The sequence below is a fragment of the Thamnophis sirtalis genome, unplaced genomic scaffold (genome assembly GCF_051295495.1).
Source record: "Thamnophis sirtalis isolate CommonGarterSnake01/CBP01778 unplaced genomic scaffold, rThaSir2_p1.2 scaffold_6, whole genome shotgun sequence".
Classification (NCBI taxonomy): domain Eukaryota; kingdom Metazoa; phylum Chordata; class Lepidosauria; order Squamata; family Natricidae; genus Thamnophis; species Thamnophis sirtalis.
The window spans coordinates 19,097,813-19,241,991 of record NW_028261386.1 but is presented as its reverse complement, the minus strand read 5'-3'; the positions used below and the strand labels follow the sequence as shown (position 1 = coordinate 19,241,991).

Here is a 144,179-nt window from a genome sequence, read left to right as displayed (position 1 = left end):
CCTCTCCTCCTAAGTACTTGATAAACTGGTGGTAAATCAACACTCCTGTTGATTAACCATTTCCCAGGCTTCAATCACTTCCGTGGCTGTTTTTATGCTTGCTTGTCCAACAATCTTAGCCACTGCAAAATTGAATGTATGTCCTTGCTTATTTCAATGTGAGGCTACCACTGAGTTTGAGTCTCCTCATCTAACCTCGTGCTTGTGTTCTTGCAATCTGGTGGTTTGCTTCCTCCCTGTCTGTCCTACATAGTCACAAAGGCAATCTGGGGATCTGACAGATAACATTGGAAGTATCTCCCACTTCCATGCAATCTTTACAGTGTATAATTTGGCCTCTTATGGTAACCTTTTGCCACAAAACAGCCCATAGTAAACAGAGAAGTGCCCTGAGGATGGCCTCCAGCACAGGTTTGAAAGCTCAGAAGACAAAGCCTCTGGTCCCGCTGATTGACCCAGATTAGATCTTGCAAGAGTATCCTGGAACACGTATATTCACCTTCATTCGGCAGTAATGAAGAAATGCTTAAAGACATATGCATATTGTTGAGGAGATGAAAAAAAAAAGGAAAGACTTGGGGAAATGTTTTAGAATCCCAGGTGAGGAGTTAGATGGGGGGACCTCATGCAGCAGGTAGAGAAATTTCTGGGTCCCAGGCTTATCTCAAGGAGCAGCAACCCTCCATAAATCTGAAGGCAAAGGTGAAGGATCTACAATGCATCATCGTTTGCATCCTGCACAGATCCGCCATATGATAAAAGAGGCTGCTCGGCTATGTGCCCCAGATTTGTAGTCTTAATATGTCAGCTTGATTCATTTTCTTTGGGATGTCACCACTTTCCAGAATCAAATGACCTATCCTCTCAGAGAAGCCAATTACTTCTCATTCTGTGAGATTCAACCTTGAATGCATAGCAGTTTTTTAAAGCCCTTAGTCGGTTTGAAAGGAACATTCGTTGCTCATAGAAAAAGAATTGAAACAGACGGGTGGCTAAGGGAGGATTGAAAACACAACTGGCTGCCTTAAGTGCACCACGCTTTGCTGGAACGGCATGAATTTAATTATATCTGAGTTCTTCAAAGATTTTGCAAGGGGTAATTCCTGCTAGGCTACAAAGCGATAGTATTTGGTATGCTGCTGAATCAGAGAGATTGCCTAGGGCAGAGAAGCACAACCCAGAGCCTGAAGGCTGCTTATGACCTCCAAGAAACTTATGTATATCTTTTACCCCCACATGTATCCCTAGCCTAGATGCTCCTTTTCTTCTCTCAACCTATGCCTCCTACTGAAAGAATAAAAACCATACATGTCAATCATACATGGTGTTTGCACACCATGAATATTACAGTTCTGTTTACACAACAAGCATAAACTGGCTATTGAGTTAATTAATGCACTTTCATAATATATGGAATCATAACTTTATATGTTGTCTGGGCTTAGCATAAGATGCTAAGCTATAAATTAAACTAGCTGATTACTGACAAGCAAGATTAGAATGCTTTGAGAATACACTTGCTAAGTCTTGATCTGACCTGGTTATTATTTATTTAGTGTATGGCATATCATACGCGGACTAGCAGTATAAATTAACATTTCAACTAGATTAGTAGAACCCAATAAAATATAAATGTCAAAAAGATCTATGTTCAAATACCAATGTCTAGGCCATCTAACCATTGGAGCGCAGCATTGTTTATATTAAAAAGTCAGATATATGCCCCCAGTTTACAGCTGGTCATGATGTGATCTACCGTTTGACATGGCACCCAGCAATCACACTGAGGGGAAGTTGCTATGCCCCATTTATACAGAGTCCCAGCAGACACCATGTGAGATATGAATCCCATTTATATTGTCCATTGCTGACATGGTAGTTCAAAGCCTGGCACCTTTTTTGTGGGGTCCCAAAGATCCTTTTTCAAGAAGCAACTTTCTTTGAAGATGTTTCATTTCAGCTCTGCTGAAGAAGCTTCTTGGATGAGAAGCGAAACTTCTTCAAAAAAAAAAAAAAGCCAGATAGTTCAGTTGTCTCTTGAAAAAAGCACCTTTGGGACAACCATGACTTGGATGACTGAGATTCTCCATAAAAGTTTTTGTGGAGGTCATTTATATGTCTTCCTATAACTGAACAGTCAGCGACCCATTTAGCTTTCCATTGGGAATTGATGTTAAAGTTCTTGGACAGATGTTGTGCAAGTGCCAGTGGGGGGCTTCTGGATTTGAGTCTTCAGGCTGATAGGTGAGAAGGTTGGCATGAACTCTTACCTGTGAATACATCCCATGGGTAAGAGTGGCGGTGCAACATTCCATTTAAGAGCTACCTCCTCTAAATTGGGCAGCTGTCAATCTCCTTAACCTGCTTGCTGGAGCATTATAAGAGGTAAAGTCCCACATCCCTGCAGGGAACAAACTGAGACAATGTTGCTTTATTTATACTTCTAAAAATGAAGGGGAAATGCTGTTAGTCTGAGATTTCGAACATTTCACGCATACAGTGCCTTGCGCTCAGGGGTGGTATTCACTTACCTTCCCTACTGGTTCACAAATGTGAGCTTGCGCATCTTACATTTCCGTGCATGCGCTCAATCTTCTGTGCATGTGCTTTGGCTTCAAAACATGCTTAAATGGGGTGGCATAGAGCCAGGGTGGGTGGGCAGGCCCACCTGCGATTTCCACTGCCAGTTCGGGTGAACCGTTCTGAACTGTCAGAATACCACCTCTGCTTGTGCTCAGTCATGGGGATGGGATCTAGTGAAGTTGGGGGGGGGGGAATAGCTGCTGCTTTCTTCTAAAAGGCTGGCATGAGGTTGCTATTTCTCAGGGAAAGACACTCAGCACGTGCCTCAAAGGCTTGCTTTATTTAACAGCAAAAGAAAGTTTAAAAACACGATTCTTCCACCTTGGGGAGATCTATCACCCTTTGCAGTATTAAGAAGAATGCATCTAAGATTATTTTTTTTGCTATTATTTTGCCTTTGATTTTTATATGTTTTATTTACTGAGCCCTGCAGCTGTAAGACTGGGAAGGAAGGACAAAAAGCTCTGTGGGAGTATATTTTGTAGATGCCTGGAAGTTATTGCATACCTTCAGTGTGTCTGCCATCATCAGTGAAAATTCAGAGGTGTGAAGACGCAGCTAGATTAACTACTGTCGTTTTGGGGGAGAGCCAAAAGTTCCCAAATCTCCCTTTCCCTAAGGGGAGGGGGGGAAAGCCAGAAGATGTTTGAATAATGTTTCTGAAAAAGGATTTGTCTATTACTCCAAAAACATGATAACCAGTTGTAATATAATGATGTGGAAAATCAAGAGCAAAGGAGACAGTATTTGTCGGAACAGGATTTTTCACTGCACATGGCTGCTACTGAGACATGATGAAGATGATACATATATATGAAAGCCTAGCTTGCATTCACACAGCTTCCTTGACCATGTTATTGGATCCACCCAATATAATGGACCTACTGAATATGTTCTGTCAACCATGGAATTGTAAGGCCTACCTCTGCTGTGTATAGCTCTCCAAATTAAAGCACCCTAGACAGACGGGCTGTTCAGCCTGTGCTTGGACACATTGTCTGAAAGGAGATCCACTCTCTCTTTGGGTCATTGGCTCCGTTGACAAACTACTGTTGCTATTAGGAGCTTTGTCTGATATTAAGCTAGATCTCTATCTCTGCCACAATTACTTGTTCACGCAACTGGTCTAACCATGTCAGTTAGAGACCCAGCAGATGTAAGACTGCCTAAATGCCTGTTCAGAGTTAATTTTCTTTAGACTATTTTTGGCTTAGCCTTTTGTATTAATTCTTCCTGCTTCTTTGGTTTGTTGTTCAATAGATTAGGGATAACCAGGTTAAAAATGTTGAAAGAAAGTGGCTTAGGATTACATATCATAGAATTCCATCATCATGATCATCATCATCATCACTGAGCTGAGGTGGCACAGTGGTTAGAGTGCACTACTGGAAGCTACTTCAGCTGACTGCTAGCTGCAGTTCAAATCTCACCGGCTCAAGGTTCACTCAGCCTTCCATCCTTCCGAGGTGAGTAAAATGAGGACCCAGATTGTTGGGGGCAAGGGCTGACTCTGTAAACCGCTTAGAGAGGCCTGTAAAAGCACTATAAAGTGGTATATAGGTCTAAGTGCTATTGCTATGCTATCATCATCATCATCATCATCATCATCATCATCATCATCATCATCATCTGTATTTTCTTATTTGTTGTATTTCACACTTCTTAAGCACCCATCCCCATCAGAGAGGGGCTCCTCTTTATCCTGTATAATGTTTCTGGGAGGAAGCCTTGGATAAAATATTTTTTTTATTCTGAATAAGATCCTTCCCTTATCCTTACTACCTCCTATAAAGTTTGTACCGCTTAGGAAAGGAAGAACATCACACATTTCCTCATGGCAGGCAGTGGGAGCCATTCTCTGAAAGAGGAGAAAATCTACCAGCATGAGATTGACTTAGTGTTGTATGTTGTTATTTTCCCATGATAACTATTAAGAAGTTGGTTCCATTCTACACACCTAGTAAGCATAGCCCTTTCCATCCTAATCCAATTAAGATGAATTAGTGTTCAAGCTTATAAATGCTGGGAGCTATTGTTAACACATCTAAATGAAAATGGAATAGAAAAATCTTCCTGGAATGTTTGGAATGAATGGTGTTATTAGTAAAGAATGAGCTACCACTAGTAATATCCTCCCACTTTCTTCCTTTTTCTGTGTTTTCTTTAACTCCTCCTTCTGCTTTACAGTATGGTGTGAGTTATCCTTGTCTTCTGCGTCAAAACCAAGTGCTTCTGACAGCCCTAGAAGAGTTGCAGATGCGCTGTGCCAGCCTGAAGAAGGAAAACAGTCTGCTGGTAAGGGGCATGCAAGAGCTGAATATACTGTTGTTTAGCTTGGCAGGATTGACCAGTCTATGGCTCTCTGGATGTTGTTGGCCTTCATGGCCTATCAACCTTGGTCATTAGCCAAGGCTGATGGTTGTGGAAATTGAAGTGCAACACTATCTGGAGATCTGTAATTGACAATCCTGAGTTACTGTACTGGGCAGCAAGGATGGTTTATTTAATTTCGAAGATGTTCCTTTGCAATGACATTTGAGGAATAAAAAGTGCTTGAAACTCTTAGTTCCAAAGGATGCAGACCAATGCTTTCAGCACAGGGCTGAACAAACTGTTTTGGCACTTGAAATAGAATATCTAAGCCATGCTACACTTCTGCTAATTAAAACAGGGTACTACTTAGCAAGCTTTTGTCCTGCCAAAGTTCCATTGAGTGAAAGGGCAAGATTTCCATAGCTTTATAATTGCAGTTAGAATGCCTTGCTGGCTGCTTGGTTCAGATCTTTCTCCCGTTTCTCCATCAATCTTAATTTTTTTTTAAAGTACCGCATTGCCTTAAGAGGCTGATGAACCTTGTATTGTAAGCAGCTGTCTTATCTTAAGCGAGGCTGTTGAGGCTGGAGGGCTGGGCCCATCTGCTGATTGAAATGATGGGGAACCAAGCGACAAATCATAGATAGGGTCAGGGTGAAGAAATGGATGAGGCCAATGGAACAAGGAAACTCTTTTTAAATTAATACAATTCATTAAGCAGTATTTTTGGAAGGGTTCTGCAGGCTGCTCCTAAGACTTAAGGTGAGCACATGAGACCCTGAGGCCTCAGATTCTACGTACATGCCTGCTCTATCTAATGCAAAATTCTCCAACCTGCTGCCCCTCCAGAGGTCTCTACTGCAACTAGGGAAAATGGCAGTTGCAATGCAATCCCACTTATCTGGAGATCATCACAATGGACAAGGGCGAAGTTGTCTGCTTTGACTTGAAAACTTCCTCCAAGATCTCAGACAATGAAAAAAGTAAGAACTAAGAAAGAATTAAGAAGAAATTTCCTGACAGAACAATTAATCAATGCAACAACTTGCCTCCAGAAGTTGTGAATGCTCCAACCCTGGAAATTTTTAAGATGTTGGAGAACCATTTATCTGAAGTGGTGTAGGGTTTCCTGCCTAGGGAATTTTTCATTTCAGGAATTTTTGTGACCCTTTGTGTACCAGTATGGGCTTTCTGAATCCACTGCTTTCTGTATGCCATAATGCCATCCTCCATCCAACTCTCAGTCCATTGCAAGTGCATCCCACTTAGGTGTTTCCCAGTTGCAATTCAAAACTGCTGCTTTTTGACCTGAGATGTCTTAAACCCTTCAGAGTAGACGGTCTCCACTGCTTTGTTCAAGTTTAGTAGCAGTTCCAGCTCTGATTGGCTGCAATGCCTGATATACCTCTTTTCCCCTCCAGCGATTAGTTGCTACCCATTTCAAGCTAGGCTGTCAGAGTATAGTGTTCTCTGCTGGTCAGCTGTTGATTTGTTTATTTTTAATAATCTTGCAGTTGATCCAAAATGACCTATTGAATCAATGAACCATCCTCCACTCTAGAAGCTCATGCTCCATTCAACCTTTACATAATCTGTGTATCTCCTGGTGTTAACCCTTTCAGTTTCTGCTCAGGCTGGGTGAAACATGCTATCTTGTTTTCCCATTGCCCATTCCCAGATGTATAGCCTCGAGAGCCATGGTGGCACAGTGGTTAGAATGCAGTATTGCAGACCATTTCTGCTGACTGCCAGTTGCCAACAGTCCAGTAGTTTGAGCTTTACCGGCTCAAGGTTGACTCAACCATCCATACTTCTGAGGTGGGTAAAATGAGGACCCAGATTGTTGAGGGCAATAGGCTGACTCTGTCAACTGCTTAGAGAGGGCTGTAAAGCACTTCAAAGTGGTATATAAGTCTAAGTGCTATTGCTATTGCTCTGAAGATACCATAAAAAAAAGGGAAGGGTCTCTATGAATATCAAAGGCGATAATGTGAGAAAATGGTAGAGGATGGTGGTGAAGAAATCTATGTATATAAATATCTGAGAAAACAAAGGCAGGATACAAGGACAATTGAGGAGAGAGAACAATCCCTAAAAGAAAAAGGCAGGCACTGATAGGTAGAAGCAAGCCAGTAAGGCTTGACTTTCCTTCTTGGATGGGATTGACAAGAAGCATAGAAACAGCCAATCTGTTCTTGTGGTGACCATAAACCAGATTCAGCATATGCCCAGCTCCTTGATCAACCGATGGCAATCTCAAGATACATTAAGAACTGCCCCATCCAAATTACATTGACCCATCCCACCTGGTCAAGCAGGGAGTTCTGCATATCCCATCAATCAAGAAATTTCAGCTGGCAGGATCTAGCAGGAGGGTCTTCTGTGCTGTTGCCCCCACCCTTTCGAACTTCTTACCCTCACTCAGAGGTGAAGTGAAATCCCACCCTTCTGGCTTTATATATAAAGACCTGTCTTTGCCAATTAGCATGGGATCTAAGATGTAACCCTGGGAATGGCTTAAGAATATTCCTCCTGCCTTGGCAATCTTTTAGCCTTTTGAATTTCATTTTTATCCTGTAGGCTCTTAAGAACTTTGTCCTTAATTCTATTTTCAATTTGTGCTTTTACTCGTATGTTTATAAGCGGAGTCACTTAGATAGAATGGGCAGTGTAAACATTTAATAAATAAATCTGGAGTGGAATTTCTGAAGTTGCTTTAAGCTTAATAAACAGCTGGAAGATTTTAAATTCTAACCTAAAATGCATCATCCAAGCTGCTTTCTGTCCAATTAGATTGCCTTCATCACAGGTTATGACTCATGTTCTAACTTAAGCAATCATCGACGGACCATATCATACCATACCTGGGGGAGAAAAAGGTGACTATACTGCCCTCCTTGCTGAATGAACTTGTTTTCGCAAATTGGGTCGCTCTCCAAAAGTAAAATTGGGTCAAAAAGGCAGCTCAGGTCTTTCTCTCTTGTTTCTTGTTTTCCAGTGTAAGACCTGCTTCCCAGAGACTCAGGAGAAGGTGAGGCATTTGAAGAGGAAGAATGCAGAGCTGGCGGTCATTGCAAAACGTCTGGAGGAGAGGGCCAGGAAGCTGCAAGAGGCCAACCTCAGAATGGTAAGTGAGCCAACCCTGGGTGGCAGACGAGCCCAGTCGAGCTGCCCATATTGTTAGGCTTGACACTCCACAAAGGTGATCAAAGTGACAGTTTACTACAATCTTTTTGATATTAAAAAGCAAACTTTTTTTTCAAAATCAATGAATACTTTTTCTTGACTATCAGAATTATGAAGCCATACATTAAGTCTGTTATAACTAGCCTCCAGAGACTGACTCACACCCTGGTCAGCACTTCTTTACTCTCCTACCATCGGGTAGGAGATATAGAAGCATAGCAAGTCAAACGAACAGGCTGAAGAACAGCTTTTATTCGTGGGCTGTCAGACTCCTGAGTGCAACGTAACATCCTAAGTATGTAGTACGATAGACTTGTAGGGCCGGTGCAACATGCTCATATTGGTGCAACATATTATAATGTAATGTTACTCACATTATGTATAGAGGATTGTGTGTTGTTAGTATGATTTATTGGGTTAGGGATTTCTTTCTTTTACTGTGATATGTATTTATTTTTTGGGGGGTAGTGGACTAAGGGAGGCTCAGCCAATCTCATTGTACACTAACAATAAAGGTTGAATTGAATTGGATTGAATTCTGATCTCTTGCTCAACTGATAATTACTGATTGATTTAGGGTTCTCATCTTTCACCCCCTTTCGCCTTTCACATGCGTATGCCCACATATTCTTTGTAGCTTATTAATGGTCGTTCCTCAAATGTGTTGTCATTTTTGTATGGAAGAATCTGTAGGAATCATGCTTGGTTTGCACGAAAATTGCAATTCAATCCTCGGAGTGGCCAAATGTGGTTAGGAAAATCCCAACCAGAAACTTTAGAGAAGAAATAAACTGTAACTCCCATCAACCTTAATCAGCATGATCAATAGTAAGGCATGATGGGAATCACAGTCCATTGACACCTGGTAGAGCTTACATTGCCTGCCCTTGCCTTAGAAATAGGCTTTTAGTCAAGTTAGATAGAATGGAGCCAGATAGGCCAATAGTTTGTCTCTTAAGTCAGCTTACCTTCTTAGTCATTTATTTATTTGTCCCAAAGATTGGCCTGTTAGACAACTGTCAGTCTTTTCTTGCTGTAGGTGAATGCACCAATAAATGTGAAGAGCTCCTGTGCAGGACTGTGCAAAAGAGCGCTGGCACGCCAACGGGCCACAGATCTCCAAGAACAAGCCAATGCACTCCTGATGAAAGACAAACAGATCAATGCTCTGCAGAGGGAATGTCAAGAACTTCAAGCTAAAATCATGGGTGGAAAGGTGAATGTTTACCACTGAATACACTCAGGCTGATGTTGTCCAGATGTGGTAAACCTCCATCCATTGTGAGTGAGCACTAGGATTTGGATCCAGGCCCATCTGGACCAGGATTATCACATTTTTCTGTCTCTGCTCCTACACTTCCAAGTGTGTCAGTACAGAAAAGTTGTCTCTTTATCATCATGCTCAGAAAAGCCTCATGGATTTTAGTTACTGTGACCAGAAGGCCATCTTCAGTCAGAGCACTGGCTGAGTATCTCTGATATCAAAGAATTTCCATTTAATATTCCAACTTTTAAGGGGATTTTTTTTCCAGATAACGAATATTGCTACATCATTCTCTGATAATGTTTTCCCAACATTCTCTACTTTGGGAAAAACCTATTCAGAATTTTGGGATAAAGAAAAAATATTCACTGCCAATAGGCAGTGCAGTTGTGGAGGGAGCGGTAGGTAGGAGGAGCAATTAAGTGCCGGAACAGATAATTATGAATTGGTGTCCATAAACCAAACAAAAGATTGGGAAACAAGATTTGTAAGAACAACCGTAAGAAGATGCTGTTGACATGTAAAAGGTGGGAAAAATCTTATCAAGAACTAAAGGAAGCTGGACTTCATGCTCTGGACCAGTGTTTCCCAGTCTTGGCAACTTTAAGACAGTTGGACTTCAACAGGCTGGCTGGAGGAATTCTAGGAGTTGAAGTCCACCTGTCTTAAAGTTGTCAAGGAGAGATGTTTGAAAGTGAAAGAGAGGATGTAGGAACCTAAGAAGTAGGAAGATCAAAGAGACAAAGTGAGGCCCAGGTCACTGGCTGGTTTGAACGAGCCAGCTTAACTTTATGCTGCAGGTTTTCATGTCTGTTAATGTTTCTTTTCAGACTACTAGAATGTTATGAAATGTGCTTGAAATCTGAAATATGCCCCTTTTCACTATTAATATTATTAGGGATGCTGTGTTAATCAAGTTAAATAACTCAGACTTCCCACTGCTGCCCTTCAGAGTTATTGGGCTTCAGTTCTCATAATCCCCAGCCAGCACAGTTAAAGAGAGTCGAAGTCTCACAATTCTGGAGAGCAACAGCTTGGTGAAATCTGGATTAGATTTGTCGTTGAAAAGGCATTTTTGGTTAATAACAGAATTTTATCAACATAGGTATTTTCTTTTTAAAAGCTTTTGTTCAAGTGCAGGCGACAGGTGTGATCTGAGAAGAGGGATTCTATCTTCTAGGTGGGAGAAGATAAATCACTCTTCTAAGATGTTGCTTGAAGACACAATGGCATAGACATTTACCATTTAAGATGAAACAAACAGTAGTTGGTCATTTACTGTGTAATATATTTCTCATATGCAAATATAAGCAGTTATCTCTGGTTTTTAAGCCACCTAAAATTTATTTAATCTGGTAAGTGATAATTTCTGTTTTTCTAGGAAGGTCCTCCATGCCTGCCTGTTCTAGATTTCCAGCATTTACTCCGAGAATCTCAGAAGGAAGTGCTGCGGTTACAGAGACAGATTGCTCTGAAGAATTTTAAGGCAGCCCTGGAGCCCTCTGGCCAGGGATCAGGAGACATTGCTGTAGATTTTGCAGTGGACTTGGGGCTCACCACATCAGCCAATACTACCTGCTCAAATGGTTTTTCTCCTACAAGGGTATCACAGCCATGGGAGGAACTGTGCATAGCAGTGGAGGAGACCAGCCAGGTAAATCCTTTGAACTCCTTCCAGTTTATAATCATGCATCTTGTCTACCTTTTAATTATCCACACGCTGGACAATCTGGAACAAAATCCACCATTCTTAAACTACCAGATTGCTAAATCCACCTGTGCTATCTCACATGGGATACGGAGTTTGCTGTTTTACTATTCCATTGGTCTGCTACAGTTCTGAAATAGTAAAAACATTCAACTGGAAGTGGGGCATATTTGAGAAAAGAACTGCAGGAGGAATGACAATTAATTATGTCATTCTCTTATGTAATGGTCTGCATTTCCTGTTTTTTTTTTATCTACTGTTTGTTTCATCCAGGTTGAAAGCAAAGAAAAAGAATCAAGTGAAGCTTAAAAGCATTGCCATAAACATTATATTTATTTATAACACTTCATCTCACTGTTCAGCTAAAAAGACCTCCAGTGTGGCTTACATATATTACTGAGGAGATCCTAAAAATATGACATATACATTCTGAATTCAGAGAACATGCCTAACCAGCTACAGAATTATGCTATTCTTCTGGTGCTCACATCTAGTGAATTGGGTTCACACAATGCTTTGGACAGTTTTAAAAAAATTACTCAGTAGTTTAGTTTGTTGTACAGATGTAGCTGCTAGGCTTTCATCTGATTAGATTCAACATGCTGACCAACAAAGGGAAAGGGGAGAAGTCAAGCACAGGTACAAGTTCATAAAATGAACAACTGTTAATCATGCCTGCTTGGATTGAAAAGAGATTAGGCAACATGATGGAATGCCTGCCGTGTAGATAACCTTTTGGAGAGTCAAAGGTTCTTTGCAGTTGCTAACGGGGGGTGAAGAGCCACCAGCATCTTCAGCATCAAGAGGGCGGTTGGAGTGCAACACAAGGCTCACCTCTTTTGTACATCTGTCAATATCACCTGCATGCCCCATCCATCATTGCTGATTCTGATCTCTCCCCCCTGCCCCCCCACCACAGGAGATGCTGCTGGGAATAGCCCCACATCTCTCTTGTTCCTCTATTCGTTGTCCAGATGGAACAGCTTAAAAATGGGTCCTCAGAATGCTGCTGAAGGAGGAAGAAGAGGAGCAGTTTCAGGTTTGGGTGGAACTGAACAATTTGCACAAAGAAAAGAACTGAGCTAATCCCCCGGTATATTAGACACTATCTGTTTACTAATATGTCTTTTGTAGACTTCCTGAGCAAATGATGTTACTTCATGTCTACATAAGCACTCTGTTCAGATGATGTGGGGTGGAGAACAAGGGGAAATAGGCTAAAAAGGCTGAAATGAACAAAAACCACAGAGAATTTTTTCTGATTTTGACTTTGTAGCATCACCTATAAGTGGGTTTTTTAAAAAAATAGATTTTATAGCACTGCTAAAAGTGCTTGAGTTTCTGTGGAAAGTACAGAACAACCCCCAACATCGTGTGGGACTGAAGAAGAGATTCAAGGAAAGGGAAGTGGCACGAGATGACAGATGAGATTTATATCTTGATCAGTCCTGGTAATGCTTGGAAGATCAAAGGCTAAGGCTGTGGGGTGTACTGGGAAGTGGGGGAAACATCCCAGAAAAAGTGTGACAAATCATGCACTGTTGTCAAGGGAACTACAGGGACGTGAATATATCACCAAAGTTGAGCTGAACTCAAGAGAGTTTTTATTTTAGCATGTGGCCAGGATTGTTGGGAGATAAGCTTTTTGATTCCAGTAACAGGCTCAGCGATTTGAGCCTGTCTCTCACGGGCTGCTGCATTTCTCTCATCACTAGACCATATTGTTGCCTCTTTCCCCTGCCCCATTGACCCATTAAATTATAGTGCCAATAGGTATAATATTCTGATTGACAGCTGTACCAGATCAGGAATTCCCGACTTAAATCTCACCCGAGCTATAAATACTTAGGTATAGCAATGGTGAGTCAGTGCTCTCTTCTTTCTTCCTGCTCTCTATTCCTTACATGCAAACAAACAAACAAACAAAAATACTTTATCACACTTGAACCTTCCTCGAAAATGTTGACTGAATGGAGAACGGGAGAGATTTGGATCTGCGCCTTGTTTGTACCTCTTCCGGATCCTAGTTCAGATCGTGGAAGTTTGGGTGGTCAAGTCTGGGAGTTCCCACTATGCACTGAAGGGTTCCTTCCTCGGGCCGCAGCTTGGAGCTTTTCCCTGCCCCGTGCGGGGAGCTGCGTATATCCCTCCCTCTTCCGGACGGCAAAGTGGTTCAGCCCACCGGACAATCCACCGGGCTGGAGCTTTGCCAGCGCGGAGCTGTCCCTGGTGCTGAAGCGGAAGGCGCAGCCGGGCGGATAGGAAAGCGCCGGCCAGACGGATTTTGTACAGGCCGCGTCGCCTTTGGGTGGAAAAGAGTCTAGGTAGGTGGAGGAAAGTTTGGCTGAAAAGAGGATCGGGAGGTTGAACCAGCTTTCCTGGCGTTGCATTGGTGAGATACCTAATGTTGTGTGGCCTGCTTTGGGCCCCATATCAGAATTCCATAAATTTAGCCAAGAGGGTAGGTTTTAGTCCCCTATTGAGTGCATTACAAAGTATTCCTGAATATGTATGCAATTCTTGTTCCTTAAGATTGTAAATCATCTTAGGAAGCTGGAGGTTGGAAAGAGGATATTTCAGGAACATGATCTCCAAATAATGTAAAGATGGTAGAATAAAAATCTACATCTGAGAAGCTGTTAATAAGGGCTTTAACTTCTTCTATCAGTTCCCTAACAGAACCTTTTTTTTTTAGTATTTCCCTCCTAGAACAAAGAAGTGGCCAATCTATTTCACCTTACAGGCCCATTACCTTTTCCAGGGCAGTTCCTGAAACCACCAGCTGAAACCATCCTGCATTTCTGGACAGTGAAAGGTGGATTTTGAAGAACCATTTCAATCCAAAATAGAAATACTGGCTCAGATCTTGTTTCACACAAGGCAGTTTCCATTTCCTCATTCAGTGTTACAGTGGAAAGAGCCACCCCATGATCAGAACATAAACCTTCTATCTATTCAGGAGTATCTATAATTTACTTGTTTAATTTTTTTAAAAAATATCAAATTTAGAGACCACCCAACTCACAGAGCTACTCTCAATTATAGGAAAATAGAACTGTTGCAACTCGGGAGGAGGCAGTTTCCTTAATGACAGAAGAGGATTTTAATCAACTGAAACATATAATATTAGACAAATTTTCCTCCCACAGTTTTTCAGGTACTGCCAGATTAGTAAGGATTACAATCATAAACATTAATGTATACTTAGAACAGAACAGCTCCACACCCAGCTATCTTAGACATATTTTCTATAATCCCAGGTTAGCCGTAGTTTTGATTTTCCTGGCTGGGGATGATAGGGGATGAATCCTGCTACTTAAAAGGTGCATGCGCATGTGCATTGGGGCTGATAGGGCAACGCCTCGCATGCTCTCAGAAATGAGTCCGGTTGCCACCTGTGGCACGTGTGCTATAGGTTCGCCATCATGGACCTAGACGCATTACATTCTCACAAGTGGTCTAAATTCAACCACTTTTGAATTCTGTTAACTCTTATCTAGCACCCTATTAGTATTGACAGTTGACCCCATTCTTGTGTATAAACAAGAAGAATACACCAGCTTAACAGGAACCTAACATGTGGTCTTGATTCTTCACACGTGATAGACATGAAATTTGAACCTGGACCTACTGAATAATAATTCTTGTATGTAAAAATATAAGGAGTTCTTTATTAGATGCCATTTACAAGTTGAATCCACTCACCCCAGCATACCATAAGCAGTTGTGATGGAAGGTGGAGGGATGGGATACATTGCAAAGAAGTCGTTCTGGATGTTATGTGTGAGAGTAAAAAGGTGAAGACAACCCTTCCTTGGTAGTTTATGGAGCCGAGGTGGCACAGTGGTTAAATGCAGCACTGCAGGCTACTTCAGCTGACTGCAGTTCTGCAGTTTGGCTGTTCAAATCTCACCAGCTCAGGGTTGACTCAGCCTTCCATCCTTCCGAGGTGGGTAAAATGAGGACCTGGATTGTTGTTGGAGGCAATACGCTGACTCTGTAAACCACTTAGAGAGGGCTGAAAGCCCTATGAAGCAGTATATAAGTCTAACTGCTATTGCTATTGCTATTGTTTACAGTGTATATTGTAGATGCAGATAGTAGAATCCACAGTCTGGCAAGATTTTTGTCTATAGATGTGAAAACAGTAAAGAACTCAGCTGGGAAGAATCTCTACTTTGTAATTCTTGGTTTTGGCCTGACAGCAGTGCTGTGTTCTGATTATACGTTATGCCTAAATAAATCATATGATAGTTTAATGTGATAGCCTGGCCCCTATAATTTTCCTGGTCCTCCTGGTGTGCTGAATAACAAAGCCACAAAACTTTATTTTAGCCTGGTCTAGCTTATTGTTTGAATTCAGCCATACCGAAGTCTGCATTTCTGCCTAACCTCAGAGATGGCATCCTACACCCAGAGCAGTTCACAGCAGCAAACATATTTTCAGGACAGGAACTTGGTCTTAAGACTGGGTGTTGTAAACTGCCCAGTGTTGTAAACCATCGCTTAGGTAAGATGGGCAAGTAGAAATGTAATAAATTAATAAATTTAGTCAATTAGAACAATTAATCAATGGCACAACTTGCCTGCAGAAGTTGTGAATGCTCCAACGCTGGAAGTTTTTAAGAATGTGTTGGATAATCATTTGTCTGAAGTGGTGTAGGGTTCCCTGCCTAAGCAGGGGGTTGGACTAGAAGACCTCCAAGGTCCCTTCCAACTCTGTTATTCTATTCTATCCTATTTTAGTCAACTTGCTAACTCCTATCAGTAAAGAAAGATTGTGGGTCACAAAATGAACAGGAGCCACTTGCTCTTCAATTTGGCTGAAATTTGGTCTCTTTTGCAGTCAGAGACGGGAGTGTTTCCTTTCGGGAGAGTGCAAAGAAGAGAAGAACCATTGTTTTCTGCCCCTGAAGTCAAAAAGCACGTGAAGCATTTGGTGAGGTTTTTTTTTGCATATGACAACATCTAGCACCGCTAAGGAGGGTGCCCTAGTTAGTCCTCGGATGGAACATTAACAGGAAATTTTAGAACTATTCACTAGACGGGGGTGCTGAATTAAATTTCCAAAAGTCGATGGCAAAAATTACTCTATGATCTGTACACATCTTTAGGGAGTCTCGATCTTTACCTTGTGGAAACATTATCCTCAAAAGTAACTATATAACTTGTTTAATGAGCATTTGAAATTACAATGGCACTGAAAATGTGACTTATGACCATTGCAGCATCCTCACAATCACATGATCAAAATTCGGATGCTTGGCGTCTGACTCATATTTATGACAGTGGCAATGTCCCAGGAGCATGTGATCACCTTTTGTGGCCTTCTGACAAGCAAAGTTAATGGGGAATCCAGATTCACTTAACAACCACATTAGTAACTTAACAACTGCAGGCATTCACGTAACAGAAGTGGCAGGAAAGGTCATAAAATGGGACAAAATTCACTTAACAAGTTTCTCACTTAACAACAGAAATTTTGGGCTTAATTGTGATCATAAGTCGAGAACTACTGATATGCTTTTGCAACGTAGTTCTGGAAAAGAAAACCTGAGAGAGCCAAGCTGCTAAATCTAGGCCAGCTCAGGCTTCTCAGCATCCCTAAAATTATGCCATCTCGTTTGAAATAGGTAAGCATCATTTGGTCATTTGCCTTTCAGTTTGATTGTCTCCTTTCTCCTCCTGGTAGGACTCTGAGCTCACAAAAAAGAGGAAGCAATGTGAACATCTGGAGTATGAAGTGAAGAAGAAGCACAAGCGATGTGCAGAGCTTGTAAGTGAGTCCCCACCCCCATTGTTGGCACTGTGCTGCTTGCCTGCCTGCAGACTCCTAGGGCTACTTTCAACAGACAGAAGAGGGATGCCTACAAACTTCCTAGGAACGGCAGGTTCAATAGCAATAACTGGCTAATAAGAGCAAATCACTGATGCAAGAACTAGGGATTACAAAGACGGCAATAGCTGATACAAAAGCTAGCAGTTTTTTCCCCTAAGTTACACATTAAGAACAGCATTTGCTGGGTGTGGAGGAGAAATCAAAAAATTCAAGATGGTAACTGTGGTTGTGTGATTGATGTCCTGCCTCTTTTTTTTCGTGTGTTGTGATATTTTTGTATATTAAAAATGGTTTTATTAAAATTACATAGCCAGAGCCATCATTTTACTTTTTTAAAAACAAAACATACTTATACACCATGGATGCGCCATTAGGAAATCTAGCATTGGTAATGTTTGAGTTTTCTGTTCAGAAAAAAAAATGAGTTTCTTTGTCTACATACATGTTAAATATGTCACCTGATCCTTCAGAGAGAAAGCTTTCTGTTACTTACAGTCTCTTCTGCAGGTTTTTAAAGATCTTAAACAAGCATTAAGGTGAAATGTTTAGAGTGGAATGAAATATCTTCATTGCAATGGTGGGGTTCAAAAATTTTTTACTACCGATTCTGTGCATGTGGCTTGGTGGGCGTGGCAGGTGAAGGATACTGTAAAATCTCCATTCCCTCCCCACTCCAGGGGAAGGTTACTGCAAAATCCCCATTCCCTCCCGATCATCTGGGACTCGGGAGGCAGAGAATAGATGGAGGGTGGGACCAGTCAGAGGTGGTGTTTACCGGTTCTCTGAATTACTCAAAATTTCTGCTACCAGTTCTCCAGAACTGGTCTGAACCTGCTGAATACCATCTCTGCTTCATTGCTGTTGGAATTGACATGGAAGGGAGCTTTCTCAGAACTGCTGGGTTTTATGCCTAAATCCAAGAGTGCAGAAAGGACAGCCCAGGGAATCACATAGTGCCTATCAGGACCCTTATGTCATGACCAGAGTACAGAGTCAGTGGAGCCAAGAATTTTTTTCCCTTTCAGTATGTCTGGAATTTGAGGAAGATTCTACAGAGTACACTTAGTATTTTAAGCTTTGCAGGTGCTTAAAGTACTCATTTCACTGTTTTAAAACTCCCAAACTTAATTTTAAAGGCCCTTAAGTTCTGTGTTGCATAGATACATTCAGAAGCTAATATTTCATCTGGTTCCCCCCCCTCCCCCACAAATGTCCCTATTAAAAATGTTTTATTGGAAGTAAATGGCGTCCCTGCATGTATCACAATTTTAAATTGATTCAGACAGCAGGCAATGCTATACTTCGGTAAGAGTTACCTAAGTGACATCCATGGGTGTATGACATCCATATGGTAAAGCATGCAAGATGACTGTGGCTACACATTCTTTTGTGATCTATTTCATTTTTCCTTTGTACATATATGTGCAAAGTAGGTAGAGCTTCAATCATGGCATTGCAGCTGACGTATTGCAGATTTAGACATGGCCTCATAATGCCCATAGTTTAGCTCGTTATTTAAATCCAGAATATTGGTAAAGTTGTGGATTAGGAGTCCCTTAATTGCAGTTTAAAAGCATGCATTCCAAATATGCATTAATGGCTGACAAAAGTCATTTCTTCTTCAGAGAAATGAGATGGGATGCAGAACTAGCCACACAGTAGAATCTTACACACTTTTCCCCATCTTCCTCTATGTAAATCTGTTTCTGCATGATTGTGTGCATGTGTTTTCAAGACAAAGGGCTGGGGAGAAGCACTGCCAGTGAATGGAGTCCAATTTAATTTGTAAGCCTCCCATAGCCACCTTGTAGGGGAAATGGGCAGCATAGAAATTGATTGAATGAATGAATGAATGAATGAATGAGATATGTGTCTATTTTTGATTTAGTAGAGAGGCAATGACAAATATTGTGAAATAAACTGCAGTCAAAGTCAAACCTAAACCATTGTGCAACAGGATTTATCAGGGAAGGCATCCTGAGTTCTCAAATGGCATCCTTCTTTCCAACTGCTTTTTTTAGGTAGCAACATGAAGAGCTTCTAGCAGGAGGAACAGCTGTTGATAATTTCAACAATCGGTTCCATTTTTTCCCCTCACAATGCTTTTTTTAATATCATGTTTTTGTATTTTCATAGATAGTCTACACAAATATTTTTCAGAAACTACACTTTTTTTGCCTTAGAGTTGCATATTTATACCCGGTTGCACTTTTCTAAAAAAAAAGTCCTTTCTGAACCCCTGAACCCATTTGTCATAGTGGGGAGAGATTCCTTTATTCCCAGAAAACCCATGCTTACTTTTCCCCCACACAGGAGATCGAACTGCAGGAAGTGCGGAGCGATAATGCCCGACTCTCTGAGGAGAACGCCGTGTTACAGGGGCAAGTCGAGTGGACAGAGAAGGTAACCATGAGACCTTCTTTTATATCCCTCCCCCATCTAAAGTAGTGTTAGTTGGTGACTGTAGATCATGGTGTCCACAAGGGGCTTTTCCTGGGGGATAAATATTATTTCATTGTAAAACAAGTCCATCTTTCTGATGTGTTGGCTGCGGAATATCAATACACAAAGACATACATTTCTGTAGAAAGACCCAATGCCAGTTATGAATTCCATCAAATTTATTTTGTATGGAACAGATTGTTATTGGCTGCACAGTCATGTTCAACTCATCGTGACTCCATGGAAAACGTTCCTCCAGGCCTTCCTGTCGTCTACCATCCTCTCGAGTCTATTTAAGCTCACGCCTACTGTTTCGGTGACTCCATCTAGCCACCTTAATCTCTGTCCTCCCGCTCTTCTTTTGCCCTCAATCTTTCCCTACATCAGGCTCTTCTCCAGTGAGTCCTTTCTTCTCATTAGGTGGCCAAAGTATTTGAGTTTCATCTTCAGGATCTGGCCTTCTAAAGAGCAGTCAGGGTTGATCTGGTGTAGGGTTTCCTGCCTAGGCATGGGGTTGGACTAGAAGACCTCCAAGGTCCTTCCAACTCTGCTATTGTATTGTATTGCATTGATCTCCTCTAGGACTGACTGGTTTGATCATCTTGCAGTCCAAGGGACTCGCAAGAATCTTCTCCAGCACCATAATTCAAAGGCCTCAATTCTTTGGCACTCAGCCTTTCTTATGGTCCAACTTTCACAGTCATACATATTAATCAGACCATAAAGTAGAAGGGATTGTAATGCTTCTTGTATCAGAGAGAGCTTTTCCTTCCCCTTCCCCTCCTCCTCCTCCTCTTCCTCCTCCTGTTAACTAACTGTATCTCCTATTGCAGGTTGAATCTGAAAATGCTGACTTAAGGCTGCAAGTTTCTGTAGTGACCGAGGAACGGGATTCAGCTCTTCAGAAAACCCAGGAACTCCAGGACAGGCTGGAGAGTCTCGGGCAGGCACTCAAGGTTTGTAGTAAAAGGTTGTTCCAGAATAGCTACTTTCTGTTGACATCCTTCATTTTGGAAAACTGTCCAGCAGAAATGGCAAATTTAGAATTAGGTTGTAATAGACTCCAGGTTTTCTGATCAAAAGTTGATTTTCAGGATGTGGATAAACACAAATGTCACTTCTTTATTTGTGTTATTCATACTATGATAAATCAAGACAATGGTGAGATTCAATTTTTTTTACTACTGGTTCTGTGGGTGTGGCTTGATAGGCGTGGTATAGCTTGGTGGATTTGGCTTGATGGGCGTGGCAGAGATACTGTAAAATCTCCATTCCCACCCCACTCCAGGGGAAGGTTACTGCAAAATCCCCATTTCCTCTCAATCAACTGGGACTTGGGAGGCAGAGAATAGATGGGGGCGGGGTCAGTCAGAGGTGGTGTTTACCGGTTCTCTGAACTGCTCAAAATTTCTGCTACCAGTTCTCCAGAACTGGTCAGAACCTGCTGAATACCTCCTCTGAATCAAGAGCTTGGAAATGTGCTAAATGCACATTTAATCAAATCAAATGAATATTTTGATCCTGCCATTTTCTCTTTTAGACAAAAGTCTATCTTTAGAAGCATAGAAGAAAGCATCATTATGGACATTGTTGATATTATTGATCAGATGTTAACACCAGCCAGGTTCTATGAATGTCCTGATTTGCATAGCTCAGGGTGAAAAAATGGCTCTGGGAGAGAATCACTTGGCTTTCTTATGTTTAGAATCTATTCCCTTGTTAAAATGAATTACCAGCCTCCATGGACTCTTCCTGATCTTCTAATTTTCCAGCACATGAGAGATGTTGCAGAACGAAGGCAGCAGCTGGAACATCAGCACGAGAAGGCCTTGCAGGCCTTGCAGAAGAAAAAAGATGAAGTCCGACAGCTGCAGCAGGTGACTTCTGTCAAAAGGAGGCTTCTTTCTTCCAGCTTTATTCATACAAGCCTGATTCTTCCATTAGCTGAAGGCTCACATATGACCCCATTGGCAAGAACTGGCTTGCTTTGGAGGTTAAGGAAAAATTCTAGTGGTAGTGTTTTTACTCTGATGGGTCATTCAGCCTGTAGTAATGCCTGGTGCTGCATTGATGTGAACAGATGCAGTCTGCCGAAGGATGGGGAAACACCACCCTACCCATTGGGCAAGGTGAAATGGCTCCTGCTTTCCTCAACCAACAAATCGATTCTACTCTATTGATACTTAACACATTTTATTTATCAATCATTCATTTATTCAGTCTGTCCCCATCTCGGGTAGCAGGATGGTCAACATCCTGCGAATTGAGTTGGGGTTTAATAGTGGTTTAATGAAAAGAAGGACTGGGGTGACATGATTGCAGTGTTCCAATATTTGAGGGGCTGCCACAAAGAGGGAATCAACCTATTAGCCAAAACACCTGGAAATAGGACAAGAAGCAACGAATGGAACCTAATCAAGGAGAAAACCAACCTAGAACTAAGGAGATATTTCCTGACAGTGAGAACAATTCATCAGTGGAACAGCTTACCTCTAGAAGTTGTAGGTGCTCCAATAGTGGAGATTTTTAAGAAGAGAATGGACAACCATTTGTCTGAAGTAGTAGAGGGTTTCCTGCCTGAGCAGGGGGTTGGATTGGAAGACCTCCAAAGTCCCTTCCAATTCTTTGGTTTTAACAAACAGTCAGCAAATGACATACAATTGTATAATAAAATAACTGTAGTAAGAAAAAATAAAATTTAAACGTGCATCAATGAATACAAAATGGTCTTCCATTCACTGGCATCACTCCACTGTGGTAAGCCTCCTGAAATATCTAATAGAATCCAGAGGGGCCATAATGTGGAGGCCAATTCAGTATCAACTGGAGGGCTGTTCTATGATTGGGGTGCAACAGTGTCAAGTACCACCACATTGTAGCATTTGTCAACCCAAGTATGTCTCCCTGGACTAAATTCCACATTTCCAGAATACCAAGATATTGTTGGTCATGCAAAGCATTTTTTAAAAGAATAGACCAAATTTACCCTTTACAATATAGCTTGATTATGGTTTAATTATGTGCATTCACCTGTTATAAACCACGGTTTAACATAAATCTAATCAGTACACCAAATGCAAGTACATACTGGCTAGGCAGAATTTGTCAGTTCAATCAGGTCTACAAGCAAATCACCCACTTCTGTGTCAGTGAAGAGAAATGTTCCTGAGATAACCAGCCCCCTTAACCTTTCTTTTCTCTTGGATTTAGGCTCAGGCTGAAGCTAGGAAAGAACACGAAGGAGCAGTGCAGCTTTTAGAGGTAAGGAGAGGAGAAAATAAAAGAAGGGGAGGTAAAAACCAAGGGAAAAAACCCATTTAAGATACATGTCAGAGTGTGCACAGTGTGACTACTATTTTGAGACAACCCAGGAGCAAATTACAGTACACAGAGGTTCTGTCTTCTAAACAGTGGTTTATCTATAAGGCATATACATACATACATGCATGCATGCATGCATACATACACACACACACACACACACACATACATACATACAAACACACATACATACATACATACATACATACATACATACAAACACACACACACAAAAGACAAAACCAGGCAATCAATCAATCTTTATAACACAGAAGCACACACTCAGAGAGAAACCGCCCTCACAGGGCCTCTCTTATATAGACAGCCTCTTAAAGTGATAACCTTGCCAGCTCATTCTCATTGCATCATCTTGGTTTACAGCTTTACTGCAGCTGGTCAGTTATTAAATCCTCATTATCTTAACAAAACAGTAAGGTATAATTTAGTTTATTTAAAATAAACAAGAACTTTTCACATTGAACACTGCCAGCTCTATGTGGAGCATGTGCTTGTCTTTAGAGAAGAAGGCCCAATTAAATTTGTCACCGTGGACGATACTTAAGAGATTTCCCATTGCAGTTCATTGTTTCGAAGGCAATGTCTCATTCCGTAATGGGCTGTGAGAATAACCTTGGAAGACAGGAGAAAGAGGGTCTGAGATATCTCTGATCTGAGTGTTGTCCTAGTTACAGCTCTTTCTCCTGTCTCCCAAGGTTAATCTCACAATCCATTACACTTCCAGATGTGGGTTTTCAATTGATTTATCCAGTCCTGCAATCAATCACCAGATTTGTACTTAAGGAAGATGGTGATGTGCAGTTAAAAACTTTTTCTTGTTCTGTTGTTTCTTGTCTTGTCAGAATTCCTTGGATTCTATGCAGGTACTAATGGTTTCAGATGTGCTGAAAATGTCCTGTATTTCTCCCCTTTCCCCAACAAATCTTGATTGTTTCAGAGGCATTTGGAACAGAGAAATACTATGTTTTATATGCATTATGGAGATCAGCCAATGAAAGAGTTGGAGAAAAATTGAACTGTATTGGAGAAGCAATAATGTATATTTCTCATTTCCAAACTTGCATATAATTGCTGCATCTGTGGGAGCCCAGCAGAACAAGAGCAAGGTTTCCATTACACAAGGCTGTTCTTTCTGATGACTGTCAGAAGAAGGGAAGAAATGTCCAAGCAGCAATGGGTTTATTGGAATATATATAAATTTGACGCTCTTAATGTGTCCTTCACTACAAATAGGTAAAGGTAAAGGTTCCCCTCGCACATACATGCTAGTTGTTCCCGACTCTAGGGGGCAGTGCTCATCTCCATTTCGAAGCCGAAGAGCCAGTGCTGTCCGAAGATCTCTACATGGTCATGTGGCTGCACGGAACGCTGCTGCCTTCCCACCAAAGTTGGTTCCTATTTTTCTACTTGCATTTTTTATGTGCTTTCAAACTGCTAGGTTGGCAGAAGCTGGGACAAGTAACAAGAGCTCACTCCGTTATGCGGCACTAGGGATTCAAACTGCCAACCTGTCTGATCGACAAGCTCAGCGTCTTAGCTACTGAGCCACCGCGTCCCCTTCACTACAAATAGTCCTTAACTTATAACGGCAATTGAAACCAGAATTTCCATTGTTAAGCAAGGCAGTTGTTTAGTGCGTTGCGCCTGATTTTATGAACTTTTTTGCCACAGTTATTGAAAGTAAATTGCTGCAGTTCTTAAGTGAATCGTGTGGTTAAGCAAATCCCACTTCCCCCACTCACTTTGCTTGTTGGTGATTACATGACCCTGGGACAATACAATCATCATAAATACATGGCAAAGTGCCCAGATTTGGAGAGTTGAACTCAAGTCACCCCTTCCCACTCAATACACTAATCAAACCTGACTATAAATTGCTGATTCTTCAGACCTTACTCTTCTTTGTTACTGGGCTATCATCTTCCCATCCTAAGTGGTTAAGATCCACTGGTGGAATTTCTTTAGTCTGAAGGGACTCTTGCTGAAAAGTTAGCTAACGAGAAGAACTTGGTGTTCCTTTGAAATCAGAAAATGGGTTTGTCTCCTGTTTCACTTGCCTTGATGGTCCCCGCACACAATAATCCTTAAATTGAGTTCGTGTACATTACTTACCTGGGACGCGGTGGCTCAGTGGCTAAGATGCTGAGCTTGTCGATCATAAGGTCAGCAGTTTGGTGGTTCAAATCCGCATAATGGAGTGAGCTCCCATTCTGCCAACCTAGCTGTTCGAAAGCATGTAAAAAATGCAAGTAGAAAAATAGGAACCACCTTTGGTGGGAAGGTAACAGTATTACGTACACCTTTGGCATTTAATCATGCTGGCCACATGACCATAGAGACATCTTCGGACAGCACTGGCTCTTCAGCTTTGAAATGGAGATGAGCACCACCCTCTAGAGTCGGGAACGACTAGCACATATGTGCAAGGGAAACCTTTATTTAACATTTCTTACATTGTAATTAGCCATAAATATTTGGCTGGAAGAGGATTCCTTGCCCTTGTTCTTTGTGGCATACAGAGGAGGAGATGATGTGCATGTATTGTTCTGTAGGATAACTAGTAAAGTAGATGTGGTTAACATAGAAGCATTGGGGGGGCATATGCATGATAGTGTGTGTCTTCTATCCTTTGTCATTAATAACATGTTCAGTCTGCAATTGGTTTCCTATGTTAAAAGTAATAATCCACCCAACCTCTTTTTACTGATGTTCTTTCATTCTTTCAGAGGCTTTTTCCAGAAAGGAAAGAAAAACTAGGGACATTCCCCTCCCATTCTAGTCTCTTTGCAGGCACAATTATTCCCCCTCCGTCAGGGTTCTAACATTTCACACTGTTTCCTCTTGTCATGAGCTGCGATGGCTGATCTTTGCACATAAAGGTTTATCCCACAGTTCAGCACAGGGCTGCCTTTTAAAACCGATTCCTTTATCCTCCCCAAAAATTACTGCAAGATTTCCTCTACCAAAGGTAGTGCTGAAAACCTTTACAAAAACAATTACCACATATTACCCTGTTTTCCAGAAAATAAGACCTCCCTGGATAATAAGCCCAATTGGGCTTTTGAGCACATGCACTAAAATAAGCCCCCCCTTGAAAATAAGCCCTCCCCTAAAATATTTAACCACATGTGCAACCGGCCCCTGGTTGTGGCCCCTGGGAGGGGGGACATGCTCTATATGCCCCACGTGTACCTGCCATCCACGCAAAACGGCCTCGCAGAGGCCACTCCTGCAAGCCCTAGCTACCGCGCCCCTTCTCTTAGTTGTGGGCCACAAAAGGATTAGCAGGCCCAGCAATGTGCCAGAAACAGAGGCAGAACTTCTGTCTCTCTCTGGATCAACTGATCCGCGAACCGTGGGCTAAGGTTAAGGGGCCTCCTGCACCTCAAATATAATAAGACCTCCCCAAAAATAAGGCCAAGACCCTGTCTTATTTTCGGGGAAACACGGTAATAAAAATACAGTATGTAGGATACATAGTGAGAAAGCAGCGCCTTCTAAAGTTTATGTTGCTTGTGAAGGAATGCCTTGTCCCAAAAGGAAGGTACTCACTATCAGAGAAGGTGTCAACCAGAATTCCTGAAGGTGCAAATTCCAGAATTTAGATCCGACCCCAGAGAAAGCCCTTTGACATGTTCCACCCTTCCCATCTGTGCCACTGCTGGGCAATGGAGACGGTCTCTCCATTGATTTTGACAAGCAGGCAAGCTCATATAAGAAGGGAATAGTTGCTGAGATACCATCCACACTTTAAACTGCACCCCAAAACAAACAAACAAACTAATGGCCACTTTTGCAGGAGCTCTAATATAATTTTGCTATGTTGTTCCAAGAGGATGCATCATGAAATTAAACCTTTCAAAGATCTAGGATCTACCTGCTGGAAAATGATAATGTAATCCACCCAAAATACAGTACCCAGAAACAACAAATCAATCAATCAATCAATCAATCAGTCAATCAATGTCCTTGTGTGAACTCTAAGCCAACTTCTTCCATCTTGGAAGTTTCCAGTCATGCGATGGCAACTTCCATAGTTACCCAGGCAGAATAATGAATAATGCTGAGAGTTCTGGTTGAAGCCCACTTAAGGCATTTTTTTGCCAGGGGACCATAGTGGACTTAGGGTAGTCAGCGTGTGTCTGGGTACACAGATGGACCATCTTCCTCTGCTCCCTCAAAATCTCTTTCTGTTCCTAAGATCTGCCTTCAGCTGCAGCTAATGTTTTTTTTTTTCCTTTGTGATGCAGGCCCGTGTGAGGGAGTTGGAAAACCAATGTCACAGTCACACAGAACAGTTTAACTTCCTCTCTCAGGAACTTAATCGATTTTGCCTCCAAACTGGGAAATTAGGTCTTCCATCAACTCCCTCCTTCTGTTCTTCCCTGCTGACTTCAGAGATTGTCTTTGCTACTTGCAAGAGTTCTCCGCAGCTCCCCAATGGCTTCAAGCAGAAAGGTGACCGTATACAAGGGAACTCTTGCATGTTTCTTTGAGGTTCTTGTTGACAACAGAACAATTCAGAAAGGGAAGCACCAAGTCATCTAAAAATGTTCAACATAGACCTCAAACCATATACAGGTAGTCCTCGACTTACAACAGTTCACTTAGTGACCGTTTGAAATTACAACAGCAGCGAAAAGGTGGCTTATGACCATTTTTCACACTTATGACTGTTGCAGCATCCCCACCGTCACATTAATCAAAATGTGGATGCTTGTCAACTGGCTCATATTTATGACGGTTGCAGTGTCCCGTGGTCACGGGATCACCCTTTGCGACTTTCTGACAGGCAAAGTCAACGGGGAAGCCAAATTCATTTAACAACCGTGTTAGTGACTTAACAACGGCAGCGATTCATTTAACAACTGTGGCAAGAAAGGTTGTAAAATGGGGGTAAAATATACTCTAGTTTCTCTTCAGATCGTATAAATCTTTTGCCCACTTAATAAATATCTTGAGTTGAATTGAGTTGAGTTTATTGGTCTTGTATGCCGCCCACTCCCAGAGGACTCCGGGCGGCTTACCATAAAAAGGGGAAGGGGATAAATAAGACAAAACAACAATTTAAAATACAACAACATACATAGTTACCGTGGGACTGGATACTTCAACAGCCCCCGGCCTGCCGGAGCAGCCAGGACTTAGTGGCCTTACGGAAGGCCGGGAGGGTAGTAAGGGTCCGGATCTCCACAGGGAGCTCGTATCTCACTTAGCAACAGAAATTTTGGGCTCAACTGTGGTCGTACGTCAAGGACTATCTGGTATTTTATAGGGTGCCTGATGTAATGCTTGCTTTTCTCTCCCTGGTGTCTTCTAAATGTGTTGGATTGTGATTCTCAGAATTTCTTATCAAGAAGGCACTGATGGCTTATAATCCTGGGAGTTATAGTCAGGGTGCCGTACTAGGAAGGACATTTTCATTATTTTAGGATGATCACAATCATAACCCGAAGTAGAAGCTGCAGCTCATACTGAACCACGGTGTTGTAGACAAAAGATCCTCCATTCAATCTACGACGTCTCTAAATAGACTCAAGAAAAGATCTTGCCTTAAAACTGAGGAGTTACTGCTGGTCAGCTTAGATGGTAGAGAACTAGAATGGCCAGTGATCCAATTACGGCCACCAGCTTTGCCCTTGCCAAACCATCAGCATATTTTCAGTGCTCTGCAGTGCTCCATGACTCTCTTAAATCAGACAGTGTTCCCGCCCAAGCAGCCAGAGGGAGAATAATAAAAACTGGCAGACTTGATACTCCAACCCCCTCTCTGTTCTTTCTTCAGCATGTTTGCTTCTTTGTGGCAAGGAACAAAATAGGGGGGGGGGGACTCTCTTGAGAATGCAGCAAAAGTATCCCTGAGAGCAGCCAGAAAGCAATTAACAAATTAAAAAAATACCAACCCAAAACCAGGGATGAGTCATGATGCAACTTGAAAAAATCCAGAAGCCTAGGAGTTCCTCCCAGTACACCAACACTGCCAGGAGCTGTGAAATTATTGATTGGTTAAATTTATTTGTATAGAATATAGAATTCTTTATTGGCCAAGTGTGATTGGATATACAAGGAATTTGTCTTTGGTGCATATGCTCTCAGTGTACATAAAGACAAGATACATTCGTCAAGAATTATAAGATACAACACTTAATGATAGTCAAAGGGTACAAAGAAGCAACCAGGAAACAATCAATATCATTATAAATTGTAAGGATACAAGCAACAACCTTACAGTCATGAGTGGCAGGATATGGGTGATAGGAATGATGAGAAGACTAATAGTAATAGTAATGCAGCCTTTACTGCATTACTATTTACTGCCCATCTCATACCCAGCAACTCTGGGCCGCTTGAATGAAACTCAGCACAGTTCTCTTTACTTCCTTTGCACCAGACAAGCAGCCGAAGCAATTAATTTCAGTATGAAAAGCCCTGAAAGGCCTATAGCATAATGGGGTTATGCAAGCCTGGCACTGGTGTTGATTTTTTTTTGGGGGGGGGAATTGGGTAAAGAAAAAAAATCCACAGTAACAAATAGTTTTCTTCTGTGTGAGGACTGCAGAAAGACAAGAGGCTGCCTCCTCTAAAGGAGACTGTTTCCCTATGAACCCAGCTTGCTTCAGATTGTTTTTCCCAACCTGATGGAGACTGATGGGAAAAGGGGGACAACCCAGGTCATTGGCAGAACGCCTAAATGCTGCTTCGTCTTGGCAGTGAGTGTGGCCTGTTCCCTCTCCAGCATTGGAACACCTCCACCCAGTGGAAGCTGCTTGGAAGGAAAAACACCCAGAACTGTGACTCATTCGGACACGGAACAGGAGATCTTTGCTAAAGGCATTTCATATGGACTCAAGTGGAGCTTTAAATAGCTTCATTTGTTTCTTGTTCCACCGTGAACGTTTTCTCTGTGTTTACCCCACGCTGGTAATTTCTCACTCAAGGACTGCGGTATTTTAAAGGTCATGGGATTGACTTTTCTTAACCAAAATTTTTAGTAGCCATGAAGTCCTTGGATTGTTTATTAAGGATGGTCTGGATAAATTGGAGAGTCTACATTTTTCAAAACATCCAGCCGCCTCTGTGTCTATACAGTAGACTTAAATCCATGCGGTCAATTTAAGGTTCTTTTCAGATAGAAACTTCTGAAGAGGAATTAAAGGGTGTGTATACTGTGTGTGTGTGTTGAGAGGGGTGAGGGGAGAAAGAAAGGTTTATTCAAATTTTATTCAGGTAGTCCTTGACTTATGACCACAATGGAGCCCAACATTTCCACTGCTAAGCAAGAAAGGCCATTTTATGACCTTTCCTGCCATAGGTGTTAAGCGAATCACCGCAATTGTTAAGTTGGTCACACAATTGTTAAGTGAATTTCCCTTGCTTGTCACAAAGTCAAAACAAGTGATCACATAACCTGAGGTCTAGGACATTGCAACTATCGTAAATATATGCCAGTTGCCAAGTGTCCAAATTTTGATCCCTTGACTATGGGGATGGTGCAAGGGTCATGTGAGAAATAGTCAGAAATCACTTTTTTCAGTGCCGTTGTAACTTTGAAAGGCCACTAAAGAAATACTTGTAAGTCAAGGACTACTTGTATTTCAAAAAGGGAAAGTTGCTATTGTATCTTAGCGTTATGGTTCTTTTCTGTAATGAAACCTGAATGTTCTGTCAACTCTACGGCTTCGCTTCTCCTCCCTGCCTAGCGTGATGTACTATGTTTGGTTTTAGATCCAGAAATTGTTCCTGTTTCTCCACGGAGCAGTAGAAAAGTTCAAGATGAAGAGGTGGAAAGGTTCTCCCCAGTGGCACTTCGGCCTGTGGTGTCTCCTGTGGCCCGAAGTCCAGATACAAGCAGTCCCCCAGTTTCCTCAAAAAAAGCAATCAAGAAATTGGAAGCCCAGTCCAGCTCTTCCAGATCTGAGTCCATGCACAACAACAGCCCCAAATCCTGCCCCACTCCTGAGGTCAGTAATGGATGTGTGAGGAATGGCCAGCTTTTGATTTTTGAACACAAGAGGTGGTTGAGCCATCTCTCAACCCTTTTACAAAATACACATGAGGTTGATCTGTGGTGTTTTGACCATTTGCAAACCTATATCCTATCTAGGTTTTTAAGAAAATGTTACATAACCATTTGTCTGAAGTGGGGTTTCCTGCCTAAGCAGTGGGTTGGACTAGAAGACCTCCAAGGTCCCTTCCAACTCTACTCTACTCTACTCTACTCTACTCTACTCTACTCTACTCTACTCTACTCTACTCTACTCTACTCTACTCCACTCCTCTATTCTATTCTATTCTATTCTATTCTATTCTATACCCCAGCATATAAGCCCAGATAAATGAATAAGAGTAAACCTAGACAAAAATAATTAACAACAAGCTCTAACCTTCTGTTTCCTTCTGAGCAGATTAGAGAGAAAAATCTCCATTCTCTTCTGAAGGGGATGAATTGACATAGCAAACTGTCAAACCCTTGGATGTATTTTCCCCATTGTTGGTGGTTTGTCCTTTTGCACTTTTACTCAAAGAGATAGTGACTAGATCAGTGACTCTCATCTTGGCCACTTTAAGATGAGTGGACTTGAACTTCTAGAATTCTGGGAATTGAAGTCCACATATCTTCAAGTGCCCAGGATTGAAAAACAATGGTCTCAACAAATATATGTAGGCCTCAACTTATGAAAGTAATGGAGTCCGGTATTTCTGTGGTAAATTGTGACAGTTGTAAGTTGACGCACTCATGTGACTGACCTGATTTTATGCCCTTTTTTGCAGTGGTTGACAATGCCATGGTCATTAAGCAAGTCAATTGGGCATTTTTTTGCTGGAAATATTATAAATCTGGCTGTGTGACCCCAGGATGCTGCAATGTGTTGTAAAGATGAACCAGTAGCCAAGTGTCTGAAATGTGGCTATGTGACCACAGGGGGGCGCACGGCCATTAGAACTCCAGAACCGGGTCATCAGTACATTTAAGGGGTGTGTGTGTTATCATAATGTCAAATGGTCACTAAGTGAGTAAGGACTACCTGTAAAGCCCTCCTCTTTTGCAGGACATACAAAACCTCAGTGCTTAATTGTTCATCTCCCTGCTGCTCCCCCATGGCTCCTCTATTTTGGAGAGAACATCTGCTAGGAAATGGAAATTCCCCATCCATGGAAACAGCAGAGTTGCAAGCCCAGATCACAATGATCACCAGGGGCTCAACTTTCACCAAAATCAGGAGTGTTCTTTCAGCTACTAACATTATTAACCAAGTGCTTGTTTCTCTGGAAAGGGAAAATAATTAAGGGAGCAGTGAGTCAGCAAATAAACAATAAGGGTCCAACTGGAATATTCTGAGAGTTATATTAAACTGGAGAAAATATGGAAGGGGTTGGATCAATTTATTCTAATGTATCTATTTATTGTGTATTTATTCCATCTATATGGTTTACCGTACCAACATAATAAATAGTATCTTCAGCAATAATGACAAAAATTGTTGTGAGCCACCTAGAGTTGTTTTGGAATTGGGCAGCACCTGAATCAAATAAATTAAAATAAATAAAAAACAAAAGGTCTAATTAAAAAGCAAATTTAAAAATTTACAGCCTATTTAAAACACAATTATTATTGGGGTTTTGTTTTAAAACTATCACCCAACTCAGCAGCATATCTCTAGAGAAGAGAGGTTTGGATAAGAAAGATTTTGCTTACTGGCAGAAAAATATCAGAAATGAAATTACTTGACTGTATTCTAGGTTTGCATAATACACTGAGCTGTAAAATAACTGAGTGGGTTGAGTTTTTACAACATGTTGAATCGTTAAAACGAACAGTTCAAGTTTAAAATGAAGTTTGCCGTTAAGCCTTTATTTGCCTTCTGCAAATACAGCCATTTCATCATTTTCTATGTCTCCTTAGGTGGATACAGCCAGTGAAATGGAGGAATTGGACATTGACAGCATCTCATTGGTACCTGAGCAGGAAAACCATGATCCAGTAAAACTTCAGGTCTTCTTGGCTCGATATAGGTAGGGTTGTACAAAGAAACCAACTGATATATTAGCTATTAAGAAGGAAAATGACATGTAGCAAATGATATAACGGGAAAATTATTGCATCTAGAGACTGTTGGAGTTCCATTTGGCAAGGAAAGGAAATGAACATTGCAAGTTATATATGGGAAGAGAGACTCTGGCTATGCTAAGAATAAGACTAAGTGGATGAATTTGTGTATCTTGATAGAACGTCTTCAAAAATGGATGGAGAAAATGTTAATTAAGAATTGTGTATGATAAAACAAGCACAGAGTTCAAATAGCTGTTGAATCAGTATGGACTGAATATAAAAATGAGCATCTAATATGAAATGATGTTATATATTGAGGTGGCTTAGTCATATCAAGAGAATGAAGAGTGAATTACAAAATAGATGAAGAAAGTGAAGAATGGGAAGTGGATGATGTCACTGTTGATGGAATTGATGAAATCCTCAAAAACAGAAAGATGACAGAATTATAAGAAAAAAGAAATATATGGAAATGATGGAGACAAGAATGGTTTGCAAAATAGAAAAAAAGCATAGGAATGTGACGTAAATGTTATATTATAGGTTTAATTAGGCTTCCTTTCCTCTTACCTCCTCTCTTTAGCTTCTTATTTATTTATTATCTATCTATCTATCTATCTATCTATCTATCTATCTATCTATCTATCTATCTATCATCTCTATTATGTGTAATGTTTTACCCTTAAAGAAGTTAACATGGAGGAAGGGATATGCATGCTTGTTTTTTCTCAAGTTTTTCCTATTCATCAGGTTTATTTCAAAGCAGGAATGAATGTCATCCAGATCATATTGGTCAATGATTATGAGAATGTCATCCATTCAGTTTACGTTCTAATGACATCAGAGGTATTTGATCTGCAGATTCATATTGGCAGACTTCATCTTGGATTGTAGAAACTGAAATATGTAGGAGATTAGCGGATAAAATTTACGTATTCTCATGCAGCAGAGAATAGCTGCTCTTTTTCATTCTTCACTTAGATCTTTGTTGTTTTGTTTTGAGCTGGAGCACTGTGGCCACTGTGAATAATAAAGAGGGACGACAGACCAGAAAATGCTTCAGAAAAAATTTTCATATCTGCTGCTCTCTAACTCACAACACATTTATAGGAATTTGGTTTAGGTATTAATCTGGCAATCATAAGGTTGTCAAATTTTTGGAAATCTGACCTTCTTTCTGAAGGTGTGTTTGGAATTCTCCTTTTGTCTCCATTTTCATTTTCACATTTTGTGCAAAACTTCCATGCAGAGTTTCTCTTAAATTTCAGTTTTGTCACTTAGTGTTTTCTCCTCTTTTCAGAATCACAATTCTCATCAGTAACATAGCACGATAAACCAGGCTAGATTCCTAACCTGTAATATTTTTATCACTGCACAAACATATACACTTCAATTATTAAATCCTGCACAAAAATAATCTCAGGAACCCATATATATATATATATAAGTCCACCAAGTCTGCGCTTTTAATTTAGGTTTAGGATTTTTTTAATATATAGCTGTACAGAAGTAATTGTGAAAGGAGAAAAAAATACAAATGAGTTCCAATGGAACTGTAAAGCAATCTGCACAAACTCTCATTTTTGAAATTAATGTTAGATATTCCCTTAATTTAAAATGAACATTACAAGAGAGACCCAAAGGTGCTTTTTCAAAAGGCAACTGGACTTTCTTTGTTTTTGCTTGAAGATGTTTCACTTCTCATCTGAGAAACTTCTTCAGTTCTTCTTCAGTTCTTCAAGCAAAAACAGAGACAGTCCAGTTGCCTTTTGAAAAAACCCCTTTGGGACAACCATGACCCAGATGCCTGAGAATCTCCATAGACAATTACAAGAGAGATTGCATAGAATGGAAACCCCAAAGCAATACTGCAGGATCATATGGATAAAAACTCTTCATCTTTGGTATTGAATTTTGCATGTCCTATTTGCCTCTGTATACCTTTGCAGACAATTTCCCTGCCATCCTCACTTAAAAAGCAGATTCAGATGGTGGACAAATCCCTTCTTGGCCTATCAGACTTCAAAAAGTTGTTCTTACATTCATTTCAGTTACAATCCTTTTGATGGCCCCAATGAGAATCCTGAGGCCGAACTACCACTTACAGCTGGCGAGTATATTTACGTTTATGGAGAAATGGATGAAGATGGCTTTTTTGAAGGTATGCTATAAGATGCATGAAAAAAATGGAGTTGTAAAGTATAGAACAACATATCAAAATAGTCTTGTAGATGGGAGTGGAAGTCTTTAATAGATTTAAATTTTGTTAATATTATTATTGCTAATTAAAAAAACTGGGAGGTCAGGTGTTTTTAACAGGAATTCAGCCATCAGCAGGAGATGGGCTAATCCGAAGAATAGGAGATGATCATATAACCAATGGTTTTCTTATACCCTGTAGAAACCTTGAATGTAAAAAAGTAAGAAAACTGACTTTTCAAAGATTTTACAGTTAAAATTATTCAATTTTCCTTTTCAGATTAGTTTTTCAGTTCAATTCAATGTTACTATTAATTTTTTTAAATTAATCTTACTGTAAGGAAAATTTTTAAATATCAATTTTACTTACTGTAAGCCTCAGCTGCATCTGAGCTGCTTACAGTAATAAAATCAGCACAATGAAAGAGACCTGATGTGGTATAGTGATTAAGATGTCACTTGGAGTAGGGAGATCCACACTGTAGTCCAACTACAGTCATGGAAGTCACGGGATAACTTTGAGCCTGTCAACCCCAGCCCTACAGTATTTACCAATCATATACTTTTAATATCTCTATATGCTGGGCTGTCATTTATGGATATTCTTCAACAACCAGAAATATAAGAACTTAAAGTCTGATTAGATCACCTTTAAGATCCAGTCTTCCTGTTTTTCCCAATCATAAACAATATCTTGCAGAGGGAAGACATATCTAAATCAGGAGAAATGTTTTGGAAATATATTTTAAATGGTCTGTGTTGAATAGAATAGAATACAGTAGGGTAGGGTACAGTAGGGTAGGATAGGGTAGTGTACAGTAGAGTAGGATAGGGAGGATAGGGTAGGGTAGTATAGGATAGGACAGGACAGAACAGAATAGAACTTTATTGTCATTTGAATGTACACTAATTGTCATACATTAAAATGAAATGTCATTGCATTCCACTTTTAAAAGTTCACCACCTCTAAATATACCACATAGTTATGTATACACTACATAAAAGGATGCTGGGGGGTTAGAGTGATTTCATCTGAGGCCACAGGTCTTCTGATCTCTCGTGTTGTTAAATTCATCTTCAGGGGAGCTGATGGATGGCCGGAGAGGCCTTGTCCCTTCCAACTTTGTGGAGCGACTTGCAGATGATGACCTGGTTACTTTCTTGCCTCAGGAACTCCATGATCTCTCCCAAAGCTCCCCTCTTGAGCGGAGTTTTCTCAGCATAAGCATCAGCAGTGGAGAGAGAAGTGATTATTCATTGGAGGAGCTCAATGCCAGCACAGCTCCCTCTAGGCTAGAAGGGGACCAAGGAGAAGGAGGTATTTCCATTGCAGTGCCTTATCCCAGAAAGGTGACTCTAATCAAACAGTTTGCCTCTAGCCTCTTGGTGACATGGGATCCACCACTGGTGCCTAGTGGAAGCTGCTTGGATGTCCAGAGCTACAATGTCTTTGTGGACGCTGAACTCCGGGAAAACGTGAAGGCCAGTTCCCAGATGAAGGCCATGATCGACAGACTGGACTTGAAAACAAAAGCCTATCGTGTCTCCATACAGAGTGTTTCTGAGAAGGGGAGCTCAGACAGACTGCAGTGCACGTTCCTGGTGGGATGTGGTTTTGTCTTAGCTCCAAGCCAGCTCCAAGTGCGGAGTGTCAAGGCCACTTCCGTGGAGCTGTCCTGGATGTCAAGCAACAGCAACTTCCCACATACCATATACCTCAACGGGGGAGCATGTGATATAGTGAAGGCTGGAATATATTGGTACACTTTTCGCAATCTGAATCCAAACACTTCCTACATTGCCACAGTCGAAATCCAGCCTCAACAGACTTTCTGGAAAACGTTTCCAGAGGTGGAAGAGCAGGTCTTGTCCACAGAGATCCAGTTCACCACATCTTCAGCAGGTAAGTGAAGCTTTTAGAGATTCTGGAGAACTGGACACAGTATTCCAACTGTGGCCTCACTAATGCAGTATAAACAGGGGTGGGCTGCTATGGGTTCGCCCGTGTTCGGGAGAACCCATAGCTAATGTTACAGCCGGTTCGGAGAACCTCCAAATCCCACCCCTGGCTGTCCCTGCCCACCCTCCAACCTGCCCCTCCCCTTTCAGGAGCCTCAACACGGCCGGTTTTAGATGTGAGGTAAGTGCAAGGCACATGTGGAGGCTTGGGGAGGGGGAAAAACGGGCCTGCCAGAAGTTCTGGAAGGCCAGAAACAGACTCATGAGGGAGGCAGTTTTCGCACTCCTGGAGGTTTGAGGAAACCCTCCAAAGCCTGGGGAAGTTGAAAAGACACCCCCCCACACACACTGTAGTGCAGAGACCGACTAGGCCACGCCCACCCAGCAACCGGGCAGAGAAACCATTGCTGAAATTTTTGAAGCCCACCCTGAGTATAAAGTGGCATTATCACTGTTCAATGGTTCTGAGATCACATCTGCCAGCTCTCCTTCAGACTCCTATGATGTAAACCATCTAATCCTGGCAATTTGAACTCATCTTGATTGGATAGAGGCTCTCTCATCAGTTTCTTGCCTATTTTGATCTGCATTCCGGCTTCGTCTCCCATGGAGTTGCTTTTGGTAGGTTGGACTAACAACAACAACAACACAATTCTAAAGGAGGGGACCCATAAAAGCACCCCGTTGATGACCTCAGTTTTGTGCTATTCATAGATTGAGCAGTTTTCTTGTGTTCTATTGATTTGCAGATTTGTAAATCTGCTTGCTGCTAAATTTCTGGCTGTAACTATAATCCTGTTTATGGCTTCTGCTATAAGGATACTGAGGATCAAAACCTTGAACATGTTTATCATGTTCATTGCTTTGAAGTACTGATTCCTGAGATCCAGGCACTAATTGCAATTGGCAAGTGATTAGATGGAAATATTTTGTTTAAAGCTCTAAAAACTGCTTCGGGGGCTGAAGTCCATTACTTGAAAGACTACTAAAAACACTCTTGTTTCCATCCCTTCGATATCCTCTCTATAAGCTCCTTTTCTTTAGCCTCTTTTTCCCCTCCTTTCACAGGGACCTCTGCCTGAGCAGGGGGTTGGACTAGAAGACCTCCAAGTCCCTTCCAATTTTGTATTCTGTTACCCCAAGAGGTATTCTTTTCTGTAGTCTTAGGGACTTTGGGTCAAGCTTCCTATAATCTTTTTGAACCAAATCAATTTTGCCATTCTGCTGTTTTTGCAGAAGAAATAGCCAATGACTCTTTCTTCAGGGTCTCCAGATGCTCCGCTGGATGTCCGGGTGGATCCTGGCCCCACATCTGGTATTCTGGTCATCAGCTGGTTGCCAGTCACCATTGATGCTGAAGGATCATCCAATGGAGTGCGCGTCACCGGCTACGCAGTTTATGCTGATGGACAAAAGGTACCAAGTTGTTTTTGGGCGTGGCTGGAAGAAAATTAGGACAGTATCATTTTTACCCATGATAAGACATGGAGAAATAAACTGAGCATGGAGGTAATAGAATCTAATAGTAGCAGGATTTTCTCCAGAACTCAGTTTGATATTCTTGTTATGCTGTAAGGTTTAAAACATGTATCTTCCCACCTTACACTTCAATCCATCATTCTTTATCTATTCGATTTGATTCTGAATATAGGTAGTCCTTAACTTACAACCACAATTGGAACCAAAACTCCCATCGCTAACCAAGACAGTCATTAAGTGAATCATCACGTGACTGCTTTTATGACCTTTTCTCCCACAGTCGTTAAGAGAATCACACGGTTGTTAAGTGGCTGCCCCAGTTGACTTTGCTTGTCATAAGTGGTCTGGGAAGATCACAAATGACAATCAGTCAATCAGAATCAATCAATCAGAATAGAGCTGGAAGGGATCACGTGACCCTGGGATGCTGCAACAATCCTAATACATGCTTCTATCCATGCCTGTATTGCAGTTGTGACTGTGGAGATGCTGTATTGGTTGTGTGAGGACTGGTTGTAAGTCACTTTTTTCAGCTGAGTCATAACTTCAAACGGTCACTAAATGAATGGTTGTAAGTCAAGGACTGTTCATAGAGTTCTTTGTTGTACATTCTTTTAGCACACAGAATAGACAGCTCTGATGGTTTGTCTTATACACTAATGCTTTATTAAAAGGCTCACCGTTTCGCTTAAAGATCTTTGTACTGTTGCTTTTGGGGGGTTAGAAAAATTATGTAAAGAACAAAACACCCAGAGAAGTAGTGAACAGAAATAATTAAAGACAGGAGATAAAAAAAAGTTTAAATTTAGTTTACACCAATACTACTGGCTATATCTCTCCAGTCTTCTATCCTTATAAACCATCCTCATTTTCATTGCATGCGTCCATTTACACACTGCCATTTTACCATCCCCCATCTTTCTACGGTACTTAAAGAGACCCTCCTTGCTTGTTCATCACTAAGAATGAACAATCCTATTGTTCTGACCCAGGCTTCCTTAAAAAGCATGAAGCAGAGTCTTGGTCCCGGCAAAAGCCCTTTTATTTACATGACCGTGAATTACTTTCATTCACAGACAGCAGGGCTTGGCAAACAGCCTTTTTCAGAGGAATATTTATCAACAGGAACCTTATCTCACTTGGAGAGCTGCCAGATAACTAGTTTCCCAATGCAGGGCAAGGCAACACTTAGCACAGAGTTTCTTATGGTCACAAACAGCTTTCCACTCTTGAAACGACCGAAGGAATGGATTGTTTCCTGCAAAGGCCCACTCCCCATTCGCTCCTCTTTTGTTTCCTATAGGAGGGGCAAATCACCTCCAAGGTGTGGCTTTACTCCCAAGTCGACCCTGCTTTCTTAGTTGTTTTTGTCTTCTGGCAGCTCTGTGCATGAGCATACTGGGAACAGCCTCCAGCTGTTCCTCTGTCTCACTGCTGTCTTAGCTCCCTCTCTGCCTCTGATGCAGAGCCCTCGTCTGAGCTTTCCTCAGCCCCCACGTCTGGCCTCCAGGACTGGCCCCAACCTCCTCACTGTCCGACTCTGCTGCCAACTATACTGGCCACAGGCAGGCCACAATACCTACCCTCCTTTTTTTGCAGAAGATGCTATCTATCTTCCTACTTATTCAAGTTAATTACTCTTATTTCAGGTGATGGAAGTTACCTCTCCAACAGCTGGTAGTGTCCTAATTGAGATTTCCCAGCTGCAGATCCTCCAGCTCTGTCAGGAAGTGACTGTAAGAACTGTGTCTCTTTATGGAGAATCGGTGGATTCCGTGCCAGCTCAGATCCCCTCGGCGTTGTTGGAACAAGTAGACTGCTCTTCTGAATCTCAATTTCACTGTCACCCCTCCCGGCTTCTGGGTGGGGAAGCACAGGCTCTTGTTGTCACACGAACGTCTCAGGTTCCAGGGGAAGAACTGCCTTCTGCCACTAAGAACTCAGTTGCCAAACTCACCGTGCAGTCCACTATTACCAGTGAAAAATCTGGGGATCATGTGCATTCAGAGATATCCTCCAGTGTCAAGGATCCCTTGACACCAACGGTACAGGCTGCGTCGCCAGAACTTAGAACTCTTCCAAGAGATGAAGAGAATTATCTTCTGGCCTCTGCAGGCAGTGTGGTGAAGGGAGACCTGACTGTGCTCAAGGAGGAGGAATCTGGAGAAGACATCCAGGTAAATGTTTGATTCCTTCCTTCCTAGTAGATACAGTAGGTCGAGATTGGAGAATGGGGAGGAATTCATGAACACTGAAATAAACCTTGCTATAATACAGGGGTGTCAAACAGGTGGCCCGCAGGCCGGATGCCTCATGCGTAAGCCACACCCACTCCAGCTCCGCAAAGGGGAAAAATGTTGCAAAATATTGTGCAACAGCAACGTGATGCTGCAAGTTTGACACCTGTGCTATAATATCTTGTACTACCAGTAATGGACAAAGCATTGGGTTTTGAAAGGGAATGTCTGAAATTAAGTTTTCTTCAGCCATGAAGTTGGTGAGGAATTAGTTTAGCTCAGTTTAAAGATTGCATTAAGCCTCAATTTCATCGTGATTTCTCTTAACCCACATAAACCATAATTTACAAAGCAGAAAAACATGATTTAGAAGTCAAGATCTGGTTCCCCAAGGGATTTATTTTTTGAGCTGTTTCAGTGGTTCCCCCCCCCCCCCCCCCCCGGCCCTAGTTTTGCATGCTACTCCAAGTCTGTTGCAGTTGGGTGATCAATACATTTAAATAAATAATAATAAACCCAAACATAGTTTACAGTCATATATGAACCCAGCTTTTTTCAACTAACCAACTGTCAGTTCCACTTAGATAAACCAGATCAGGAAACCCGATCCACTAGAAGGCTTAAACTATTTGTTTTAAGATCAGCTATAATAGTGAAATCATACAAATGTGATTGGGCTGTATTCTCTTTCTTATATTCCAGTGACTCAGGCAGGTGTCCGCCTAAGCTGCCTTTATATATTACCTCATTTGTTAGGATTTTTTTTAAAAAAATGCAGCCCCTTTTCTTGAATATGTCTTGTATTGAACAGAGCAATAAAGCTAGGTATCTTGTTTCACCAACACCTATTGAAGTCACAATCGATAATGTATATCATGAAGCAACAGCAATCAGTTTAACTTCTTCCGCAAAACCACAGTTAAGCAGAAGACACCCAAAGGTCTATTAGTATGAATGTTAGAGGATTTTATGCACAATTGTGATTGTCTATGGAGATTCTCAGTCTTTGGTTGTCTCAAAGATGCTTTTTTTCAAGAGCCAACTGGACTTTCTGTTTTTTTCTTTGAAGATGTTTCACTTCTCATCCAAGAAGCTTCTTCAGCTCTCACTGGATAGTGGGGAATGGAAGGATGTATAGTCCTTGCAGAAAGCCAGTTTGCCTCTTGAAAAAAAACACGCCTTTATGATACTATTTTCATTCACACTATGTTTTAATAAGCATAGTTTATTAAACTCTAAAAGCCAAGGGATAGTGCAGCATCAACTTTTACCAATCCCTAGATGAGATATGTTCTCCTATAACTCATATATTCCTCCTTCCTAATTAGAAAAAGAACACAACTGTTAATTTTACATTTAATATCTGTATGATCATAATATTAAGAGATATTAATAATTAAGAGCTATTATTATATTAAGATATTAATAATTAAGAGATATTTGTCAACTCATAGAGTTGCCACAGTGAGGAAAGGGGGGAAGCGCATTCCATGCATCCTTTCAGCTAGAGTTGGATCTCAGATTACCGCAGCAGGCTTGGGAGGGGGGCACCTCATTGGGGAATGTGATTTATGACACAGACTGAAGGAAAGGAAGGAACAGGGGTAAAGTTCAGCTATAATTCAACTAAGGCTAAGACCTGACTGCAAAAGGATCTTGCCCCTAATAAATCACTAGTTTTTCTTTTGAAATTTTGCTTGAGACTCATGAATCAATTAGGGCATCTTTTGGAAACCTGACAATATTATTATAATATTAAGAGATATTAATAATTAAGAGATATTAATATAACATCTCTCTGCAACAATGTACTCCCAGGAACTGCTGCTCACTGTGACAAAACAGGAGCCACGCATTTCAGACAGTGGTGCTAATAGCCTGGAGACCTTTGAAAGCTGCTCGGCAGAACAGGGGAAAAATGCCCCACCAGAAAGAGAGCCAGATAACAGCCAGAGTTCCCTGGAACCCCCCATGGACAGACCTTCCAAGGAAGAAGACAGCGCCACCGGGGAGGTGGGCCAAAGTGAAGGACAAACTCCAGAATCTTTAGTTGATTCAGGGAGGATGAAGCCGTTGAAAGAAGGCTCCAGAGATGACTCTTCACAGCTGGTGCCCAGGATCAGAAGAGAGGTCGGTATTCATTGATCAAAGGCCTCTTTGGTTTAGAAAACCTAATGATCCGTAACTTCTTACAAACCACAAAGCCCTTTGGTCTTCGTGCAAGGGAGTGCATGTGCAGACATAATGATTGTTTATATTAACAGTTTGTAATATTTCCTGTCTGAGGCCTGCTAAAAACTAAATCAGCCAGGATTGAAGCCCTTTTCTGACTTCTGGGGAAACTTTTGGCTAAAAGACAAAATAAAATTGCTTTAAATAATACATTCCAAAACTTCAAAGGCTATACCCGGAGGCTATACTGGGCTACATTGAAAAAAAAGTCAAAATGTGGCCAAAACTCTCTTGTGCTATTACAGCTACCATCTTGGCTTTTTTTTTTAACCATACCTTGCAGATACCTCTGAAAACACCCAGATCAGTTTTAAAATTAACATCACCCAAAGTATAACGCAGTGGCTCAGTGACCAAGATGCTGAGCTTGTCAATCAGAAAGGTCAGCAGTTCTGTGGTTCGAATCCCTAGTGCCGTGTTAACGGAGTGAGCTCCCATTATTTGTCCCAGCTTCTGCCAACCTAGCAGTTCAAAAGCATGTAAAAATGCAAATAGGAAAATAGGAATCACCTTTCGGCCAGCCACATGTCCACGGAGAGACATCTTGGGACAGCGCTGGTTCTTCAGCTTTGAAACGGAGATGAGCACCGCCCCCTAGAGTCAGGAACAACTAGCACATATTTGTGAGGGGAACCTTTACCTTTACCTAAAGTATAAGTGCAATTTCATATTTGAAGATATACATTCAGTATGAAAGTTGTGATTTGGGAATGAGTTCAGTTATTCATTCCAATTATACAACATTTGTTTTTCCCCCCCCCCACTAATAAGCCTTTCCTCTTGAATTTCTCTAGCAAGCAGAGAAAAGATCAGATCCAGGAAATCGGACATTAAATCTTCTAACTGACCACAATCGTGGTTCTGACCTTTCTGATATTACGGAGGAAGAGGAGGAAGAGGACGAGAAGGAGGAGGAAGAAGAGAAGCCAGTTTCTGGTAGACCAGGAGAAATGAAATGGAATCCAAGTGAATATGGCGGCAGAGAGAATGGAGACAAGGTAATCTTATTTTTGCTGTCTTTATGATGCTCTTAAGGAGGAGTTGCAGATTTGCTCAACTCCTTCAAACATCTTCATGCGATCATTTGCTTATTCTTGATACTCCCCAAACCCAGGGCATCTCCAAAGATTGCTGCAAATATTAATAAAATATTTAATATTGAATAAAAATAATATTAAAGAGCCACGGTGGCGCAGTGGTTAGAGTGCAGTACTGCAGGCTACTTCTGCTGACTTCTGGCTGCCTGAAATTTGGCAGTTCGAATCTCACCAGGCTCAAGGTTGACTGCCTTCCATCCGAGGTGGGTAAAATTACCCAGGTTGTTGGGGAAAATACGCTGACTCTGTAAACTGCTTAGAGAGGGCTGTAAAGCACCGTTAAGCGGTATATAAGTCAAAGTTCTATTGCTAATATAGAGAGGAGATAAAATGAGGGAACACAGGGAACAGTTAACTGCATTTCATTAATTGAATTAAAATAACATACTTTTAAATTAAATTAGACTACAATGATATTTTGTTTTTGTCCGGGCCTCATAGACCTCTATCTGAAAAGAGTGCATATATGTATGGACTTTTTCTTTCATTGCATCAGCCAAGTTACATAGGGTTCTCAAAAAGCATTCATGGATTTCCCTAAAATCTCCTTCCTTCAGATTATATTTCAACATTTGTCAAACTGATGCCTTCTGGATACATCCAGATTGCAGCTTCCAATTATCCCAGCCATCACGGCCTCAACATATCTGGAGAACACCCAAATGTGGAAGGCTGAATCAAGGATGCTCTGCACACCAACTACAACCAGATGTCTTTAAAAAACCCATAAGTAGGGCAAAAACTGCTATATTACCAATATTGTACTCAGAGATGAGCAGTTCCATTTACCTTTCACAGCTATTTTCTATTGGTGATACAACCCTTTTAAATCTGTCAGATATAATTCCGGTACCATAGCTGATGGAGGTGAATTCCAAAAAGTAATAGCTTATGGTTCAGATTTTAAAGGGGTTTAAATGGTTAATGGAGTTTAGTGTGGGATAGGAACATTAGGAAGACTAGACTTAGAATTAGAATTAGAACTAGAATTAGAATAGACCTTGGAGTCTTGAAGGGTTACTTGATTCAGTAAGCCAGCTCTAAGGAGAGTAAATTTAGGCTAAACTAGGCTTTTATTCCAGGTTTAAATTAACTCTCTGTACATAGTTATTCCTCAATCTAGCAAAGAATAGGATTCCCAGATCTGGAATGCAATAATATAGATGGCCAGCAGATGTCAGCAAAGAGAATCGCTTAATTTTTCCAGCAATCTAAAAGTCACCCGGATTTCTACAGTTCAGTTCATCCTCATTTTGCATAGTTCTCTAAGAAACAAGGAGCTAAAAAAGTGCTAGGGAGGCTGGCAGCACAGAACACAAACCTCTGAACCTCAGCACTGGATATATGTTGGCAATACTCTCCTTGTGCAAGAGTTATCTAGGATATCGTGCTTTTCCAAAGGAAGGTATTGGGGCCATGTATTCCCACAGTGGTGATTTTTGGCCTAGGTGTTGTGACTATTGTAAATAAATAGAATGCTCTGTGAAGAGCAAAGAGTTTGATGTGGTGGCATCAAATGTTCAAGGCTCAGGTGTAACATATGCTGTTGTGCCTCACTTCCCGACTTGGCACCATGTAAATTTCCTGGAATTGCTAGCATTCTTAGAAAGGCCAGGTGGGCTTTGACATTATGGTACCATCGGGGTGGAGAGTGCTGGATTAACAGAGCTATATGATGGAGCGCATTCTCCCACTAGAGAACTATGAGTGGGCAGGAACACAAGGAAAACTGGAAAAGAGTTATAGCAAAACGGAGAATAGCGATGGTGGGGATATAGTCTGGCAGAGCATGAAAGAAAAAGATGGTTGATTTAAGTCAGGGGTGTCAAACTTGATTTCATTGAGGGCTGCATCAGGGTTGTGTTTGACCTTGGGGGAATGGGATGAGTGTAGCCAGGAGGGGCGTGGCCAGCTTGACGTCACTCATGTTGGCGGCGCCCAAGCGCTCTGCCAGCAAAAACAGGCTCCTAAGCTCCATTTCTGGCTGCAATGGCCTCCTGCAACCCTCTGCCTGCGAAAACAGCTCAGAGCTCAGTTTTTGCTGACAGAGACACCGCAGTCCGGTCCCTCACTGTTTCCCAGGGTGGGCCCGCATGCCTGGTTTAGGTTTCAGGTTTCGTTTTATTTATATGCCGCCCTATTCCCAGCGGGACTCAGGGCGGCTCACAAACCCAAAAGGGGAAGGGATCCGGCCCATGGGCGTTACGTTTGACACCCCTGATCTAAGTGAAAATCACATGCTTTTATAAGACATTGTAGTTAAGATGAAGAGCTGATTAGGCACTTTCTACTAAAAATCTTCCTAGGTTAATGGAAATAAAATGGGAAGGATCTCCGACATAGACAATACACGCTGTGGAGTTACAGGGTCTCAAATAATCTTGAGTTTCCTGGTGAGAGTAGACAATTTCTTTTCCAGCCATATTCCTATCCCAACCCCATCCCAGATCTTTATGGACTTTATTCTTGAGCAGCCTCAAGTTTTCAATCATAATATGATTGTTTTAGCCTTCTCTTTCTGACTGCAAGGAGAATCACCAGGGACCTTTCAATACTCTTGGTGATTTCATTTTTCAGAATCACTTCAGAGGTGGGTTGTCCCGGTTCGGCCCTGTTTGGCTGAACCGGTAGTGATGGCAGCAGGAGGCTTCGCCCACCTGGCTGGATGCTTCTGCGCATGCGTAGAAGTGTTGCGTGCGAGCGCACGCACAAGCAAACTGGTAGCAAAACAGGAACCCACCACTGAATCACTTGCAAGCAACATTTGGTCTCGTTAGTTTTTCACAAGGGGAATTGTTTTTAAAAAGAAGAATTTCTTGAATGTATAAATGAAAATGGCACATGTAAATGAAAATGACCTAGTTTTGTACTTTTGATGATGGTGGAAAACCCTGACTGGATGGACTTTCCCTACATCAAGAAGAGACAGAGCAGTAGAATACTGACTGTCATTGGGGTGTCATCTGAAGAATTCCTGGTTGGGTGTTATGATCCTTGGAAGGAGGCTGACCAGGCAAATGCCATTGAAAAAGCTACAAAAAGCCAAACAACAGGAAATAACAGGCACAATTTTCTCATGTGCTAAGTTCAACAGGACATTAAAAGATTTTCTCTTACAATCTCTAAATGCTTTGGACTGTATTTCCTATCATTCCCAACCAGCTATATTGTCAGCATGGCTATTACCTAATACATGTGTAGTTATGTAGGTGGGACAAACTAAAGTACATCCTTCTATGGGAGGAAGAATGGTATATAAATGATCATAGTAATCATAATATATTTCAGGTAGATTGGAGTAGCCATGTGATATGTAATAATGTCAAGAGATACTTCAGTTCCAGATGTACAGCTGGAGGCTCAAACATTTATTTGCCCATTTCCATTTTCCCACATTTTTTTCTATGTAAAGGAATGGCTTCTTTAGCTTAGCAACATAGGTCTTTGCAATGGATTCTAACAGGGTTCAACACATTGAAAGAACCCTGTTGGAGCCAGATGAAAATAGATTTATCAAAACTAGAATCTTGCTTTCAATAGGGAAGCCCACAATTATGGAATCAAAACCTGTGGTTCAGCAATAAATTTGAAGAATTGATCTTCCTCTGAGTATCGCTCTTCTATTTAATTACCTTCATTCATCGCCATTGATTGACTTTTAACTTTGTGAATTTGTCTAGTCCTTATTTAATGCCATCTACAGGAGTGATGGTAAGTGTTGTTTACCCACCTTTTAATGCCTAATTCCTCTTTCTCTCTTTGCTTCTTCCTTGATGGTCTGGTTTCTGGGTCTGGAGCACAGTTGGATCTTGGTGATACTGACAGCGATGAAGAAATCTTGGAACGGATTCTGGAAATGCCATTGCAAAAAAATCGCAGCAAGGCTCTGTTTAGTATTCCTGAAGTGACTGAAGAGGAGGAGGAGCAAGAACAGGAAGATGATGAGGAGGAGGAGGTTGATGATGATGATGATGATGATGAAGAAGGCTGGGACCCAGTCCTAAACCAACCTATTTCCATCCCTCTGGAAAAGAAGACTGTGGAAAGTTTCCAGAGTAAGCTTCCTAATCATACCAGAAGAGCACAAGATCCTCCCTGTTCTTGGTCTAGAAGAAACCACAATCTTTCAGAGCTGATCTTACCTGAAAAGACCCTTCTACAGACGTTGAGAGGGGAGTGTATGAATGAAACGTCCAGTTGCTCTGGAAGATGGGATGGTGAAGATATAACCTATCAGTGGGATGATCGAAAGAAACCATCAAGATCTCCTCTTTTGGAATGGAGAAAATCCAGTCATTGCAAGGAGAAGACACGTGCCCAACCCCAGGGACATAGGAAGCGAAAAGGAGACATCCGCGAGCCCAGTGTTTCTCTGCGGAGCAATTCCTACTACACCGGAGGTGGTCTTTACAGAGTTCAGAGCCTCACAGAGAATTTGAATGTGATCACCAGCCTTGAGATGGAGGATGATTTGAAGCTCTGCAGCTGGGCAGGACAAAGGCTGGATCAAGTTCCTCCAAGGAGAATGATGCCCCAAGAGAAAAGGGAGAAAGCTGTGCAAAGCCTCCCTCGCTGCCTCAGGCCGGAGAATTTGGAGATTGACATTGAATATGATTCAAACGAGGAAGAGGATTTAACCATCACTTCCACACCAGTGAGCCTGTTGAGTTCGGATGGGAGGGCTGATGGATCACCCACAGATTGTGAGGAGGAATGGAGTGACTGCTCCAGCCGGTCAGGATCAGTCCAATCCAGTGGGCGACGAGAACTGAAGCGATCCAATAGTTGGGAGGGGGAGAGCACGGATTGGAGCACATCTCCCAGCCATTCATCTGGACATTGCGGATGGAGGAAGAAGGCCAATGGGGCCCCAGAAGAATGGAACAGGACTTGGGAGAAAAGTCCTTCTGTCTTGGGAGCCAGGCCAGAGCAGGCTTGGAAGGAGGGCCCACTTGTGCAAACATGGGTCTGTGAGACACTTCCTTCATCAGCTGGTGTCATTAAAGCAGCTTGCCACAATTCTGACTGTGCTTTTGACCCTTTGCTCCTATGCTTGCTTGCATTCTGCTTATTGTGTTGAGTGCTTTACAAAATAGAGGCTTCTGTTTTTATTTGAAACTTACAGCCCATTTGTGTGATACTCCTTATTGGCTTTTGTCATATTTTGCTTTGGGATTGGCTATCAATCAGACATCACTGGCTGAAAATATCCAATGCAGTATTCCTTTTCCCTGTTAATTTTTAGAGAAAGTCTGCAAACTTAAATACCCTTTATTCTAAATCTCAAATTCACATTCTTTTTATTTGCAAAGCCTTCCAGAAAGAGGCTGCCATCTGATCAGTATGGTCTAGGAATAATTTATATCCATGTAACCTTCATTGATAAGATCCAGTGGCCCTCAAGGTATAGAAAACTCAAAGGGAAATGAGAATTTCTCAGTTTCACGGCAAACGGCAGATCTCACAATGAATGCGGGAAACATTTATTATGGCGTCAAAATGACAGATTCAATTTAACCGCAAAACTGAGCCTATGGAATTTGCTTTGCTTTTGGTCAGTGTTTTCTGGAAACATACGCAAAAGAGGAATGCTGCATTCTAGCCCTTTGCATTTTGTGCTGTTGCTGCAGGGTGTAGCCGAAATGTCAGCGAATAAACACGGGACTGATTCTGCCAAGGGTTCTCTTTCAGGTGACAGGTAATCCTGGGTTGTTGGACTCAACATCTTACCAGTCCCCTGTCCAGAGAGACAGAAGGTCTCCGAGAAAAAGCCAAGAAGGGACCCCACCTCTCAGTGGAACTCTTGGTGAGTTAGGTGCAGTTTCCATTAGGTTGTTTTAAAGTGGGGGAGGGGGACAATTTTAGCAAGAGTTGAACAAGGATGGCTCCAAACCTCCTTACAAGATCAGGTGCGTGAAGGAGTTAAAATTGCAGCATCAAGCCCATCCTTCCAAATTTGCAGGCACAACACCAGGGCTAGGAATTCTGTCCTGATGCACAGGCTCGGTCCAATTGTGGTTTGCTTTTGTGTCCTGGTTAGGAACTTGGAGGAGTCCTTCCATTGAATCAGCAGACGACAAGGGCTCAGCACGTCTGTTTGTGGCTCTTTTTGACTATGACCCTGTTTCGATGTCCCCTAATCGGGATGCTGCCGAAGAGGAGCTCCCATTTCAAGAGGGCCAGATTCTGAAGGTATGAGCGACACCAAGAAGAGACTTATTGGCAGGGCTCAATTCTCACAGCGTGCGTGAATCTAGAACTCTCTGATGTATTTTTTTTTTTTTTTTAAAAAAGTTTACAGCTTGGCAGAATGCATGACTGTGGCCAATGGTTCAGCTGCAAAGTGTTCTGCTCAGAAATAATTTTATTGGAATAACTACAAATAACTGGAGAAGTTCTCCAAGATGGTTAATCAAACTTGGGAGCACAGAAAGCTAGAGAATACATGCAAAAGTCAGCTTCAGTTTATTTATTTATTTATCATCTACCTTTATCTTTACTACAGAGAGGGCAGTGGAGGGTGGGAGAGATACCTACTGAGTCTATCTCCCCACACAACAATCTTGAGGTCTTTTCTTTCTTACTGTTTCCCATATCACAGGCCACTTAACCCAATTGTGGCTTTGTTCTCAAAACAGATGAGTTTGAAAGAATTGTCCTCTTCAGATTTTCAGTAGATGTCGTTAAAGAAGGAAACAATAATAATTGCTGGATCTTCCTGGGCTGAACCAGAAGGTTTGAAAAGAGGCTGTCATGCCATATTTCCAGTGCAGTGACAGGGAGTCCTCGACTTATGACCACAATTGATCCCAGAGTTTTGGTTGTAGATTGTTGTAGTCTTTAAGTGGGTCACCATGTGATCTGATTCAATTTGATGATCATTTTCATGACAATCTGAGTCAGTATGGTCTTTAAGTAAATTAGGTGGTTGTTAAATAAATGGACCATCTGGTCGTTAAGCAAATGCAACATATTTAGTGCTGAGGAATGTCAAAAAATGTTGTGAATCACAATCATGTGACCTTGGGACATTGCAACTGGTGTGATTCACCTGCCGTATGCCCAAAGTGTGATCCTGTGACCATGGGGGTGGGTTGGCAGTGGTGGTCATAACTTTGAGCTCAGATGGTAAGTAGTTTTTTTAAAGTCTGTCACAATGTTGTTAAAGTTGTTAAACAACCAAAGGCTACTTGTAGTGTGCAGATCTCTGATTAAATAGAGCGTTGTGGATGCTTTTAACCAAACACAGATGCAGCCTGTCTTAAAATTTTCCCTGCCCATGTTGTGGCAAGGTAATGGTTGTTTCATCTCTATGATGATATTTTCCAAATATTTAAGAAACATTAATATGACTTTCCCAAAGCCACCACAGGAAGCATCATGGCTGAGTAGAAATTTGAATCCTAAGGTCCCTTTTCTAAGCCTTAGACCACTGTTAACCACTACCTCCTACTGGCTATGCAAAATTCCCAACGTGCTACTGATTTATAAAGAATTCCCACATATTATCTTCAGCTCATAACAACCTCTAGCTTTGGTTTCATATTTTCTCCTGGTTGTCATACTGAGCTCCATATCATGACCATGAGATCTCTTTTCTTGGGGTTGATAGATAATTGGAACTGGAATGGAATATTCTACGCATTTGTATATCCCAATGTTTCTCAACCTTGGTGTCTTGAAGATGTGTGGACTTCAACTTCCAGAATTCCCCAGCCATCTTCAAGTTTTGGGACTGCAATAATGGGTTAGCTTGGCTGGCTGGGGAATTCTGGGAGGAAGTCCACATCTTCAAGACACCAAGATTGAGAAACATTGGAAGATCCCTTTATTGTAAGCCTCTTGGGGATGAATTTAGCTATGGGTTGAAAGAAGTAAATGGACATTAGCAAATATTATTTTGGTACTATTGCGATTGATTCTCTGCCTCTCCCTTTCACAGGTCTATGGTCACAAAGACGCAGATGGTTTCTACAGAGGGGAATGTGCAGGAAGAACAGGGTTCATACCCTGCAACATGGTGTCTGAAGTCCGGGTGGACAGTGACAGTGCAAGAAAACAGCTGTTAGAAGAAGGCCACATTTCTACTGATATGCTGATGGAAAGTCTAGGTACTCTGCCCAAATTTATTTAACGTCTTGAACTTTGCCAAGCTAGATTTGGGAACCTTTTTGAATAGGAAATCATGCTGGTTGCTATGTTCCTGTAGAAAAAGTAATGGATGAGGTTATGATAACACAACTCTCTCAGATACATATGCAAAACTATTCACAAATTATCTCATGTTCACCCATATCACTGGGATTTGTCAGGGAAGGCAAATTAAAACTTGAGTTAGCAAGCATCTTGCTCAAGAAAACATCAGTCTGATGATTGAACCAGACACTCTCTCAGATCTCTATGAGTAAAAGTGTAGACTATTCTATAGTAGCAGTCAAGGGTTGCATATAATTCAGGGCTTATAAGTGTCCACTTACCTGTTAAAGAATGTATAGTTAATTTGCTTGAGCCTTGTTTTTTCTCTGTCTCAAAGGTGCCCACATAATGAATTAAATACTGAACAGTAAAATGCCAGGACAAAATCTAGATCCTTAGAAGAAGAAAATTCTACGTACAAAATGGTGGAATCAGACAGCAAAACAACAGATTCTGCTTACATTTGGGAATAACATTGTACGACTTTTCAGCTCAGAATCTTCCATTGTAGCGGCTTTGTACCATGTGCTTCTGCCAGTTAGCAGAATGATATAATATTCCAAAATTTGGAGAGAGGTTTTGGACACCTAGTGATACCTGGAACGTTTATATTCTATGGTTCATCAAGTTCCCCAACAATGAACCATATATATTATATTGATATGATGTGTGTGTGTGTGTATGTATGTTGTATGTGTATGTGTGTGTGTATTTATGTTGTATGTGTATGTGTGTGTGTATGTATGTATGTATGTATGTGTGTGTGTATGTATATATATATATATATATATATATATATATATATATATATATATATATATATATATATATATATATATATATATATATATATATATATATATATATATATATATATATATATATATATATATATTTAAAGTCACAACCCCTGGTATGCCCACAGGTTCGATTCCCAGCATGGGTATGGCTAGCTGATGAGAGCTAAATAGCTTGAAATAGATCTATACTAGTCTCCCTTTATTTATTTATCAGCATAAATATAACATATATATATATATATATATATATATATATATATATATATATATATATATATATATATATATATATATATATATATATATATATATATATATATATATATATATATATATATATATATACACACACACACACACACACACACATATAGATACACATACACACACACACACACACATACATACCAGTGATGGGATTCAGCTGGTTCGCACCTATTCGGGAGAACCGGTTCATAACTTTCTAAGCAGTTCGGAGAACCAATTGTTGGAAGAAATCTTATTTTATTTTTTCCCACTTTACAGGGCTAATCCTGTAAGGAAGGCAGGAAGGAAACATTCTGGGGTTGTTTCTAGCCTAATCTTTATTACCCTGCTTACAGAAACTGCCTCTCCGGTTAACCCTTATTACATTGTAACAGCTAAGGCTAAGCACCCATTGACGTGAGTTGGCCACAGCCACATTGTCACATGACCACCGAGCTATGTCTACCCAGCTGGTCATTATGGCAGAGAACCGGTTGTTAAATTATTTGAATCCCACCACTGATACATACATACATACATACATACATACATACATACATACATACATACCGTACATACATACACTGTATATATATAGATTTGAGTCATAGTCATGAATAGCGATGGATCTCCCAATCCATTGTCTACATCATATTAAATAAGCCTAGTGGCTTATTAAGAAATACAGGAGAATGGGCTTTAGAGAATAATTTACTAAGTTATTGATTTGTACTGCCTGTTAATTTAATTGTGTTTTTTTTTTTTATTGAAAGGGAATGGTGCATTTTCTCCCCCTCCATCGCACCCATTAAATCGCCCTTCAAAGCCTCGCCGATCTAAGAAAGGTCAGTAGAGTATTTCATAATGTTGATATCTTGTATTGATCAGGATAAAAGGATTGTCTTTCTTTTTATAATTTGTATGTATGTATGTGTGTATGTATATATAATATTTATTAAAGATTTGTAAAGAGATCAAAGACGAAAAGGTAGTAATCTAAAATAAGATTAAAGAAAAGAAAAAGAAGAAATAATGTGAAGTGTGAAGAGAAAAAAGAAGAAAAGAAAAATCATTTCCAATCTTTTATCAGGCAGACACAAACCTATCCTCTCATCTCCCTCCTTAACATTATATCATCATTCCACTCGTATTCAACCTTTTTAAATCAGTAAATCCATAAAACATCTATTTATTTATTTTTCATTTTCAGCAAAAAGTCCATAAAAGGTTTCCAATCTTCAACAATAGTGCTAATTGGGTGAGCAGCACTGTGGCTTAGTGGTGAAGATGCTCACCTCCCAGTCGGAAGGTTGAGAGTTCAATCCTAGGTAGCAGCAGATGTTTCTCCCCCTAGGGCATAAAGAAAAAATATCTGCATGGAAGAGAATAGAAAGGCATTTGGCCAATAAATGCTCAGCTGCATTTAGTCATCCTGACTCTACCCTGAATTAAGGGACTACAGGGTCATCTTTTATGTGAATTCTGCATGTCCATAAGTTGGCTGGAACTGTATATTTTCATAGGACTTGTGTAAGCATTTGCATTTAGCCAGATCATTCCACCACTTACCAATATAAACCTTCTTCTTGGCTACTGCCTTGCTTAAGACACACTGGCAAGCAAACAAACATAGCTCACTCATAATACCTTTTGTCTCCCCAGCAGAATCAATCAGGGTGGAAGATCAGGTTCCTGATTTAGGTAAGTTTTTCTTGGTACTCCTAGGTCAGAGGCAGGGGTGAAATCCTCCCAGTTTGGCCAAACTGGTAGGGACGATTGTCCTCAGTTCTTCAAACGGGTAGTAAAAAAAAGTTTCCGAGGATTGCGTGGCTCAGCAGTAGGCTGTGCGATCCTCGGAAGCTCCCCCCACCCACTGCTTTTCTTCATTTTTTCCCTGCCGGTTCAGGTGAATAGGTGGGTGAAAAGATGTTTTAAAAAGTGGGGGGGGGGGGCTTGTGAAAGAAAGAAAGAGAGAGGGGGGGCGGCGGGAAAAAGGAGAGGGAGGAAGGACCACAAACCTGGCACCAGCTTCAGAGGATACCTTGGAAAACAACAGCAATCCAGGGCTGGAAGGGATCTGGAGGTCATCTAGTCCAGGGGTCGGCAAACTTAAACACTCAAAGAGCCATTTGGACCCATTTCCCACAGAAAAGAAAATACCGGGAGCCACAAAGGTCCTAACCAGAAGCTCCCTGTTCAATTCTGGAGCTGACTGGAAATTCAGTTCTCTCACCATAGAGTCTCCTCCTAGCGTGGCGTACTTTTTCCTCTACCTGTCATAACCGAAAGCCCTATCAATTTTGGAGACAACTGGAAAACCCTCCCCTTGCCATAGAGTCTTCTCCTGGCACACTGTGCTTCTCCCCCCTTCCCCCCACTGGAAACTCCTCTCAAAATTGTGGCCCCATTTTCTTGCCATAGCTGTTCAGTGAATTTATTGCAGTTGTTACTAATCTGGTTGTTAAGTGAATCTGTCTTTCCTGTTGACTTTGCTGGCCAAAAGGTTACAAAAGCTGATCACATTACCTGGGGACACTGCAAACTGTCATAAATATGAACCAGTTGCCAAGCATCCAAATTTTGGTCACATGACCATGAGGATGATGCAGTGGCTGTAAGTGTGAAAATGGCCATAAGTCACTTTTTATTGTTTGTTTGTTTGTTTGTTTGTTTGTTTATTTATTTATTTATTTATTTATTTATTATATTTATTATATTTATTATATTTATTATATTTATTATATTTATTATATTTATTATATTTATTATATTTATTATATTTATTATATTTATTATATTTATTATATTTATTATATTTATTATATTTATATGCCGCCCAATCCCAAAGGACTCCGGGCGGCTTACAAAAAATATAAGAAAGACACATAACGATAAAAAACAATTTAAAAACAACAAACACCCCTCATACATTCATTCTAGTCGGGGCTGGACCTCAGCAATGAGGTCAACAGCCCCAGGCCTGCCAGAACAGCCAAGTTTTTAAGGCTTTCCTGAAGGCCATGAGAGTGGGTATGGTCCGGATTTCCGGGGGGAGCTGGTTCCAGAGAGTCGGAGCAGCCACAGAGAAGGCTCTCCTCCGAGGGCCCGCCAGGTGACACTGTTTGGCTGACAGCATCTGAAGGAGGCCTAATCTGTGGGATCTTACTGGCCGCTGGGAGGTATGTATCAGCAGGCGGTCACTTTTTTCTGTGACATGGTAACTAGGGGTGGGATTCAGCCAGTTCGGGCTAATTTTGCATCCAGTTCACTGAACTAGTAATTGGAAGGACTGGCTTGCCCCTCCCACTCTGCCCCTCCCTTCCCAGGAGCCTCCACACAGCCCATTCATCATGCCAGGTAAGTGCAAGGCTTGCGTGGAGGCTCTGGGAGGGGGGAAAACGGGCCTCCCGGAAGTTCCAGAAGTCGGGAAACGGGCCTGTTTGCGGCCTCCGGAGAGTCTCCATTTTTGCCCTCCCAGAGGCTCGAGGAAAGCCTCTGGAGCCTGGGGAGAGCAAAAACGCCTCCCCCCTCGGGGTGCAGGAGGCCACGCCCCCTATGGCCACACCTACCCAGCAACCGGGCAGAGAACCGGTTGCAAAAAATTTTCAATCCCACCCTTGATTGTAACTTTGGTTACAATTGGTTGCCAACAGCAGTGAGGTGACACGAGGCTGGATCCAGGCGGTCGTTACCGCCTCCCTTTGGGAGGGGCACTTCCCCGCCGCACTTAAAGCGGCGGTGGTGAGACCCCTCCTGAAGAAACCATCTTTGGATCCAGCCGTTCTTAACAATTACCGTCCAGTCTCCAACCTCCCCTTTGTTGGGAAGGTTGTTGAGAAGGTGGTGGCCTTCCAGCTTCAACGGTCCTTGGAGGAAGCTAGTTACCTTGACCCTTTCCAGTCCGGCTTCAGACCTGGTTACAGCACAGAAACCGCTTTGGTCGCATTGACCGATGATCTCTGGAGAGCTAGGGATGGAGGCCATGCATCCATCCTGGTTCTCCTTGACCTCTCGGCGGCTTTCGATACCATCGACCATGGTATCCTTCTGCGACGACTGCGGGAGGTGGGGGTGGGAGGCACTGTTTTGCAGTGGTTCTCCTCCTACCTCTCGGACAGGTTGCAGTCGGTGTTGGTTGGGGGGCAGAGATCGACCCCTAGGCCCCTAACATATGGGGTGCCGCAGGGTTCGGTCTTATCCCCCCTACTATTTAACATCTACATGAAACCGCTGGGCGAGATCATTCGGAGGCACGGGATAAGATACCACCAATACGCGGACGATACTCAGCTGTATCTGTCTGCCCCGTGCCAACTCAATGAAGCGGTGGACGTGATGAACCGGGGTCTCGAAGCTGTTAGGGACTGGATGAGAGCTAACAAACTGGTACTCAACCCGGACAAGACCGAGTGGCTGTTGTGTTTCCCTCCCAATAATTTGGCTAGTGTTCCATCACTCAGGCTGGAGGGCCAAATTTTATACCCCTCAGACAGGGTTCGCAACTTGGGAGTCCTCCTGGACCCACAGCTGACCTTTGACCACCACCTGTCGGCTGTGACCAGGGGGGCATTTGCCCAGGTTCGCCTGGTGCGCCAGTTGCGACCCTACCTGAACCGGGAGGCTCTCACAATGGTCACTCGGGCCCTTGTGACCTCTAGGCTGGAATACTGCAACGTGCTCTACATGGGGCTGCCCTTGAAGAGCATCCGGCTACTTCAGCTAGTCCAGAATGCGGCCGCGCGAGTGATTGTGGGCGCACCGCGGTTCGCCCACATAACACCTATCCTCCGCGAGCTGCGCTGGCTACCTGTTGATCTCCGGGTGCGCTTCAAGGTGCTACTTACCATCCATAAAGCCCTCCATGGTAGTTGATCTGAGTACTTGAGAGACCGCCTCCTGCCAATTACCTCCCTACGACCTATTAGATCACACAGATTAGGCCTCCTCCGAGTTCCATCTGCCAGTCAGTGTCGACTGGCAACTACGCGGAGGAGAGCCTTTTCAGTAGTAGCTCCGACCCTTTGGAACGATCTCCCCGTGGAGATTCGCACCCTCACCACCGTCCAGACCTTCCGCACAGCCCTCAAGACCTGGCTATCCCGTCAGGCCTGGGGATAAAGATTCTAATCCGTCCCCACCCGAATGATGAATGAATGTTGTGTTCTATTTTTACTTATGTATTGTCTCATGTCTTGTCTTGTATTCCCCTCCCCACAAACTGTAAGCCGCCCTGAGTCCCCTCAGGGAAAAGGGCGGCCTATAAATAATAAACAAAAAAATACAAAATACTTTGAACAGTCACTGAATGAAGGGTATTCATTCATATTCAGTAAAGAAGAACCCATTTCCCGTCTGGGTAATTGGTTCCGCTAGCAACATGTTGTTAGTGTTAAGAAGTCAAGTTTTTTAAAGTATTTAATCAGAACCTGTGTTCTTGTGCCTTAAGTTCATAATTCTATGTCCTGCCCTCTAGAATGAAAGATACCACATTCTGTTCCTTTATGTGAATTTTTTTGGGTAGATGACTCCCTTGAGTCATTTGTTTCTCAAGGTTAAATGTATTCAATACTTAGAAACCGAACTTACATAATGCAATCATCTTCACTGCTTTCTTTGAACCTGTTCTGAATCTTATTTAAAACATGGCACAATAGTCAAAGTGGGCTGTGACTGATGCATAATTGATTGACTGATTATGTGCCATCAAGAGCCGAGGTGGCGCAGTGGTTAGGGTGCAGTACTGCAGGCCACTTCAGCTGACTGTTATCTGCAGTTCAGCGGTTCTAATCTCACCGGCTCAAGGTTGACTCAGCCTTCCATCCTTCCGAGGTGGGTGAAATGAGAACCCAGACTGTGAGGGCGATATGCTGACTCTGTAAACCACTTAGAGAGGGCTGAAAGCCCTATGAAGCGGTATATAAGTCTAACTGCTATTGCTATTGTCTACTCAGTGACCACAAGATTTCCTCAATGATGATCTATCCTTCACCTGATCTTGCAACAGTGCATCCATAAACACCCTAACTGAGTTTATCAACCTGGTTGTTGATCATTATCTTCTCTTTCCTTCCACCTTTCCCAGTGTTCTCCAGAGCAGGGGTCTCCAACCTTGGCAACTTTAAGCCTGGAAGACTTCAACTGGGGAATTCTGGGAGTTGAAGTCCTCCAGGCTTAAAGTTACCAAGGTTGGAGAGCCCTGCTGCCTAGGGAATTCTGGCTGGGGAATTCTGGGTGTTGAAATCCTCCAGGCTTAAAGTTGCCATGGTTGGAGATCCCTGCTCCAGAGAACTAGGCACACAATGTGCCTGAAAGTACAGAATTACTTCCTATGTTTTGGGAAAGTTGCTTCTGTTGAAGCAGACCTAAACTGAATCCCTCTCTTTGTAGTCCTGTCATAGCCATGCTCTCATTCCCATTTCCTGTCCTGTGCATTTGTTTTTTGTTTCCTGACTGAATAGGAAATGATCCTTGCTAGCATTTGAAGACATAGAATCCATATTGTCTCAGTCTCAGAATTCAGAGTAGGGAAACTGGATTTCCAGCAGCCAAAGTCTATAAACCATCTGGACCTTTCTTATATCTAGCAAATCCAGAATAAATTATGGAGTGCATTTTGAAACTTGCAGCATAAATGATATAAAACAAAACATTTCATATAAATTTTGTCAATGTTTTGAAAATGTCTGAAATTTATGTCTGGCAGAGAAGGGTTTTTTTTCTTGGTAGAAGGTTGTATTGGCTTTTGGGCATGGAAGATCATAAGTTCATAACTAGATCCTAATGAACAGATAAGAGTTTTGTTATATAAACCATTAATAGAGACTCTGCTTTAAAGAACAAATGCAATGGTGAAAAGAGTAAGGTTCTACATTTAGGCAAGAAAAACGAAATGCACAGTTACAGTATAGGTGGTACCTTGCTCAGTAGTAGTAACTGTGAGAGGGATCTTGGAGTCCAAGTGGACAACCATTTAAATATGAGCCAGCAGTGTGCAGCAGCTGCCAAAAAAAGCCAACACAGTTCTAGGCTACATAAACAGGGATAGAATCAAGATCACATGAAGTGTTAATACCACTTTATAATGCCTTGGTAAGGCCACACTTGGAATACTGCATTCAGTTTTGGTCACCACAATATAGAAAAGATGTGGAGACTCTAGAAAGAGTGCAGAGAAGAGCAACAAAGATGATGAGGGGACTGGAGACTAAAACATATGAAGAACGGTTGCAGGAACTGGGTATGTCTAGTTTAATGAAAAGAAGGACTAGGGGAGACATGATAGCAGTGTTCCAATATCTCAGGGGTTGCCACAAAGAAGAGGGAGCCAAACTATTCTCCAAGGCACCTGAGGGTAGAACCAGAAACAATAGGTGGAAATTAATCAAGGAGAGGAGCAACTTAGAACTGAGGAGAAATTTCCTGACAGTTAGAACAATTTATCAGTGGAACAGCTTGCCTCCAGAAGTTGTGAATGCCCCAACGCTGGAAGTCTTTAAGAAGATGTTGGATAGCCATTTGTCTGAAACGGTATAGGGTTTCCTGCCTAGTCAGGGGGTTGGACTAGAAGACCTCCAAGGTCCCTTCCAACTCTGCTATTGTATTGTATTAAATGCAACTTCTCATTCTGATCTGCTAGTTGTACATTCCCTTTCTGATTTAGAAGCACCTGGAAAGCAAAATCCGAGTTCTGAGGACCCTGTAAGAACAATGGTGGCCATTTTTGACTACAATCCCCAAGAGAATTCTCCTAATCCAGACACCGAGGTAAGATGAGGCTGCTCTTAGCTTAATCTTTGCAGCACTATTGGAGAGTAGAGGTATGAACTGTTTAGCTTTGGGTATCAGTTAAGGAATTGCCATGGGCCCAATAAATCCTGGAGATTATCTTGTTTCAGTGCTAGTTTCAGTATATAAACTGAAAATGGAAGTAATCCCTTCCTTCTCCATTGCTTCTATACTGATTTTCTACTATGTGCATGAATTTAAAGAAAAAAGAAAATCAGAAGAAAGGCTAAAGTAATAATATAGTAAAGAAAGAATATAGAGTTGCTCTGAATGATGAGATGGGTGGCGTATAAAGTTTATATATGTGTGTGTGTATGGGGGAGAGAGAGGGGGGAGGGAGGGAGGGAAGGAGAGGGAGGGAGAACCTTCCAATCTTCATCAAAAGTATAAAGAAATTTAGTAATTCTTTATCTTCTCTAAAGTCACAAACATCTCTTCATCCTATATCCCATCTCTTATCTATAAGCAAATCCATAAACCATCTTCTTTTCAGTGATTTTCTACTATTATTCTTAATGTGTATCTCTAGGTTGAGCTCAGATTTTGTGCTGGGGACATTGTGACTGTGCTCAGTTCCATGGATGATGATGGGTTCTACTATGTACGTATCATGCCTTTCTTTTTTAAAAAATTCAAATGGTTCAAATGGTGATCTGGTAAATCAGAGGCCAGCATTGCTCTGTATGGAACTGGGGGTGTGATTGTCCCAAAGGTGCTTTTTCAAGAAAGCATGGTTTATCTTTGAATATGTTTCGCTTCTCATCCAAGAAGCTGCTTCAGCTCTGGAACAACCATGAATGACCGAGAATCTCCATAGATATGGGGGTGTGATTGTTTCTATTTTAAGAGTTTGTGGAATATACGGTATATATCTAAAGTCTCGTGTCTGTTTCATGGTAACTTTCAGTTGGGTGAAATGGTGCATCACAGGGCAACAATTTTTGAATAAAAGAACCTCAAATGGGCTTATTTAAAGAATGCATCCAAAATATGGGATCCATGACTCCCATGAGACTGGAATTTTGGCAAAATTGTGGCCATTTGAATGCTGTCATGCTGGGGAAGCCAGTAGCAAATTGAAAGTCATTCCCACTGCCTTTTTGGCCTCTGTTTGAGTAAGGAAATATTCCTGAAATGACAGTCCAACAGGTCACAGGTTGCTTGGCTGAATTCTACAGTAATTATTGCCTTCCAGGAAGTGTTGCTGATATCAGCAAAAGTGAGGGATGTGAGTGTTCCAGTTTGGAAATGAAAGCTTCTGCTTTTCTTCTGAAAGGTCTTCTGATCATAGAGCAGTGATGGCGAACCTTTTTTGGCTTGCGTGCCAAAAGCAGGGGGAGCGCAGGGGGACCGTGCGCGGGCATGCCGCATCCATAATGCAATCCGTGCCCCCCCCCAGCACGCATTGCGCACATGACAGGTGCAACCCCCCCATTTTTTGCATGCTTTTTTCACCCTCCCCAGGCTCCAGAGGGTTTATAGGAGCCTGGGGAGGGCGAAAAGAGCCTTCCCCGCCACCCCGGAGGCCCTCCCTGAAGCCTCCGGAACGCAAAAAACCGCCCCTACTGGCAAACCGGAAGTTAGGGAACGGACTTCCAGTTTGCTTGTAGGGCCGATTTAAGCCCTCCGGAGCCTTCAGGGGCCTTACGGAGGCTTCCTGGAAGGCTCCGGAGGAAGAAAAATGACCCTATGAGCAAACTGGAAGTCACAAAAGCCTCTGGAGCCTGGGGAGGGCGAAAAATGGTTTAAAAAAAGGCTGAACTGACAGGGCAACATCTCGCGTGCCCTGACAAATGCCTCCGCGTGTCACCTGTGGCAGGTGTGCCATAGGTTCGCCATCCCAGACATAGAGTAATAGGCAGAGATCTAAGATGATGGAGATATATCATTAGTCCATCACTTTGCTTGGAAATAGGACATGCATTATAGTAAAGAAAATGTATATTTGATTATTCATGTTATAACAGCAGCTAGGATTGTATTTGCACAAAATTGGAAGAGTGAAGAGAACTCTACAGAGGAAAATGTGATTAGGAGAATATTAGAATGCTCAGAAATGAATAAATTGACACTGGCTATCAAAGAGAAAGAACAAACTGATTATTATACAATTTGGGAACCCTGGCTGAGGAACTCTGGGAGTTGGAGTCCACAAGTCTTAAAGTTGCCAAGGTTGGAGACCACTGATCTAAAGTATAGAAAATGTAGTAATAATTAATATAATTAACAGAGTTAAATAAATCACAATGGGATTGTTGTTATATTAGATACTTAAGATATTGGAAATTAAGCCAAGATGAGATTAAATAATGAATAGGTTCGTATATTTTAATGTTGGCACAAAATATTTGTACCCAGACAACATGCTGGTTAATGAAAGATGGATTGTTTATATAAAAATAAAAATAAATATTTTAAAAAAAGAAATAGAACATGCACAAGAGATTGATGGTAGGAAAAAAGGAAGGACGTCCCTTTCTCTGATTGGTTTTGAATCATCAAGAGATCTCCAACTAAACATTTCCCTTCTTTATCTGCAGGGGGAGGTAAATGGACAGAAAGGTCTTGTTCCATCTAATTTCCTGGAAGCTTTGCCATCAGACGGAGCACTGGCAAGTGAGCCAAGCCTTGGAAGGCAGGTGAGGGAGACATGTTGCCTGATTGGGATCCAGATGTGAAAATGGGTTTTTATCACAGACACCAGCAAATCAGTGTCTTTTCCTCCAACCATGTATTCCACCAGCTCAGATAATTGAGTTATCTTTGTTTTTCTATTCTTGTATCCTCGTGGCACCCCTCAGCGAGTGCGGAAAAGAAGAATCCAGTGATGCATGTGAGACAGTCAAGAGGAAGAGAGAAAGGCAGAGAACAATCACGTAAGTCCCAGGTCAAATCCTTCCAGAATGCTTTTTGCCAGTTAGTAAATATTTTATATCTCTGGACGTATTGGCATCAGGATGAGGGCAGAAACAAAATTTTCCATTCTGCAAATCAAGGGGACTACTTCAAACAGATGCTTAAGAATGTCAAGGTAGATCCTTTGAGTTGAAAGGTAACTGTAAAGGTTCCCTTCGCACATATGTGCTAGTCATTCCCGACATTAGTGGACAGTGCTCATCTCCGTTTCAAAGCTGAAGAGCCAGTGCTGTCCGAAGACATCTCCGTGGTCATGTGGCCGTCATGACTAAACGCCGAAGATGCACAGAACACTATTACCTTCCCACCAAATGTGGTTCTTATTTTTCTACTTGCATTTTTACATGCTTTCGAACTGCTAGGTTGGCAGAAGCTGGGACAAGTAACGGGAGTGCACTCTGTTTCGTGGCACTAGGGATTCGAACTGTCAAACTGCCAACCTTTCTGATCGACAAGCTCAGCATCTTAGCCACTGAGCCACCTCATCCTTTGAATTTCCCCTCAATTATTGTCATCCACCAAAGCCAGTGCTTGCCTACAGCTGGTGTGAACTTAGTATAAAGTTGGCTCTTTATACCAAGTTATCAACCATAATTATCAATTCCAATGCTCCCTGCCAGTTTCCTACAAAGAAAGTCAATAGGGATGATGGTAGGAAGTTGGAAGTCACTCCCACTGTTTTTTTACCCGCTGTTTAGGCAAGGAAATATCTCTGAAATGAATACTGGATCACAGGTTACCTAGCTGAATTCTACAACAATTATTGCCTTCCAGAAAGTATCAGTTATGTCAGCAAATACAGGAATCTAGGTGTTCCAGCTTGTAAATGAACTATCTGCTTTTCTTCAGAAAGAACTCCTCTCTGTTTGCCAAGTACATACAGTAATGGGCAGGAGCCCACAGCATACAGCATTTGTGCTACTCCCAGATCAGTTTGGTACCTGTGCGATCACCCACCATAACCTTCCTTCTGTAATGCGAGAGTTGTTATTGTAAAATCAGATCTACTGTAATATGTTTTCCTGGAGTTGCTAGGTGAACAATTTTCTGTGTGGGTGCACCCCCCCCCCTAAATTTGAATGATGCAAACCTATGAATTGTTATAGTCCAGAAACAGTTTCTAGTTAAAACTTAACGTGGATATTTATTTGTAAAGTTTGAAATTATTTTGAATATTGAATTATTTGTGGTTGAGGTGTGAAACAGTGAGATGAATACAATATTTCGTTTCTCATATTCACTATCTTTTCTCCCCCCCTCCCACAGTGGTATCCAGTAGATCATCTGATACACCTTCCATTTTTGCTTAGCACCTGGACCGTCCACTGCCTCAGAGTCTCAGGGTTGGGTGTCTCTTGGGCATCGCAATCCTGAGGCCTGCCCTTCAGGACAAGAAGAAGAATATATTCCTGAAAAGAGAGAAAATTCACCCCAGGTCGAGCAAGAAGAATGGTGCTGAGCTCAGCTGCCATAGAGCGTTGCAGTAAAAAAGGAACGAATCACGATGTAATCCGCAATGGCATTTTATTTCTATAGATTGCAAGATGTGTCAAGTGGTTTGGGAAGCAAGTATGAGCTCCAGAAAGGGAGTTCTGTAGAGACACGTTGCTCACAATCTCTTCTCCCGTCTGTAATGTAGTTCAGTGGATGTTCCCTATTTTACTTCCAGAAAGTATGTCCCTTGTTTTGGAAATCAAAGCTGCTTTCTTAGGTCTTTTCTCTCAGCATATCACTTCTCTCGATCCACAACTTTCTTTTATTGCCTTTTCTCAACCGGTCTCAACTTCGACATTGTCCTTCTCAGAAAGAATCGGACAAGGATCTAATTTGGCTGGGTGTGGCTGAAGGGTTGTTGACTATATATTATCTGGGAGTTCCTGCTCAAGAACCTTCATGTTTGCCAGTGGAAGACTCACACAACCATCTTCGTGTGGAGTCTTGTTTTGCTACAGCAACTTCTCTTTTTGTGGTACTCTAATGCTAAACTGCACATTTCTGTCCCCTGAGTAGAAATCAGGGCATTTACCATTTGATGGTAAGTTAAGGACATCGATTGCCTTCAGGTACATAACTCTGTACAGTACCATGATAAATAATTTACTGTAATAATGCCGCTAATCATTCCTTGGACATCAAATGTGACCAACAAGCATTAGTGGAGTGCATAATACCAGACATGTCACTGGAAGGAAAAAAAAATCACAAAATTGTGCCTCATTTGGGGGAATGTGAGGGAATTCACTGGAGAAAGCAATTATGTTTGGAGTTAGTGATAAAAGGAAAGCAGGCCACCGAAGAACATGATGGCTGGATACGATCAGCGCTAACACCAACCAGAGCATAGGAAAACTTAAAGAAGTTGTGCAAGATTGGAAGATGTGGAGAGGCCTGGCCGATAGACTTGCTAAGATTTGGGCACAATTGAATGGATAATATCATCATCATCATCAATATCATCATCATCATCATCATTGCCAATGATGGGATTTTACTTATCTATTCTTACCTTTCTCATTTTTTCCTGGATTACATTCAAACAGTTTGAAACCTCTGAATATAAAATCTCATTAATAGGTTGTGTCATCCTATAACGTACCATGCATGGGGAAAACATCACTTCTGCTTCAGATACTGTGTGTCATGGGAGCTCCCACAATGCCAGCTGAGATGTGGGGGCAGCATCTCATAAGCATCCAAATTATCCAGCTCAAGTTCTTATAGGAAGGAGATTCCCCCCCCCCCCACCCTACATCCCTGCTTCCAATTTTTGCGTTTTATTAGAGAGGGTTTGACATGCTCACTGTCTTTTGGTCCACAGATTGTTACCGGCTAAAGGTGAGAGAATCAGAAAGTCAGGCTCACCCACAGTTAGGGACTACTCTCATCCTCCAAATAGTTGTAACATGTCCATACTCGAGATCATAACATTTACCTGGTACGTGGGCAAAAAAATCCCCCCAAATGCTACCATTTAGTAAAGCATGGAGATGGTTATTAGGTAGATTTCTGGCTACAGATTTGTAGAATGTATGCAGCTCAAGAAAAGTGCTAACAGCCCATTTAGAACATCTGTGCTAGATATGCGACTGAATAAGCTTTCTGTTTTCCATAGACTCTCTACTCAGAGTGTAAAGGTAATAAGCAGGGGTGAAATCCACTTACCTTTGCTATCGGTTTGGTAGCAATGTGAGCGTGCATGCAAAGCGTCAAAAACGGACATGATGACGTCCGGGCAGGTGAGCGGAGCCTGCTACTGAATAGTGAACAGCGAGGTGGAAAGGGGGGGGATCCACTGTACCATGTGATTTAGATTAACTAGAAAGCAGGAAATAAATCATGCATCACAGGTGATCATCAGAAAAACCAGTTCGCCTGAACCGGTTTCATTTTTTTTACTACCGGTTCGGGCGAATCAGTAGCATTTTTACTACCGGTTTGGGTCAACCAGTCCGAACCAGTAGCATTTCACCCTTGATAATAGGTCTCATTGGCTATTGCCTTCAGTTATTGGTATTCACAGGTACATTACACCTGAAAGGGAGAGGTTTCATTTCATCTAATCTCAAAGGATCTCTTATTTCTGTTCCATGAAGTTAACTAGTTTCTCCTTTAATACCATCTAAGCCTATGATCATTAACACATTGTGCAATATAAATTATGTATAAATTATGTATTTTGAGAAGGTCTCTGTCCTGAATCTCTGTCAACAGCACTGTTGGATTTCCATTTTGAGTTTGGAACAAAAGACTAATTCACTAATTCGCCAACTTCCAGATTCATTTGGACTACAGCTTCCATTCCCAACTTGAACATTGTGGGTGAAAATCCTAAGAATTGCAATCCCAACAACTCTGGGAAGTATCTATTTTATGGAAAGCTGCTCTTTCTCTTCTACGCCCCCGGTATAATTTATAATCCTCTGGAGTTCCTGCTTCACAGTTGCCTAGAACAATTCTTGACCACTGCCTATTATTGACATTGAGATTGCCAGTTGACTTCGACTTAGCTTAAATGGGCCATCAATTGGGTTGCATTTACTTCATTTCATAAAAGATGTTCAACTCACCCTTCGCCTATGCCCAAGAATATATCAAAATGCAGACTGCACTGTATTATGGAAACCTAACACTTTCTTTAAAATAGCTCTGAATGGCATTGTGATTCTTTTCTTGGTAGAAGACTTCTTTGCCAGGATCAAAGTTGGACCTAAAGTTGGAACCATGTTTTCATGAAGTGAAATTCTGAGGCGAATGTCCGCTACTGAAGAAACAGAGAGAGAGGGGGAGAGAGAAAGGGTGGGGGGAGAGAATGGCTAAGTTGGATTAAGTTGATAATAGGTACAAGTATGAGAGTTTATCCTTTGCCCCTGGTTACTGGCATTCTAAACTAAGAAGGCAGCCCAGACTCGACCAGTGTCCTTCTCCTGTGGTCTGCCTTTTGTAAGATTTCCAGCTGCTGAACTAAGCAGCTCTAATGGTGAGGATGAGTGGGCACTGTGCCAGCCTGTGTGCCTAGCTGTGGGAAGGGGCGCCCCTTATTCAGAGGTGACCGCTATTTTATGACTGAGAGATTTGTGTGTGTGTGTGTGTTTTAATAAATGTGTCCCCCATTCTTGCAGCCAATGTACCTCTGCATGTTTGTTGGGAGAAGGAATCATTCTTGTTCAGTATGGATTACTGAGAGGGGGTATTGGATGAGCTATGTTTTTATTTAAAAATAATAATTTATTATATTAAAGTCTATTTTCACAAAAAATCAAGTGTTCCTATTGGAAATTTGCTTCTTTTTTTGGAAGGTTGATGGGGGCTGAATGAAACTATTCAGTTACCTTGATGGTGGTGGTAGATTTACATCCTGTCTTTCCTCTAGGACTGGGGTACCCAACCTTGGCGACTTTACGGGACTTCAACTCCCAGAATTCCTCACCCGTTTGGTGGGCAACTTTACAGTCTTTGGGCACGGGTTAGAAGAGGAAACCAAAACAACCCTTTTACATTTCTTTGCAGCTTCCAAATACCTTAAATCCTTAAGTGCTATGAGAAAATACTGGCAGAAAGTGGTAACGGGGTCTGGAAATATCCTATGGCAGTGATGGTGAATCTTTTTGGCACCGAGTGCCCAAACCGAAATGCATGCATGCGTGTGCATGTGACAGAGCACCAAAAATCTGAAGACCATCTGGCCTGGGGTGAGCCCATGGCATGCGTGCCATAAGTGGCATGCAGAGCCCTCTCTGTGGGCATCCGCATCGTCACCAGCTGCTCTTCTGGTTTCCACCGCGCACATGTGCACCAGCTAGCTGGTCTTTGGGTTTTCAGCATTCCAGCATGCGTGAAGACCAGCTGGAAACCAGAAGAGCAGCTGGCGATGGCGGGCATGCCCACAGAAAGGGCTCTGCAGGCCACCTCTGGCCACACGTGCCACAGGTTCACCATCACGGTCCTATGGAGTGTAATATAGGAGAATTGGCAGTGCCTCGTGACATTTACATGGCATATTCCTCTGGGGGACACAAACAAGGACAAGCAGGTTTGAAGCGATTGCCACTTTCTCCATTCACACAGGCTGAAATTCTTCAGCTACTTAGTAGTATGCTAGTCATCTTTCCCATACTGATAGTTGTCTACTTACATGACAAGACCTTCCCAGATCTACTTACAACCTGTTTTCAGAATTATAGCAGCCAAACATTATATGCGTCCCATGCTCATGTGATTGCATCTTGAGCACTTGGCAACAAGCCCACCTTTATGGCATTGCAGCATCCTGCAGTTACTTGACCACAATTTGCAATATGTTTCATCAGCATCCAACATCTACTTCTGGTTTCTGGCAAAAAAAACAAACCCAACCCCGCCCATTGGAGAAAATGGATTCATTTAGCGACCACCACATTTGCTTAAGGACTGCAAGGTTTGTTTAAGGAGCGTTGTAAAAACGGTTGTAACTTTGAATCCGGTCATGTGATGCTGCAACTTACAACTGCTAAATTTGGGTTGTAAGTCAAGAACTACCTGTGCAGGACACACTGCCGTCCCAAAGGTGCTTTTTCTTCAAGAGGCAACTGGATTTTCTTGTTTATATGCTTGAAGATGTTTTGCTACTCATCCAAGAAGCTTCCTCAGCTCTGACTGGATGGTGGGGAATGGAAGGATTTGTGTTCCTTGCAAATAGCTGGTCGTTTGCATCCTTTTAGAGGGTCACTGAGGCTACTTGGAGGTTCATCTCTGTCCTCAGGGTCATCTGAGTCCTTGAGAATTTGTAGCTGTGCTTTCTATAGGATGTTTTCTGTCCTGTGTCCCTTTATTGTTGAACACAAATGCAGGGGGTTGGGGATGAGTCTGTGCTCTCTGCATCTCAAACAGAGAAACAAATATAGCCTGCAATTTCTCTATGCCTTTCTTTCCTAGTGTTTCAGGTAATTCAGAATTGATATTTGCTTCACAGAGCAGAATAGAGAGAGGCTTTATGTGGGGAAAATCTTTCTGAAGGGTGGTAGACAGCCCAGAAGCCCAGGATGATACCATTGGGGAAGGTAGCTACAATGATGAGAGCTGGCTGCCTTCACTAGCCAACTGAAGTGGGACTTTACTGTAACTACAAGGAAATAAAGTGCTACAGAAGACCACATAGGGCTGCTTATGTCAGCAAAAGTCAGAAAGCATCACCTGAATAGAAATCAGAAAAAAGAAAAGCAGAGAATAGATCCGGAGGAGTGTTCCAGAGGGGAGTGGCCTGTTGACCCCTTAATTACCAACCTTAATTGTGCCCATGTTACTTGCAGCATTCCTTGCTAATGGTATTAATACTGGACAATTTGGGCACAATATCCAAAATTCAACAAATGCCTTCTAGTCTGTGCCTTGCCTTCTATTCTATTCAGAGGTGGGTTGCTCCCGGTTTGCTCTGCTTTGGTAGGGGTGATTTGGCCTGGGTCACAGAACTGGCAGCGACTCAGGCTGGCCATGCCCCCGAACCAGTTCTCTGGTCTCTTCTGCCATTGCTGGTATGTTTCTGCGCATGCGCAGAACAATTTTCAGTCAACTGCGCATGCACAAGCAATGTGTAGTGATTGTGTGTGTATGCACAGCAAACCGGTACCAATCAGTACAGGAACCCACCCCTGGTTCTATTGTGTAATTACATTGAATTTAATTCTGAATTTACCAATTTTCTGGGTTTGCAGACTGAGATCCTTAACTTAGAAACTCTTGCCTGCATCTCACTAATTCAGAAATACATGCAGATACTGAAGGACAACTGCGATCCCAATAACTACATTCATACAGCACGTCGTGGTTGGCAGTTGTTTTCTTATTTTTGTGTAGTTAAATACCTTATATGAATCTGGCCCATTTCGTTAATTTGTAATCAAATGTATTTCACAAATCTCAAAAACGGGTGCATTTTACATCCATTTCAATGGATTGTGCAAACCTAGAGATGGGTTGAGGATCAATCGCTCAAAAGTTCAGTGACACATTTATTGTGGTTAAAGCTCTTCTTTTATAGACGGGGGGGGGGGAGTTGTATTGCAGCATTTTTAACTGAAGCTGCAATGAAACCGACATGGCCATATTAACCGTTGCTTTCAAAGGAAATGTGTTGTAATTGCTTTGAATGTTCATCTTTTTAATTGCCCCAAATGGACTCTTAAGTTCATCTAACCCAGCTGCAGACATCCAGAATTTCAAGCAGGGATATTTCCCAATTGCATCTGAGATGTCACGAAGATGAATTTGGACAAATTAATGCACAAACAAGCGATCTGTGAACAAAACATTTGTTTGCTTATAGAATTTACAGGTAGCCCTCGTCTTACAACAGTCCATTTAGTGACTATTTCAAAGTTACAACAACAGTGAAAAAGTGACTTATGACCATTTTTCACACTTACGACTGTTGCAGCATCCCCATGATCATACGATCAAAATTCAGGTAACTTGGTTCATATTTAAGATGGTTGCAGTGTCCTGGGGTCATACGCTCAGCTTTTGTGACTTTCTGACAAGCAAATTCAATGGGGAAATCAGGTTCATTTAACAACCATGTTACTAACTTAACAACTGCAATGAGCCACTTAACAACTGGGACAAGAAATTTGTAAAACGGGGCAAGACTCACTTAACAAATCCCAAAGGTATTTTTTCAAGAGGCAACTGGACTTTCTTGTTTTCCTTTGACAACGTTTCGCTTCTCATCCAAGAAGTTTCTTCAGCTCTGATTCTTCAGCTTTCTTGGATGAAAAGCTAAGTGTTTTCAAAGAAAAACAAGGAAGTCCGGTTGCCTCTTGAATAAAAGCACCTTTGGGACAATCATGACCTGGATGACTGAGACTCTCCATAGTCACTTAACAAAGGTTTCACTTAGCAACATAAATTTGGGGGCTCAATTGTGGTCGTACGTTGAAGACTACCAATATATATAGCCACCAAACTCAATGTAGTGATTCTGAGTGGCTTACAATATGAGAATTGGTTTTAAGAAATCAATTAAAAAAACAACAACAACAGCATTGCAACAAACCTGAGAATCCTAAAATTTAATGAAACTCATATAGGTGAGGCTGGGCCTATGCAAAAAGCCAAGGCTTTCCAGAAAATGAACAAGCTGATCTGCACCTTAAGGGAGATGCTATTCTATAAGGTGGAATGTGACTGAGAAAGCAGATATACTGGCTCCCATTAGATGGTACTCTTCCAGAGAAGGGACCTGGAGTATGACCACTCTGTCACACCTCATGACACAGGTATAAATAACTGGGACAGGCACTTCTGCATATAATCCAGCCTAAGCCATCTAGAACTTTTCAGTGACTGCCATCACCTCAATTAGGTCCAGACATGGCCCTCATCTGAACAGTGAACGTTTGCATTCACTTCAGAGGTGGGTTTCAACATTTTTCTGAACCTCTTCTGTAGGTGTGGCCTGCTTTGTGGGAGTGGCTTGCCAGCCATGTGGTGGTGGGAGTGGCTTGCCAGTCATGTGACTGGGTGGGCGTGACCAACTTGTAAAATGTGGTGAAACTCACTTAACAACGCTCTTGCTCAGCAACCAAAATGTTGGCTCAGAAACTCTGGCATTTGAAGCACGCAAGACTTAAAGCTGTCAAGTTGCAAGACCCTTGCACCCCTAACCCTTTAGAAAAACCCCAGGAGTGTTCAAACTTGGCAGCTTTAAGACTTGTGGACTTCAACTCCCAGAATTCCTCCTCTCGCTCTTCATCTTGATGATGTGTGGACGGGCGGGGGGAGAGAGCTGGAACTGGTTCTAAATGGCACTGTACATTTGTGGAACCTCCTCTATAGAAGAGGTTAGAACTGGCAGGAACCCACGCCTGGTTCACATCCTACTAAGTGAAACATATTTGGCACATAAATAACATCCAGGTCCTGCTTTCCAAGGATAACCTCAGGATATGCTCAGAATGGCCCAGGTGGCAGCTCTAAGTGCTCCACTTTTGAAAAATATGTATCTTGACTTTTTAAAAAAAACTTGGATTATGCACTGACCGCCAACTGCCAGCCAGTCACTCTAGCTGGTCACATGGAGATCCCTGACTTGTTAAAAGCTAATATTAGTAACTGCATGAGGCAACTCTCAGCTTGCGAAAATCCCCCACCAACAAACTTCCATGCAATAGAAATAGCACATGCTGCAAGGCGTTGCATGATCTGGTCTGATAGAGAAATAACATTTTTTGTTCCTGATTTGGATTGTGCCATTTTTTAAATGACCATTGCTTACCTGAAGGGTCCTTTTCTGTGCACCGCAGGAGAGTCCAAGCAACGGGTTAAATCAGTCTGGTTGCCCTGGGACTGAGGAATCTTTTTCCTTGGCCTGCCAGTTACTGGTGTTACTTGGCACCAGAATTTTGATAAGGTCTGGAACCGTGAAGGCTGAAAGCATGATGAAGCAGTAAAAGAAAGTCTAAGTTGACACAATGGTCATGAATCCCTGGACGGAGAAGCCAGGGTGGGTTGGACTCTCCTACAGTGCACAGAAAAGGTAAGCCAATGGTCATTTTCCTGTGCACCGCTTGGAGAGTCCAAGCAACAGGACATACCCAATGTCAGGCCTGCAATTATATTCCTTTTGGGATTTTTGGCCTGCCACATTCTCTATTATTTTCCTATGCTGTTTCATTAGTGTAGTAGTTGGGAGGGGGAATAGAAAGGAGTACAATTGTGGAATATGTTGTTGTCATTCCTTTCTAGAAGCCCAAGGTCATCTTTTGTCTCCACATCTCTGCATCTGACTGGAACCAGCTGGGTGGAGATGCCAGCATGGCCGAAGAAGATTGGACCATGTGATGGATTTATGGGTGCGGGGATAAGATCATGAACTTTCAACTGAGTGGAATCCCAGGAAGTTTTCAGATTTGGGATTTCCACAGTTCGTTGCCAACATGTCTGTCTTATTAAATTGGAACTTTAAGGATAGCTCTGCCTTGGCCTCTGATTTAATTCTGCATGATATTTGGAATGCTGACACTCAAGTTATATGTCACTAGGGCGGGCAGAAGGACAGTCCCGGGATTCAGTCATGGAAACAACCGCCTGTAGAACCCGTCTGCTGAATGATGCTTCGGCCGAAGCATACATGTCAAGTTTATAGTTCCTGACAAAGGGCAATGGTGAAGACCAGAGTCCCGATGGGAGTGGGCGGCATACAAATTTTAATAAACCTTAAACCTTAAACCAAGTAGTCACTCTGCAGATGTCATCAATGGTAGCCTGCGTGGCCCAGGCCACGGTAATGGCGGCACTCCTTGTGAAGTGAGTGGTAATGTGTCGAGGTACTGTCCTGGACTGGTGTTCGTATGCAACTGCAATGCATGCTCTCAACCACATACCAACCGTGGAAGATGTCACCTTCTTACCCAAGGAGCCAGGCTGGAATGATACAAAGAGGGCCTCTGACCTGAGGAAGTCTGCAGAACGTCTGATGCAGAGGTGGGTTCCTACCAGTTTGCACCTATTCGGTGACCTATTTGTCAAATCTACCGAACCGGTTAGAAGAGGTTCCACCAGTGGACCCGGAAAGCAGGCCACACCTACAGAAGAGGTTCCAAACTTTTTTGAAACCCACTATTGGTCCTTGGATATGATTATTCTACACTATTATGCTCATATTTATAAAACTCAGTGCCTCTGTGAAAGGTAAGGATGACTACTGTGTTTGTGGTGCAATCAGAACATTGCATGTATTGAAGTTGTTTAACGCAAACCAAAGATGCCTTTTAAAAAACAAGTTTACATCATATTCTTATGCATGCCAGTGCTTTGTGTGAGGTAATTTAAGGTGGTTCTGACAAGTGTCGTCGCCATCTTCATATCCGGTCACATGGGTGGCAAGCCACTCCCACAAAGGAGGCCACACCCACAGAGTAGGTTCGAACAATTTTTGAAACCCACCACTGGTCTGATGCAGGGCCCTTCTGACATTCAACTTGTGCCAAACACGTTCCCTTGGGTGGTTGGGACACGTGCAGAAGTTAGGCAGGATTACTTCTTGTATCCTGTGGAACCAGGTGTTGACCTTCGGGATGAAGGCAGGGTCCAGATGCAGTACAAGCCTGTCCGGGTGGATGACACAAAGATTCTCCCGGACTGATAAAGCCGCCAGTTCCAAAATGCATCTCGCAGATGTTATTGCGACAAGAAAAGCAGTTTTTAAAGTGAGGTGGCGAAGAGACGTCATACGTAGAGGCTCAAAGGGCGGAGAGGTAAGAGCCTGTAGGACCACCGATAGCTGCCAGGTGGGATAGCGGTGAACCACCGGAGGACGTAAGTTGGAGGTGCCCTTAAGGAAACAGTGGACCCTTGAGATCTTGCTGAGGGGTTGGGTCAGATCGCCGGACCAGACAGTGGATCGTGCCTCCACCTGACAACGAAGGGTTTTTGGGGCGAGACCCTTGTCTAGGCCCCCTTGTAGAAAATCCAGTACACGGGAAACAGGTGCAATGACTGGATCGAGACCAGTGACTTGCGGTGAGGTTTATGGCTGGTGAGGTAGTCCTCTCCCCCGACATCCCACTGTTTAAAGAGCTTTCTTTCGCCTGCCTGAGCTCTGACAGGCGGGCGAAAGAAAGCGCCAGCCCACCAGCTCGCTTTCTTTTGCCTGCCTCTATGTCCGCCGCGGTCACTAAATTAACTGTTGTAAATCAAGGACTAATCCAAAATTATGAGGGCTGGTGGGATTTGCCCAGCATCTCTATGGGAAGTGGCAATCATTTCTTTCACACTGAGATTATTTCTTTATACCTGGGCACAGATAAAATGATTTCATGGCTAGGTCGTACGACAAATTGCAACTAGTGAATGAAATATCTGGTGCTCAAGTAGAGAATAAAAGACATTTTCTTGACAATCTATGAGGAAAGAAATTGGTTGATTTTATTCCAGAGGAATGTTGTATATCTTGAGAGGACACTCACCATGTGAAACAAGACTTTTGAGATCAGGCACAGGTGCAATGCCTATGGCTCAGTGGTGAAATTCAAACATTTTTACTACCGGTTCTGTGGGTGTGACTTGCCGGGCATGGTAGGGGAAGGATACTGCAAAATCTCCATTCCCTCCCCACTCCTGGGGGAAGGATACTGCAAAATCCCCATTCCCTCCCCACTCCAGGGGAAGTATACTGCAAAATCTCCATTCCCACCCCACTCCAGGGGAAGGATACTGCAAAATCTCCATTCTCTCCCCACTCCAGGGGAAGGATACTGCAAAACCTCCATTCCCTCCCCACTCCTGGGGCCAGCCAGAGGTGGTATTTGACTGTTCTCTGAACTACTCAAAATTTCCACTACCTGTTCTCCAGAACCTGTCAGAACCTGCTGGATTTCACCCCTGCTATGGCTCCTTACATTTGAAGGAAAAAATGTGCATTTTTTTTCTGTGCAAGCCTGGGAGAAGACCACGGTGGCATGCATGCCCAGCCCAACCCCAAAACATCTTTTTGGCGTCAAACTACTCACCAGTCAGGAGGTACATGATGTCTCATGTTATACTTGGACATGTGGGTACATACGAAATCAATAATTTGTAGCTTGAAGATAGCTGCATGTTACATTTCAGGGAATGTTGATGCTGAAATAAAGAAGGCTGACTTTTGAGCACAACACAGTTCAGCATTCTGAATAATTGTGATCTAGAGCAGGGGCGTGTTGCTGCCAGTTTTATTACCAGTTCGCAACCCATGCGCAACATGTGCACCAGTGGTGGGATTCAGCCAGTTCGCACCTATTTGGGAGAACCAGTTGTTAACTTTCTAAGCAGTTCGGAGAACTGGTTGTTGGAAGAAATCTCATTTTGTTTTTTTTCCACTTTGCAGAGCTAATCCTATAAGGAAGGAAATATTCTGGTGTTGTTTCTAACCTAATCTTTGTTGCCCTGCTTACAGAAACTGCCTCTTCCATTAACCCTTATTACATTGTAACAGCTAAGGCGAAGCCCATCTACCTGAGTGATGTTGAATTTGCCACACCCACCCAGTCACATGACTACCAAGCTCCACCTACCTAGCTGGTCATTAGGTCAGAGAACCGGTTGTTAAATTATTTGAATCCCATCACTGGTGTGCACACTCCGAGCTCTGTTTTCACTGGCAGAGGACTGCAGAAGGCTATCATGGCCAATAATGGAGCTCGGGAGCCTGTGTTTGTCTGCAGAGTGCTCAGGCCACCACAGGTGCCCCTCCTGACATGAATGTTGTCAAGCTGGCCACGCCCACCTTGGCCCCCTGTGATGAAGCACAACCCTGATGCGGTCCTCAGTGAAATCGAGTTTGACACCCTGATCTAGTGAAAATAAAGCATGTGTGAGTGTAAATGGAATGGAATAAGAGTGGAATAACAGGGAATAAACTAGATATGTAAGATGTTCCTTTGTTATTTTATATATTTATGGAGAAGGGGGAATGTTTGCAATAACTTTGGTTGGGGATGTGTACTTTTATATGCAGGTTAAGCTGCATTGTTGACTGAGAATCTGAATTATTTGCTGCAAATATCAAGCATGCAACAAGGAATATGGATCTGAAAGTTAATGTATCAAAGACCACGGTTGACTGGAAAAATAAAAAAGAAATAGATGGAGAAGTGCTATGACATGCAAATGTCAGCAGAACCATAATGGGTCCATTGCAAAGAATGCATTGTGGAGCTGGGCATAACTGTGTCCTTTTGCCCATTTTGTCACAAGTAAGTGAAAGTTAGACATGTCAAAAGAAACATAATGGTAACTTGAATAAATACTCCAAAAATATGTGTGATAGAGCAAGAAGAGGTAGGGTCAACATTAGAATGTACGGTTGATAAATAAATGTGGGTAGAATACAAAAGAAGGAAATATTTTACATTGAGATGTCTTGGTCAGAAAGAGGTTAATAAGGATCAAAATGTAAAAGCAATATATGAAGAAAGAGGAAATGGGTTGAGAGCAAAAGGAAGAACATGGTTCCGTGTGATGGACCTGATGCTGAAAAAGAGGTGAGATGTTTAAAGAATAGACCAGGGGTGGGTTCCTGCCAGTTCTAACCTCTTCTATAGAGGAGGTTCCACAAATCTACAGTGCCATTTAGAACCGGTTCCAGCTCCCTCCCTCCCCCCAGCCCGTCCACACATCATCAAGATGAAGAAAGAAATGAGGAATTCTGGGAGTTGAAGTTCACAAGTCTTAAAGCTGTCAAGTTTGAACACCCCTGGGTTTTTTTCCCCTAAAGGGTTAGGGGTGCAAGGGTCTTGTAACTTGACAGCTTTAAGACTTGTGTGCTTCAAATGCCAGAGTTTGTGAGCCAACATTTTGGTTGCTGAGCAAGAGCGTTGTTAAGTGAGTTTAACCACATTTTACAGTCACATGGCCGGAAAGCCACTCCCACCATCACATGGCTGGCAAGCCACTCCCACAAAGCAGGCCACACCTACAGAAGAGGTTCGAAATTTTTTTGAAACCCACCACTGGAATAGACATGTGGGGAATGGTGTATAGAAATGGGTGGACACAATGATAGAAAGATATGAAGAAGAATAGTGAATGGTGTTGGCATGAACTAGATTTAGGTTCCATTTCTTTCATCTCCTGCCTTTATTTTATTTGACCGTTATATCTTACTCTTTTTCTAAGATTTGCATAAAATTGCTCTCCCAAAAGGGATTAATGTGACAAGTATGGAAGAATCAATGTATTTTTAAACATAAAATATCGTGTTACACATTTAAAGCTTGTTTTTTTTTCTGAATGTTCTTGTCGGAGTTCCTCCAGCAAAGGAAGTGCACACAGCAGCCCTCTGCTGACCTTGCCGAATCAGGATTCAAATAATTTAACAACTGTTTCTCTGCCCTAATGACCTGCTGGGTGGGCGTGGCCAGGGGTTGTGACAGGAAACATTTGGTCCCCTGCACTCCTCTGGGAGCAAAAATGGGACGTGTGGGGGGGTGTCTGCAACCCCCCCCATGCCCCGTTTTGGGCCTAGTAGGCCTCCCTGCACTTACGTGGGAGCCAAAACAGGGCATGTGGGGATTCCTAGAAGGGGTAGGGCAGGAAGGAGCGGGGCCAGCCAGCAATTTAACAACCGGGTCGCCCGAACTGGCGCGAACCAGCTGAATCCCATCACTGTGCAGAACAATTGATTTTTGCTTTTGATAGCTCAAACCCAACTTCCCAATGTCTCCCACGCTGTGCTGTGACTTGGTCCTGTCTCTCCCATAGATTCTCAAACAGGTTCTGGTTGCTCTTCAAGACAAAGTATCTTGAGTTGAACGGAGTTGTTGCTCTGTTCCCCCAAAGCCTACCAGATAGTTTGCAGAAGCATGTGGGTTGCAGTGCATCAAAAACATGCCAGGTTGGGGGAAAGTAGGACACCAAATCTGGCCTGCAAAATTCTGACCATTGTAATAGCAGAAAGGCAGAGATAGAGAAATTGATTTCTTCCACTAGTCCTCTAGACTTTTAATGAATTGGAAGGGACCTTGGAGGTCTTCTAGTCCAACCCCCTGCTTAGGCAGGAAACCCTACACCACTACAGACAAATGATTATTCAACATCTTAAAAACATCCAGTGTTGGAGCATTCACCACCTCTGGAGGCAAGTTGTTCCATTGACTAATTGTTCTGTCAGGAAATTTCTCCTTAGTTCTAACTTGCTTCTCTCCTTCATTAGTTTTCATCCATTGCTTCTTGTCCCACCCTCAGGTGCTTTGTAGAATAGCTTGACTGCCTCTTCTTTGTGGCAACCCCTGAGATATTGGAACACTGCTATCATGTCTCCCCTAATTCTTCTTTTTATTAAACTAGACATGCCCAGTTCCTGCAACCCCTCTTCATATGTTTTAGCAGTAGGACGTGTCTTAAAAAGGAGGGGAAAAGAAAAGGGGTGGGACTTTTCTGTTGTAAATGGCTCCTCCCATCTTCCAGAAAATAGTTGATTTCCAGGCATCTAAGGTCACAACTGGAGAAGATGGCAAGTAAGTGACTTTGAAATGCTTCTTAAAATTAATTATCTTAGTGCATTGCTCAGAAACTATCTTATAGACTTGAATGTTCTCCATTCCTTCCATTTTATATTAGATCTCCTTAACTAGTAAAATTCCCTATTTTAGCCTTCCTCAACTGGAGGGTCATCAGATATGTTACATTACAGCTCCTATTCTGATAGATAAGAAAGAGTGCATATTGTAATTCAATGTATCTGGAGAGCATCACATTGGATGAAGTCATTCTGTTTTGACTAGGAAAACTACAGTGGGAAACAGAACCATTGCATCTTTAAGTGACAGTATAAAAAGAAGTCTTTTTTCCCACTGCATCAGCTTTGCTCAATCAGGGCTGATTGCAGGCTTTTGAGTTTTACATAAGTTTCACAAATGGGATAGAAGCAAAGTATCTACATGCCACTAAGGCTAAACTACCTTGTATTTCAAGCTTTTGTGAATATTTATCAGATGATCATAGGTACAAAGTGTTAATATTTTAAATATTTCTGGAATGAGTTTTCTAGTGTATAACAACAAAAAGTCTATATTTAACTTTTCCTTTGGCACAATTACCAAATAAAATTATTTATTATAATTTTATAGGCTTGGGAACTTTGCATTCGGTTTTTGAGGAACAATGTAACCTTCCTTGATATTTTTATGGCTAAATAACAATTACTCACTCTTTTGTCTAATAGCAATTTATAGAGCCAGCTGCAGTCATTTGTTCTATTTATTAAATTTTTAAGCTGTCCATTTCCCTCTACAAAGTCATTCCAGGAGGCTCCTCCTACCATCACCCTATCATAATTGGTTCACAATAATTGTAACTGTGGTCAGAGCTTTACTTGACTTCAACCATGGCTGGGTGAGCCTATGAGGATGTTCTACACCAGGAGTGTAGACCCCCCTGGCCCACGGCCCAAATGCATCACATGTTGGCCACAGTCACCCCTGTTTTAGCAATACAATACAATAGCAGAGTTGGAAGTGACCTTGGAGGTCTTCTAGTCCAACCCCCTGCCTAGGCAGGAAACCCTATACCATTTCAGACAGATGGCTATCCAACATCTTCTCAAAGACTTCCAGTGTTGGGGCATTCACAACTTCTGGAGGCAAGCTGTTCAAGCAAAGGGGGGGAATTCGCGATACATCATGTGATGACAATGTGATGCCATGTGTTTGACACCCCTGTTCTACCCCATTAATGCAAAAATGATCTAGAATGAATAAATTGCATATACAGGGTGCTCTTCTGGATGTGACTGTGATTGTGATTGACAGCTGCTGTCCCCAAAATGACTCTCTCACAGAGCTTTCCTCTATTTCAGTGGTTCCCAAACTTGGCAACTTTAAGACTTGTGGACTTCAACTCCCAGAATTCTCCAGCCAGTTGCCAAGTTTGGGAACCACTGCTCTATTTTGCCAAATGCATTTACTCTGAATTCTTTAGGGCCCTAAACATCCACCAGCCCTAGGATTTTCCTCCTCATTTTCAGTTCCTGTGATCTGTTTCATGGTCATTCAAAGTTTAGTTCCCGTGGCAATGATTTTGACAACTTTGGGTATTTTCTCTTTCATATGTCTGGGGACAAAGAGGAAGGAGAAATAGAGTAAATCAAACATGCACTTTAATGTACATAAATTGATTTTCCCCCCCTTGCTATTGAATGAAGAAACAATGGAGAGAGATGGAAAGAAAGACGGAAATGGATCAAGAAAACCCTATATAATACAATTCTGTTGTTTGTGTTTTTATAAGGGGGGATTGGGATTTTTATATCAATTTCTATTTTTCAAGAGGTATATAATTACATTATCTGGGCTGGAGAAAATAGGTGACCACCCCATTTGCTATCACCCATGGATGATCCAGATTTTTCCTAGCAGAAGGGGAAAAAATTAGAATGGTGGAAGGAAAGAAAATTCCAGATCTAGAACAAGCATTTTTATACCCAGACATTGTCCTGTCCAAGTTTGTGGATCTAGAGCAGGGGTGTCAAACTCAAGGCCCTGGGGCTGGATCCAGCCCACAGGGTACTTAGATCTGGGTGGTGGGGCTGCCCTGGAAACAGCAAAGGACCGCCCCGCAGTGCTTCTCCCAGTGAAAATGGGCTCCCGAGCTCCGTTTTCACTGGCAGATCACTTGGGCAACCACAGGCGCCCCAGACATGGGTAATATTTAGTTGGTCACACCCACCATGTCCCGTCCCCCCTGAGGTCAAACACAATCCTGATGCTGCTCTCAATGAAATCAAGTTTGACATCCCTGATCTGGAGTAACTGGCTTCTGACCATCTAAATTCGTATTAAAATTCAGTTGGACAATTGAAGATTACTTTCCCAAATGATCTGCAAGTAACGCACATCAACCCTTTGCTTTCTTCAAGGCCTGAGGCTTGTCTTTGTTCTTCTGGGTATTCTAACAGCAGTAAAGCCTCGAGAAGCAGATAACCTTTCTCTAAAAGGTAAGGTCTTTCACTTCAGAACTACTTTTTTAAAATTGAGGTCTGCATGTTTCCTCACTTGTAGCCTAAATATTTCATCATTTAAGAACAAGCTGCCGGAACAAATGCAATTTCCCAAGTGGTTTGATTGCAACAACTCACTACAGCAGGAAAAAAACAACCCAAAGGCCTAAATTGTGGTTGTGATTTTGTTCAGGGCTGCTCAGCAAGTTGGGAGCCCGGTGTTTGCATCCTTGATATATTTATGTTATATCTCTAAAGTTTATTTAAGCGAGTCAGGATTTGACCCACAATGGGTCAATGGATGCAAAAATTCAGTCTGTATTTCCTTTCTTGGTGGACATTCACAAGCCTGCCAAATATCCTTAAGGCAGTATTTCTGATGGCTGCCTTCTGATAGGTGGCTGTAACACCTGTAGATTTCAACTCTCAATTGTGTGGCTGTTATCTTGATTATTTTGATCTCCCTTACAGACAACTCTCATTGGAAGCAGACATTTCTAATAGTTGCCAAGATGATGTCTGTGCATAAGAGCACTTCTGTGGAAATGACGGCTTTGATACATGCCATATCACGTGAATGATGCATATACCGTAATTTGCATCACTGGCATGAAAGCATACGACACGTGGGCCATCACACATTCCCTCCATCGACACTCATGTTTAGAGACTATTCCAAATCTTTGGTGGTACCACAGTGATGGGCTGGATGCTAAAGCAAGGTCATGGCACACACTTGAAAGTAAATCAGGAAGACTGTAATTGGGATGTGTGTGTCCGTCTGACAAGAACAAAGAATGTTTATCAACAGGAAATATGCATGTAGCAATTATGGGTAGTTAGAAAGTTGATAAAAGTAACAAGAATTAGACAACTTGCAGTCCTCAGCCAAAAGTTAGCATGGAGATGGTCAGCAGCAAATGAAATGTCTATTAGTTAACTCCTGGGGCATTCATTAGCCAAGGCTTAGGAAAGGGACAGCCATAGACCAATAGAACAAATTGTAGAATTATTGCTAAAATGTTTATTAGAGGATATTTCTTATTATTTCACCTTGTCCCGCTTTCTCCTTTAGTGAAAATGTATAAAGCTTTCTTAACCCTTTGCTCTTGGTTCTTGGCCTTTTGACTAGGAACCCTTTTCCTTGGAGTACTCCTATAAAAAGCAATCAGAAAACCTGCACCTCGTGTCTGGAGTCCATCATTGGCTTCGGCACCAGGCTCAGACCCGAATTGGGGACAACAACAGTATAGAGAAGGGCCACCAAGAGATATGCACCCTAAACCAGGCGTTTCCAACCTTGGCAACTTTAAGCCTGGCGGATTCAATTCCCAGAATTCCCCAGCCAGCTTCTGGGAATTGAAGTCCTCCAGGCTTAAAGTTACCAAGGTTGAAGATCCCTGCCCTAAAGAACCTCTTAAACAGGCATGACCTGTTTAAGCTTTTCCTGGTAGATCTCAGGTACCCATCCATAACATTAGTAACTGACAAGGTTTAAAATACTGTGTGAACACAGAGTCAGTTTTAATAGATGATTATGGTACTTAATGAAATATACTACTAGTATTACATCAGGCTTCTCCAAGCTGGTGGCTTCTTGATATGCTGGAATACAACTGTTGGAATTCAGATTAGGGACCAGGTTAGGGAAGCTATATTCTCATTAGTTTGTTTTTGTGGGATTTGATTGAAGTGTCTCCTTCAACAAAATCCAAACCAAGCATCTCTTTTAGACACTGCAAAGAAACTGGATACTCGAATCCTTCTGCAGAATGTGGAAGAAGCCAAGAAATTAGTTGATGCTGCCTATGAATACACCCAAAAATGGTAAGAATTTGCATAAAGGTTCCAGAAGCCAGGTTTATTTTTGCCTTTTTCAGTCTGCTCTGCTTGGTGAAGATTTACTGCGTTGTTTGCTAGATGACTTCTCTGTGTGAACGTACAGACAAAAGTTCAGGCAGTGTGTCCTGTTGTTTCATTTGGAAAACATGGATATTTCTGCCACGTACAAACTAATTCAGTAGTTTGGCTATTCGTGTTTTCATCTCATATCTTTACTGTGCATGTTTCGCTGCAGCTTTTGAATTTTATTTTTCATTTTTCATTGTGATGGAAAATGTCACGGTATGGCATTGATTTGGCAGTATACAATTGGAATAAAAAATACCAAGAGGCATACCTGTGTGTCATTAAAGGCACAGAAGCCTTGCAAAAGCAAGATGACGATATTCATTTTAGCCAATGGGATGAAATCAAAGGGCGAATGATTAACACGAAGAACTGTAAAGTATTAGATTAGGATTATGGAGCCCTAGTTCATCCCTAGATTTCATTAGATAATACAAAACAATCTCTGCCTCTCAAGTTAGCATCCTTGGCTTGGTAATTGTAACACTTCAGAGACCGCCTACTGCCAATTACCTCCACCAGACCGATACGATCGCATCGATTAGGCCTCCTCCGAATTCCATCATCTAGCCAGTGCAGACTGGCAACTACCCGGAGGAGAGCCTTCTTGGTGGCTGCTCCGACCCTCTGGAACGAACTCCCCATGGAGATTCGGACCCTCACCACCCTCCAGTCCTTCCGCACCGCTCTAAAGATCTGGCTGTCCCGGCTGGCCTGGGGTTAAGATTCTAACCCCACTCGAATTGTGTGACTGTTGCGTTTTTAATAATGATGTATTGTCTGTATGTTAGAAATTGTTTGTCCTTCCCCCCCCCTTTTTTTTGAACTGTGAGCCGCCCTGAGTCCCCCCAGGGAAAAGGGCGGCATACAAATAAAGGGAAATACAAATACAAATACACACACCTAGCAGGTTGGAAAAACTTCTATTCTGCGATCTTGATATAGGCATTTTCCGATTCACCAGGTTAGCAGAAAAACTAAAGAAAGAGACAGTGCGCCCTTCAGAAATCCTAGTCTCTTTCAAACAACCTATAGGAAAAACTCGGTTGCATGTGAAAGCTGCTCATTATAGGCTGGTGACCTTGGACCTCTTGAAAGAGAAGCTGCAAGATGCATTTCCTCAGGAATTCAATATCACAGGTATTTTGCATACTTTGAACTAACACACTAACCAAAAGTAAAGGCAATTTTTTCCTTGTTGGTCATGTCGAGTCGAGGTGGCGCAGTGGTTAGAGTGCAGGCCACTTCAGCTGACTGCTATCTGCAGTTCGGCGGTTCAAATCTCACCGGCTCAAGGTTGACTCAGCCTTCCATCCTTCCGAGGTGGGTGAAATGAGGACCCAGACTGTGGGGGCAATATGCTGACTCTGTAAACCGCTTAGAGAGGGCTGAAAGCCCTATGAAGCGGTATATAAGTCTAACTGCTATTGCTATTGCTATGTCCATTCTAGGGCACAATGCTCATCTCCGTTTCTTGGCCAAGGGAGCCAGCATAGTCTGAAGGCATTTTCTGTGGTCATGTGGCCAGCATAGCTATACATCAAAGGCAGACGGAGTGATACCTGTTAATCTACTTGCATTTGCATGCTTTTGAACTGTTTAGGTGGGCAGGAAAAAGTAACCAAAAGTAACCAAAAAGTAACCAAAAGTAGGGGAAATAAAATGCTGGGTTTTCTTCCATGCTTAATTTACATTCTTTGCTATTTGCACCAACATAACCTCTGCAATAACTTAGCTTATCATAGACAGATCAAAACTAATGCTAATGCTGAGTGTTTCAATTTGAAAACTCCAACCCCAATGTTTATAGTATAAGCTTTTAAAATATCAAATGGTGCTCAAAAGCATGCAGCCTCACGCATTACCACCTCACGAAAACTAGGTTATGCTTTAACATTTACCCTTCTCTTCTTGTTGCAATACAGTTTCCCTAGTGGAAAACAAACCTACGTATATGAAGGGATACTCTGCAGGAAAATACACTCACTCTCGGAAAGATAGATACAGATTTATTAAGAGAAGTTTTGCAAAAACAATGTGCATTTGTCAAAATTATAGATAAAAACTATGGTTTGGGGAAATGTGCAGAAAAATACGTTAAAAGATGCCTGCAATCTATTTTTTTAAAAAAATATCAAACTTGTAGAAGCATGATGAACTAAATATGAGGAACTGAGAAGAAACTGAATTGACAGTTTCACTCATTCATTTTGACCGCAGAGTTCATGTCCAATCATTTTCAAAGAGGAAGCAAAAGAGAAATGCTTTTTTAATCTAAGAATTTAATCATTTTATGTTAGATGTCAGTTGATGGTTGGGTGGGGTAACCGAAAAAGATGTGGATAATGATTGTTTGTGTGAAGCTAATATTTTTTATGGAACCATCTGTCTTCGTGAGAATTTCATGGGAAATCTTTTCAGAGAATGCTTTGATTGTTTTTTCCCCCTCAAATCTCCTCCCATGAAACAGGAAGACCCTTTTTTCATCATTTTCAATAGTTTTATGATATGTTAAATAGATTCAGTTGCATAATAATACATAAGACTCAATTAAAAAGCTACCCAGAGCCCTCTTTGAGGGAGATGGGCAGTTTAGAAATATGAAATATGAAACAAACAAATAAACAAATATGTGGAAGGTATGGCAGAAAGAAACCTTAATGTTGATATACCTATAATTATATCAAGATTACCTTTATAATCCTTTATCAAAGCATACAAGAGAATTACATATTAAGAAAAACATTGGGAAACTGGAGATGATCCAGAGAAGAATAGTTAAAATGGTGGGAAGTTAGAAATTAACTTCTATTTATCAACATTACCCAAAGGGGGGGGGGGTATCTTTAAATTTAGAGAGAAGAAGATCTTCAAATTAGTAGTAGAAGCTAGATTAGGGTGTTCTTAATTGTTTCTAAGGTAGAACTCAGATCGATGGATGGAAATTAAAAAGAAAGAGATTGGGGACTCTTCTACCTTAAAGTCATTTAAAGGACCACCCAAGCAGGCATGCTTCAGAGATGCTATACTTGTATTCTGCTTTGCAGATCCTACCTTGAACAACGGATTGACTTGAAGACTTCAAGATGGCTGCTGTTGAACAGTATGCTTAACTTGGCTACTGAATGCATAACCCATTTTCTGAATTTGCATAATACCTTGACTCCTAAAGAAGCCACATAACCTGCTAAGCACAGACCAAAAAAATGAACCAGTTCAAATTAACCAAGCTGTTCATGTTTTAGAAATGCAACCATTAAGTTACTGATTACTGTAGAGCGATTGGTTGGAGCTGCTATGAATGGTATTTAATATCTATCCAACATCTCTGAAAAAAGGAAAATGTTTCACCTTTTGACCCAAAGGTGCTTTTTTTTCAAAAGGCAATTAGACATTGGGGTTTTTTTTCCAAGATATTTTGCTTCTCATCCAAGAATTTTCACTTCTGTTCTTCAGTTCTTCAGAAGTGAAGAAGCACTTTGGATGAGAAGTAAAACATCTTCAAGAAAAAACAAAGTCCAGTTACCTTTTGAAAAAGCACCTTTGGGACAATCATGACATGGATGACTGGGAATTTCCATAGACTTTCACCTTCTGGATTCCCTCATCCTTACAAAACAGAAATCCTGTTTTCGGTTTTTAAGGTATAATTTAGAAGGAAAGTGACTCTAGTCTTGCATTCTTCTGTTGTTTTTGCAGCCCTGAAGTCTAAATCCTTTTGTTTTCCTACAGATGTGCTCTCCCCTTCCCAGATGCAAACTATCTACAAGGCAAGCGGATGTGCTTCCCAAGAGACGCCTCCAAAGCAATGTGATGAGAAGAGCCCTTACCGGACCATTACAAGCGAATGCAATAACCTGTATGATTCTAGAATAGAAACGGACAATGTTTTGATGGCTAAGACCCTAGTCTAATTGTTTTTAAGTGCTAATGGCTGCAAAGTGAAGAGGGTCATATCTTAAGTTTTAGAGACACTATTAGGGGTTAGGTTTAGGGTTAGTGATGTTTCGTTTAAGATTTACATTAGTTTTCATCTGTTATTCATCTCAAAACAGTCAGAAAATGTAGCATCGGTTTCTGACCAATGACCAAGCATTTATTTTATTTATTTTATTTGTCACACATGTACAAGATAACGGGAATGGGAATAAACATGAATAAGAACACAGGAAATGGGTACAAATAAATGAGGACAGTAGGGCAGGGAAGTTAGGCACGCTGGTGTGCTTATACACGCCCCCTTACATTCCTCTTAAGAATGGGGTGAGGTCCATGGTAGACAGCTTAAGGTTAAATTTATGGGGATTTGAGGATGTTACAACAGAGTCAGGTACAGCATTCCAGGCATTAACCACTCTGTTGCTGAAGTCATATTTTCTGTAATGGAGTTAGAAGCAGTTTACCTTGAGTTTGTATCTATTGTGTGCTGGTGTATTGTTGGTCATAAGAGGTTTCAAAAGCTGCCTGCTTCACAGGTTATCTTCCCACTCTTTCAGTAGAGTCTATTGCAGGGGTGTCAAATGGGCAGCCTGTGGGCCAGATACATTGCGTGAAGACCCACCCGAGCTCCGCAAAGGGGAAAAACATTACGTGACAACAACATGATGTGGCGAGTTTGAGACCCGTGGTCTATTGCACGTGCAAGAGTATATGCTCTGCATTTTGAAACTTACTGGTTTGGTCCTAACCTATTGTGCTGAAGAGGATATGATGGGAAGGCATAGGAAAGTCACCAGGCTGCCCCATGGAAGCTTGCACTCCAACAGTGAGGTCATTGGGACTTGACCATGTCTAGAATGGCATGAACCACTTCTTTTTGCTGGGAGATTTAGTCCTGGAAGACATTAGGGCTGCCCTCAACTGATGAGAATGGTATGGTCTGGCAAAGAATAAAACATTGCGAAATTCTCCAGAATGTGCGATCTCTGAAGTTGGCACCTACAAACTAGATGTGTTCTGCCAACTCAACCAGTTGAATTTTATCCCACAAACTAAGGTTAAATAAACTAAAGCTGAGCATGATGAATAAAATCAGCTACTGAATCAGGGACAAACTCTCTTCAGGCGTTGAGTGTCAGTCTCGCTCAAAGGTGTCAAACTCAATTTCATGGAGGGTCACATCAGGGTTGTGTTTGACCTTGGGAGTGGGGCAAGGTGGGTGTGGCCAGCTTGAAGTCACTCATATCAGCGGCGCCTGTGTTGGCCCAAGCGCTCTGTCAGCAAAAACAGGCTCACAAGCTCCGTTTTCAGCTGGGATGGCCTCCTGCAACCCTCTGCTAGCAAAAACAGAGTTCGGGAGATTTGCACGCAACCCTCCTGAGCTCCATTTTCACTGGCAGAAGCATCTTTGGTCTGGTCCTTTGCTGTTCTCAGGTGGGCTCCGTGGGCCAGTTCTAAGAACCCCGTGGGTCTGATTCGGCCTGCGGGCCTTGAGTTTGACGCCCCTGGTCTAGTTGGCTCTCCATGATCAGCCCTCTTCCCTGCAGAACAGCTATTATTGCTCAGTTAGGTTTACAGTAGAATGGAGTTGGCAACAATTTTGGGTGACTTTGGGCCCATTTAGGATAGGATAGAGCAGTGTTTCTCAACCTTGGCGACTTTAAGTCCTGTGGACTTCAACTCCCAGAATCCCCCAGCCAGCTCTCACTGGCTGGGGAATTCTGGGAGTTGAAGTCCACAGGACTTAAAGTCGCCAAGGTTGAGAAACACTGGGATAGAGGGTAGTTGTCTAGACAACAAAGTTCAAGAAGCCTCCTGGAAAGTGAGAGCCAAATCACTTTCATGACATGCCCATTGCCAAGATATAGAATATATAGAACAACAGAGTTGGAAGGGACCAAGTTGGAGTTGGAAGGTCTTCTAGTCCAACCCCCTGCTTAGGCAGGAAACCCTACCCAAGAGGTCTGCTAGTATAACCATCCTCAGGAAGAAGCTGGTTATCCCGGCATCTTTTCTCTCTCGGTTTGTAATTCAACATATGAGAATCCAAATGCAGGTAGTCCTCAACTTACAACAGTTTGTTTAGTGGCCATTCAAAGTTATGGCCCTGAAAAAAAGTGACTTATGTTCACATTTACAGCCATTGCAGCACACACACACACACCATGGTCACGTGACTAAAATTCAGATGTTTGGCAACCAATTCATATTTATGACTGTCGCAGTGTCCCGGGTCATGTAATTTACATTTGGTGACCTCCTGACAAGGAAAGCCAATGGGGAAGCCAGATTCACTTAACAACCGCAGTGATTCACTTAACAAGGGTGGCAAGAAAGGTCCTAAAATGAGGTAAAACTTGCCTAGCAAATTTATTACCTAGCAACAGAAATGTTGGACTCAACTGTGGTCATAAGTCGAGGACTTACCTGTATTGGACTTTCTTCTGGAACTAAACCTCAACATTTAATCAGGATATGGATGCTGTATTTGCCGCAAGGTGTGTGAATGCAATTGAGCTTTATTGCTGGATTTTAAGGGTTAGCACTGTGTGTAAACCAAGTCTTACTTGCTTTTTAAAAACTCTCTTCTAAATGAACTTTTGGGTTTAATGAAATATTGCAGGAGAATTCCTACTTTGGGGGCTAGCAACCGTCCATATGTCAGGTGGCTGCCTCAAGAATATGAAGATGGCATCGATCTCCCCCGTGGCTGGACAGAAACGAAGCTGTATTTTGGATTTCCTCTGCCCTCAGTAAGATATAGTCCTTATTTCTCTCTAATTCCAGGACATGCGTAGTTTGAACAGAGGAAAGGATCCAGGATTTTAAGGGAGAAAAACAACTGGAAGGGGAGGAGAGAAATCAAGAGTTGAGGCAAGGAGATTAGAGAAATGGAATAATTGATGTAACTGAAGTATTGTAGCCAGAAATGAACTAAGGATTCCTAAATTTGTCTGCCAGAGCAGAAGTAATCCAGGTAGAGTTTAAGGCCTATAAATGATCTGGTGCTTTTGTACACTAGCTACAGCAATAGAAAACAGGAATAGAGTGGGATTTTCATGAAACTGGCAAGAATCATATCTTATACTTTTGCGAATGAAAAGACTTTTTCGTGGGTCAAATCCTGACTCGCTTAAATAAACTTTAGAGATATAACATAAATATATCAAGGATGCAAACACCGGGCTCCCAACTTGTTGAGCAGCCCTGAACAAAATCACAACCACAATTTAGGCCTTTGGTCTATTTATTATATTTTAAAGACAAGACCAATTAAGAAGGAGACACAGTGTCATTTATAGCATGGCATTGGTATGTTCTTTGAAAAACCAATCTGGATAACTTTATTATGATCACTTTCTACTAGGTCAGGATGCTAGCTGTGTTGTCTTTGAAATGCAGTTAATCCTCAACTGACCATCATTCATTTAATGACTGCTTACAACACTTATGACCGTTGCAGCATCCCATGGTCATATGATCAAAATTCAGGTGCTTGTCAACTGAATTGATAATCTGGCATAAGAGTAGAGATCTGGGGGTTGAATACATTGTTGGCACTGGCCCATAAACATATTTTGTAAGCCTTAGGAGAGAAACAATACATTTAAGGGAAAAATAAACAAGAGGGCAGAAATAAGCATCCAGACAATCTCATGATGATTTCATCTGTTCAGCATCTGCAGCAGGGGTAAAATGCTCTGAAGTCTGCTACCGGTTCACTTCGCACATGCATGCGCACCAAAAGTGCATTGTGCGGCACAGCTGATTGTAGCACAGCTGATTGTCGGAATGTAAAAAAAATGCTACCGGTTCAGGCGAACCTGTACTTCCAACAATCAGCTGTGGGACAATCAGCTGTGCCACCTGATTCGCGCAGCACAGCTGATCGTCACACAGATGATCATCGGAACGTAAAAAAATGCTAACAGTTCAAACAAACTGGTAGCTCCAGTGATCAGTTGTGTGACAATCATGCCATTTTTTAAATACTGGTTTGGGCAAACCAGTAGCATTTTCTACTACTGGTTCGGGCGCACTGGTAGCATTTCACCCCGATCTGCAGGCTACTGAAGCTTTCTCAAAACAGATTGAAAGAACCCTGGAGTAAGACTTGACTATTTGACTGGATGCTGAGCAGAAGGACTTCAGATTGAAATGTTCTATTGCAGATCCCACATATAAGGCCTCTGAAATTCTAATAGCTAAAGTAATAATTAGCACACAATATATTTTATATACTAATAAAATAAAATACAATAAGGTTAGATAATATATAATTAGGTAAACCTTTTTCTTTAATCCTTTTAGTTAACTGCTTTTAAGGAAGTTCCAGAATGCCAGCCATTTGTATTTAATTCTTCAGCCTGAAGACTTTGTGAAATCATTCCTCTCTTTTTTGTTTCATCAAGAAGGAGACTCCTAGAGCAGTGGTTCTCAGATTTTCTTCACCACGGACCCCCTTTAAATACCTTTTGTGGCCATAGACCCAGAGGTGGTATTCAGCAGGTTCTGGCCAGTTCTGGAGAACCGGTAGCAGAAATTTTGAGTAGTTCAGAGAACTGGTAAATACCACCTCTGACTGGCTCTGCCCCCATGTATGCCTCCCGAATCCCAGCTGATTGGGAAGAAATGGGGATTTTGCAGTATCCCTCCCCTGGACGGGGAGGGAATGGGGATTTTACATTATCCTTCCCCTGGAGCAGGGAGGGATGGGGATTTTGCAGTATCCTTCCCCTGGACGGGGAGGGAATGGGGATTTTACAGTATCCCTCCCCTGGAGCGGGGAGGGAATGGAGATTTTACAGTATCCTTCCCCTAGAGTGGGAAGGGAATGTGGATTTTGCAGTATCCTTCCCCTGGAGCGGGGAGGGAATGGAGATTTTACAGTATCCTTCCCCTGGAGCGGGGAGGGATGGGGATTTTGCAGTATCCCTCCCCTGGAGAGGGGAGGGAATGGAGATTTTACAGTATCCTTCCCCTAGAGTGGGGAGGGAATGGGGATTTTGCAGTATCCTTCCCCTGGAGCGGGGAGGGAATGGAGATTTTACAGTATCCTTCCCCTGGAGCGGGGAGGGATTGGGGAATTTGCAGTATCCTTTCCCTGGAATGGGGAGGGAATGGGGATTTTGCAGTATCCTTCCCCTGGAGTGGGGAAGGAATGAGGATTTTGCAGTATCCTTTCCCTGGAGTGGGGAAGGAATGAGGATTTTGCAGTATCCTTTCCCTGGAGTGGGGAGGGAATGGGGATTTTGCAGTATCCTTCTCCTGCCATGCCCACCAAGCCACGCCCCGTGCATCAAGCGACACCCACAGAACCTGTAGTAAAAAAAATTGAATCCCACCACTGCACAGACCCCCAAGGCTTAACTCAAGAATTAAATCATAACATTTCATCAATTCTTCATGGGGGAGCTCGCAGCCCCACAGGGGTCTGTGGACCACAGGTCCTAGATTGGGAACCATTGGCCTAGATGATTTCATTGGCACTTTGTGCAAGTAGATCTTTAAATTCTTTCTCTCAAATTAGCTTGTAGCAATTTGTAGTTGGTTCCAGGTGAGGTTTCGCAAACCCCTTTCCCTTCCTTCTGCCTCTGCCACTCTTGATCATAATTTCTTGTTTAACAGGCACGGGCTGTATCCAATGACATCGTCTTCTTTCCTAATGTGAACGTCACTGATGATCCTTTCCGCTCAGTCATGTTTATGCAGTGGGGGCAGTTTCTCGATCACGATTTGGATTTTGGACCTTCCACAACGGCGACCCTCACCTTCATGAAAGGAATAGATTGTTTTCAGAGCTGTGTGAAAGGGCCGCCATGTTTTCCAATCCGGGTATGAGAAATTCTGTATCTAATTCTGCATGGATTTGCAATTACCAAGAGGCATTCAGGACGAGTGTCCCAATGGTGCTTTTTCAAGAGGCAACTGGATTTTCTTTGTTTTTCCTTGAAGACCTTTCGCTTCTCCTCCAAGAATTTTCTTCCATTCTGACTCATAAACCTTCAAATGTCCTCAACGACTCTCAGAGGGAGCGCTAACGACCAGATGACTGCAAGGAATATAAATCTTCCCATTCTCTATCTTTCAGTCAGAATGGAAGAAGCATCTTGAACGAGAAGCGAAATGTCTTCAAAAACCAAGAACATCCAGTTCTCTCTTGAAAAAAACCCTTTGGGACAACCGTAACCTGGATGATTGAGAATCTCAATAGACATTTGCGATAAGTGGAAAGCTCATCAGCAGGGGACTCCTGAATCTTGAGTATTGAGTAATTTATTTATATGCCGCCCTTTTCCCTGGGGGGACTCAGGGCGGCTTACAACTCGAAAAGGGGGGGAAACAAACAATTAACACATAAGACAGTACATCATTAAAAGCACAACATTCATACTATTCGGGTGGGTTACAGTCTTTAACCCCAGGCCTGACGGGATAGCCAGATTTTAAGGGCTGTGCGGAAGGTCTGGAGGGTGGTGAGGGTACGAATCTCCACGGGGAGATTGTTCCATAGGGTCGGAGCTGCCACCGAGAAGGCTCTCCTCCACGTAGTTGCCAGTTGACATTGACCGGCAGATGGGACTCGGAGGAGGCCTAATCTATGGGATCTAATTGGTCGGGCGGAGGTAATTGGCAGTAGGCGGTCTCTCAAGTACCCAAGTATCTTCACTTAAATTTGTCCGCCTTTGTTCTTCATCTTTCCAATGTTTCCTAGTACTGCTTTTCCATCTTCATCTCAATCTCCCTGTCCACTTCCTTGGTGTCTATTCTAAGCACGTGTAAGTGAAGAGGTAGAACAGTCCAGCACTTTCTTCTCTGTTTCAAAGACTAGATCCAGGGGAAAGCATGATTAAATTAACAGTGATATTCATAAGGATTTGGGAAGGCAGGGGGGGGGGTTTGCTGCAGATTTTACTACTGGTTTGCAACCCATGTGCAACGCATGTCTGCGCTGTTCAATGTAAATTGTTCTGTGTGCATATGACCCCATAGTCATATGTAGCCCATCAAGTGGCTGGTCTGATTTTCGTCATTACGTGCATGGGGGCTTATTGGTTTTTGTACTGGGATTTTACCTTTATAAGCCCCCCCCCCAAAATCCAATGTGAATGAGTTGGACAGCCATACAAATTTTCTTAATAAATAAATATAAAAAAGACAGCATTGCTGAGCCAGCATGCTTAGTAGATCTAACCTCTGATCGGACTTGAAGGTCTTCAGATGTTCACTTATGTGGCTATGTTTACTCGGGCTGATAGGGGTTGAATTCCAAAACCCATCACCAACCCATCACCCATTCATTCCAGAATCGGATCATATTTATACATTTTCCAAGCATGCCCCTGTTGTGTCATATGTTCTTTTTAAACATTAATGGGAGAAAGGGGAAAAACATGACGATGTTGCCCACTTGTGTAAAACTGCAGGGCGTTGGATATTACGCTGCTTGACGGAATAAAAGAAATATGGTGGGGTTTTTTTGAACCTGGGAATTTAAACTTGTCTTCATCTTTTTGTTCTAGATCCCACCCAATGATCCTACAAAAAAGGAGTTTCAGTGCATCCCCTTTACCCGGGCAGCTCCTGCGTGCAACGGTGGCTATGCTATTCGCAACCAGATCAATGCACTCACATCCTTTGTTGATGCCAGTATGGTATATGCCAGTGAAGACGCGTGGGCAAGGCAGCTACGGAATTTGACAAACAACCTAGGACTGCTGTCTGTGAATAACAGGTTCAAAGATCGAGGCCTTGACCTTCTCCCCTTTGGCACTCCCCAAGGCTTTCCGGAAAATTGCAATATAACAAATAAAACCGCCAGAATACCCTGTTTTTTGGCAGGTAAGTTATTTGAAAGGTGCACCATTTCTTTGGGGCTGCTCTTGCAAACTGAAATCATACCCAGTGAAAGGGATAGCAGGAAGAGATAAAAGGAGTAGATGGCGGCAGCAAAGATGATTAGGGGACTAATATATAAAGAAAGGTTGCTGGAATTGTTCAGTTTAATGAAAAGAAGGACTAGGGATGACATGATAGCAGTGTGCCAGTATCTCAGGGGCTGCCACAAAGAAGAGGGTGTCAATCTAGTCTCCAAAGCACATGAGTAGAAGCAACAGATGGAAATTAATCAAAGAGAAAACCAACCTAAGCTACCATATTTTTCGGAGTGTAAGACGCTCCGAAGTATAAAACACACCTAGCTTTTGGGGAGGAAAACAAGGGGAAAATATCTGCTTCTGCCTCCCAGTAATTTGCCTCCTTGCAACAAACAGCAAACAGTACAGACAATTGACACTGTCTGTAGTGTTACATTTCAGACTATACTTGTACAGATGCTGTTAAAATTGATGTGCTTTGTGGAAGTATAGTTATTCGCTGTTATTTAAAAGAAGATATAATAGCACTGGGCCTCTTCAGATCAAGCATTAATTTTAAAAAGCTTCTTCATTTTGTTAAGTTGTCTAGAACAATAATAAAGCAGTCTTTAAAAAATAAGTCTAATAATTTGAACATTCTATAGGCATTTATAGTTATTGACTTACCTTCTTGCAGCAAACAGCAAATACCCTGATTAGCACAAGAAAAAAAAAATTGCCTCTCAGAAATTTGCCTTGTGGAGCAAACAGCAAGTTTCACTTTTAGTTTAAGTGCGCCTCCCAATCATCAGCTTTTTCAGGCTGCAGGGATTGCTATGGGCCAGCGATGGCGAACCTTTTCTGCTCGCGTGCCATAAGGAGGGAGCGCAGGGGGGTCATGCGTGGGCGTGCTGCACCCTTAATGCATGCATGAGAGGTGTTCCCCCCATTTTTTTCACGCTTTTTTCACCCTCCCCAGGCTCCAGAGGCTATATAGGAGCCCGGGTAGGGCGAAAGCAGCCTCCCCCGCCCCTTCCCCCCCCCCCGGAGGCCCTCCAGAGGCCTCCCTGAAGCCTCCGGAGGGCTTAAACTGGCCCTACAAGCAAAGGTGGCGCAGTGGTTAAATGCAGCACTGCAGGCTACTGCTAGATCAGCAGGTCAGCGGTTCAAATCTCACCGGCTCAGGGTTGACTCAGCCTTCCATCCTTCCGAGGTGGGTAAAATGAGGACCCAGATTGTTGGGGGCAATATGCTGACTCTCTGTAAACCGCTTAGAGAGGCCTGAAAGGCCTATGAAGCGGTATATAAGTCTACTGCTATTGAAACCGGAAGTGACTTCATCTGCTTCACACTCTGTGTCTCTTCTCTCTGGGTGGGGATGTAATAGTAAAATGGAGTCAGGGAGCCTAGAGAAGTCCTAATTTAGTGTGGCCAATAGCATCATCTCTGCCATAGTCTAAGAGAATGATTCTTCCTATTCCTCCCATTTAGACCAGTGTTTTAAGAACATCAGCTCCTTCAGCCAGCCTTACTGGTGGGAGAATTATGGGAGTTGACATTCATACATGTTAAAGTTGCTAGAGTTGAGGAACACTGATCTAGACAATGTGGATGATCTGCTGAGAATTAACTTAACTTCACATAGCCTTGCAGAATCTAAAATTAACTTCCTCTAAATTGCATGCTAGCTGGGATTATTTGTATGACATATTAACCCTTTCCCTTCACTCACTTAACCATATCACTACAGAAGATTTACACAAGGTACCTTTTTTGGTGAATACAAATATCTGCTTCTTGTTCGAACTTCTCACCTGGAACAAGATATCTCTGTTGCAATGATGCTTTCTTATGCTGACTTTTACAGGTGACAATCGAGTTAATGAAATGCCGGGGTTGATGGCCTTGCAAACACTTTTCATGCGGGAGCACAACCGTATAGCCACTGAGCTGAAGAGGATGAACCCACAAATGAGTGGGGAAGTACTCTATCAGGAGACCCGGAAAATTGTGGGAGCGATGATGCAGGTGGGGGATGAATAGTTCCATGACTCTTTTACATAAAATGAAGGCACAGTTCTGTTTAAGTGGCTTATCCGCTTCGTGCAGCCTAGAGTAATCAGTCCTATAGAGCAGTGTTTCTCAACCTTGGCAACTTGAAGATGTCTGGACTTCAACTCCCAGAATTCCCCAGCCAGCGAACGCTGGCTGGGGAATTCTGGGAGTTGAAGTCCAGACATCTTCAAGTTGCCAAGGTTGAGAAACACTGCTATAGAGTAGGGTTGGGGAACTATGGCCCCTTTGTGACTTGTGGACTTCAACTCCCAGAATTCCTGAGCCAGCCATGCTCCCCACTCTTTCTATAGGGTAAGACCATTAGGGTGGAACACTGAATGACTTGAGCATGACACCTACCATCTAAATTTAGTTATTTATCTACAGGACGTTTTTGACTTACAGTTATAATCAGAATTTATGTTGCTAATAAGGTGGTTAAGTGACCTGTTCTGCTACCATTGTTAAGTAAATTACTGCAGTTCACATGATTGTTAAGCAAATCTTGACTTCCCCCATTGACTTGGCTTGTCAGAAGCTGGTGGGGAAGGTCACAAATGGGGATCACATGACCCTGGGATGTTGCAATTATTATAAAGCAAGCCTCTCAATTTGATCACAGATGCTGCAATGGTTATAAGTGTGAGGACCAATAAGAAGTCACTTTCTTCAGTGAACTTTGGACTGTCGGTAAACAATTGGTTATAAGTCAAGAACTATCTGTATTCGTCCCTTAAATTTTTATCTCATCTTTCCCCTGGGAGCTCGAGATAACACACATAATGCTCTCTCCGTGATGTGCCCTCTCCCCAACAACAACTCTGTGAAGTTGAAATACATCTTAAAATTGCCAAGATTGAGAACCTTTGCTTTAAAACTGTCTTTGCCAACACGGTGCCCTATGGGTGGCCTTCAGCCATCCAATGTTAGGCCTAACCTCAACTGTGAAGAAGATGTTCTCAAGCAGTCTTTTATTTAATGCATGTTTCCCACCAGAGGTGGGTTCCTACCTATTTGGTCCGGTTTGGCTGAATAGATAATAACTCTGGCAGACACGGGACCATACCAGTTCTATCCTTGGCGGCGCCATCTTGATTTTCTGTTCTGCACATGCACAGAACAATCTTCATTGAAAAAATGTAAATTTTTATTCCCTTTTTAGTGTTGTGCGCATGCACAGATCATATTAAGTGCAAATGTGCATGCGCGCAGAGCAAAAAAATTTGGGCGCCAAGCCGGTAGTAATGGAGGCTGTAGCCCACCCCTGCTTCCCACTCCTTGTAGGTCTGAATGAGGCTTTCCCAGCTAACATTTGTGGAAAAAGGAGTTACCAAAAAGAAGAAAGCTTCAGTGGCAGCTTGCCTTGCCATGGTTTGATCATTGGGAGTTGTAGTGCATCGGTACAGAAGGTGCACTATCATTGGGGACTTAGTGTCGGCATTCCTATAAAGCAAACAAGGTTTATGCATTGTGCAATTTCAAAAATCTGGTTAATACCAGTTTAGGTCTGATAATAATTCCTCCCCCAATGAGCCCAGTTGCATGATTTAGGAAAAGGGTCTTAAATATTTGCTGACATAATATCCATGCACTCAGTTTAAAGTACAGGTGGTCTTCAACTTACAATCACAATTGAGTCCAACATTTCTGCAGCTATGTGAGACATTTATTAAATGAGCTTGCTCCATTTTATGTCCTTTTTTTAATATATTTTTTTATTTTTTTATTTTTTATTTTTTATTTTTTTTTGTAAATGTGTTTTTTATTTTCCATTTTCATTTTCGTACAGTCACATATATACTGTGCATAACCAGGGTCATATAACATTAAACAATAAACACAGCCATTCCTCTTGTCAACAAAACCCCCCAAAATAAAGACCCAATGTACCTCTTTGACCCTCCATACACCCTTTCTTTCGCCCCCCTCCAACTTTCCATCTTCCCTCCATCCTTCCCGTCTATCCTACTTCCCCTCCCCCTCTACGACTCCCCTCTCCCGGTACACTCCCTCCCTTCCTTCTCACCCTCCCTCCAGTCCTCTCTCCCACCCTCTCTACCCCTCTTTCTTCTATCCCTCTACTCCTCCCTTCGGTGTATTTCTACTATCTATTAATATATTCAGCTTATCCTATTTTTACAGTGGAATTATAGAGCAACAGTATACAAGTGCAGTCACGTTACTTTAAAATCTAATACATACTATATTTGCTGACATAATATCCATGCACTCAGTTTAAAGTACAGGTAGTCCTCAATTTACGATCACAATTGAGTCCAACATTTCTGCAGCTACGTGAGACGTTTATTAAATGAGCTTGCTCCATTTTATGTCCTTTCTTGCCATGTTTGTTAAGTGAATCCCTGCAGTTGTTAAGTCAGTAACACGGTCGTTAAGAGAATCTGACTTCCTCGCTGACTTTGCTTGTTAGACGGTCGCAAAAGGTCATCCCTTTACCCCGGGACACTGCAACCGCCATAAATATGAATCTGAATTTTGATCATGTAACCGTGGGGATGTTGCGACTGTTATAAGTGTGAAAAAAGGTCATAAGTCACTTTTTTCAGTGCCATTGTAACTTCAAACAGTCACTAAACAAACAGTTGTAGGTCAAGGACTATATGTATTTTGTCTTGTTGTAAGCCTGCAAAAGAGACAGAAGCCAAATAGGTATATACAAAACATGTATATTTAAGAACAAACTTCATAGCATCATGTTGAGGAAGATTGGTCGTCTGCCTCTAATATTCAGTAGTCATTAGCCTGAATTAATTGCTTTCTTCCAATAAGCCCATGATTCTTCTTTTTGTCCTTTTGCTCCAGAAAATCACCTATACAGAATATATACCTGCCCTGCTCGGGGAGTCTAGTGCTCTGCCTCGTTACAGGGGCTACAATGACTCTGTGGATCCCCGAATTTCCAGCTCCTTTACCAATGCTTTCCGTTTTGGGCATACTTTGGTGCGGCCCACTGTGCCTCGCTTAGACAACCGTTACCAGGTTCTGAGTCAAACACCCTTAGAAACTGAGTTCTTTGCAACATGGAGAGTTATCTTTCAAGGTAAGTCCCAGCAAGCGGCCAATTTTGGCTGATCTCATAAAATTAAGCTGGAATGGACCTGGTTAGTTCTTGAACAGCAGTTCTCCTGAATACACAGGTGCTGCTCGGAGTAGATGGTAGCTCTGTCCCCAAGGGCCTTTGCATAGTTTTGTGTTTTGTGTTGTGTATTGGTTGTGTACATTCCTGGACTAGGAGGCCCAACTCACAATAACCCATGCCTTAGTCATCTCTTGTTTGGATTACTGCAGCATGCTCCATATGGGGCTGCCCAAGAAAAGTATGTGGAAGCTTAATTTTGCAAATTGCAATGAGAGAGACAATTGTGGATGCTAATTGTTTGGCATGTGAGACATAATTGCTTTGGGAGCTGCATTAGCTACTGATATGCTATCCTGCTCTATGGAGTGGAGGGTTGGTCTCTGACTTGAAGAGTCTAGAAGCATTTGAAATGTGGATTTACAGGTGACTGTTACGTATAAGTTGGGTTGACAAAATCAGAAATGAGGAGGCGATAAGCCGCATGGGAAAGCCAAGGGAAATCATCAAAACCATAAAAAAGCGAAAATTAGAATATATTGGACATGTGATGCAACACCTGGAAAAGTACCCCATGCTTCACTTAATCCTCCAAGGAAAGATTGAAGGCAAAAGAGGTGCAGGGACAAGAAGAACTGCATGGCTTCAAAATCTAAGGGAATGGTTTGGACAAAACTAAGCAGCACTTTTCATGTGACTATTGATAAAAATAGGATTGCCAACATGATCGCCAACGTCCGATGACGGATATGGCACAAGAAGAAGTGAATGCTTCTGGGTGAATGTAAGGTGTTAGTGGCTACCCTTAAAGCCCTTCATAACTTAAAAGCTGGATTACTAACTCCCTCCACTGGTGTCTAGTACCCATCTTGTTACATCCAGCAAGAATAGCATCCTCTAGGTCCCATCTACAGAACAGTTTCATCTGACACAGAAACACAGCCTTTTCTGCCATTGTGCTGATCCTCTGGAATATCATCCCCCCTGAGAGTAGACTTGCCCTGACTCTGCTGGTCTTTCATCAGACATTAAAAGCTTGGCTTTACTGGTGCATACTGCTGGCGCCCTGGCAGTATGGGTGAATTGGCTTTGTGGTTTATTTGAATGTGGGGTGTTGTAAATGTTCTCAGCTGCTCTTTTACGCTATCGTTGTTTTTCAAATCTGGGTGTTTTACTGTTTATTTTGTGGTTATTTTTGTTAACTATCTAGAGTCATATCTATGAGATGGGTGGACATATAAATCAATAAATCAATACTCTAAGAATAAATAATGTTTAAACTTAAATAAGGTAAAAAAATAACTGGGGATAATAAAGAGTTCTCTGCTTCAATGCAGCTACACAAAATGTATGAAAATTTGACTGAGTCTTGATTGATAGCTAAATCAGCTGGTCTAGCTGTCAAAACCTATAGCTTTCTCATCTCAGTTTCACACCACAATAAGGACAGTATTTAGTGGGTATTTCCCACTAACCAGTAATGTTTGATGGGAGAAGTAAGAAATCCAGGGGAATCCACCAATTTTTGTCCTTAATATGCCCTATATCAGAGGTGTCAAACTTGATTTCATTGAAGGCCGCATCAGGGTCGTGTTTGATCTCGTGGGGCCAGGGTAGGTGTTGTCAGGGTGGGCATGGCCAGCTCAACATCACTCGTGTCAGGGGTTCCTGTGGTGGCCCAAAAGCTCTGCCAGCAAAAGGGCCCCTAAGCTCTGTTTTCTGCTGCGATTGCCTCCTACAACTCTCTGCCATCGAAAACGGAGCTCAACCTCCATTTTTCCTGGCAGAGAGTTGTAGGAGGCCATCGCAGCCAAAAATGGAGCTCAGGAGCCCATTTTTGCTGGCAGAGTCACTACGGGCTGATTTTTTGCTGTTTCCAGGGCAGCTCCATCTGGCCCGTGCCTTGAATTTGACACCCCTGCCCTATATCATAAAGATTGGAATTACCTGGAAATCAGCAAATTTTATACCTATTGAGTTTTCTGCTGGCTCAAGAACTGTCAGGAGAGTTTTTCAGCTCAGCTGTGAAGACCTCTAAGGCTACGCGTTTAATTGCTGAGATTTATCCTTATGTTTGGTTGAGATCTACAGATGGACACTGTGTTTTGAAAGTTATTTCCTCTCTCTTCCAGGAGGCATTGATCCTATTCTACGAGGCCAAATGGGTACACCATCCAAACAGCTGAGACAAGATCAGCTAGTAGTAGAGGGTCTCCGAGACCAACTCTTCCAACAAGTTGCAAGATTTGGGCTGGATTTGCCAGCATTGAACATGCAGCGTGGCCGAGATCACGGTCTAGCAGGTAACAAGAGTAGAGTCTTTCCATTTTGCAGGAAACATCAGAGATTGTGGATTGCTGCCGTATAACCAAAAGCAATGTAGAAAATTGCAGCTTAAGCATGTTTTGAGATTGCAACATCGAATGATGCTAGAGAGAACATCATTTTTCAAATGAGCAGAACTTTTGACCACTGTTCTTGTTCTATAGCTTACAATGCCTGGAGACAATTATGTGGCCTCTCTCAACCTCGCAATGAAATTGAGCTGGGCCGGGTCCTCCAGAATTCTCAGCTGGCCAAGAAGTTCATTCAAGTTTATAAGACGCCCAGGAACATTGATCTCTGGATTGGAGGAGTGGCTGAGCCCTTTATCCGAAATGCCAGAGTTGGGCCTCTACTGGCATGCATCTTTCGGAAACAGTTCCAAAACCTTCGTGATGGGGACAGGTGAGCACATGAAACCTGCTATTTTATTGAGGCCTCTTGATCTACTACAATGCAAATGAACCTACCATATTTTTCAGACTATAGGACACAGCGGTGTATAAGACGCACCAAGATTTCTTTTTTTAAAAAATTAAATGTTTTTTAATTTTAGTTTAAAACTGGTACAGCATCTTTCTTAATATATCAATCAATTACAGATAAGTTTTGGTACATCTCCTCCACAGTCAACCAACATAACTCATATTAACTCAAGCATTATTATATATCCATTTTCATTTAACTGTGATTATTATTTAGAAATATTGGTAGGAGTAATAATCTTGAACAAAAATCAAAAAAAAAAAAGAAAAAAGAAAAAAGGACAAATAGAAAATAAAAATTAAAATAAAAGATAGTAAATAAAAGACAAAAACGACAATCAGGAAAACAAAACAAAACACAAGTGTCTACTATGAAAAAAAAAGAAGTATATCAACTGGTTACAACATGTTTTGGTGCTTCTCTTCCGTTAATTCATATTAATTCAAATATCTTAACTCGAATATTTACCATATCAACATCATTATACCTTCAGTTTTAATTATTATGGTTATTTAAACATCCTTCATCCTTAGCTATGCTAAAGAATTAGTCCATAACACATGCTGGCAATTCATTTACTTATTTGTAAAATCCTCTATTATCATCAAATCCTCATATCCTATTTTAGCTAAACATCCATAATATTCAATTATATCATATATCATAACATTTTCCCAGTATTGATTAACATTTGATTGTATGAATTTTATTTGTTTTTTTAATAGTGATAATTATTGTAGTTAATACTCTTTATGTATAGTCTAAAGGTGTTTTCTCATATCCAATTGTTAGTTATCATATCAACTCCACAATATATACATTACTATCAATATCAATTATTATTCAGCTATATCTGTTACAAGAAAAAGCAATTAGGTTTAACTAGTTTTCAATTGTATTCATCAATCTATCAGCCAGTTCCAAATTATATATATTGCTATCCATATCAGTCATTATTCAGCTATATCTATTACAAATTGAAGTACTCCGATTTAGCTAATTTTAAGTTGTATTTTCCCATCTGTCAGCCTGTGTCCCTCCAACAACGAGATTTCCTCAGTCCAATAGCCATTCGTTGGATAAGTTTACCAAATGTTTCCATAAGCAAATCCAAACGAAAATATTTCGGCACCTTTGGATTCTGAATGTCGGTGATGAAATAATAATGTTGTCCTAGGCTTATAAAATTTCCCAAATTAACTTTAATTCTCAAGGGTGGATTTTCCATTCCTCCTGCACTCTGTCTCTTTAAATGAGTCTTCTTTATAGCTCCCCCGCTCCTCTCTTCCTCTGAGATAGACCAGACACCATTTCTCACATTTTCCATTTGTGTTTCAGGAACATTTAAGCATTCAACAATCTCAGTTTTAGCTTCATATTTTATAATCAGTTGATCCAGTTTTCTTTCCAGTTTTTGATAAGAATTGAAAAGTCCTCTACATGCAGAAAAAAGAGCCTGAAATGAAATCTTAGAGGTATTTTGGGACGCCATGATGTGTCGTAGTTAAAAATTAGAAGCTCTCTTTTTTTTTCCCCACCGGCTTCGAAGCACTTTTTTTTTAGTCTCTTACAGGCTGTCAATCTTATCTAGTTGTAAACAGAACTAGGTAGTAAAGTAATAAAAATGTCGAGTCGTGACGAGCTAATTAGTAGGAGATAAGTTTTACGATCCACTTAGGGAGATTCAGAGGGGGGAGGATGTCACGGAGTTTCTTGATGCATTTAAGAAGTAAAGTAACCACCAGTCATAAATCCATTAGAATAAGCCAATTCGCCGCTAAATCTTCCTGTTTTTTGGTTTCAATTAGCTTAATTTTTTAACACGAACAGTCTCTCTTGGATAATAAAATCAGCTTACCAGATGACATCACTTCTTCCATTCTTAGGGGCAACCTGCAGTTTCAGTTAGCACGCAGCTAATCCAAAAAGGAATTGGCACGAGGAGTTAATACCCCCCCCCCAGAGATTTGCGGGTATCTCTGAGGTCCTGGGCCTCTCCCCACCTTCACTGTCGTCTCCGGGACAGCTAGGGTTCAAAGAACCCGTCCAAAAATCCTTCGGTATAGAGGAATTTCAGGAGTAGCCTGAAACTCCATCTTCTCACTGCTAAGCCCCGCCTTCTTCCAGACGCACCAAGATTTCGAAGAGGTAGTTAAGAAAGAAAAGGGCTTGCCTTCCCTCAGCCCCAAGCAGCACTCTGCAGGTTTCAGCAGGGCTGGGGTAAGGCAAAAACGCCTCCATTCATTGCCCATTTTTCACAAAACCGGGGGCGTTTTTGCCTTACCCCAGTCCTGCTGAAGCCTGCAGAGTGCTGCTGGGAGCTGAGAGAAGGCAAAAATGCTTCGGTATTTGTGAAAAACGGCCCGTTTTTCACAAAAATGGGATGTGGGGGCGGGACTTCGGGAGGCCAAAAATGGCTGTATTCGGTGTATAGGACACACCAACATTTCCATGCTCTTTTAGGGGGGGGGGAGATGTGTCTTATACTCCAAAAAATATGGTAAATTTGTTTCACTATAGAAAAGAAAAATAGAAAGTTGTGCTGCTACTCAGGGATAGAAGACATGCTTTGAATGAATGAGGTTTGGTTCCTAGCATTCCCAAACACTAACCTCAAAGGAAAATGATTCCTTAAAAAACTATACCCTGTTTCCTCGAAAATAAGACCTCCCTGGATAATAAGCCCAATCGGGCTTTTAAGTGCATGCACTAAAATTAGCCCTCCCCCAAAATAAGCCCTTCCCAAAAATATTGCAACACAGTGCAACCACACTCGCTGCCTTCTGCACCTCAAAAATAATAAGACCTCCCCAAAAATAAGGCCAAGCACTTATTTCAGGGGTCAAAAAAAGGACTCTGTGTTATTTTCAGATAAACACGGTATACACAATAAACACAGACAAAAATCTGTTTTGCTCAGTTTCTCATTATATCAACTTAGAGTTACCAACTCCAGCTGAAACTATCCCTTGAGTTCGCCCTACCCTGTAGTCACCCCCTCAATAAATAATTACTGATTGAAACGAATGTAAACATTTAAAAAGAGAAATAGAATCATAGGGTTGGAACTGAGCTTGGAGTCTTCAAGGCCAACCCCCTATTCAAAGTAGGAGTCTTGTGTCTGTGGAGATTCTCGTACCTCCAGGCCATGGTTCAACCAAAGGTGCTTTTTCAAAAGGCAACTGGATTTTGTTTTTCCTTGAAGACGTTTCATTTCCCATTCAAGAAGCGTCTAAGGTGCCTTCCAACTCTTTTATTCTGCACTGCTTCATTCCAGTAAGAAAGTTTCTGTAAATTTGGGGGGGGCTGCTCTTTGTGTGACAATTTTTCTGTGTTTCCCCACCCACCCCCCAGGTTCTGGTGGGAGAACCCTGGTGTGTTCACCCCAGCCCAGCGACAGGCTCTTAGCCAGGCCTCATTGCCACGCATCATCTGTGACAATACCCACATCCGTGAGGTACCTCGGTTCATTTTCCGAGCCAACCAGTATCCACGTAATTTTGTCAACTGCAGCGCCATCCCAAGGCTCAGCCTCTTTCCATGGAAAAAAGGTTCCTAAATAGATCGGTGAAGGTAAGAGGCCATTGGTTTCTGACGCAACTCTGTAATCTTTAAATGTGCATTTATGAACTTTTCCTTGGGGTATCACTTAGCAGTTATAAAACAATATTCTCCAGAAGAGAATGCAAACATGTGTGCATGCATGTGTATGAGTGAGTGGGGTGGGAGAGTAGTTGGGTGTCGCAGAGGATAGGTGCAGTCTTTTCTGAGCCGTCTCCTCCCCACTATAACTATTCCCAGCAAAAGGCAAGTAAGTAGAGCCATATGTGTGCATGCATACACACACACACACACACACACACAATCTGATTTCACACAACTTGCTAAATTATAATAACAACAGCTGTTTCCAAAATATTCTAATATCGAACTGTTGGAAGAAATGTCCATCTAGGTTCAATTCCAAGTGGGGAGACAGACACTGGAAACCTGGAGACTGTTTGGAATGATGGTTTTATGGCGGACAAGACCACATGGTTTGAGGTCCTGGACAATCAAGTACATGGGGGAGAGAGAGAGAGAAATTTATACCTGCTCTTGGGCCCTGTCTCGGAGCTTCCTGTTCCTGTGTAAGAAATATATTCTGATTGGTTGTCAGACTCCCATGGGGCCATGCAGGGCTAACTGTACGTCAGCGATGATGAACCTTTTTTGGTTCGCATGCCATAAGGGGGGAGCGCAGGGGGGTCATGGCAGGCATGCCACACCCATAATGCAATGCGCAACACCCCAGTGCGCATGCACGCATGAGAGGCACTCTCCCCCCATTGTTTGCATGCTTTTTTCGCCCTCCCCAGGCTCCAGAGGCTTTAAAGGTCTCTGAAGGTCATAAAAATGACCCTACGAGCAAACCAGAACTCACTTCCAGTTTGCTCGTAGGGTTGGTTTAAGCCCTCCGGAGGCTACGAGCAAACCGGAAGTCCGTTCCCAAACTTCCGTTTTGCCCATAGGGTTGTTTTTTTTGTGCTCCGGAGCTCCGAAGCTCCTGAAGCCTCTGGAGGGTCTCCGGGGGGGGGAGGCTCTTTTCGCCCTCCCCAAGCTCCTATAAAGCCTCGGGAGCCAGGGGAGGGTGAAAAATGGCTTTAAAAAAGGCTGAACTCAGTTGGCTAGCACGCGCATGCATGCTGGCCAGCTAACAGGGCAACGCCTCACGTGCCCTTACAAATGGCTCCGCGTGCCACCTGTGGTAGGTTCACCATCCCGGTTGTAAGTTGTCTTGAGTCAACCTTGATTGAATCTTGCTGAATGATGTAATGAAGGGGCTTTGGGTAATTCCTATTATAGCGTAATGGCTTTGTCCTGGTTTGGATCTTGAGTGTGGGCTAATCCTATCACCCTGGATCTGAAGGTCTTTTGTAGATGAGATGACCCAGTCTTTTGTCTTGTAGATAGGATGGCCCAGTCTTTCTGGGGCTATTAACAAATGTGGGGGCTGCTTTCCAAGAGCATGTTTCTCCTTTTCTCATCCAGGGAGGTATAATATTCTGCCTTTTTAATATTTCCTAGAACATTTCATTCTTCTAGGAGAGGGAGGGGTGCTAACTTCCTACAAAACAAACAACCCTATTACAACTTAATGTGGTTTCCTGTAACATTCTGAACTGTGAGCCAACCAATCCAAATTAGTCTTGTCTAGCATGATGCACAAATCCAGCTCATACATACGGTACAACATGTGATACTGGAAATCCTCAATGACATGCAAACTTGTCATTCAAGGATTGAAACCTGAGACTCCCTATATACTGTAATATGGACAACTCTGAGCGCATCCGATTCCTTGAGAAGATCCAGGAAAAAATTAAGATTGTTGGACAAACAGGTCCAAAAACAGCCAGGGAAGTGATTGAAGCCTGGGAAATGGGTACTCTGTAGATGGGGAAAGCCTATTCTGTTAGAAGTCGCCTTCTAATGTGTTGTTGGCGTTGACACCAAGTGCAGGTTTGGTGCCCTGCTCCTAAACCAACCTCAAATTCCTTACTGTGCACGATTTTTAAAGGAAACTTACCAACAATTCTATCTTACCTCTTCATCCTCCCTCACTTTGAGATCATCTTCTCCAGAGTTTTTTCAGTTTATCTAATTAAAGCACCATCGTCATTTTGCTCTGCAAGCAGCAATTCAGTTTTGCCAGCTCCTATTTAATTTGATGAAACAGAATAATTTTCAACATTTCCTTTAAAGAAGAAAGAATTTTGGTGAAATACAAGAGATAAGAGTGGGTTGGAAGACATGCCAGAGTAGCTTTTGATCTTACTGAGCTTGGTTGTTTTGTTCCTATAATAGGTTCATAATTATTTTTCTGATTTTTTCTCTCTCTCCTCTATAGAAGAACATCCCAGCAAGTTCTGCCAGTAACCTGGAATTTCTGTTTTTGAGAAAGCGTTCTTTAACCTGCTTTAGCTGTTTCCCCTCGCAGCCATTGCTTATGTTTAATCTTCTGGAGCAACAAGAAAGGAATGCCAAATTATAATATCCACTCTGCAATGTTCAAGATGTCCCCTTTTACAACTCATTAAAGGCAATTAAATTATAAAAGGTTCTCTATTTGGGGAGTGCATGAAATACTATTGTGATTCCCTTCTTGAGACAGAATAGAACAGAATTTGTGGAATGTACAACTTTGTTGTCTACCCCAAGTCAGACAAGGATGCTAGCAGTGGTGAAAAGGAAAAGCTCTGTGCAAAGAGACTGTAACAGAGGTGGGTTGCTCCCGGTTCGGCCCGTATTGGACGAACTGGTAGTGGCAGAGATGGGAGGCTCTGCCCACCCATCCACCCCGCATGCTCAGAAGCGTTACACACCCATATGCACGAGCAAACCGGTAGTAAAAAAAATGGAAACCCACCACTGTACTATAAACCCCCATTAAAAAAATGATTGACATTTCCCCCCAGGAAACTTTAGAATTTACATATAAACATATATTAAAATATTCGCTCATTTCCACATTTCTACAGAAATGTTAGAAGCTTGAATCTGGAGAGAAATGAAGGTGGATGCATACTGATTTTGCCTTAGAGAGCTCTATTTCACAGAAAACCAGAAGAATAAACCAGACAATATTGCGCCACATAAAACAGCAGCCTACAGGCATAATTATCTTTTTATATTTCTGAAATGCAAAAAGTATTGACACAGCTCTTTCGATTCATCCATTTTTATTAATGATGCGATCCTTTCAACATTTTGCTTTAAAAATAATCAGATCTTTCTCCCAGCTATGCCTAAGCAATTATTAGAATACAAAACAATTTTTCGCAACAGACTGTTAATCCATATACATACATTGTATACCAACATCCACACCCAGAGTTTATAAGTGACAGTGCTAAGATGCTCAACTAATGCCAGTTCTTTGTGTACATAACTGTAGAGAAGTATTTAAATCCACCTTCGTGTCTGTAAATTTTTCAGAGCCCCATTATTCTAAAGAGAATGAAAATGTCTACTCCTGATTCAGATTGCTCTTAAAGGTCAAAGTTAACACAATGCAGCTGATCCAAAGTTTTGAGTTTTCATTGTTGGCTAACAAAACAGCTTTGTGGAGCAGGAGCTCAAGATAGTGATTAGAGTACTGGGATGCCCTTTACATGGTGCTACCATTGAAGACTACTCAAAAACAGCTGTTGTTGCAAAATGAAGTAGCCTATTTGTTGGCAGATGAAAGCCACTACTCATGTATAACATCAGTACTGATTCTGCAATGGTTCCCAATAGGTTCTGGCTACAAATCAAAGTGCTAGTTTTGATATGCTCTACATGGGGCAGCCCTTGAAGAGCATTCGGAGACTTCAGCTTGTCCAGAATGCAGCCACGCGAACAATCGTGGGTGCACCTCGGTTCAGCCACGTAACACCTATCCTCCGCGAGCTGCACTGGCTGCCTATTGGTCTTCGGATACGCTTCAAGGCTCTAGTCATCACTTATAAAGCCCTTCATGGTATTGGACCTGGGTACTTGAGAGACCGCCTGCTGCCAAGTACCTCCAATAAACCAATTAGATCCCACAGATTAGGCCTCCTCCGAATTCCATCCGCCGGCCAATGCCGACTGGCAACCACTCGGAGGAGAGCCTTCTCTGTGGCTGCTCCGATCCTCTGGAACGAGCTCCCCGTGGAGATTCAAACCCTCACCACCCTCCAGGCCTTCCGCAAAGCCCTTAAAACCTGGCTGTTCCGACAGGCCTGGGGCTAAAGAGCTTTTGCCCCCCCCCCTCGAATGGTATGGTTGTTGTGTGCTTTTAAATTGTGTATTGTTATGTTCATCTTTTTTATTCCTTATCTGTACCCCTTCCCTTGACTTGGATTGTGAGCCGCCCTGAGTCCCCTTTGGGGAAGAGGGCGGCATATAAATGAAATAAATTCAATTCAATTCAATTCAATTCAATTCAATATGTAGAACCCTATAGGATGAAGCATGTATTTCAAATTGAATCAACTTGTCCAATACAAACTTATTTATGCTGAAGGTTCCTCTCCTGTGGGAAAGTTGATGGGCAACACCATAATAGTGCTCAGTTATGACACCAACTCTCTACAAGAGTCTCCCAACAGGGCATCCTAGGGGGAGGAGGTCAAAAAAGTCAAGAGGACACCTACAACGGTGTGGTCAAAACCTCCCCCTTTTCTTACATATTTTATTTATCTAACTTCCTGCCTTTGTTCCTTTTATAAATAACTCAAGGTGGTGAACATATCCAACACACTTCCTCCTCCTATAACAACACCCTTGTGAAATGAGTTGGGCTGAGAATTTTGCACACTTGATGCATTAAAAAGAATACAGGGCTTTGAATACATGGTTATCCTGACCTTTCCACCCCCCCACCCCTCAATGAATGCTCCCATCTCGAAATACTCAGTACAACTGGTCCAAACTTTTTTCACTTCAGGAAAATGTGGTAGTTGGGGAAGTGAGTCAGGATTCTAACAATAGGCAACACTGTACAAGGAGGCCTCCACTTCATTATGCATTTACTTGTAGAATTTGTTAATTGCACATTTTAATTGATTCCCAGCACCTGGCTTATAGTACTCCACCTAAAATGAACTCTCCTTGACAGTGGAAGCTGGTTAGTACCATTGTTTCATTGTTTTAGAGTATGAGCAAAAGAGGCTACAGTTGCCCAGGTCCAGGTCCTGTCCCAGACTTCCTCTCTCCTCCTTCTGCTCTGATTTCAAGTCTATTCTTTCCAAGCTGACAAATCCAGACTCTTGATTTCACAGCAGGTCACAAAATCTTTTGGATAGCTGTTCATTTTGAAAATGTCTCTGGGCACTTCTTTGATGCGTGTGTTGTCACAAATGAGACGGGAAAGTGAATCACTTCTCAGAGCACGGTGCTGCTCTGGGGTAAAGACTCCGGGATTCTCCCACCAATATCTGCCAAAAATTAAAAGATGAAAAGTTGCAATAGATGAATAATAACGATAAGAATCATAATAGAAATAATAAGAAAATTGACTTGAGGAAGTAAAAATACTACTTTAGTGAGCCAAGAGCCGAAGGGTTAATCATAGAAAACCATTTCTTTTGGTGAGCTTCTCTGGACATTGGTCACAACAGGGAGAAGCAACTAATCATCTTGGCTGATCTTAAAAAGCTAAGCTGGGCTGTACCTGGAAGTATTTCTATGGAAGACCACCAGAAACCCTCAATGTTGATAGGTGTCTATCAAATCTCCAGGGCCTCTGCTATGTCTCCAGAGTCCAGGGCCTGTGCTATGGAGGGCTTTAAAGGTGAAGATCAGCACTGGAATTGCACCTGAAGAACCCCCGGAAGTCCGCTTAGCACATAACGTTGGTGTTAAGATATCCCAAAGTCTAATGCCGATCAGGTCAATCACAACTGTTGCTCAGCCCTCAAGACAGTCCGAAAAACTGAGGGTTGTTATTTATCTATGTCTATATTAGATATGTTTCTACCTCAGTCAAAAGATGCTCAGCAAGTGACAAACCTCATCAACTTTGGCTGCAAAATCCAATAGTACAAGACAATGACCAAAGTAAAATAAATGATAATTAAAACTACCATATCACACGATCACTTAAAAATAAAAAAAACAATTATAGCTATGAAATCAATAGCAACATCTGGATGTGGCATACAGTTTTGTCTTGAGATACAAAGGATTTAAGAAAGGCCCACCTGTCTCCATCTCTGAGATTTTTAAACTGAGTTCCGATGAGACAGGCCATGAGAGGTCCCACTCTCCCATTTGGGACAAAGGGCTCGGCTATGGCTCCAATCCAGATGTCAATATTTTCGGGCGTCCCATAAAGTTTAATGAAATCCTTTGCCAGTTTCCGATTGCGAAGGACTGAAGCAAGCTGGGCTTCGTTGCTGGGAGCAAAGAGGCCACAAAAACGTCTCCAGGCGTTATACCCTGCAAGGAGAAACAAATCTTCATTAAGGACAGGGAAGTTCCCATATTTAAAAAAGAGGTGGGGTTGCATTTGCATATTCACAGCTGCCATCTTGAGTTTTCTCCCCTTGCCCAAGTATCTCCAGTTGCAACTGATCCCACTTGTGTTGCTGGATTTGGTTAAAAGAGGAAACAAATCTGATGTATGTTTTAAGAAGGTAAAGAAAAAGGTGACTTCCCACACAATTATTTCTAGAATGGTGTAGGCTCTGCAAGCAGGTGTTATATAATAGGCATATTTTTAATATCTCTGTTAGGCTGGGGTTCATTTTGGGTCTATGTTAAAAACTAATGAAATCATGCATATCAATAGATCTGGGCAGGGCAGGGTAACAGGAAAGAAAAAAATGGCTATAAAGTGTAGAACAGTCTTCTCCTACTTCAGATATGCTGGGACTGCAATTCCCAGAATTCATCAGTCAGCCCTCTTGGAACTCTGGGAGTTATGATCCCACCAGATCTGGAAGCTATTAGGTTAGAAAGAAGACAAGAATGTGTACATGAATGGGATTACATCTACATGGAGGGAAGTAAGTAGTGGGGTACCCCGAGGTTCTGCTTTAGGCTCAGCACCTTTTCATAAATTATTTAGATGAGGGATCTGGGGTCTTGGATTGCATTTGCTTATCTGGGTGCCGCTGCACACTGCTGGCTCATGTTTAAGTGTTTGTCCACTAAGACTCCAAGATTAACAGAGGGACAAAAATCAAGATCACCCGAAGTATTAGTACCACTTTACAAAGCCTTAGTAAGGCCACACTTAGAATACTGCATTCAGTTTTGGTCACATATTATAAAAAAGGTGTAGAGATTCTGAAAGGAGCAACAAAGATGATTAGGGGACCAGAGGCTAAAACATATGAAGAACAGTTGCAGGAATTGGGTATGTCTAGTTAGTAAAAAAAAAAAAAGGGGGGGGGCGACTAAGGTTGAGATGATAGCCGTGTTCCAATATTTGCCAAAAAGAAGAGAGGGAAGAGGGGTCAATCTATTCTCCAAAACTGGGAAGTCGGGAGGGGGGAAGGGAGGTGGGCTCATAGGGGGGAGGGGGGAGGGGGGAAATATAGTATGTGCCAGATTTTAAAGTAACATGATTGCACTTGTATACTGTTGCTTTTTTTAATTTTAGTATAAAAATAAGAAGCTGAATGTATCGATAGCTAGTAGAAATACACCGAAGCGAGGAGCAGAGGGACAGAAGAGGGAGGGGTAGAGAGGGTGGGAGAGAGGATCGGAAGGAGGGTGAGATGGAAGGGAGGGGGAGAAAGGAGTGACAGAGGGGGAGGGGAAGTAGGAGAGGGGAATGTTGGAGGGGAGAAAGGAAAGTTGGAGGGGGGAGTAAGAAAGGGTGTATGGAGGGTTGAAGTGGTATATTGGTTTTGTATTTTGGGGAGTACAAGGATGGCTGTGTTTATTGCCTAATGTTATATGGCCCCAATCATGCACAGTATATATGTGACTGTAAGAAATGAAAATGAAAAAATGAAAATAAAACATTTGAATACAAAAAATAATAATCTATTCTCCAAAGCACCACAAGGCAAAGCAAGAAACAATGGATGGAAACTAATCAAGAAGAGAACCAACCTAGAACTAGGGATAAATTTCCTAACTATGAAAACAATTAAACAGTTGAATAGCTTGCCTTCCAAATTTGTGAATTTTTGACCTCACTGGAGGTTGTTATTCCAACTCTGCTATTCTGTTAATTTGTACAGCGTTTCTTAAATTGCTATTCCAAGGACAGTGATAAATCTGCTTTTACAATAAGTCACTCTACCTGGCAAACCATGGTCTCGTCCCCTCTGCATATTCAGAGATGATAGATCAAAAGCAATATATTTCACTTGTTCAAAGAGCCGTTCCCGAAGCTCATCAACCATTATCTGGTCCTGCCTCATCAGCTTGGGATAGTCTGCCATGAAGCCACGGACAATGGGATCAATGCCACCTAGAAGAGAAAAGCGAGAGTGGTCTCTGAAAGGAAAGTAACTTGTAACCAAGGCTTCCAAAGCTTCAGCATTTCTTTTAATGAGTAGCTTGCTTTCTACATTTAAATTCAACATATAACTCTCTGGTATATCCATTTGAGGAGAGTCAGTTAGGTGAGTTCTGATTCCATTCTATTGTAGGCACAAAGCCAACTGGGTGGCCTTGGGCTGGTCACTCTCTTTCAACCCTAGGAAGGAGAAAGCAAAAATATTCTTAAAAGTATCTCAAAGAAAAGGATAGAAACTAATACAGCAGTCAACAATGACTTAAAGGAAAGAAAGGAAAGAAAGGAAAGAGGAAAGAAGGAAAGGAGAGGAGGGAGGAGAGGAGAGGGCAGGGCAGAGTGGAAAGAAAGAAAAGGAAAAAAGAAGGAAAGGAAAGGAAAGAAAGAAGGAGAGAGAGAGAGAGAGAGAGAGGAAGAAGGAAGGGAGGGAGGGAGGAAGGGAGGAAGTAAAAAGAGAAATTTGATACAGGATTAAACAGGTTTAAAGCTGCCTTATGATTTATTATTACACTGGCACAATTAAGCTGGTAATGTTTATCCCATGGAAGGTCAAAATATATCCACCTTTGTGTTTAGGCTACAACTTTAATCTTCCCTGTCACTATTGGCCACGGTGGCAGGACTAAACAGGATTAGAACTCAATAACCTGGTCCACATCAAAAGATCATAATCTGTCACCCCCCTGGTGCTAGCGAGCTCCCCAAATCTTTCAGACGCAGAGCCATTCCAGAAGTAGATATTAATTTATCATATGTAACGCAGGGGTGGGTTGCTACCGGCATTACTGCCAGTTCACCAACACTGACTTAGGTAAAACAACATCAAGTCTGAGATTCAGAGGTGCTCGTTCCTGTTCTTCAAAACTGATTGTTTCTAGGAGCATTGGATAGTTCCCAGCCCTCTAGGCTGCGCTTTGAACAGGCTCGGTTTAAGTTCTCAAGAAATGGGCAGGATCTTAGAGAAACCAATCTCAAGAGGGTTAAACCAGAGAATGAACTTACCTTCCTTCACAATCCTCCATGGAGCCAGAAAAGTGAGATGAAGTGGGGTCTTGGAAAAGGGAAGCGAGTTCTGGAATTTCTCATCCAGGCGGGGTACAAAAGGTGGGACAGAACCATGCCCAAATCGGAAGGCCGAGGTGAAAACATTTGAAATGGAGGGGTTCACATTCTTATTGTAGCCCCTGTACGGAGGTAATTTTTTATGGAATTCGTTGCCCAGAAGCAGAGGTAGGTAATCTCTGTATGTGTATATCTGCAATGACACAAGGACAATGTAAGACCCAAAGGCCTCGGCCTGCTTATTTATTTTCTTCATTTACGCCTATCTGATGACTTAATACCAAGAGTATTCTGAGCATTCAGAAAGTCAGGACAAATTATAAACCAATTTAAGAAACAATGTTTTGTCTTTTGAACTGATTCAACATCAACCTTGTGTAATTCTTTTGCTTCTTGGAAATAGTGTAGCCAAATATCCAGTTTTATATCCTGCATGACTCCCAGAAAATCTGGGTAGTTTGCAAATTGTTTAAAATATTAAGCACAAACCACCTAAAACAAAAAGAAGAGTAAAGATGGCATTGTGACAAAATCAAAGGGGAACAAAGGAAAACACCGTTAAAAGGAGGTGTAAAACATTCTCACCAAAGGCCCAGGTGAAGAGCCAGGTCTATAAAACTTTTCAAATACTAGTTGGGGTGGGGGGAATGGGGTTTTTGAAGGGAGCCCCATTGTAGAGGGCAGGCACTGCTGTACAGGAAGCGCCAGCTTATCCAGGTTTTTTAAAAAGTGTGCCCTTTGTTCCCTCCATCCTCTAGAACAGGGGTGTCAAACTCACATCATCACGGCATCGTCGCATGACGTGTCGTGACTTTTTTCCACTTCGCTAAACGGGGTGTGGGCCAGCGGATCTGGCCTGCGGGCCACAAGTTTGACAGCCCTGCTCTAGAAGAGTCACTTTTCTGCCTGCCATCTGGCTTGCAAAATTCCATACAGTTCATACTACTAGTTTTCCTACTTTAACATCTTTAAAACGTGTGTACTACATCCCCTGAAGAAGAGAATATGTAAACACAACAACGGATAGAGTGGATGGAGGAGTAGAAGGAAAGATAGGAGGGAGAGGAGAAAGGAGAGGAATAGGAGAAAGGGAAAGGCAGAGGAAGAATGGGAGGGAATGTAAGAGTAGGAAAGAGGGGAGGAATGGGAAGAAGAGGGGAAGGGTAAAGGGGAGGAAGGGGAAGGAGAGAAGGGAAAGGAGAGAAGGGAAAGGAGAGGAGGAAGGAAGGAGAGAAGAAAGAGAAGAAAGGGGGTAGGAAGGAGGGAGGAAACAGGGAAGCAAGGAGGGAAGGAAGGAGAGAAGAAAGGAGGGAAGGAGGGAGGGAAGGAAGGAGAGAAGGAAGGGGGGAAGGAAGGAGGAAAGGAAGGGGGAAAGGAAGGAGAGAAGGAGAAAAAAAGGAGGGAAGGAAGGAAGGAAGGAAGGAGGGAAGGAAGGAGGGAATATAGGAGAGAAGGAAGGGGGGAAGGAAGGAGGAAAGGAAGGGGGAAAGGAAGGAGAGAAGGAGAAAAGAAAGGAGGGAAGGAAGGAAGGAGGGAAGGAAGGAGGGATAACAATTAAACAATTGTAGTCAAATGGAGGTATAATGATGGTAATATGTATAAATATCTGAGTTAAAATACTTCAGTTAATATGAATTATGCTTGATGACTGTGGAAGAGATGCACGAAAATCTTTTGAAACCAACTGATACACTTTCTACAGTATGTAAAAAAGGAAGATTTTATGTGTTGTGTTTGTTTTGAAAATAAAAAATTTATTAAAAAAACAAAACGTGTGTACTTCAATTCCCAGAATTCCCTAGCCAACATACTAGTCTTGGTCAGCAGACAACTTAGGGGACAAGTCGTGAAGGAAGTAATGCTCAACAGCAATTTGCAGAAACCTGCATCTAACTCAACACTGGTTTTATTTAAATTATTTGTTTCAACATCTGCCCTCAAAATGACGCTATAGGGCCGTGATGGTGAACCTATGGCATGTGGAGCCATATCTGCCGGCACATGAGACATCAGCTCCAGCGTGCATGCGTGTGCCAGCCAGCTGATTTTCAGCCTTCCGGAGGGCTGAGGGAAGCCATTTTCGCCCTCTCTAAGGTTCAGGAAAGCCTCCAGAATCTGGGGGAGCCCAACAGGCCTACCAGTTCAGAAATGATTCATTTCCTGCTTCCGGAGAGTCTTGGGGGGCTGGGGGAGGCTTTGCATTATGGGTGCCAGCACAAGTATGCGCTATCGTGTAATTGCGCTTGCATTTTTGGCACCCAACAACAAAAAGGTTAGCCATCACTGCTATAGGGCACTGCACACCAGAACAACTAGACACAAGGACATGTTTTTCCCCGAATGCCCTTACTCTGCTTAACCACTAATTCCCACAACACTGTCAAATAATTTACTAAGACTGTATTACTATTATTCTTCTCTTCCTTCCTAGTACCTATCTCTTTCCTAGTACCTATCTCTTCCCACTTATGACTATAACCATGTTGCTTGTATCTTTCAATTTATATTGTTTTATGTATTTACTAGTACGATTTGATAGCTTATTAGTAACCTTGATTATCACTAAGTGTTGTATCTTTTTATTCTTGATGAATGTATTTTATTCTCTTTATGTACACTGAGAGCATAGGCACCAAAGACAAATTCCTTCTGTCCAATCACACTTGGCCAATAAAGAATTCTATCTATTTATAAAATCCTCTCCAGGGGATTTACTCAGTCCTACAGATAAGGGGGAGGAAACTCTCTCTCTTACATCACACTGCTTTGTTTTCACCTGGGGGTAAAGAATCAGACCAGGCAATTTCCTCACTCTTGATAGATAGCATCAATCAGCCGCAGGTAAAGCACAAAACGGCCTCTCTTTCCTACTGCAAAGTGGTGATTAGTGGCTCTAGTAAGACAATGCCTCTCCTAAATTATGAGTCAGAGGAATAGGGTAAAACAGAGAACAATGAGAAAAGCACCATTCTGACATCTTGAGATATCAGCATCAAGAAACAGTGGGTGAAATCCTTTAAGGGAAAGTAAACACTTATTTTCAGACACTGGTAGTCTTTATTTCTATCTTGTACTTTGTCCTCTCTGGCCAAATCAATAATAGTATTACCTTAATAAATGAACTGATCTTCTGGCCTTATATTCTATTCTTGGCAATTGAAACCATTGAAAAAGGAATGCCTTTTTAAAAAAATTAAATGGGCAACTATTTAAATATGAGCCAGCAATGTGCAGCAGCTGCCAAAAAAGGCAACACAGTTCTAGGCTGCATAAACACAGGGATAGAATCAAGATGACGTGAAGTGTTAATACCACTTTATAATGCCTTGGTAAGGCCACACTTGGAATACGGCATCTAGTTTTGGTCGCTACGATGTAAAAAAGATTTTGAGATGCTACAAAGAGTGCAGAGAAGAGCAACAAAGATGATTAGAGGACTGGAGGCTAAAACATAAGAACGGTTACAGAAATTGGGTATGTCTAGTTTAATGAAAAGAAGGACTAGGGAAGACATGATAACAGTCTTCCAATGTCTCAGGGGTTGCCACAAACAAGAGGGAGACAAACTGGTCTCCAAAGCACCTGAGGGTAGGACAAGAAGCAATGGGTGGAAACTAATCAAGGAGAGAAGCAACTTAGAACTAAGGAGAAATTTCCTGACAGTTAGAACAATTAATCAGTGGAACAGCTTGCCTCCAGAAGTTGTGAATGCTCCAACATTGAAAGTTTTCAGAAGATGTTGGATAATCATTTGTCTGAAGTGGTGTAGGGTTTCCTGCCTAAGCAGGGGGTTGGACTAGAAGACCTCCTAGGTCCCTTCTAACTCTTTATTTCTAAATTAAACTACCATCTATTGCCCAGTGGGATTTGTTTCAGTAAGGTAAAGCATTCAATATATTTACCCTATGTTTTAGAATTCCATATGTTATTTGAGGCGTTATTTATACAGACTAACAAGCCATTTTCTGACATGTGCTAACTTGGACAGCAGAAGAGGTGTGTGTAGGTTGTCCTTAATAGTGGAAAGTTCCCTTTGAATATTAAGAACAAGCCATGCAAGAGAAAAGTTTGAACAAGACTTTTCCCCCCTTTATTCATTTGTTTTCTAACTGAAAAAAAACCCATCTATTTTGGACAGAGTATTCAGTCCTGCAATATCAATAGCAATAGCAATAGTAGTTAGACTTATATGCCGCTTCATAGGGCTTTCAGCCCTCTCTAAGCAGTTTACAGAGTCAGCATATCACCCCCAACAATCCGGGTCCTCATTTTACCCACCTCAGAAGGATGGAAGGCTGAGTCAACCCTGAGCCGGTGAGATTTGAACAGCCGAACTGCTGAACTGCAGTCAGCTGAAGTAGCCTGCAGTGCTGCATTTAACCGTTGTGCCACCTCGGCTCTACTACTACTCTACTCTACTATATCTCTTTGGATACTGATGTGTGAACAAAAAGTTATGTAAAAGCAGCAAAAGCTGTGAGATAAACATGAGAACATTCAATACCTGATTGAAAGCACCAATGATCTTCCGTGTTTCTTGATAGAGTCTCTCTCCATCCCAATGGGGATTCCACATCTTCAGTTCCTTGGCTATCCGGTTATGCTCCCGAAGAAAGAGAGTTTGCATAGCTATCAGTCCCAGGTTTTCATTGGCCCTTCCATCTCCTGCAAAGTTAAACCATGACATGTTCTGTTTGGTTTTAGCAATTGAAGCAAACAATCTAAAATAAATAATCTAAACATTTCAGAAAGGAAGCTGGAAAATGTTCACTTTCAGGATTACTCTCTGCAATCTAGAGGTTATGTGGATTTTTGCAGCCTAAATCTGGTACCCCTAAGTAAAGGACTTTGGCTGGATGGAACATGTTGAATGTTGGTTGTGGAAGGAAGCATCTGTCCCAGGGATGTTCACAGGGAAGGGTATAAAAACTGCGGCCGATAACTGTGCAACTGAAACCTCACTCCTTTTTATGTGCAACTTCCAGAATTTCAAGAAGGCCTTTTCTTGTTCCTCCTAAAGTTGTTGGAGATGTAACCTGGGGGGTCTTCTGATTGCCAGACAGACTCTTATACATCCAAACTCTAATTCCTCTCTGCCTCTTCTTATATCATCAGAGTGTTACTTATTTCAGATGGTAAGAAGGTGTCCAGCTCAGGTCATATCCAGTGGTGGGATCCTGCCGGTTTAACAACCGGTTCGGTGATCGCGTGCTTCGTGCGCGTCAGCAGTTTTAACAAAACTTACCTTCCTCGTTACTTCTGGGGAATAACACAGCTGAGGCGCAGCAATCCACTCTGCCATGCGAATCAGCTGAGAGGGTATAGGTAAGTAAAGCGCAGGGGCGGGAGGGAGGCCAACCTGATCATCGGAGCGAACCAGTTCGCTCCCCAGCTGATCATCGGAGCTACCAGTTCACCCGAACTGGCTGAATCCCACCCCTGATCATATCCCTAGTGTGATTAATTAGCTAGAGACATTAAAGCTGAACTTCTGCATCCCAAAAACACATCTTGGCCATGCTGGGGTATGGATCTTTACCAAAGCAGGATATTGGGGGACAGTATCCATTGTTATGTACTTTGGATATTTCATACCGCCATTCACATATAACTTGCATGCAATGCCCCAGAATGGAATGCACAATATGACTGATTTATTAAGTTTTTAAAATAAAGTTTTATAAAAGTTCTTAAAAATCTGACTCTTCCCCCAGGCCTTGGGTCAGATTGGACAGCGAATCCTGTGGGTTGTTACTTTTTAAAACAAACGGTTCTTCTTTCTCCAAATGCCTAGGTTATTATTTGTACTTGTTAATACAGGTAGTCCTCGACTTATGACTACGACTGAGTCCAAAATTTCTGTGGTTAAGTAAGTCCTTTGTTAAGTGAGTTTTGCCCCATTTTACAACCTTTCTTGCCAGAGTTGTTAAGCGAATCACGGCAGTTGCTAAGTTAGTAACACAGTTGGTAAGTGACTACCCCAATAACTTTGCTTGTCAAAAGTTCACAAAAGGTGATCACATGACCTTGGGACACAGCAAAGGTCATAAGTAGGAACCAGTTGCCATGCATTTGAATTTTGGTCACAAGACCATAGGGATGGTTATAAAGCAGGGGTGTCCATCTTGATTTCACTGAGGGCCACATCAGGGTTGTGTTTGACCTGGGGGGGGGCAGGTGGGTGTGGCCAGGATGGGCATGGTCAGCATGACATCACTTGTGTCAGTGGTGCCTATGGTGGCCCAAATGTTCTGCCAGTGAAAACGGAGCTCAAGTGGGCCTCACACACAGCCCTCCCAAGCTCCAAATTTGCTGGCAGAGGCACTCCGGGCCAGTCCTTTGCTGTTTTCGCAGTGGCCCCACAGGCCGGATCCAGACCTCGGCCCTTGAGTTTGACACCCCTGCAATAAAGGTTATAATTGTGAAAAATGGTCATAAATCACTTTTTCCAGTGCCATTGTAACTTTGAACAGTCACTAAATGAGCTGATGTAAGTTGAGGACTGCCTGTAATATTCTTATTACTGAACCTCTCACAGAGTCACTTTGATGCTGGGTGGTCTTATAAATTGCATACATCAATTAAGCAAATAAATACCTGCTTGAAAACATGGGATTTTGGCAGTTTTATTTGTATGAAGGCAGATGCTATTGGAGTTGTTCTCAAAAGGCATAAGGGCCAGTCCGGCATCGCTGAAGTTCTGATTGATTGCCATGAGACCAAGTGAGTTGGTTTGGTCCCTCAAAGTCCTTGCTAGAGGTTCTTGACTCCCATACACAGCACTGGCATCCACGAATGAGGTGATTGAATTGAGCTGCTCGCGAACAAATGTTGTGGGGTTGCACACCGCAGCTGTCCTAATGAATGGCAGGCAGATGCCTGGAGTCGTAATCCGTGGATCTCCAGGGGGGATCTGTATAAAAAGATCACTAAGTCAGGTTTCTGATCCCAGCCTAATCAGCATCTTTTTGAAAGAATTTTATTAACCTTCAGAGGTGGGTTCCTACCGGTTCGACCCAGTTTGGCCGAGTAGGTAGTAACTCGGCCGCCCATGGACCCGAACCGGTTCTATTGTCGGCGGCGCCATCTTGATTTTTTGTTCTGCGCATGCACAGAACAATCTTCATTGCAGAAATGGGATCCCCCCCCCTTTTCTAACATTCTGCACATGTGCGCCAAACCGGCAGTAATGCTTGTAACAACCCACCCCTGTTAATGTTATCATAATTTTAAATGAAAACGAAAATAAAGATGATAGGAAAAGGGGACAGAGAGAGAAAGGGGGAAGAAAGGTGTAGGTACGGGGGGAAAGTAGAAAAAGCATTGACTTCCAATTTTTTTTCACCCGTCCCCTTTGTCCCAGGACAGGGTGATCCTAAACAAGGCCTATGTGGAAACAATAAGGGCAGAGACATAACAGTGTTTTGCTGCTCTTACCGCTATGAGGTAGGTCTTAGTAGCAACTCTAAGTTGTGTACAGAATACAATAACAGCCTTACCAATTTACAATACAATACAATAGCAGAGTTGGAAGGGACCTTGGAGGTCTTCTAGTCCAACCCACTGCCTAGGCAGGAAACCCTATACCGTTTCAGACAAATGGCTATCCAACATCTTCTTAAAGGCTTCCAGTGTTGGGGCATTCACAACTTCTGGAGGCAAGTTGTTCCACTGATTAATTGTTCTAACTGTCAGGAAATTTCTCCTCAGTTCTAAGTTGTTTCTCTCCTTGATTAGTTTCCACCCATTGCTTGTTGTTATGTCCTCAAGTGCCTTGGGGAATAGTTTGACTCCCTCTTCTTTAACCCTAACCCTAACCCCTGAGATATTGAAGCACTACTATCATGTCTCCCCTAGTCCTTCTTTCTATTAAACTAGACATACCCAGTTCCTGCAACCATTCTTCATATGTTTTAGCTTCCAGTCCCGTAATCATCTTTGTTGCTCTTCTCTTTCTAGAGTCTCCACATCTTTTCTACATCGTGGAGACCAAAACTGAATGCAGTATTCCAAGTGTGGCCTTACCAAGGCATTATAAAGTGATATTAACCCTTCACGTGATCTTGATTCTGTCAATTTAAAACATTATACCTGAACTCTTAATAAAATAAAAATTAAATAAATAATTCATTGTTTTTATTTTAAGAGTTCGGGCACAGGGCTTTAAATTGGTAAAGTGAAAAGATTGAGGTTTAATTAATTAATTCATTCATTGGAAAGATAACAAAAATCTCAAAGGAACAGTTTTGATGGACGACTAGGTCTTTTTCTGTTGCCCGTTTTCTATGTTTCTATATTTTTCAGGTTCCGGCATTTAAAAATAAACATGCTTTTAAAGACTTTGATTTTTCAGTTGATTTTTAATACCATTAGTGGTGTTTTTTAAAGTGGTTTTTAATTTTTTTTAAATCTCATGAGATTTCAAGTCTAATAAGACGCTGGTAGGTCGGTGAAAAAAGCTTGCATTTCACACCTTGCAAATTTAATTTTTCAGTATAGTTTGTCAATCAACTTATTTGATTCACTTATAGTCAATGAACTACGTGGGTCCAGTAAATAAGATAATTGGCTAAAGAAGTAAAATGTGTTGTGTAAGCCCAGTTTCATCAGAAATCTATGTATGTATGTATGTATGTATGTATGTATGTATGTATGTATGTATCTATCTATCTATCTATCTATCTATCTATCTATCTATCTATCTATCTATCTATCTATCTATCTATCCAAGGTGGCGCAGTGGTTAAATGCAGCACTGCAGGCTACTGCTAGATCAGCAGTTCAGCGGTTCAAATCTCACTGGCTCAGGGTTGACTCAGCCTTCCATCCTTCCGAGGTGGGTAAAATGAGGACCCAGATTGTTGGGGGCAATATGCTGACTCTCTGTAAACCGCTTAGAGAGGGCTGAAAGCCCTATGAAGCGGTATATAAGTCTACTGCTATTGCTATCTATCTATCTATCTATCTATCTATCTATCTATCTATCTATCTATCTATCATCTATCTATCTATCTATCTATCTATCATCTATCTATCATCTACCTATCATCTATCTATCATCTATCTATCATCTATCTATCATCTATCTATCTATCTATCTATCTATCTATCTATCTATCTATCTATCTATCTATCTATCTATCTATCTATCTATCTCTATCATCACATTTATATAGCCACACATCACTCTGGGCTATGTACAACAATCAAGAAAAATTATATATATCCCCCCCCCCCAGAGCAGAGTTTTCATTACCTTAATTGGAAAGGAAGGAGGTGCATAATTGCAACAATTTTCACAATTGTCATTACTGATGCTGTTAGGACCTAAGTCCAAGTCATGGTCAAGCCATTGCCCAAAATGCATGAATGCAAGAGAGCGTTGCCTGTCAGGAGTCACGTTCTCATTGGAAGTTGCGATGATCTCATTAGACACTCTCCGTACCTGCAAGGAAACACCCAAAGAGGATCAGATAAGCAATTCTATTCTGCCTGAAATCCCTTGGTTTCCTAAGTTTTCTTTCCTTGGAGTCCAAGTCCTACAAAGGGAATTAAAACTGCAGTATTATTCATATTTATTTATAAAATTTACTGGCTGCCCATCTTACCATAGGGCAGTGTTTCCCAAACTTGGCAACTTGAAGATGTCCGGACTTCAACTCCCAGAATTCCCCAGCCAGCAAATGCAAAATGCCTCATTTGACTCTAATGGCAGGTCACACAAACGCAAACACGCGTGGACGCATACACATACGAAAGCGAAACAATTCTTTACTTATTCATTTATTTTTTAAGAAGCAGCTTCAAGTCGCAGGAGGCCTTTGTTCTTGAACCAACTTCAGAGAATGCTCTTCTGTGGCCTCTGCGGCCTCTGATAACAATACAAAAGCACCCTCCATTCTCGTGTGGCTTCTGCAGCCTTCAAAATCACTCAAAAATGGGGCATGCTTTTGAGAATAATTGTCGAGTGTCAGTGAATGCTGGCATGTCACCCAAAACATCGTAGTGGTTTGTCACCTTTGACACCCATGTCATAGATTTGCCATCACTGATCTAACCTCAGCACAAACATGCCACAACAACCTCTTTTTTCTGTTGTGTCCTTGTAAAGTTCTCCCCAATCCATCCTCTAAGGTACTGTCTTTCAAACTTGGCAACTTAAAGGCATGTGGACTTCAACTCCCAGAATTCCCCAGCCAGCATGCTAGCCTAGGGAATTCCGAGAGCTGAAGTCCACACATCTTCAAACCAAAGATTGAGGAATTCTATTCTATGGTAAACAACACACAACGGCAACGGGGCGGGGGGGGGGGGGTTATGATCGAATCCACTTCATAACCATATTATTGGTGGTAAAGTCAGGTGATTTGGAGAGGGGCGAGAAGATGAACTGGGCCAGTTGCTGTTGGCCACTTTAGACTGGTATAGGTATTGCTCTACAAGGGTCAGCTCATCCTATGCTAAAGCCCGCAATGGTTTCTGTTAGATATTCCCCACCCCCCGCTGACAGGCTGCAAGAGGTTTCCACCAAGGTCCTCTGTTCCAGAGGGAACAGAGATTGAATCTCATTGGCTAAGAGGTCTGACAGATCCCTTTAAAAGGGGATGCTGCTCGACCATTCCTCAGCCGGATGTTTACTTGACTTGCAATAAAGAGCTGTTGTTTACTAAAGCCTTTTGTGCCTCCTTTACCCGATCTAACCTTTTCACCAATGTCCCCTGATAATTCTCCAACTATAGGCTCGACCCAAACAGGTAGTTGACTTCCCATCACTTACCAGAGGGAGAGTATGTCCATGATAAAGTTGCCCGGCAATTAGTCCTCTTGGAAGGGATTTGCCATCTTCATATTCTGCTGGAAGCCAGCGTACATAGGCATGATTGGCTACTCCAAAATGTGGGTTCTCCCTAGAATGGGAAAATAATGTCACGCATGGGAGGTCTTCTGAGGAGGTCTCCATCACTGAATCAAATATGCTGGAACAATAATCTCTATACAAAAATGACCTCCTTTCTCTCCCTATCTGGTGGACAGGTTTTGTTCTCCCCTGAATGTTGAACAAAATGAAACCCCTGTGCAGGGGTGGGCTTCAAAAATTGCAGCAACGGGTTCGCAGCCGCGAAGCTGGGAGGTGTAGCCATGGTAGGCATGGCCTCGTTGGCCTCTTGCATCATGGCGGAGGGGTCATTTTTGCCTTCCCCAGGCTCCAGAGGCTTTCCTTGAGCCTCTGAGAGGGTGAAAACTACTTCCCTCCATTCCGGAGGATCTCCGGAGGCTGGAAACGGTTCCGGTAGGCCCATTTTCCTCCCTCTCGGAGCCTCTACACAGACCCTGCACTTACCTGACATGATGAACGGGCCACATCCTGGGAGGGACGAGGGGGGGGCAGGAGGGGGGCGTGCTCAGCCAGGGATGGCATTCAGGGGTTCGCTGAACTGGGCAGAATCTTAGCTAAATGATTGCCCGAACCTGTGCCTGAACCCCCAGCAGCCCACTCCTGTCCCTGTGTAAATATCCGTTTTGAGAAACTACAACTGATTAAATGCGCTATTTGAAAGCTTGCTTTAAAACTTCCCCCTTAAGAATTGAAATGAAGCTTAAAACTTAAAATGATATGGGCTAGAAATAAATAGAGCTTCTGATACGGATTGCCATGAACACCAATGACCCAGTGGTGCCTGCCATTTTTAAAAGAGGAAATTAAAAGGAGCCTGGAGGCTAAAAAACAGGAAGAACAGGAATTGGGTATGTCTAATCTAGTGAAAATAAATACTAGGGACGACATGTTTGAGGGGCTGCCAGAAAAAGAAGAGGGAGTCAACCTATTCGCCAAAGCACCAGAAGGCAAAATAAGAAGCAATGGATGGAAACTAATCAAGGAGAGACGCAATCTGGAACTAAGGAGAAATTCCCTGACAGTGAGAACAATAAACCAGTGGAACTGGAGGCTTTTAAAAAGAGACTGGACAGTCATTTGACTCAAGTGGCACAGGGTTTCCTGTTTGAACACTGAGTTGGACTAGAAGACCTTCAAAGTCCCTTCCAACTCTGTTATTCTGTCTGCTAAAATTATTATTTTTTCTCATAGAACCTGTTTATTTTTTAGATGAATAGCTCAGCATACAAAGATGCTTTACAGCCAATCAGACCAGATTTCCACCTAAGTGGTATTGGACGAAATGTCCATCTGAGTTCACTTCCAAGTGGGGAGAAAGACACTGGAAACATGGTGGCTGCTTGGAAAGATGGTTTTAATGGTGGACATGATCCAGGGGTGGGTTTCTCGCCCCGTTCCAACCGGATCGGTTGGAACGAGGCCGGCGGCGTCCTCACGCACGCACGCGGCACGCGCGTGCACACACGCGGCGCGCGCATGCGTACTAGCGTCTGCGCGATGCTCCAGCTGCTCCTGGAGGATCGCGCAGGCGTTCTAAGAGCCAAGGTGGCGCAGTGGTTAAATGCAGCACTGCAGGCTACTGCTAGATCAGCAGGTCAGCAGGTTCAAATCTCACCGGCTCAGGGTTGACTCAGCCTTCCATCCTTCCGAGGTGGGTAAAATGAGGACCCAGATTGTTGGGGGCAATATGCTGACTCTCTGTAAACCGCTTAGAGAGGCCTGAAAGGCCTATGAAGCGGTATATAAGTCTACTGCTATTGTTCTGCGCATGCGTGGAAAGCGCAAAATTCAAAAAAACCGGGTAAAGATCGGGCGCGGGTGTGTGGGGGCTTCGCCGTTCCCGGAAGTTACTTACTTCCGGGTTCGGCGACCAACTGGATCGCAGGGACCGGTGCGAACCGGTCGAAACCCAGCCCTGACGTGATCACATGCCTTGAAGATGTTGGGTGAAGAAAAAAAAGGGGGAGAGATGCTGAGAATGCCTGCGTTTTATACCCTTTCTGGGCTTTTGAAATCGAACTTGTATTCTGATTGGTTGCCAGACTCCCATGGGGCCATGCAAGGGCAACTCTGTAGGCTGTCCGAGTCCCAGGCTTGGTTGAGCTTTGCTGGGTGATGTGATCTTCCCAGGTACCATGAGTAGAGGGCTAATCCTATCTTTGTTGGATCTTGGGTGAGGGCATATGCCTATGAATAGAGCTAGCTATCTCTTTATCTCTTAAGTGCAGGATATCTGCTGTGGGCTATTGAGGATGGTGGGGGCTATTAAGAGTGAGTCTGTTTCCTGCCTAAAAACATGTTTCTCCATTTCTCATCCAGGGAAATATAATATTCTGCCTTTTTAATATAGAATATTTCATTTTCCTAGGAGAGGATGGGTGCTAACTTCCTACAGTGGATAACTCAACTAGAGGTAAAGAAGGGAGAAATGAATGTTTTGCACCTTGAAGGTGCTCAGGATTCTCACTGTACCCGTCAAAATCCTTCCAATCAGCTTTCCCGCATTTTAGAGGGCTTTTCAAGTTGCAGAAGAGATGCCTTAAAAGGCTCCGGACACCAGTTTTGCTCCTTCAACATCTCTAATGCTTTGCAGAGGAAGTAAGCCTAAACTTTTCACCTCTAACAATTCTGATTCCACAGAATCACCATATCCTAAAGAGATAAGCCTTAAGAAGCAGGAGTTGCATACCGATTGTTGCATTCACCAGTGATGGTCCGGTAAGGACTTTTCAGTGGACAATAGATTGGCCGCGTCACATAATTGCAACCAGTTGATTTGAAGAGTACCTCTTTCTGCTGTCTGTTTAATACATCTAAACAGGAAAAGAAATCCATTAGCAATCAAGGAATTGATGTAATATTAATTAACGTTAATTTAATTGCTAATTATCAATATAGGTAGTCCTTGATTTACAACTACAATTGGGACTAGAATTTCCATTGCTAAGCCAAGGTGGTTGTTGAATAAGTCATATCCAGTTTTATTGCCTTTTTTGCACAGTTGTGAATCACTGTAGATGTGAAGTGAATTATGTAGGTGTTAAGCAAATCCAGCTTATTGCGTTGACTTTGCTTGTTGGAAGCTGGCTGGGAAGATCACAAATGATGATCACATGATCCTGAGATGCTGCAACCATTGTAAATACAATTTGGTTGCCAAACACCCAAATTTGGACTACGTGATCCGTGAGGTAGCTGTGAAGATCATAAGTGTGGGGTTGTAAGTCATTTTTTTTCAGTGTAACTTTGTAACTTTGAATAATTGCTAAATAAATGGTGGTATGTTGGGGACTACCTGTATTTTAACATTGTAAATTAGAGGCCAAGGGCAGTGTTTAACTGCTTGCATTCTGGAAATAAGTATTTTCTGGAGTCTAAGCTGACCTAACATTTGGAATTTTCTATTTCTTGTCCACTTCTCATCCTGTTGCATTACCTATCTAATTAAAAGTTCTGGAGCTTTCCAGAGCTGGAACATTCTCTAAAGGCACTGGGATCAGGTCTCGTTTTCATGAAGCCTCATAGGTATCTCTGGTTTTTCATCCTACCTGTAATGTTGAATGGTCTCAGATGCTTATATTTTAGTTTCTTCTCTAAGATACCCAAAGCGGTTTCCAAATAATTTGCAGCTCGGATTGCAGTCCTGGTGCCTGCCACGGGTGCTTTTAAATATTTTATAAAATCAGAAGGGTGGAGATCATCCTTGTTCAAAGTTTCTTTTATTCTGGAAAAAGAAGTACAGATGATGACAGCAACCACAATAGAAAATGCCATAAGAAATGTAAAGCCTGAAGGGTGGTGAGGGTTCGGATCTCCATGGGGAGATCGTTCCAGAGGACCGGAGCAGCCACAGAGAAGGCCCTCCTCCGGGTGGTCGACAATCGGCATTGGCCGGCGGATGGAATTCGGAGGAGGCCTAGTCTGTGGGATCTGATAGGTCTTTGGGAGGTAATTGGCAGTAGGTGGTCTTTCAAGTACCCAGGTCCAGTGACCCAGGCCACCAAGCTACTACTGGTTTGGCTGAACCAGTCCGAACTGGTAGGAACCCACCAATGGTGTCTGTGTGTGTGTGTGTGTGTGTGTGTGTGTGTATTATTGCTATTTAGATTAAACTTTTTTTCTCCCATCTGTTTCCTAGGCATATTTCCATCGGTGGGATTCACTTACCTTCCCTACTGGTTCGCAAATGTGAGCTCGCATGCACCGCATTTGTGCATGCACATCACCTTCTGCGCATGCGCAGTACTGGCACATTATGTCGTGGTGGGTGGGCAGAGCCTCCTGCAGCCACCGCTACCTGTTTGCCTGAACCGGAGAGAACCGGCTGAATACCACCTCTGCATAAACGTTCATCATGAAAAATTGATGCTTAGAGACTGTGATGAAACGTAACCAAGGCAGTCACCTATAGTTTTACACAAAAGAAGCTCACCTATCCCGGGACAATTTAAATGCCAGATCCACCTTCTTCTTGGCTTCAAAAATGCTGCTTAAAATATCTTTACCAGTCAGCTCTTCAGAGAAATCATCATCATCATCTTCATCATGATCTTTGGAAGAATAAAATAACGTTAGAAGAAAAATAAGATTCTGGCTTTTATTCCCTGTTAACCAGGAAGAGGAGAGATGAAAAGGATGGCTACCTACATCATCACAGGTAGCTATGAACACTTCAAGAAAGCAGAGCAGGCATCTACTTCCCTGTCCATCTTTATTTCTTGCCTATAATATCATTTACATTGTTAAGCCTGGAGTCAAATACTGCCCTGTTACTTACATTTAAAAATTTTAAGTCTAAAATCTTATACCTAAAAATCTTCTTGGCTGAGAAGTAAAATAAGAAATTGAATAATAAGCAAACAATATTTATGTTACATTTTGTAACATCTTTTATAAGCGCCCCCCAAGTCACTGTGAGTTGAGCAGCCATACAAATTCCCTTAATAAATAAATAAGACGTAGCAAAAAATGATTGTTACCAGCAACAACTATCAGGATTCTCTAGCCAGAAGTAGGGAATGAAGACTGACTCAACTATTTAATGGCATTCTGCCCTAACTCAGGGGTGTCCATATTGCATGTGTGCCAAACCACTCAAGACAATGGCACTCTTCATTTTTCCATTTTTGACCTTGTCCTGAACTAAGACTATACAGGGCCCCTTTCCATAAATCTCTTCCAACTCATTTTTTTTAATGACAGACCTTTAGATTAAATTATTAGTGGCACACTAGAAAGGAACAGATATGATTCTAGGTTATTTTTAAAAAAGAGCCTTCTTGGGCCTTTTGATAAAATTCTTTTTTTTTTTTTTAGTTTTTATTTTACACACATAAACACATCAATAAGAACAAACACATGACTTAAGACAACATAGGAACGAAAAGTTCCATCATATATCATACAGCAGTTCCGTATCAGTTTCTTTGCAGTTAGTGTTTTCCCTTTCTATACCTTTCTATCTTACATTCATGGTCTCTTTATTCGTTATCCATTTTTATGTATAATTCTATATTTATTTATACTTAGCTATTTATAACCAAATATTGTTTATCTATAATGTGCTATATATTCTTACTATCATTTATTCTCTTACAGACAATTCTAGGTATACATTCACATGGTTATTCTTTTCCTTTGCCAATCTTATACTATTGTTATTCCATTTAAGATATTATAGAGTACAGTTTGGATTGTATTGTTTACCATCCCAAGAGTCTGTTATGACACCACCTTATTTTCTCTTACTTTTCTTTTCTCTCTCCCTTCCTTCTCTACTTCCTTCCTTCCTCCTCTCCTTCCCCTTCTTTATTCCCTTACATCTCTCCTACTCTTACCTTCTCTCTTCCCCTTCCTATCCTCTCTCCATCTTTTTTCTCCTACCCTCTCTCCTTCTCTTTTTCTCCCTTCCTCCCTCCTCTCCTTCTCTTTCTCTCCCTTCCACCCACCTTTCCTTATATCTTTCTTCTTCCCTTACCTCTCCTCCACTCTTCCACTTCCTTTCCTACTATCTCTCCTTCTCTTTCTCTCCCTTCCATCCCCCTCTCTTTTCCCTTCCTTCTTCCCTCCTTTCACTTCTTCCTTTTGATAAAATTCTTAATCAGCCGCAGGAGTCTATGCTTTACTTCCCTCTCTTGCTTCTATGGACTCTTTGCCCAATTACTGAAATCACCCCTATATTTCCTCCAGAATGACAAAACATAACATATTTCACATGGCAAGCCTGTCGCTGAACACTGCTGGCTTAAAGGAGAGAATACAACTTTAACAACAATAGATTAAGAATAAATTAAGCCTGCCTCACTTGTGGCAGATTTAGGATGAAATGAAGGAGGGAGGGGGGAAATAATGAAATGAAAGAAAGACTTTTAATTGTGAGTTCTTGTCATATGCTGATTCTCAGTGAGATGCTGTCCCAAGCTTCTTCAAACCTTCCAGCCAAGCTTTGCATAAAGCATGGATCTTCTCCTCCCTCCCTCACTTCCTTCCCACCCTGGAATAACAGTTTGTCTATCACAAAACCAAAGATAATTTTTCAAAATTAATCTCATGTCTAGGGTTACCAGACATCCGGCAATAGGACTACAGGTCCTCCTTTTTGTCATCATGTGTCTGCAAACATAGCCTTAAAATCAAATATTTAAGGCATAGCCTGAAAATAAAATACTGCCCTTTTAGAGTAGCTACAAGCTATTTGTTCCTGAACAGCTTCTTGAGGTCAGTGCTTCCCAAACTACCTCTGAGACTTTAATTAGTTTTTATGAACTCAGAGGCTGGCAACTGCTGTCTGAAAGCAACAAAACCTTACGGAATGGAATAGAATAGAATAGAATAGAAACAGAAAATGGAGTGGAGTGGAGTGGAGTGGGGTGGGGTGGGGTGGGGTGGAGTAGAGTGGAAAGGAAAGGAATGGAATGGAATAGAATAGAATAGAATAGAATAGAATAGAATAGAATAGAATAGAATAGAATAGAATAGAATAGAAACAGAAAATGGAGTGGAGGGGGTGGGATGGAGTGGAGTGGAGTGGAGTGGAAAGGAAAGGAATAGAATAGAATAGAATAGAAACAGAAAATGGAGTGGGGTGGGATGGAGTGGAGTGGAGTGGAGTGGAGTGGAAAGGAAAGGAAAGGAAAGGAAAGGAAAGGAAAGGAAAGGAAAGGAAAGGAAAGGAAAGGAAAGGAAAGGAAAGGAAAGGAAAGGAAAAGAATAGAATAGAATAGAATAGAATAGAATAGAATAGAAACAGAAAATGGAGTGGAGGGGTGGGATGGAGTGGAGTGGAGTGGAAAGGAAAGGAATAGAATAGAATAGAAACAGAAAATGGAGTGGGGTGGGATGGAGTGGAGTGGAGTGGAGTGGAGTGGAGTGGAAAGGAAAGGAAAGGAATAGAATAGAATAGAATAGAATAGAATAGAAACAGAAAATGGAGTGGAGGGGTGGAATGGGATGGAGTGGAGTGGAGTGGAAAGGAAAGGAATAGAATAGAATAGAATAGAAACAGAAAATGGAGTGGGGTGGGATGGAGTGGAGTGGAAAGGAAAGGAATAGAATAGAATAGAATAGAATAGAATAGAATAGAAACAGAAACGAAACAGAAAATGGAGTGGAGGGGTGGGATGGAGTGGAGTGGAGTGGAGTGGAGTGGAGTGGAAAGGAAAGGAATAGAATAGAATAGAATAGAATAGAATAGAATAGAATAGAATAGAAACAGAAAATGGAGTGGAGGGGGTGGGATGGAGTGGAGTGGAGTGGAGTGGAGTGGAGTGGAAAGGAAAGGAATGGAATGGAATAGAATAGAATAGAATAGAATAGAATAGAATAAAATATTTCCCTGAAACTAAGATAATAAGCCCAATTGTGCTTTTGAGCACATGCACTAAAATAAGACCTCCCCAAAATATTGCAATGGCCATGCGGTGACCACGCTCGCCTCCTCTTACACCTCAAAAATAATAAGACCTCCCCAAAAATAAGGCCAACTGCAATTTCAGGGGTCAAAATAAAATAAGACTTTGTCTTATTTTTGGGGAAACATGATAGAATAGAATAGAATAGAATAGAATAGAATAGAATAGAATAATGGCCAAGTGAAATTGGACATACAAGGAACTTGTCCCCAGTGCATTAGCTTTCAGTGTACATACAAGGAACAAAGTGATCAGTTGCATCCTGAAAGCTTTTGCCTTTTAACTTTCTCCAGTACATTCCTGGGCGGGGGGGGGGGGGGGGACAGTCTTTCTGAGGCTGGACAATGTAATTTTATATTGTCAGAAGAAATTCTGCTCCAGTTCTGAGAAAGTCACAAAAGAAATGCACTGGACAAGCTGCTTGAAAAGGAGGCTGGTTTATTTGATAGCATGGGATACAGCAATCAAGGCAGCTTCCATTTGAGAAGTTTAAGGCTAGTAATATTTACAGTGAAATTTGCTGTGTGTGTGAATGTGTCAAAGTGTTTGTTCTGGTGGTGGAAGTATGACTCCACTGGGAGAAAATGTCAAATGTCAAAATGTCAAGGAGGCAAGAATGCCTGATGAGTGGAGTTTGGAGTGCAACATTGTGTAGTTAAGAGTAAATGTCTATAGAATTTATTTTAATTGTAATTGAGTTTCCGGTATTTGCTTTTCCCAAGACAAGACAAGCTTTTTTCAGTTTCAGCCCAAATGTCAACTATAAGTGCTCTTTTACAACACTCTAGAGTTTATTTGCAGCATCATACAGTATATTCTGGTTTTGGTTGGGGGGGGGGGCTCTGTTTTCATAAATGGAAAGATTGTCAGGGATGGCAAATGAATATAGTATCAACCCTAATTATAATTAGGTGAAAACTATGGGAATCTTCAGAGTCGGTTTTTACCAGATCTGTGCCAATATGATATATCCAATAAAAACTATTCTTTGAGGAGTCTACCTGCCTCGGAGTTTTGTTTGCCCTTGGAACCTTGACATATATTTTTTTCATCCTACAATGTACATCTAGGACTAAGTACTTTTTTTGCAGTTTTTATTGTAATTTTTGGTCAAGAAAGTTAAACAAATACAGGTAGTCCTCAACTTACAACTGTTCATTTAGTGACAGTTTGAAGTTACAACGGCACAATGGTGAAATTCAAGTTTTCTTACTACCTGTTCCATGGGTGTGGCTTGGTGGGGGAAGGATACTGCAAAATCCCCATTCCCACCACACTCTGGGGCCAGCCAGTATTTGCCGGTTCTCTAAACTACTCAAAATTTCTGCTACCGGTTCTCCAGAACCTGTCAGAACCTGCTGAATTTCACCCCTGCAACAGTACTGGGAAAAGTGATTTATGACCATTTTTGACATGACTGCCACATGATCAAAATTCACTTGGCAACTGATTCATATTTATGACGACTGCAGGGTCCCGGGGTCATCTGATCACCTTTTGCGAATTTTTGACAAGCAAAGTCAATGCGGAAGCCAGATTCACTTAATGACCATGTGACTAGCTTAACAACTGCAGTCATTCCCTCAACAACTGTGGCAAGTAAGGTTGTAAAATTGCAAAACTCACTTAACAAATGTTTCACTTAGCAACAGAAATTGTGGACTCAATTGTGGTCGTTAAACCGAGGACTACCTATAATTCATTTCATCCAGCACCCTCTAGAGCTGCAATGCAACTGTAGGCAATCCTCAATTTATGACGACAATGGAGCCCAAATTTCCATTGCTATGCAAGGCAGTTGTTTACCAAGGTGCACCTCATTCTGCGACCTTTTTGGGCACCGTTGTTAAGCAGATCATAGGTCATTAAGGAAGTTGGCTCCCCCATTGACTTTGCTGGTCAAAAGCTGACTGGGAAGGCTACAAATGGGGAGCATGTGACCTCAGGACAGTGCAACTCCCGTAAAGCCATGCCAGTTGCCAAGTGCCCGGATTTTGATCATGTAATCATGGGGATGCTGCAATGGTCATAAGTGTGAAAACTGGTCATAAGTCACTTTTTTCAGTGCTGTTGTTACTTTGAACAGTCACTAAATGAATGGTTGTAAGTCAAGGACTACCTGTACTTTTTCCATCACCTTCCCTAGAATAATCCGTTAGCCCTATAAAATATTTTTTTAAGCAAAATCCCTTGTTTATTACTCAAATCCCACCATTTAACACAGGTGTCAGCCCCGGAGCCACTTCCCCCTGGAATCCTCAGGGCTGCCATAGCGGAGGCCGGGCAAGCTGTGGGAACAGGAGGGCGGAGGTAGATATAGCAAGGGGATTGTAACCAAAATAAAATTATTTCCTCTGAGAGCCAAGGACGTTACCACCAGGTGCATGGAGGCGGGATATGAGTCTAGACGAACTTTGGACTCTGGCCTAATTGGGCCATAGGATGGGCTGCATGGGCAGGGGGAAGAAAAATGTATTTTTAACTAAGGGGAAATCCAGGGGATCTTTAGAATTGGGTTTCCCCAAATGTGCCAATATGACATACCTAATAAATCTATACTTTACTATACTATCTATACTGTGCTGTGCTGTGCTGTGCTGTGCTGTGCTGTGCTGTGCTGTGCTGTGCTGTGCTGTGCTGTGCTATACTATCAAGACCTAAAATGGACACCTAACATCAAAAACGTCATCAAAAAAGCATGACGAAGAATGTTCTTTCTTTGCCAACTCAGAAAGCTCAAACTGCCCAAGGAGCTGCAGATTCAGTTCTACAGATGAATTATTGAGTCTGTCATCTGCACTTCCATAACTGTTTGGTTTGGCTCTGGAACCAACAAGACAAACACAGACTTCATGGGATAATTAGAACAGCAGAAAAAACAATTACTGCCAACCTGCCTTCCATTGAGGACCTGTACACTACACAAGACAAAAAGAGGGCTGTGAAAATATTTACCGACTCCTCACATCCTGGACATAAATTGTTTCAACTCCTATGACACTATAGAGCACTGCACACCAAGACAACTAGACACAAGGATATTCTTTTCTTTTTCTGAATGACATCACTTTGCTAAACAAATAATTCCCTCAACCCTGTCAAACTAAGTCTGCATTACTATTACTATTAATCTTCTCATCGTTCCTATCACCCAACTCCTCTCACTTATGACTGTATGACTGTAACTTTGTTGCTTGTATCCTTGCGATTTATATTGATTGTTTCCTAGTATGATTTGATTGCTTATTTGTCCCTTATGACTAGGGGACAAATAAGATTAGGTGTTGCACCTTATGATTCATGGTGAATGTATTTTTTCTTTTATGTACACTGAGAGCATATACACCGAAGACAAATTCCTTGTGTGTCCAAGGAATTGTCCACCCTTGGCCAATAAAGAATTCTATTCTATTCTTTGAGTAATACGCTTGCCTTGGAGTTCTGATTCTGTTGGGTGTGTTACTGTGTCCTGATCAGGATCAGCCTCCTGGCCCATCTAGTCCAGCAGTCAGTTCTCACACTGGCTAACCAAGTGCACAAGCAAATTCTGTAGTCTCTCAACAGATGGCCACCAAGATTAATAGCCAAGGTTAATCAAGGTTAATAGGTCTTGATCTCCATTTCTGGCCATGAAAAGCTGCATTTTTCTCTCCCAGGAAGAATTATGCTGGTGAAAAAGTTTCAGGAAGCAAAACAACACTTAGAATTTTACCTTCCACATAAGATCCAGATACCATCAAGAGGTTTAATGTTACCAAAAGACTGAGCAAAGCAACTGTTCTCCCCATCTCTGAAAAAGAAGAGAGAGAAGGTACAAATTGATCCATTTAGGGAGATATTTTTTAGAACCTACAAAAGTAAACACAGATTCAGCATTTTCTTTAATAGCAATAGCAGTTAGACTTATATACCGCTTCATAGGGCTTTCGGCCCTTTCTAAGCGGTTTACAGAGTCAGCATATTGTCCCCAACAACAATCCGGGTCCTCATTTTACCCACCTCGGAAGGATGGAAGGCTGAGTCAATCCTGAGCCGGTGAGATTTGAACAGCCGAACTACAGAACTGCAGTCAGCTGAAGTAGCCTGCAGTGCTGCATTTAACCACTGCACCACCTTGGCTCTTTAATTTATCTGTGATGTTCTAATTTTGTCCCAAACCAATTAGTGTTCCCAAAACTTCATTTTAATGAGTTTATTAGGACCTGGGGTAACCTTTATAGGACATAAAGCAGAGCCTTTAGAACGTCTTAAAGCAAAGGAGTTCCATTGATTCTGGGTGGCTTATAATTTAGCTCACGGTTGTTAGTGTGTCAGATTTGCATCAAAGTAGTTTCTAAGATTAATTTCTAAAAGAATAACAGAGTTGGAAGGTACCTTAGAGGTCTTCCAGTCCAACCCCACTGCTCAAACAGGAAATCCTATACCATTTCAGACAAATGGTTGTCCAATCTCCTCTTAAAACTCTTCAGTGTTGGAGTATCCTGTTCTAATTCTGTTTCCTGGTTTTCTTGGACATAATTTCCACATCTCGTGTCATGAGAGAAATTCAATATTTGCTATTGAGGTGTGAATACTATAAACCTATGCCAAGATGCAGAATATGATCAAAAAAAATTTAGTCACCATACTACAAAAACGATGTTGAGACTTTGGAAAGAATTCAGAGAAGAGAACTAAGATGATCAAAGGTCTGGAGACTGAAACATATGAAGAACAGCTGCAGGATCTGGGTTTGGCTAGTCTAAAGAAAAAAAGAATGTGACATGATAGCATATTTGAGGGGCTGCCACAAAGAAGAGGGGGTCAAATTGTTCTCCAAAGCACCAGAGGGCAGGACAAGAAACAATGGATATAAACTAATCAAGGAGAGCAGCAACGTGGAATTAAGGAGAAACTTCCTAACAATGAGGACAATTAACCAGTGGAACAGCTTGCCTTCAGAAATCGTGGGCACTACATCACGGGAGGTTTTTAAGAAAAGACTAATCACTTATATGAAATGGTATAGGTTCTCCTGCTTCAGCAGGGAGCTGGACTAGAAGACCTCCAAGGTCCCTTCCAGCTCTAATCTAGTCTAAATTCTAAATAGTATTGAATTAAAGAGAAAGCAATGGGACATCAGAAATACATCCACGAGAAGCATTCCTGACACTTTGGATCTCCGTCAACTTTTTTACAAAGTAAATCTCCATGGTAAAGGAATATTTTTTTAAAAGCCCTGTGTTCAGTTCAACGTTTCCCAACTAACAGGATTAGGATATCTATCTGTTGACCTTTGAGCAGCAGTTAAAGGAACCAGTGGTCTGACTCTGCAGACTTCTCAAGCTAGGGTCATCCAAATGCAAGGACCAGTTCCAAGAACTTCCAACTGATTTAGTTTTTTTGGATTTTAATGATCCTCGCATATCTGGAGGACATCCAGGTTATGGGGAAGTGCTGTTAAAAATGAAAAGATTTGCTTCATTTGAAAATTAAAGACATCAGAGCCGAGGTGGCGCAGTGGTTAAATGCAGCACTGCAGGCTACTTCAGCTGACTGCAGTTCTGCAGTTCGGCTGTTCAAATCTCACCGGCTCAGGGTTGACTCAGCCTTCCATCCTTCCGAGGTGGGTAAAATGAGGACCCAGATTGTCGTTGGGGGCAATATGCTGACTCTGTAAACCGCTTAGAGAGGGCTGAAAGCCCTATGAAGCGGTATATAAGTCTAACTGCTATTGCTATTGCTATTGTTATCCTGGATCAGAGAAAAACAAGACAAAGGTTAGAGTCAAGGAGTTCAGGACTTTCACTTCCTGAAAGATTAGAGAGAAGTTATCAGTCAGAGCGGACCGTCTGGAGATAGAGAGATCAGAAATCTGAGTTCAGGTAGTCCTTGACTTACAACCACAAGTGAGCCCATCATTTTTGTTGCTAAGCATTTCTGTTGTCAAGTGAGTTTTTCCCTACTTGACAACTGTTCTTGCTACAGTTGTTAAGCGAATCACAGCAGTTGTTAAGTTAGTAACATGGTCGTTAAGTGAATCTGGTTTCCCCATTGACTTTACTGGTCAGAAAGTTGGAAAGGGGGATCACGTGACTCTGGGATACTGTAACCGTCATAAATATGAGTCAGTTGCCAAGCATCTGAATTTTAATCCCATGACCATGAGGATGCTGCAATGGCCATGTGAAAAATAGCCATAAGTCGCTTTTTTCAGTTCTGTTATAACTTCACTGAACAAACTGTTGTAAGTTGAGGACTATCCATATAAAGCCAAATCTCTATCAGGTAGAAAATAGAATAACTGTAACTTTATTTGTCACTTTGAATGTACACTAATCGGCATACGTTAAAATGAAATTTCATTGTATATAGCTCTCAAAGGGCCACTACCTTTGGGGAAAGTCAGAAGGTCATCAGCAAAAGTTTTTTCCCCAGATAGTCTATGGACACCATTACAGCTGCACTGGAGCACACAGGTTTGCGCTGCCCCATCCTACCTCTGAATTTCAGAATTATTCCCAAAACAATTCTCAATCCAAACCTTTTTAGCTTGTTTAATTAAATTGTCCTGGACTAAATGGGAGAGCCAACATGGTGAATTAAATAAATTAACAGAATGAAAATGTCCTTGGGGAGATGTTTCAGTGTTAATCATTCTAGATTAAATGATCCAAAAGCTGTGGGGGTGACATGATAGCAGTCTTCCAATATCTAAGGGGCTGTCACAAAAAAAGGAGTCAACCTATTCTCCAAAGCACCCGAAGCAATGGATGGAAATACATCAAGGAGAGATCCAACCTAGAAATAAGGAGAAATTTCCTGACAGAACAATTAAGCAATGGAAGAGCTTGCCTCCAGAAGTTGTGGATGTTCCATCACTGGAGGTTTTTAAAAGAGATTGGACGCCCATTTGTCTGAAATGCAATAGGCTCTCCTGGTTGAATAGGAGATTGTACTAGAAGACCTCTAAGAGCTTCCAACTCTGTTATTCTGTTCTGTTCAAATACCATTTTTCACTCTCCTAAGCCCATAAAGAACCCAAAATGGGGTTGAGAAGCAGATCAACAATCAACTGGAAAGAGAAAGAGGAGATCAAGATCAACAATCTACTAGAAAGATAAAGGGAGATCAGTTTCTCATTGGCAAATCCATCGCCTTCCCATCAGCCATAAGGTAAGTGCTAAGGAGGACAGTCCTCACCTGCTCTGTTCTTCTTCAGATGATTCTCTACCCTGTTTTACTGGATGATCTAAGCTTTTATACTCCTTGGATCAATGGGTGTGGACGTGAGTGAATATGATGGGACCTAAAAAAAAAACCCTTTTGTTTGATTTGGACCAAGAGAAAATATCTAGTGGCATAAGATAGCAAGCCCACTTCCTTGTTTTTGAAACAGAAACATATTAATTAAGATTACCAAATAAAAGATCTGACATCATTAACTAACACTGTGTTTGCCAATGATTTTGGACTATAACCCACATTATTTCCTGCAGATTAATGTTTGTGCAGTATGGGAGGAGTTTTAGACTAACTTCTCAGAAAAGGAAAAGAATGGCATTTTCTGGGGAATCATAAAGGACTGAAAGAATTTTGAAAGCATGCACGCAAGCTTTTGAAAGCATGCAAGTGGAAAAATGAGTACCACTTCGGTGGGAAGGTAACAGAACTATGTGACTTCATGCTGGTCACATGATTGCAGAAACATCTTCAAACAGTGCTGGCTCAATGGCCTCAAAACAGAGATGAGCACCGTTCTCTATAGCCAGCAATGACTAGCAGAGTAAACTCCGCAGGAACTCCTTTCTCTAGGGAATCAAAGAGGACTGCAGGAACTTTGAAATAGTTTCACAGCAATGTCA

At 42.1% G+C, this 144,179-nt stretch overlaps 3 protein-coding genes across 5 annotated transcripts in view; 2 read left to right on the top strand and 1 right to left on the bottom strand.

Annotated features, from left to right (window-relative positions):
* The window catches only part of TSPOAP1 (TSPO associated protein 1), a 76,605-nt gene extending 8,041 nt beyond the window's left edge, over positions 1-68,564 (top strand). The window contains exons 2-32 of one of the 3 annotated variants that reach the window (XM_087717315.1): positions 4,771-4,878; positions 7,895-8,023; positions 9,122-9,298; positions 10,728-11,000; positions 15,901-15,993; positions 16,747-16,830; positions 19,207-19,296; positions 20,169-20,291; positions 21,108-21,212; positions 22,546-22,596; positions 23,517-23,537; positions 26,925-27,132; positions 30,400-30,635; positions 32,579-32,688; positions 34,777-34,886; positions 36,006-36,827; positions 38,148-38,299; positions 40,012-40,539; positions 42,418-42,729; positions 43,626-43,829; positions 47,731-48,894; positions 49,620-49,734; positions 49,969-50,120; positions 51,871-52,039; positions 53,944-54,015; positions 54,836-54,871; positions 60,831-60,934; positions 61,485-61,556; positions 63,496-63,594; positions 63,757-63,831; positions 65,138-68,564. In XM_087717315.1, coding sequence (XP_087573441.1) covers positions 4,771-4,878; positions 7,895-8,023; positions 9,122-9,298; positions 10,728-11,000; positions 15,901-15,993; positions 16,747-16,830; positions 19,207-19,296; positions 20,169-20,291; positions 21,108-21,212; positions 22,546-22,596; positions 23,517-23,537; positions 26,925-27,132; positions 30,400-30,635; positions 32,579-32,688; positions 34,777-34,886; positions 36,006-36,827; positions 38,148-38,299; positions 40,012-40,539; positions 42,418-42,729; positions 43,626-43,829; positions 47,731-48,894; positions 49,620-49,734; positions 49,969-50,120; positions 51,871-52,039; positions 53,944-54,015; positions 54,836-54,871; positions 60,831-60,934; positions 61,485-61,556; positions 63,496-63,594; positions 63,757-63,783 — 5,946 coding nt within the window. In that variant the 3' untranslated portion in view covers positions 63,784-63,831; positions 65,138-68,564. Of the gene's footprint in view, positions 1-4,770; positions 4,879-7,894; positions 8,024-9,121; positions 9,299-10,727; positions 11,001-15,900; positions 15,994-16,746; positions 16,831-19,206; positions 19,297-20,168; positions 20,292-21,107; positions 21,213-22,545; positions 22,597-23,516; positions 23,538-26,924; positions 27,133-30,399; positions 30,636-32,578; positions 32,689-34,776; positions 34,887-36,005; positions 36,828-38,147; positions 38,300-40,011; positions 40,540-42,417; positions 42,730-43,625; positions 43,830-47,730; positions 48,895-49,619; positions 49,735-49,968; positions 50,121-51,870; positions 52,040-53,943; positions 54,016-54,832; positions 54,872-60,830; positions 60,935-61,484; positions 61,557-63,495; positions 63,595-63,756; positions 63,832-65,137 lie in introns of all 3 variants that reach the window. The other 2 variants (XM_087717314.1, XM_087717316.1) reach the window with 2 other exon arrangements.
* An 11,660-nt stretch (positions 68,565-80,224) lies between these two features.
* LOC106549249 (myeloperoxidase) lies at positions 80,225-111,177 on the top strand. Its single transcript, XM_087717313.1, has 14 exons — positions 80,225-80,340; positions 82,740-82,817; positions 84,554-84,647; positions 85,693-85,868; positions 88,461-88,587; positions 91,291-91,420; positions 94,296-94,502; positions 96,191-96,509; positions 98,391-98,551; positions 101,402-101,639; positions 103,808-103,978; positions 104,165-104,402; positions 107,838-108,056; positions 110,374-111,177. The coding sequence occupies exons 1-13, from the start codon at positions 80,334-80,336 to the stop codon at positions 108,040-108,042; spliced, it is 2,151 nt and encodes a 716-aa protein (XP_087573439.1). The 5' UTR covers positions 80,225-80,333; the 3' UTR covers positions 108,043-108,056; positions 110,374-111,177.
* Positions 111,178-111,188: 11 nt separating this feature from the next.
* Positions 111,189-143,545, bottom strand: LOC106553876 (myeloperoxidase). Its single transcript, XM_087717311.1, has 13 exons — positions 143,518-143,545; positions 140,048-140,125; positions 132,858-132,975; positions 131,974-132,149; positions 131,115-131,238; positions 128,306-128,435; positions 126,785-126,973; positions 124,126-124,441; positions 122,033-122,193; positions 117,469-117,721; positions 116,251-116,421; positions 114,194-114,431; positions 111,189-113,428 (listed from the first exon to the last, which is right to left on the bottom strand). Exons 2-13 carry the CDS (start codon positions 140,121-140,123, stop codon positions 113,230-113,232), a joined length of 2,151 nt encoding a protein of 716 aa, XP_087573437.1. The 5' UTR covers positions 140,124-140,125; positions 143,518-143,545; the 3' UTR covers positions 111,189-113,229.
* Positions 143,546-144,179: the final 634 nt, after the last annotated feature.

What these genes read in the sequence shown, in the direction of transcription:
- LOC106553876 (XM_087717311.1), bottom strand. Translation starts at nt 140,123, where the DNA reads ATGGGGAGAACAGTTGCTTTGCTCAGTCTTTTGGTAACATTAAACCTC. An exon ending in TTTAAATTGTCCCGGGATAG is followed by an intron (nt 132,150 to 132,857) that starts GTGAGCTTCTTT and finishes TTCTTTTTCCAG; the next exon opens with AATAAAAGAAACTTTGAACA. An exon ending in TCATTGGTGCTTTCAATCAG is followed by an intron (nt 117,722 to 122,032) that starts GTATTGAATGTT and finishes GTGTCATTGCAG; the next exon opens with ATATACACATACAGAGATTA.
- LOC106549249 (XM_087717313.1), top strand. An exon ending in TTGGATTTCCTCTGCCCTCA is followed by an intron (nt 91,421 to 94,295) that starts GTAAGATATAGT and finishes CTTGTTTAACAG; the next exon opens with GCACGGGCTGTATCCAATGA. An exon ending in AATACCCTGTTTTTTGGCAG is followed by an intron (nt 96,510 to 98,390) that starts GTAAGTTATTTG and finishes TGACTTTTACAG; the next exon opens with GTGACAATCGAGTTAATGAA.